The sequence below is a fragment of the Crocodylus siamensis genome, chromosome 1 (genome assembly GCF_052110815.1).
Source record: "Crocodylus siamensis isolate JL-2025a chromosome 1, ASM5211081v1, whole genome shotgun sequence".
Classification (NCBI taxonomy): Eukaryota; Metazoa; Chordata; order Crocodylia; family Crocodylidae; genus Crocodylus; species Crocodylus siamensis.
The window spans coordinates 142,231,797-142,337,083 of NC_143395.1; the positions used below are offsets into that span (position 1 = coordinate 142,231,797).

Genomic DNA, 105,287 nt, shown 5'->3' on the forward strand with positions numbered 1-105,287 from the left:
AGAAAAATGTGTGAAGCTGTGGCTTTTCCCTTCCAGGCTGGCAGAGCTTGACTCTGCGAGGGGCTGCTTGGGACTCTTCATGCCCCACAGGCTCCAGGACTGGGAGCAGCAGGTTGGGAGTGAGGAGGGGCACTGAGTCAGGACTGGCCATCAATGTTTACAAATGGGTCCCGGCACAAAAAAAGGTTGAGAACCACTGGCCTAGAGGACAACTTATGCCAATCCTGTTCTGGGGGTGGGGGACCAGCAAAACTGTTCTCTGACAATATAGTCTTTTAGACTGGGGCTAGTGTGACTTGGTATGGCAGAGAAGGACCTGGGGGTTACAGTGGGCAGTAAGCTGAGTATGATCGGGGGGGGGGTATAGTTCATGGTGGGTCTAGGCCTACATCCTCCAAATGCAACAGGCCTGTCAGGGGCCCAGCTGCGAAGTAACTTGCTGCCTCACCAAGGACTACAGTGATGTCGTGGCCCAGAAATGACACCAAGACAAGGATTTCGCGGGGCGGCCTCATATCGCACCCACCGGAGCGGGGATAAAGCGAAGCTCTGGCACGCCAGAGGCATTCTTCCTCACCCTTCACCTGAGGGTTTGTGATGTCTGACAAGGGTTAGCTCGTCTCCCTTTATTCCAGCCGGTCTAACAGAGACACTGCCCTGTGCCCTACGAAATCCTTGCGTCTGCAGGGACCACGGAGCACGCATCCCCCGCCCGCCCCCAGATCCTCCTCCTCCTCCGCTGACATCCCAAAGGGACCCGCAGCGCCGGGGTGCAGAAGAGCCGGCTGGGATAAGCCGCCCCCTTCCCGCGCAAGCGCTCTGTCCTGCTGCCCGGGGGGGGCGGAGCCGCTGGGGGAGGGTCCAGCCACCCCGCGCTGCCCCGCGCGCCGCCACTAGCTGCGGTCGCCAGCATGTCGCCGACCAGCCACGGGCTCAGGGACCAGCCGGGTAATGCTACGCGCTGCGACAGGCCGGGCCGGGCCGGGCCGGGCGAGCTCCGGGGCGGGGCGGGCTTGGCCAGCTGCGCCTTTCCCGCCAAATTTTGCCGCGGGGGGAGAGTGGCGCGGCGCCCACGTGCTCCGTCCCTGCCCCGCATCTCAGCCTACCCGGGCTGGGCGAGACACGGGCACCTGCGGGGCCGGCTTGGGCCCAGGGACAATGATGCAATCCGGGCTGCGGGTTAACTCACGGGCGCCGGCTTGGGGTCCATGCACGCGGCGTGTGTGTGTGTGTGTGTGTGTGTGTATGTATGCGTTGCTGCTGTGCGTGGGCGTTTGCGTGTGCAGGCTGCTAGTGCGTGCATGTATGTGCCTCGTGTGTGCATGCCTGCGTGTGTGTGTACAGGCTGCTAGTGTGTGTGCGCATGCCTGCATGTGTGTGTACAGGCTGCTAGTGCATGCCTGTGCATGTGGAGTCCTGTGTGTGCACACGGCTGCTGTGTGTGTGTGGATGCAGCTGCACATGCGTGTGTGTAGAGGCTGCTGGTGTGTGCATGTGTGTGGTGCTAGTGTGCGTACATGCTGCCACTGTGCATGTGTACACAAAACGCTAGTGTGCATTGTGTATTGCTGCTTGTGTTTTTTACATGTGTGTATGTGCTTTCTGTGTGTGTGTATGCTCTGCTAGTGTGTGCTTGTGTACATGCTACTTCCTTGCAGGTACACTTGTACACACTGTTTGCTTGCATGTGTGCCTACACGTGCCTAAACATACGCGTGTGTGTGTGTGTCAGAGAGATCTCTGTATTATGGTTATGCATGGGTTTCCTCTTGCACAACAAAAGTTTCTTCCTCTGTCTCATTTGCTGTTTTGCCCGCAGGTTTTGCTTTGTTTGTTTTAACAGATGGAGAAACATTTGTCATGTTGGTTCGCTAATCTGTTATAATACCTGTGTTGGAGCTTAAGCAGACTTGGAAACACACGTTTTAAAGGCTGATCTCATAGATTTCATAGATTTTCAAAGGCCAATTTCCACCTGAAAATCAAAAATAATTTCAGGGATGCTTCTTGAGACCATCTATCAGTTTTAATAGTTCGCAACTACCTTGCTAGATGTCTTACCTTGTCATAGTTACAAGAGGCACACACAACTGAGAAGGTGACTGAAGTGTTGCCAGAGAAAGTAAACAGGCAGGAAAATAGACCCCAAAACAGATTTGTGGTTTGACTGTGGTGTCATCATAGCTGTTCGAATTGGCCAGTCCCTCAGCTTCCCTCCTTGGTTGACTGGATGGTTTAGCCTTCCAGCCAAGCCGAAGGTTCTTCCTCTGGGGCAAACAATAATAGTCCAAAAGATGTTGGAGGTGGGGGCAGCAACGGTGACAGCAACTGAGTTAAAACTTCATCAGCAGAATCTAAGGGCATCTGTACATGTACTCTGTGGTAGGGGGCATTTTAATAGAAGCTGCTCTAATTGAAATGCACACAGCGTCTTGTGTATTCAGTATTCCACATTTCAAAATGGCAGTGAGGGTGCTTTAACTAAGGCTTGTTCGACAGCTTTAGTTAGTGTGCCCGCCAGCATTTTGAAACACAGGGCCACTGAATACACGAGACACTGCAGCACACCGGAGCATTCTGATTACGCTTCCAAACTCGATTAATCGAGTCTGCTCCGATGCATCAGAGCACACGGAAAGTGCCCATTATGAATACTTTTCCCCTTTATTGCAGGAATTCAGCCTGCTTCTTGTGGGGCTTCCATTGAGTTCCTTGCTCAGTTTCTTGGAAAAAATACTTAAACTGAAGGGTGTGCTTGGAGCCAGACTCCCACGTGTTCATGATAATGGCTCCTCAAGCTGGCCTGAGAGCATCCCTTTTGCAAACTCATGCTGGTGTTGGTGCTGTAGTTATTTGGGGATCCTTGGACTGGGATTATATGATCTGGATGCCTATGACAGAAAGAGAGTAGTTTCAGTGACCTGAAGAGGTCTCACACTAGCTTTAGTTTTTCCTAAATGACAGTAGTCTCAATCATCATCTTGAGGACAATTTGGGTGAAAAGTCAATGAATCCTACACTGGGTGTAGAGGTTTGTTAACAGAATTGTTTTTTCTCACTCCTGCTGCTGTCCCCCACTGCCTAAGGACAATTTGTGTTGGATTGATGGGACCAGGAAGCCAAAAACTTCTGTCCTTCAGTGACTTTTTCATTTAATGTGATCACTGGGGTTAATGAGCTAGGCTGTGGGAGTAGTAGTAGTGGTTTAGTAGTAGTAATGATTTAACTATATATCAGTTCACTGATCTGACCGTTAACAGGAGTGCACTTTATGATGAAATACAAACTAATGTTTGCTAATGCTATAATCCTAGCTGTGGTTCATTTTCTCTTCATTAATAAGAAATGCAAAACTAGTATGATTAACTTGCCAGTTGTGGGTGTATGGCAGTGGTCTCCAGCCTTTTTAAGTAGGAGATCACTTTTGGAATTTAAAAGTAACCCAAGATCCACTGCCACCTCCCCTTCCCCCCAGCCCAGCAAGTAAGTCTGTGGGGAGGGAAGGGGGGCAGATCGAGGGAGAGGGGAAAACGTTATTTGGGGGTGCGCCTCCCCAGCAGGTAAGTCTGTGGGGGAAGCAGAAGGGGCCATGGGGGGGGCATATTGAGGCCCCAGCCCTAGTCCTAGCCCTAGCCCTACTCCCTCCCTCACTGCTGGGGTCTCAATCTGCCCCCACCCCTTCAGTGGCTGTGAGGGAGGGAGTGGGGCTGGAGCAGGGGCAGGCCCTGTAGCTGGGATGGGTGGGATGGAGCTATGAACATCTCATCTGGGGTGTATGGAAAGGGGGAGGCACATACCCCAGGAGGGAATGGGAAGGTGCATGCCCCTGGATCTGCATGCAGGGCGGGGTGGGGCGGGGCAGGCTGCAGCTGCGGGCTGGGCTGTTTCCACGGGGTGGGATGCTGTGCTGGGCTGTTCCTGGTGGAGGCTGGGCAGTGGTGGCACTGGGAGCAGGGACTAGGGGGGACTACAGTGAATTTTTGGGTGGCCGTTCCCAGCAGCATAGGCCAGCCCCCTCTACTGGGAACACCCCAGCCCTAGGTGACAGCTGCAGCGTGCCTTGCCCTGCGTGCAGATCCAGGGGCACATGCCCCCTGTGCCTTCCTGGGGTGCATGCCTCCCCCTCCTTGTGGGCTGAGCTGCTCCCGGCTCTATCCCGCCCCATCCTGGCTGCAGGGCCTGCCCCTGCTCCAGCCCCAGTCCCTCCCTCATTGCTGCTGCAGCTGCCCTGCATTTGCCCTCCCCCCCAAGTCTATGTGGCAGAGGCAGCTGCTGTTTCAGGCTGGGCTTTGTGCCTGATCTGATTTAAGATTAAGATTATGTATAGTTGGGAGAGGAATGGGAGCCAGAGCTGAGGGCAGTAGCCACACTGAAACTAAAGCCATCTCACTGCTTACATAATAATTTTATTGACCATAACGTGAAATCCCTCCCGGTTATGCCACAGTTTTCTGTAGAGGAACAAAAAAGATGACAATAATCCTTTATCCATCTGTGGCTCCATATCCAGTGCTGCTTCCTCTCTGGGCTGTTCCTTGGACAGTTTCTCAGAATATGGACAGTCTCTCTCTGCTTGTAGCCTGTTCCAGCATTGTGATCTATTGAAGAGTTTGCTCCTGTAACTCCATCCCATCTGCTACGAGTTGGAAGACCCGGCCAGCCCCACATGAAAGCTTGTCTTGCAGGATTTCAGAGCTAGGAAGAAGATGCAGCAGACCCTGAGGAGTGCTGCCCAAGTGGCAGCATGCTGCCAAGTGGCTTGCATTTTGGGGGTGTTGGAAAGTGATTAGAAGAGCCAGGACATGTTGTGCCGATAAAGAGGGACAGAACTATTTTTTCTGTTATGCAAAAAAAATGTCAGAAGCTTTAGAGTGGTGCAGATATATCTTGTAATACAGGTTGGCTTTTGCTTATTAGTGAAAGTGCAAATGTGTGTAGTTTTTGATATGTGAATCAGTATAGAGTCTGAATGCAGGGAAGGTAGCTGTGGTTGGAGAAACCTTTGGTGTTTAGATATTGGTATTACTAATAACCTGTTTATATTCTCAAAGTAGGAAAAACTGAAATTCATTTTACTTTAATTTTGCATTTCTCTCAAGTGTAACTGTTAAAAGCTGGAGTGATTATTTTCACTTTATTTCTACTTGAGTTCACAGCATGTTTCTGTTTAATTTATGTGCTCTTAACTCCTATTCTCCCCTGTCCCAATCTTTTTATTTATTTTTAATAGAACCTACATTTGGGGTTGAAAACCTCTTATCCAGAGTCACTGAAGTAAATGTGGATCTTTCTACTATCCTGAGTAATGAGGTGTAGATCAGACCCTCAATTGCTTTTGTCATTCTTTAAGCATCGCTAATAGGTGTACTGCTCTAGCCTAACCTTGTATTTCAGTGATAGGTAATTTTTCTGTGTACAAGTTTCCCTCACTTTTATGCGGGTTCTGTATGTGTGAATTTGTTCTTATACGATGACCCTTTTTATACCAAAAATGTTGTTATATGCTAGGTAAATTCACTCTTATGCGAGCGATGTGAGGGAAGCCCACAGTCAGCTGCTTTGTGCAGTGCATTGTGGGAGTGACAAGCACCAAAATATAGTCTCCCGCGTGGAACTGTGTTCCTTGCTCATTGTCTGCGACACGTGTTTCTGTAGTTGCCATTCCCATTATGATGGTGCCTTGTGCTTGTGCATACTGTCTGCTGTTAGTGAGTACCAAAATTGTCTTGTAAAAGTGGTAGGAATCGGTCTGGGGCTCAGTATAGTTGAGGTCTTGGAACATATCCCTATTTGTTACATTGTAAAGTGGGTTCCCTTTATGCGAATTGGAGTTATGCGCCGTTTTCCAGGAACGCATGTACAGCATAGTGAGGGAAACCTGTATAAAGGAATGCTTTAGGTTGGAAGCTTTACAAAATAAAAGGCTAATATTGCCTTGAGAAGAAGCAGGGAGGCCTTTTCAATGCAGCAGGGTCACTGTTTGGCTAGATTACTGACAGCAGACGTAGTCATGAGATGCACGTGTTGACATCTGACTGCCAAAATCTGTATGGCGGTAGCTAATTCTGCAGCCCTGAAACTCCCACTTCAATGGATTCTTGGAGCAGTAAAAATCAAAGGAGTAGGCATTCTTGAGGGAATGTCTATAAGGGGATAAACAGCATGAATTATTTAACTGATTTGCTAGTTTATGGAAAAGGAAGCAGGGGCTGCTCTAGAGGCTCCTCAACCTTCCCTCTGCCCCTGTAGGTAACTCCTTTCTGGTTTACTGAGGCTTCTCCTGGGTGCAGTCTTCTGCTCATCTAAATGCAGCTGCAGGCACAGGCTGTTCTCACTCATGTTAAATTATTTCATATTTTAGGGACAGCACAATGGCTGATTCCTGTTAGTTTACAATAAAGTAACAAATCTTTTCCTGAGATTGTTGGGCTTCTTTAACTTCAGAGTAATTAGTTAAGAAAGCTATGCATATCAAAATGCCTTACAGTTTGTTTGGCTTTGTTTTCAAGTAGATACCACAAAAAACCTAAAAGATGAAATTGAGTCTGTTTTGCTGGAGCGGATTATGGTTTTGGATGGAGGAATGGGAACCATGATCCAGCAGCACGCGCTGTCAGAAGAGGACTTCCGAGGGCAAGAATTTCAAGACCATCCCAAACCTCTAAAAGGCAACAATGATCTTCTGAGTATAACTCAGCCTGACATCATCTATAAAATTCACAAGGTATTACATGATTTCTGAATCTCTTGATTTAAAGAGGGAGGAAAAAATAATCTATTTCTTGAATGTATTACTGTACTTTTGAAGGGTTTGACTAGTACTGATTGTCTCATTTAAATATGAAAATAATAATTCTAAGGATGTATCACTTATATATTGTGAACCAAAGAATTATCAGGTGACCTGACCTGTGGTAGGCCAGGAAAAAGCATGTTACTTATTCAAGACGCTCCTTTTGCTAGTGCTCTACAAATTGATGTATATATGGTCCACTGTGTGGTTACTGCCTGCTGTCTGGTTTCTTGGGTCCTCTTTTAGGTCCTGCCCTCTAGGACCTTCCTTGACATCTGTGAGTTGTCAAAGACAGTAACCAATAGTTGTTAAACCACTACGTTGTCCAAATTTTTCCAAATTATAGCAGAACTTAATTTTCCCTAGCTGCCATAGTGTAATAACTCCGATAGTGTAATAACTAATTGATATTTGCGTATGACCTCAAACCTGTTCACTGGGGTTTTTTATTTCAGATTTTCTGTCATCTTTTAACTATACCTTTTTTAAGTATTTTAGTATTATTTTAATGCTCAGTCTCTTAAGACTTGTTTGGTAACATAACACTTTTTTTAGAGAATCAGGAACTCTCTAGTGCTGTGGAGAAGGTTAAAGAAAAAGGCTATTTCAAGCTGTTCCTATGAAATGGTCAGAGCTCTATCAGGTGAGCTGACTTGACACCAAACTCCATGTTGGGCTTCAGATTTCTTAATCTTTTCCAACCCATCTAGGTTGGAAGCTGATGAAATTCACAGGCTTGGCCATGATCCATAAAGATGTTGAGCTTCACAAAATCCTTGGAGAATAACCTATTTATGGACAGTAACTTTAAAAATTCTCCTTTAGCTCGCTCTCTCTTTTTAAGACTTTGCTTAAAAAATGGAGGCCTTTAAATAGGCACTTCTTTTAAGTAGCTTTCACCTGTGCTTTGGTTGATACGTCAGATTTAAAAGGAAGATGCCGTTCTTCAAAGTCAAAGCTGATTTCCCAATTCGAGCAAATTATCATTTTAATACTGTTCTGGTATACAGTAATTTTAAGCACTTGAAAAAAATGATGAGCTTGAAATGCATAAATCTTTAAATATAAAATAGTATGCATGTATTTAAGAAATGCTCTTAAAGGAAGTTAAAGTGTACATTTTATTATACAATATGCGCCTTCTCTAATAAAGTATGTTTGTCATTAATGAGGACACTCAGAATAGAAAGGGAAAAAATACGCTTCTGTCTTAAACTATCCCCCCATCCATTATTGTTACAACTCATACTTGAAGTGATGATAAATGAGAGATTAGACAGATTAGGTTGTTAACATTGTAGTCAACTGTGGTAGCAAATGTCCCAATGAAGCCAATGAAATAATCTTCCCTGTTTGTCTGTTTAGTGCATCAATAGCTGGTGTGCGTTAGGTTAAAGGAGCAAAAGTGCTAAATGCAGCTGTTACCAGTCATATTTGTCAGCATAGTTTTGTATGCTTAAATCTCGGAGTGAATAATTGTTCCTTTATTTTAGTTGTCCCAAATGTGTAAGATGTATGTTCTAAAAGCATGATGGCATCATCTCTGCACCAGAGAGCTTTCTTGGTAAAGGTTGTTCTGACACAATAAGTGAGTGGAGAAATAAGAATTCAAGCAGCTAAAGAAAAGCCATAGGCCATGAAAGGCATTTGTCACCCTGCTTTCACTGATTTCAGGAGTTATGTGGCTAAATACCTTCATGGTTTTGGGCCATAATTGCTAGTTTAGACATAATCCTCAATAAAACATAAATCCTCCTGAAATTCTGTTCCACTGCATTCTACTATGTTTTCACTGTTTGCAGCTTTCCCTTCGCTACTGAACTTTTTAAACCTCTCTCACCACCTAAATGCTACTTTTTCTTGTTTCCTCTGGCAAGTCCTAGTAATATTCTTCTGTCTCTGGCAATTAGCCTTTTCCCACCATGTCATTGCTTGAAAATTCAGACTGAACTTCTAGCTCTGTTGTAACCTGTGGCAAAGTTCCCATTCACTTCAAGGAGACCAGAATTTTAGTTTAATCTGGTAAACACTGCTATGGTACATTTTGTACTAGTTTTATAACAGGCTAATAATGTCTATTAAAGCAATATATGATTCAGTAGATTGCTTATAACCATCCGTAATGGGTGCATAACATCAGTCCCTGGGTCACAGATGGACAGGGTCAGTACCTTGCTTTAATTTAATTCTTCTTTACACTACTTATGGCATTAAAAAGGTTTTTAAAACCAACATGGCATGTGCTGTATCCTCGCAGTGTCGCAGCTCCTTAGTCTGACCATGTAAATGCATGTGCTCTTCAGTTTCCTGCTTGCAAAGGGCTCAGGGCTTGCATCCAATCATAGTGAATGCCAAGAGCAGCCTTGCAGCCTTGCATTGGAAAGCATACCTTGCAAGTGGCTTTCAATTTGGTTTGAATTTTGCACCCATGTTTTATAACTTGTAAAACTAACAGTTCTTGATTCTTTTTTTTTTCCAGATACCTAAATGCATGTGTAACTTTAGGCACTTCAAGGAGACTGTTTGCATGCTTAAAGTTAGGCTTATAATTGTCTACATAGCTGGATCAGGGACTTAATTACATAACCTTAATATGAAGTATAATTCTGATATTAAAGCACTGCACGTATGTAGCAGTCCTCACTGTGCAACACATGCTCAAAACAGTAGGAGTATTGTTTGAGTTGGGACTGCAGGATTTGGCATGCCATGAATGGAAAGGGAATTTTACTTGGTAGCTTTCAACTAAATGAGACAAATGATAGAAAGAAATAGTGTTTGGGAATCCAGTCTCCTTATCCTTTTCTTGGGTCCTTAAGACACTATTGTTTATATTTATTTATTTGCTTGTTTGTTTGCAGGAGTATTTGCTATCGGGTGCTGATATCATTGAAACAAATACTTTCAGCAGTACCAGAGTTGCGCAGGCTGACTATGGACTGGAGGATTTGGTAAAAATGTTATACTACTTGTCTGTCAAGACATTAATCAAAATTTCTTTTTGTCCCAGCAGCTCAGGTTACCCTAGTCCCAAACTCCATCAGGTTCATGTTGACTGCTAAGTGCATGCTGTGTACAGATGTACAGAACCTGGGTGTACAGATAAGGTTCTTGGGGTCTTTGCTGCTCGGGAGAGAAATATCGCAAATTATCTGTAGCCTACTTCCATTGGTGCAAAGAAGGTTGTGTGACAGCTGCACTGTGACGGCTGTCTATAGAGGCACAGGCAGTAACCATTTGTCATAGAGTTTATTTGAATATATACAGAAGGGTCTTGTTCTGCAAACAGGAACATTCAGCTTCAGTGTTTCCAATTTCATTAGGTGCCACAGTGGAAATGTGTGGTGTCCCTGAATATTGCCTTTGTACGTTACAAGTAGGACAGAACATTATTACTGCAGTACATGGGATTCTTTTGAGCTCAGGTTTATCATGATTTTCCTTGAGGTTGCTTCATTTTTAAACTTATTTTAGCAGCTCAATAACACTTGGAAATATGTATTAAAATTAGTTGATTTCCCCCCCCCCCTTTTTTAAATAAGCTAACATTTATCCTCTTTGGCCCTCCCATCATTCCAGCTGATCTTCAGCTCTTTCCAGTCTTAGTGGGAGTGAAGAGTGTTTAGTAATTTACAGAAGGAGCCCTCAGTCACTTCCCCATAAACTAGTTTTAACAGAGATGCATGGTGGAGTGGGATTCATCTCATATCGCATCCCTGCAGTGCCCTTTAGAGCTTCATATAACAAAGCACTTTTCTGATGCTTAAGGTTTTCTGTAGCGCTTACATTTATTTGTCTTGCCTATAGTATGCTTAGAATGCACTACATGATTGTTTAGGGGAGGGATATTGTGGTAAGCTGCTTTGCTAGTTTTCTTTGAAGAAGAGCTATAATATATGGGATTGACCTTTTCTGTTAGCACAAAGTAACTGGCTGTCACTGTTTCAGGTTTATCGGTTAAACAGAATCTCAGCGCAGGTGGCCAGAAAAGCGGCTGATGATGTAACTGCTCTTACAGGTGAACAGCATTTGAATTAAGAAAAAAGCCCATGCTTACTTTCCATATGTTTGTCTCGTTACAAGCCCTGGGACACTTGTTACTGTGGGTAATGTGCTTGACTGCATCTGAGAGCAGTGATACTCCAGGTTGTTCTCTGAGAAGCCAAAAGCAGCAGTGATTCTTTTCTTTTTTTTTTTTTTTTCATTGCATGCTATCTGGATTTGTAAGATGCTACTCTAGTTCCTGTAGTAAAGGGCTGAATCAACAAGGTGCTAATTATCACCCTCTAACACCAAACCATCCCCTGCTTATTAGCCAGTCATTGGATTGTCTAGATAATTGTTTCCTAATTTAATCTATAATTTTTACAGTTTCTCTGTGTCTTGCAGACAGGTGTGAATAAAGTGTCACTTTGCTCTAGAATTTCTCTGTATTGGTCTGTGCTGTGCATGTAAAAGTAATTAACTGAGACTTAAAAGAAGACACTGATGTGGTGGCTCACTGTTGTGTGGTGTGTTAATATCTGAGTAGCAGCATAGGAATGCAGCCAGGCACCCAGAGCACAGGAGCAGCAGTTACTTGTGGTGCGGCCACGATTGCTATTGCAACTGCTATTGTGTGGCTGCAGGAGCAGCTGCTTTTTATGGCCCAACTACCCCAGGATGGCACAAAGGTACTGCTGGCACCCCACTTGCTGTGGTACTGTGTATGAATATGTAACACTGTCTCCTTACTTGGTAAAATCAAATCTACTTACCTGTGTGGTGCTAACTATCCTCTTTCCAGTGCTAAATAAGAACCACCTTTACCTCAAAAGCAGGGGACATATGCTTTTGGAATAGGAGGTGCTGAAGTCAATCCACTATTTTGCATTGATGTTTGTTACAGTGATATGATTATCTGACCAAAAATTAGTCTCATTTCTCTCTTTCTTCATTCTCCTCACACCTTCTCTTTTTAGGGTGTAAGAGATATGTGGCTGGAGCTATGGGTCCTACAAACAGGACACTGTCATTGTCCCCTTCAGTGGAGAGACCAGAGTATAGGAACATTAGTAAGTACTGTAACTTAGTTTTGTTGTAACTTCCATAATAGCCCCATACAGAAGGCTCCTCCAGCTAAAGCTACATCAAATAATGCTTATTTCATTTTACAGCTTTTGATGAGCTGGTTGAAGCTTACCAAGAACAAGCCAAAGGACTTTTGGATGGAGGAGTTGATATCTTGTTAGTGGAAACTATATTTGATACAGCCAATGCAAAGGTGAGATTTTGGGGAATACTTCTTGGGTAATTTCACAGTTTTGTGAAATGCATAGATAAAATTTAAGCAGAAGGAAGGACAGCAGTGGCCAGAAGTAGCTTAGCAGACGTTAGTTATTAAACACACACAAAAAAATCTTTACTCTTCTGTTTGTTTTATTGTCCTTTTAATATGTAATGACAGTTTGTAGATCATAACACATCATCTCAAAGAAGTTCTTCTCCATGTCTTTTATTTGCTAGTGTGGATTTTAAAATGACCAAAGCTTTCTAGATTGGGGCTGTCTATTCTTCTGGTTCTTAAGCTGGATTAGTGTCATGGAGCCAGTCCACAGGCCAATGCATGGAACTGTATCATCTGGCCTTCAGGGCTGTCTGTGGGGCCACACATTTGTTGACAGCAGTATTTGCCCCCTGGAACCATGGCAGCTGCCACTCCTCTTGTAGCACAAAATCTGGCTCTGCGGGCTGCCCTAGAGAACAAGTGATGCAATTCCATGCTCTGAATCTAGCCAATGGGGCCTGAAATTTGGCAGTGGGAGGACAGTATTAATAGCTGTGGCTTGATGAGCTGTAGCAATTACTGCTGCTATGGCTTGTTCCACAGCAGGGAGCTGGATCTGGTCTTCTGGTGTTCCTTTGGCACCTTGTGGAAAGCTTGTGGAAAAAGTGAAAGGGTGGTAAACTTCACTTTAAGACATTCCTCCTCCATTTTAATGTGAAATTTTGTTTAAATTTGAAAAATATAAAAGAAAAATGGATCGGCTTTCATTTGTACTAGACTGTGAGTGTAGATTCTCCGAGGTATAAATTCTATCCTTAGGTACCCATCTGGCAAAAAAAGAAAGAAAATAGTAGTGGTAAGTTTGGGTAGATGGTTGCTTCTGTACCTGAGGGCAGATTGTAGGATACGAGATTCCACTTGGAATCCTGGAGGCATCAGACTGGAATTTGGAGAGTACAAGCATTAGGATGAGAATAACTTCATAGCAGCAGCTCAGAGAATTTCCTAAAGAGCTAGGTGGTCTCATGAATGCCAGCCCTCTTCCTTATTCCAGCTGCTAAATTGCAGGGATCCAGGTTTTCTGTTCACTGTGGAAAAATGTAGATTTTCTCCTTTTAAAAGAGAAAAACGAGGGAAACAGTGGGTTTACTTTTGCAGGCTGGCAGAGTTCCAGCCTGCTTTGGGTTGGGGGACCAGGACTTAGGGGGTGTCATGTGTGCACACACATGCACATGGTCAGCAATATGGGGGCAGGGGAGCAGGGATGGTCAACAGCTGAACCTGTGGCATGGTGAGCAAAGGGGGCAGGGGGAGCTCTGATTTTCCATGATTTAAAAAACACCAAAATCAAATGCTAAAATATATATAGGTATTTAGAATTTATTTTCTTATTATGGTTGAGGCACTGATAGGCTTCCAAGTTGCTTTAAAATTGTAAATGTATCAATAAAACATTCAACTGATACCTATATATGTATATAGTATATAGTTGAGTTTCACTTCAGTTGCAGAATAACATAGATTTTGGGGGTTTTAATCAGAGAATTTGGTGTTTTTAAACAGAATACCAGGATCCCCGAAGAACACAGCTCCAGATACCTTAATTACTGCTTACGGTGGGCAAAATTCACCCCGTTCAGTTCTCATTTGCCCAAAACACTTGCATAGGAACAGGGCAGAGTTTCAACCCATTCACCTAGCATTTGTTTGGGCATCAGGCAGTCTTGCTGTTTCCTCACAAACATGTGATCAGCCAGCATGGAGGCATGGCAAGAACCACATCCTCTTCCTGTAGTCTGAAGGGAGTACCTGTTGCCTTTAGTCTTCCTCCCTTGAGCCATCAGTTTTCCTTAAGTTCCTTCGGGTGAGCCGCTGCCACCTCTCCTGCTCAAATACATTGTTTGCTATTAAAACTATCATGTTCTTAATAGTCACATGCCTTGAGAATCATACCTACCAATGCTAAACTCCCTGAGCCCACTCAGCCGGAGGTGTACTAGTACACGTAATACAACAGCGTTCAATGTTTGGCTACCCTATGTTCAGGATGTGAATAGTGAATAATACAGCACGCAGATCTTAGTAAGTATGTTGTGATTTTTGAATCTGAAACAGCGTTAGACCTCCTAGTTACTCTGACATATTTCCCCCATCTACCTGAGGTGCTGGCCTTCATGAAACAAATTCCAGAATAATGGAGTGCAGCTTTTTACAGTAGGTTGTAGAAAAGCTATTGAGGGAAAAGAAAAGCAAAAAAAGTTCTGTTAACTTTTTGTGATATTGTTATTTCACAGGCAGCTATCTTTGCTGTCCGGAAACTGTTTGAAGAAGAATATAAACCCAAGCCAATATTTGTAAGCACAAGACGTTTTACTTTAATTACTGAGGAGTCATAACTGGTATGGGATGGAATATAGTGTTGTTTTTATTTAATAGAAAAAAATATGCTGTATAACACATGCAGCAAAGGCAGCTTGTCTTTTTACAGCTGACTGTTTTAAGCTGCCAAACTTATCTTAATATCCTTAGGAAATGCAAAGCATTTGTCGTATAGACTGTGTTGATCCTTACCATGTGAAGCTTAATGGGCTCAATCTATTTGTTTCATTGAAGAGAAGCCTGGAATGTGACTGTCATTTGTGTGTAGGTGCTAGCGTGGAAAAGGGATCTGATGGCGCCGTGGTGATGTTCTTAGACTTATTACAAAGACAAACAAGCTGCAAGTTAGACATTCAGTTAGACATGTTCTACCTTCAGTCTGCCTGCATTGTACCTTCAATCTGCTATTTCGTGGAAGTTAGGTTAATTTAAACACAAGAATAGCATACCAATAACAATGATAAACTTGTTCTCATTTGGAGTCATTAAGATACAATTAGATATCTTTCTAAAAGACTGCCCTTTAATCCAGCATCTAAGAGAAATTCTGTGGCCTTTGTATACAAGAGCTCAGACTGGATAATCATAGGGCATTTTTACACATGCAAGTGCTGCAGCTTTGAAAAGTGCTAGGTGCTGCATTGCTTACAATTGTATAAGTGTCAACATGCATGTCAGCGCACAGAAAATGGTGGTGGTCTGCTTTTGAACTAAAACACATAGAAAGTGTGGTAGTTCAAAAGTGGACCACCGCCATTTTCTCCATGTTGATGCGCATTTTGCTGCTTATACAGGTGCAAGCAATGCAGAGCTATGCGCATCTGTTTATGTGCAGAACAGACTCGATTTAATTGAGTCTGCTCTAACTCAGGTGCATCTGGGCATGAAAATGTATGTGTATAAATGCCTTACTGCTCTGTTTTAGTGAGAGTGTACTTGAAATCTAAGTATTATTTTTCTTTACACAACTCTTTGTGAGTCTGTAGAGTCCACTGATGCCAGGTAGGGAGACAGCCAGATTCCAGAGCCAATGAGTATATAGTCCAAGCCCCCTTATTTTTTATGGCTTAAATGAAGTTCTGTTTGGTCCTAAGGATCTATTCATGCAAAGTGCTTTGCAAACCTGGGGCTTACAATAATACTTAAGGCAGAGGGTGTGGGAGACATATTGTTAGGATGCTTGGCTGATAACCACAGCCAAGTATTGTTGAGGTTGTTGAGCTGTTTGGTCATAGGTTTATCTCCATTAGAGGTTGCATAGGGGGAAGTGTTGGGAGGGAGAGAAGCTTGGCTTGCCTCTGGTTTTGAGTAGAGCGCTATTCAATTTTTTTTTGTTTGCTTTTTGAGTGCACCATTGTTTGACATGCTTTAATTTTTAATCCTGTTTCTTCCCCTCCCCCTTCCACTCCCTTTGGTATTTAGGTTTCTGGAACCATTATAGATAAGAGTGGACGCACACTCTCTGGCCAGACAGGAGAGGCATTTGTCATTAGCATATCCCACTGTGAGCCACTTTGGTAAGTCAATACTTTCTGGAATCCATAAGGTTATATAGAAATGGTATTTTTTTTTTAAGTCTATTTCTACAGTAGGTTGAGAACAGTGTTACCTGCAGCCATTGTTAATTCTGAACATTGTTAGCATGTTTTAGCTCGGTTTCCCTACCTAGTAGAGACAGGAATTACTTTCCTGTCTGTAGTAGTGAATTCTGTTACCATATATAGTTTCAGCTAACTTGATTTTCATCATGATTAATTTGATTGGTAGAGACAAGACCAGACTGTTTTTAAAACAACAAGCATGATTTCATGAAAGGATCTGAAACACAGACTTTCAGATTCATGGAGACTTAAGACGTGGAGTAAACAGGGACTAAATGGTTTTGGCTGGAAAAAAAAAAGTAAAATATTATTTGGAAAATGTCATAGGGTGATTGGTTTTGTGGACGGGGGAGAGCAGGGGACGTGAAATACCTTGACTTCAGTAAAGGCCTTCTATATGGTTTCCCACAATGTTCTCCTAGGTAAGCTAAGACAATCCAGTCTAGATCATGGCTGTCCAGCTGGTGGCTTGCGGGCTGCTTGCAGCCATCAAGCACTTAAGCTGCAGCCCATGGGCCCTGGTGGCTGCCTCACCTACTGCCACATGGTGTGGGAGGGCCCAGGGGGCCATGTACTGCTTGTGCAGCAGGAGGTGAGGGGCAGCCATATGTCACTGGCAGAACCTGCAATACACTCTGTGGGGAAGGTGCCATATACCGCTGATGCAGACTGCAGTTGTGGAGATCCTGGAGGGCAGTTGCATGTCCTCACCACACTGAAGTTGGACAGCTCTGGTTTAGATGCAAGTACTGTAAGGTGGGTGCATAGCTGGTTGGATTATCTTGCTTAGAGAGTATATGGTGTGATTTTTCTAAGTGAGGAGAGGGATTAAGTGGGGTTTGTGCAGGGTTCTGTTGTAGGTCTGGTACTCTTTAACACTGAAGAACCGGAATACTTCGGGGGTTTAGGGTTCCTTATTCCCCTGCAAAAATGAGAGGCTATGAAGTAATGGGGATACAGAGCCACAGCAAATGTGTCAAGGCTCCTAAGGTGCTCTAGGTGTTTGCTGTTGCTTTTATTTCAAAGGGAACCACTTCTCCAATCATCTGTGTGGGGCTGTTGATGAGCTCAGGCTGAATGGAAAAGCAGCACCCTTTGAAGTAAAAGCTGCAGAAAGCAGTGGAGTAGGTTCTCCTTAATTTGGCAACCTTTGCCTAGTAAGCAGGGTAAGCCAAGTAACCATCCAGATACAGTAGAACCACAAATATTTGTGTCTTTAATGACTTGGAAGATGGAATTGAGTACACATTTAGTACATTTGCAGATGATGCCATGCTGGGTGCAGTAGCAGATGCTTTGGAGAACAGAATTAGGATTCAAAACTACTTCATGTTGCTTCAAAATACTTGGAAAAATGGCCTGAATAAATTGTGTGAAATTCAGAAAAAGATGAGTTCAAAGCTCTGCGCTTAGGACAGCACAGTCATGTAATACATACTGGGGGACAACTGGCTAGGATATAGTACTAGAAGAAAAGGACCTGAGGCTTATGTTGGAGCTCAAGCTGAATGAGTGGTTGGTGTGTTTTATTGTTGAACCCCCGGCCACAAAAAAGCCAACGGTAGGTGTATGTTGACAGGAATATCATGTGCAAGTCACAGGACATGATTCTTTCATGCTATTCAGCACTGATGGCACTTCATCTGCCCAGTTTGGGTGACCACGTTTCAAGAAAGGTGTGGACAAAATGGAAGAAGTCTAGTAGGGTGGCAAAAAATTAATTAGAGGCATAGGAAACATGCTAAGGAAAAATTGAAAGAATTGGAATTATTTAATTTAGAGAAGACTGAAGGGGAGAGTTTGTTAACAGTCTTGAAACACTTGAAGCATTGTTGTAAAGAGGTTGATTTATGATCTGTCCCCTAGGTACACAGTATACGTAGAGAGATGGTGGAATCACCATGACTGGAAGTTTTCAAGAGCAGGTTAGATATACATTTATGTAGGATGGTTCAAACAGGGAAGTTCCTTCCTTGAACAGGCAGCTGGACTAGATGGCTTTTTGTTGTTGTTTAAGCCAGAGGCATAGCATGAAAAAATGCACCATGAGCAGTCTTCTCTCATCCTTCCCTGTCTCCTCTTGTACCTTCTGACTTGTAAGTGTAGGAACAGGAGCAGCAGCTGATGCAAGATGTTCAGGGACTTATTCTTTAAAAAGGCAGTGGAATTTGCTGCTACTGGCAGGAGGGGGAACTTTTATCTTACTTTTTTGATGCTGAAGCACGTGTCCAGAAAACAAAAAAATGCTAATTTTGCTGCCACAAAAAAAAAAAAAGAAAAAAAAGGGGGATCAGTTAATTTCCCAGTATTGGTGAAGTCCGCTGCCGTTCTGCAGAACTACCGTTCCCTGAATGTCCTGAACTCTGACACATTGCCTGTGCCAACTGCTTCTTGAAGCCCAAAAGTGCAAACAGAGCAAGGTAGACAGTAGCCCTAGGGTGAGGCATCTTTTCTTTGTCCTGGTTCCTGTCTCGTTAGGTTGTATCTAGGGCATGTGTCCGGCTGCCCACCCCATGTTACGTCATTTTGTTTTAGCCCTATTTTTTGTGATTTTGGTTTCAGTTCAAAGGGGTACTAAAAAGTGCTTTGAGAGGTGATCCTTACAGCTGATAATTGAATAGACACATATTCTTAACCTGTTGAGGTATAGATGTTGGAGGGGTTTTTTAATGAAAAATTATGTTGAAAACAAACATTGGTAAATTTGATGGCAGTATGATATATAAAACCCTGCATGAATCTTTCTTTCCCTTCTTTGTTTTTTTGTCTCCCCTTCCCCCCCTCTTTTTCCAGTATCTTTTTCCACTGATTTCTCTGCTGAGATTCTCATTATACAAAGATTTACACCAAAGGAAAACAGTTACTATTACCTGTCTGTTTTCCTACTGTTTTAAATATGTAGTTTGCTATTAGACACATACACAGCATATGTTATGGCAAGATAGCTTTGTTTTTCAGCAAAATCCCTTTTAAAACTGGCAAGTTACCCTTGCAGTGAGGCAGAAGCAGGAGATTTCACTTGCACAGGACTTGGCTTGTCTGACTGCCCTTGAGACTCTACTTTCCCAGGCCAGACTGTACTGCAGAAGTAACATACGGAGCCAATTGAAACAGTGTTAGTTGACTTGTGTACAAAGCATCCCAGCCTAGAGAGCCATACTTCTTATAGATTGTAGTCCTAGATTAGTCTGCACAGAATATTCATTTCTCTATAAAGAGGATAGAGGGGGCAGTGAAGCAGAAATTCAGAATGTATTGAACCGTATTCCATAAAAAACCTGTCGTATGCGCAGCTTTCTGTGTCTGATCTCATTGCCAAGGCTACTTCACTCTGGTGTCACAATTCTTGGTTTAATCTTTAAATAAGTCTGAGTTCGGCCCTTATCTAGGGATCTTACAAACCTTCCCACTGTGGACTGTCAGCTTGATTGCAGCTAGCTGAGGACCTTCTCACTAACGGTTCTTAGCTTTGAATTTCTAGGATGGGTGGTACTATGTACTCCTTGTGCATGAGATTAGTCTTCCCCCTGCATTTATTTGAGCCGTGCTGTTGTTGTCATCAGTATCTTCATGGGCCAACGTTTTTGGCAGGCATGTCACAAACTAGCCGTATACCCTCCTTGAGTGCCACTCTGATCCCCTTCACTTGCTGCTCTGCTTTCTGCCCCCTGCCCTTGCTCCCTGGCCAATCTGCTGCTCTGCTTTCTGCTCCATCCGTTACTGTGCTGCCTATCTCCCCCCTGGTCTGCTGTGTGCCACAAGTGGCATGGGCAGCTTCTGCATATGTGGCGCAAGTTGGCCATTCGACTTATTTTGTGATAGCACCTAGAACCTTTGCTGAGTTAAGGGACAGGGGCAGGAGGAAGGGGATTTAAGTTCTGTTATGCTTTCTGCTTTACATACTACTTTGTGCCAAAGAGCTCTTGTAGTCTTGGCATGTGATGGATGACAATTGCTACACCAAGTACTTTGGCTTAGCGAATTGAGGCACAAAGTTTAGGGTACGGTCGTGCTTATTACCCAACTAACGCAAGGCTGCTTGTTTTAAGAGTGCACAGTAAAAAGCTCATGTATTTCCTTAAATGTTAGTTTTTGTTGGCTGTGATGGTACTGAATTTATTTGAACGTGACATCGACCAGGAAACACAACATTCAGCTTTTGAATTGAGCTTCCAGTTTTTGATGAGCATATTTGCAAAACCTAAATTGTCCCAGCCTTGCAGGTCTGTTCATCATCTTGTCTTGTGACAGTATATCCCTCAAGTAATCTGAATAAATGGTTTTAGGTATCCAATATATGGCGAGTCCAGTGAGTGTTGAAACATTCTCATTCACTGATTATACCACTTGGATATAGCATATCTTGCTGCGGTGGGTCATAGATCAACAGATGAGTCTGTTGAGAGAGACAGAGACAAATGGAGCTGAGATGAGGCAGAGAGAAATACACCCATTTAAAGCAAAAAGGGAAAATTTAAAAAAAGGTATAAAATGGAAGTTTATAAATCAAACATGATATATGACATAGTATATGGCATTTATCTACATTTCATATAAATGGTCATATCATCTGTTTTTTGTTTTGTTGCAATAATCTTGAATGATGAGTTTACACTTATGAAAATAAATGTGAGATCTTCGTCTCTGTGCAGTACATACTTGAGATGAATGGTAAATGTGTAAGGTGTATTTGTAAATGTTTTATATAAGCATAGTCCATACATTTGTAAACATGAAATTGAGGGTAAAATGCGTGTTTTAAAAGTTCTATGTCAACTACTTTGGAAATGCTGTAAAGTTACAGGCTCTATTCTTAAGACCATCACCCTCAGGCTAGGTACAGATGTTTGGAGAGGTTAGATTGCATTAAAAAAGGCCACCCAATCTATCTTAGTTTATCCAGGTGCAGATCATACACTTGCATGAACCTAACTAGAGAGCTAAATGGAAACTCTGTGTAAGTTCAGGCAGTTTAGATGGGTCTCAAAATGGATACCCTGACCTCCAAGTCTGTCTAACTCAGAACGGGTCAGGTGAGATGGATCTAACAGAGCTTCTATATAGTTCCCAGCACAGCCCTGGGGGTGGAAAAGCCCAGTCACTGGACCCAGCCCTAGGGCTGCACTCCTCTTCTTTTCTCTTCTCTTCTTTTTTTTTTTTTTTACCCGCCCCATGGTGCTGGGCTACTTTTAGGCCCCTTGCCCCTCCCCTGGACAGACTCCCCTCCCCCCCCCCCAGTAGATGAGTCAGTCCCAGAGCCCACCCAAACCCCATCCTGCAGGCCACTCCCACTGCCAGTTTTACTAGTGTTTTTGCTAGCGCTGGGAGCAGATTTGAAGTAAATTGGGGTGGGAAGGGTAGGTTTGCAGGGGGAAGTGGGGGTGTTCATCTGGAGGTGGGCAGTGGCAGAGGGCTAAAAATAGCCCCTGGGCCACAGGAGCCCCATTCCTTCAAGCTGTCCTGCAGACCCCATAGCCTCCTGATCCTGCCAAACTTTCTTGGACCCTGGTAGCTCCTCCCCCGATCCTGCCAAACTTTCCTGATTCCCACCAACCTCCCTCCCTCATGGACCTTGCTTGCTGTCCACCCCAATCTTCCCAGCCTCCCCACTAGCCCCCCTATCTTGACTTAGATTGGGTGGCCATTTTTAACTTGATCTAACCTCGCAATGACCTCCCCAAATGTCTGTACATACACTTTGGATTTGTATTTTGATACAGTAGGGAGGTGCCCTCTGCTATGAGGACCACCAGCAGCTATTTGGAACCCAGGGTTTGTATACTGGGTTTGTAGTTAGGTGAATTCAAGTACAGGGATCTGCTGTTACTTGCACAGTCCCCAAACATGCGCCTATTGGAATATGATTGCATTGAGAAATCAGCATCCCCACCCCATTTCATTCAGGGCTAAACTGCTTATCTCTTGGAGCAATATGCACAATGCACTATGCCATTGCTCTTCCTGTCTCCCATCCTTCTGGTGTAGCTTGTACCCTTTGGCGGAGTAAATTAGATTGTGCTAGCTTAACATTGACACTAGATGTCTTAATTGATGCACTCAATTTCTTTGAAATTTCAGGGGTTTTTTGGCAAATATATTATATCTAACTTAGTGGCTTCAGGCAGTTCTTTGCTCTTGCAACCTTATAATTTCTTTTTGTAAGTGTTTTTGTTTGTTTGTTTGTTTTTTGTTTTTTTTTCCCACTATGTCCTATCCATTTGTTCTCTCACACCTATGGTGTGGAAAGCAGAAGTAAGTACAAATGTTCTCAAGGTAGACTGTCACTTTCCCACTCACCTTACATACCAAGTCTTGCTTTACCATTCCTTGTGCTTTTAGGAAAAAAGGAATTAAATAAAATAAAAAAAAAAGGAAGTATGCATATATGCAAGGATTTTGGGGTGATTTTTCTCTTTATTGGACCAGCTGTATAGTTGGAAGTGATGTTAGACAAGCTGACATTTCAGAACATCACCAAGCCTGGGAAAGTGAGCAGTACTTAACTGGAGCACAGTATTGGTGATATACTGAGAATTTGTATATGCAGGTTTGGCATGAATCTCCAGGCTCTGCTGTAGCCAAGAGGGTGGGGAAGGCAGCCTATTGTGACTTGTTTTTCTATATGTTGACCTGAATGGTGAGGGCCCTTGCAGCCCAGAGTGTGGATATTGGGTGGCAACTTCTTACGGATTTGATTACCTGCTAAAATAAATAGTTCCCAATCTTTTATTTGCTAAGAACTAAGATTTTGGAGTTTTTCTGGTTGATTACCTTGCATCAGAAGATCAGGAGGCAATCTCTCAAGATCCGTTTCCTATGCTAGAAATGTTCTTCCTTCTGCAGATAAAGCATTCTTCTCTTAACCCATACAGTTATGGTTTAATGGTCTTCCTGTGGGATGGGAAGAGACCTGCCAGATAATTGGGAAAGTACCAGTACTGCCGCTGTTTGCTTTTTATTTAGCTGTCTTTTCTTTAAACTGGGAATAAGTGTAAATATTTATTTTTCAGTATTGGATTAAACTGTGCTTTAGGAGCAATAGAAATGCGGCCCTTCATTGAAACAATTGGGAAATGCACGACGGCTTTCATCATCTGTTATCCCAATGCAGGTGTGTGTCATGTTGAGTATACAGCAGAAATTACTTCAGCTATTCTGTATTGCTACAATTTATATGCTAACTAGATAATTTACAGGCAAAGTATGTAAACAGATTGCAGTACCTCATCATTTTGAAAACTCCCTTTTTTTTTTTCTTTTCACTTAAAAGTTTGGGTCCCACAGTAATTTGACCTTGCCCAGCAAAAAGTGGACTTGGGTATTGATATTCAGTGTGCTGCCAGTTTGATTTATTTTCTGTCTTTTCTTTCCTGGGTTCAGCCTCCAAGTTGACTTCAGATAAAATAAATAAATAAATGTCTGTATTGAGCACCCTGAAAGACTTGAAATAATATTGACATTTCAAGAACTCTCAAGAAATCTTTCTCAGAAAGCATTTAATTGCGAAGTTTAAAATTCCTATAATGATGATGATTATGGCAAAATTATAAAAGATCAATCTAAAAAATAACATACAGCTTAGTAATTAAGCAGTTCACCAGCAAAGAGATTGGACTCTGGCAGTGTCCAGATATACTTTTAGTTGAAGGCTCTCATCTCAAAATAACACCCTTTGTTATACAGTTCTGTTCTCATTAACTATTTGCCTATTATGTTAAACTCGCTAATTTACATTGTTTTATGAAAAGCATAAGTATCTCTGCAAAACAGCCCAAATGATAAAATCTGGTTTAAATGATATTTGTAAAATGTCCTGAAGTTAAGGGCATTATTTTTTTTAGAGCTCCCCATATCATTACTCTTTTCCCAAATTCTTGGATCTTGGGATTTTTCCCACTCTTCCTTCTCCCTCCAGGCTTATTGTTGCTTAGCGTACCATTGCCACACTTTTACTTCTTTCCAAGACTTCATCAAAATTCATATCCACATTGGGCAGGAAATTGGCCATATTTGGAAGTTTCTGGTGCTGGGTAGATCCCTAAAACCTTTTACCTGTAAGCAGTTTGAGAGACACAGAGAGACTATTATAATCTACTCATGAGAATAAATGTATAAAGATGCAAGGTGAGGCTCTCACTGACCCAGTACCAGTACAAAGAAATGTTTTCTGGGAGGCAGAGAAGCAGGGAAGGATTTTTTACTAAACATAGTTTATATGTCTTTAATAACCTGGGTTTATTTCCCCCATAGAGACAGAAAGTAAAGATTGGAAAAGTATAATAAGGCTGAAAAGCAAATACTTTGGGGCTAGGTTAAACGACTAATTGGGGAAATCTAACACTAATGAGCTTTTTATTTATTAGCAATGTAGCAAATATTTGTTAGTTTATAGCCAGAAACACTGCACTATAGCTACAGTAGTTCAACTTTCAGCTTAAATGAAATAATTCTTTTAGTTTAAAAACAGAACCCAGAACTTGAATAAAGCTTTACTACATTTCCGTTTAAAACTCCTCAGGGAAAACAATCGTTGTTACTATGGATAAGAAACATTTAAATTCTGTTGAAGTTTTTGAAAAAAATTTTTTCTTCAGACGTATTTCGAATTCTTTCTGAAAAAAAAATCGTAATCCCTCAATGAATAGCGATTACAAGTGTGGTGAAGCATTTTAGTCCTTTTTACACGTGCAGCTGATTTTTTTTAAATGTTATTTCTTTGTGGGGTTTAAAGAAATTGTAATACACTACTGAAAATATTCCACCAGGTCTTCCCAACACCTTTGGAGGTTATGATGAAACACCTGAAGTGACTGCTGAGCACATTAAGGTATGGAATATTTCTCAAAACCAACCCTAGTAATAATTAATACATTTTTTTTTCCGGAATGTACTTGAGTCATGTTTTGTACGTTTACTACAGCATTGCTGTAGTTCAGGGGTGGGCAAAATGTCTCTCCGAGGGACTTTATCTAGCCTTCAACTGGTCTCTGTCCCACCCAGCCCAGGTTTGGGGGGCATCCCGGGCCATGGAGCCTACAGCTCAGTCCTGCTGCCCAGAGGCGTGCAGTGGGGCTGGGATAGTGTAGCAGCCGGACTCTGCTTCCCAGCAGCCCAGTGGTGCGGAGCACACACCCTTGACCCAGCTCAGCCCAGGTGTGTGTGGGCAGCCCCAGCACAGTGTGGCTCTGGATCTGTGTGGCCTGGTAGCATGGGGCAGCCCTAATGGATTGTGACCAGATTAGCCTGCCTTATGCTGATAGGCTGCGCCACTCCACAGCTGTACTGTGCTGGGGTGGGGGGCAGGTCACCAGGCATGCCCTCCACCACCTTTTTGCATCAAGCCAGTTGTGATCTGTCATGCAGGGAGAAGGTCCTGTCCCAGCCCTGTGCTTTCGCCACCCTGCGATCCCAATCCTAGCTCCAGCCACCCGTTCCACTCCCAGTTGCTACTCCCCGCCCCCCTGTCCTGCTCCTAGATGCTGCTGCCTGCATCCCTATCGTATCCACCCAGCCAAATGCACACTGCCTGCGTAGGTCGTGGACCGTTCTTAATGGAGACCCTACCTGTCCTTTTTGTCTGGCACTGCCCAGCCCAGTCTAGTAATCCAGTCACTTAGGGAGTCTTGGTCAGCTGTTGCAGACTGGGGATGGGGAAGGGAAAGCAGAGGCAAGTGCTGACTCAGTGTGGTTGGGGTGTGATGGTGGCCCAGCCTGCAACAGCTCCCCAAAACTCCCTACATGGCCCTCCATCCCAAATAATTGCCTACCCCACTATAGTTTGGTCTTGGATGACTGTCACCTTTCTGTCATGTCTGAAACAATTTTTTCTCCAGGGGTTTATAACACTTGGTGACAGGTAGTGCTTAAGGATTCGTTTCAAATGAAACTCTTACTTAATAATATTTGAAAAGCCAAGTGGTTTTTGGCCTTTTCTCCCGTGTAGGGTTGTAGAAAGGCTTGTTTAGCTTGTAGAGCTGTCTCTTGTATGCTGTAGGTCCTCATATGTTTGCATTTGTTGGGAATAATTAGCTTGCTCTTGTATGGTTAATTATGAACAGATATTTGATATTTTTTCTAAGTTCTCAAAAAGGAGATATAGACCAGACTAATCTAAGTCAGTGACTCTCAACGTTCCTCACAACATGGTAGAAGCAGCATGAAAATCAGAAACCAGTCATTGCATATATTTAATTTTATTTTTGTTTAGTAATATTTATTCTTTTTATCTTTTTCAGGGAGCCTTAACTTGTTTGATATTTGAAGCATGTACTTTTTTAATGTTGTCATCAACTTGAAACTAAATTGCCTTTTTCCTACTTACAGAGTTTTGCTTTGGATGGTTTGGTCAACATAGTTGGAGGCTGCTGTGGTACTACTCCAGCACATATCAGGTAACTTCATGGGCCATATTAGCTATGCAGATACTGAGGAAAGGAATGTATCCCTCATCCTGTCCTCAGTTTCAGAGTCCTGTGATCCAGATTAGGGTCTCTTCACAGAAATAATAGACAAAAACACTTGATTGTAACCTGCAACAACCCAGGAATAGTTTGGCTCTTTACTTTTGGCTTGTTGTAGGGATGAAAGTAATGTGGTACAAGCAAGACCTGGTCCTTTGTCTCTGAAGCAGCTGCTTTGGAATAAAGTGCCTTTTTCCTGTCTCCTGCTTGTCAGTTGTAGACAGCAGACTATTTCTTTTCATTTCTTCTACTCTGTCTTGTCTTCCATGCTGCTGCTTTTTGTAGCATTTTGTGTAGCAATACAGCAGAACTGGTTTGAAGGGAGGATAAAGAAAAATAAAAAGCCAAGGGGAGAATCTGAAAACTTTAGAAAGCCTGTTAGCCCAGACAGTCAGAACTGTTTCATGGTAGTCCCACTGAAACTGGTACATGGAAAACCACCATTATTTCTTCTGTGTTCACAGGAACCAGTCCCTGTGAATGCACAGGTAGGGACCCTTCTGGTCCATCATTACTCTGTTTTGCGTGGGGAATGAGTGAAAGTGCATGGGGGCATGGCATGTTTTCCTGAGCTGATTCTGAAGCCAGTAGAAGGGAGATGATTATGCTGTCATAATACAGAGGCAGATAGTTAGCATAAAGCATAGCTGATAAAGTGAGCTCATGATCATGAAAGCTTATGCATCTCTGATTCAGTTCATCTGTAAGGTGCATCTTTACCCTGCTTTCTGGCTATTGTAGTAGTCACACTCACCATGATCCACATGGCAGTTGTTAGGAGAAGCATTTCACCTGAAAGAATGGGTGAAATCTGTCCCTTGTCACTGCTCCACTGCAATACATAATCACAGCCAAAGTTGTGAATTCTTGACTGTGCAGGGTGCAGAATATCTTTGTGCTTGTTAGTAAATGGGTACACTACAGCAGTGTTTTCCATGTCTGTGTCTGTTGGAAATCCATGGCTACTTACACTCGCCACCAATAACGATTATAAAATCTTCTTGAAGAGTTTGATTTAGTTTTTTTTATTTTTTGCGTTTTTTTCTTTTTTGCCTTTGGCTGCACAATATGGAATGCATTAATTACCCTTGTCATGCAGGGCTGGATTAGGACTGCGGGTGTTTGTCTTGTACTTTCACTTTAGTTTTACCTAGGGGAATTTGGTTTCAATTAAAAACTTATGCTCTTAAAACACCAGGGCTTTTTCTCTCCTCTTGTAATTCAGGGAGATTGCTGAAGCTGTGAAAGCATGTAAACCTCGTGTCCCGCCATCCTCCTTTTCAGATGGCTACATGCTGCTATCAGGTATGATGGAGCAAAACAGGAACTTTACATTTCACTTGCTCTTCTTCCATGGCACTTTGAGGACCAGACTGGGGTGGGCAAGAACCAGAACTCCATCACCACATACACACCTCTGAAATATAACAGTTTGCATGAATCCCTAGTAACATTCAAAGGGCTATTGAAACTATTGGATGCCTAATCAGTGAGGCTTGAGAGACACTCCTATCCACACTGGCTTCACAGCTTGTTTAATAGCAAAGCTTGACTCTTGCAGTCTTTCAGTTGCTGTTTCTCAAAGTGCTTTACAAAGAAAGGTTGGTTTACTTATCCCCATATGGCAGGCAGGGTAAGTCTGGCACATGGGATAAGCTGGACTGCCCAAAGTCATGTGGAAGGTCAGTGGCAAAGCTGGAAGTTGAACCCAGTCATCCTGATCCTAGGCAAGTGCCCTGAAAACACAACATCCAGCCAAATGTTATGATTAGGAACCTACCCAAATCATGGTTGCTCAGTTTTTATGGAAATTAGGTAATCTCTCCAAAATCCATGGGAAGAGGGAATCTTACTAAAATGAAATGCTGGCTCTCTATTGGAAGCCAGCAGTCCTGGCTAGGCAGCCTACCTGGGGGAAGAGCGCAGGGAGGTTGATGGCATGAAGACAAGCATGCAAGATAGCTGCTACCTCCTCCCCCCACCCCATTTAGCCCCTCCCCTCAACCAGTCAGCCTTGGGGGGAGGGCTCATGATGGACAGCCTTCTCAGCCAATCAGCAGTGCAGGGCAGCAGCTGTACAACGGAGAGCTTTTTTCCATCAATTGTTGGCAGGGACACCAGGGCCCATAGGCCAGTCAGAGGTGTGAAGGGGCCCTACCCACAATAAAACCCTCAAATGGCAGCAGGCCCTGTAATCTGCCTGTGAAATTGCCTGGCCCCTAATTATGTTTGTCCGTGAGTCTCCTTAATAGTCAGTGTATCAGAACAATGGCGAGATTTCATTCCCTTATTCAGGATGGCTTTTTTTTGTTTCTCAAAATCAAAAATAGTCTGATGTAAATTCAACTAATTGTGTCTTGACCAATGGTAACTTATTTGTTCCCCATGTTTCAATTTTTATGCGAGCAGCTGGTTGACTTGAGCTTTAAATAAAAGATACCTACAGTCCCTGGTCTCATTCTGAGCTCAGCCTCAGGATGGGAATTGGGGGCATTTAAGTTCATCTCCCTGAAAAAACTGTCTTCACTCTGTGGCAGTTAGTTTAACTGGGATCCCAATGAAATATTTGGTGTTTATTTGGTGTGGCTCTTAAAAGCTTCTCTGAGGCCAACGTTACTATGTTTGGAGGTTCTGAATATGTTTTCAATGAACTGGGAAAATTCTGGTTGTTAAAAGAATTAGCTATTGCCCTTTGAGTGCCGGTAAGTAAATGGCTTATCCTTGCAGATATGTAGAAACGTGGAGTGTGGGTAGACCAAACAATTATACTGCTTTAAATAGGGGAGGGACTTACCTGTAGTTCAGCTGAATCTGTTGTAACTATTTCATCTCTCTTCTTCCTTATGTGTTGCATTCAGGGTAAATTATTGTTGTTTAGTTTCCCTTGCTGCAAGTTAGAAGTGGCTAACAGATTCAGCTGATATGTGTGTGTTAACAGCATGTCTTTCCCCTCCAAAGAAGTATTATTTTTAGTACTTCCGCAGCCTTTGTGGGGTATTTTTTCAAACTGGATAGCAGAAGAGACTGTCACAATTTCTAAGTAACATTAAGTGTGTTACATGGTTAGAAGTAAGTGCTGCCCTCTAGCATTGTTCAATAATCTTCACAAAGTATCACTATTTTATGCTGCTTCTCTTATGTCATTAATAACTTTAGGCTAACTTTCAGTTGTGGTTGCCTTAATGCATAGGGTGGCCTCATTTTTAATGCAGTACCTCATTAACTTCCATGCAACTTGCATTTGCTCACGCCTTGAGAGCAGGGAGGATTGAACGAATTACTCATCAACTTCAAACAACTGGGACTGAATTTTATTACATATGGTGAATAAAGAAACCGTTGTCTTTTGTGCCTGGTCTTGCAGCCATTCAACATACAAAATCCCATTGGTGTTGATGAAGGGTACTGTGAGCAAAACAGATCAGGATGATTAATACTTGTATATCGGTATGATGGTATACAGTTACTTTTCTCTAGAGAATGTCTCCCATCAGCATGCCTCTGCATTGCCCTATTTAGGTTGGTATAATGTGGCTAGTTCTGTCTTTTTCCTTCTCTCTTGCAAATGAGATACAGCTGCTAGACCTTGCAGTTAAGAATGTTGTCAGTGAGTGAGAGTTTGTACATGACTATAATAATTAACAGGAGAAAGTACACATTTTCAATTCCAGCCTGATGTGCTGAGGGAGCTGTATCCCGAGATTAATAGAGGCTTCATAGCTTGGATTGGGGGTAAACTTGTTTTTCTCATACAGTGTTTTCCATTCTTTTTCTGTATATTTACAGGGGGGAGGTTGTTTTTGTTTTTTGTTTTGTAAATACAATATCTTTTTTAGGTTTAGAGCCCTTCAGGATTGGACCATACACCAACTTTGTTAACATTGGTGAACGTTGCAATGTTGCAGGATCTAGGAAGTTTGCTAAGCTCATCATGAAAGGCAACTATGAGGTGAATTGCTAATACTAGTTTTTTTAGATGGTGTACAAATTAAACCGTATAGTTTTATAGCATTTCTTATGGTATTGCCTTGCTTTTCAGCCATCATGTCTGCACATCTTATTCAGTCCACTTGCATGAACTTGAATTCTGTTTCCTGGCTTTCTAAATGTTCTTTCTTTGTTCCCTGCTGTATTTAATAGCAGTTGATTAATACCAGGGAGGGTTTAACTGGGGCTTTATTAGCTGTATGACTAGTGTTACTGAAAAGTCTGTTCCTTGTTTGATTCTAGCTGCACAGCTGAGGATGCTGTCTTGATTTGTACTGTTTCTTCAGCAGTTTGGAGTCAAGGGTTGAACTGGGAAAGATAGGAAAAGTATCCCAGAAAACCTTTCCACTGCAGCTTGGAACAGTTCTGGATCAGTATGAAAAGACCTTGGGTAAGATCCTCAGCTGGCGTAAATTGTCACAACATTGTTCATTTCAGACATGACAGTTTACAGCAGCAGAGGATCTGTTATACTAGAGCCTGTAATGCTATATCACGCCATCTAAATTAAGCTGTGGACACGTGCAACAATTGAACTGTTCCAAGAATCTCACTGGGAGCCAGTTCACAAGTGTTGCGGTATTGAGGGGTCCACATATATACACTGCCAAGGGTTCTCAATAGAACAGTCACCTTTTATGCATTGCAGTGCTGTGACCCAGTATGCCTTGTAGCAGCAATCCTGGAGTATTCCCAGAATTACCCTAGAAGAAAGGGTAGGGGTGGGGTGGCCTAGGCCCCTGCTTCTGTTGATTTTGGAGGTTGGATATTCTAGAGGCTGATCAAGGTCTCTGCTTCATGTTTTAACTTTAAGATGACTTTCCCTAGAAAAAATTCACTTCCCTCCATATTCTACCCTGCACATACATCTCTATGCAGTTGCTGGCAACGCATAATACTTGACCTGCTTTCGTGTAATCCACCCTTCGCCATCCTCCAAATCACGCTGGGATTCCACAGACCAGGGTGGATTTTAGACAAATGGAAGTAATTGAGTGGCTTTGGAGGGAAAGTCCTTTTTAAAGACGCAGCTTGAAGAGGCAACGTTAGGCAGCCCCTTGGAGCACCCAGCTCCTTAGGAACCCAAAAGTGGAGGCATCTCAACTTTTTGGACTCAAGGCACCCCTTGGAAAATGTCAATTCTTAATTTTCACTCTCTAACCCTAAGGGCTCCTGTGATGGCTGCTGTGGACCATCCTTTCTATCTCTCTTGCCATGCCTTGATGTTCCTTTTCTGTTGATTGGGAGGCTGCCCCTGAGTTCTGGAGTGGGCTTCTTGGTGCCTAGTGGACTCATTTGATTTCTGAGTCCTCTGTCCACTACGAGGCCCTTGCTGGCTTCTCTGCAGGCAGCTCATGTACCCAGTCAAAATTACTTGTACCTTGGTGGCATACTGTACCTTGGCAGTCGCAACTCGTGACCCTACTGGCCCAAATGTAAGCCTTAAGGGCTTCAGTCATCGCCTCTGTCATCCCCTAACTTGAGCCCGCTTACTCTGACTCAGCTTCTTGGTCTTGGCTTGTTTCCTTTTCAAGAGTTAGGCTCTAGCCCCCTTGCCCCAGTCTCTCTCTGTCTCTGTCTGTCATGCCCTTCTTCTGGCAGGGCCAGACTTGGAGTGCCTCTCTGCCATCCCTGTGTGGCCTCCTAATGACCTGTACAGCCACAAACTGGTCCTCTGGATGTTACTATCTTGATTACAACAAAAATGCAGCCTTTCCGGGTATGCACAATACAAAGAATAACCTGAATTAAATCATCCCTATCCTGGCTGAACTGAGAACACAAAGAAGAGACTTCTTTGTCTTTGCATACCTGCAGCCCCCTTACCATAACTCTGGGCTCTGGCCTGCCTAGATCCTTATTTTTCCCCATCCAGGGCTAGAGTGACCCAAGGCCACCCTTGGAGTGGCCTCCAAGGGATTTTCCCAAGTGGCATTGTCTGCATTCTTACCACTTTGGAGCACAAAGACTTTACTCTTAAAAGGCCCTTGCAGGTTTTGCATCTCCCTTAGCCTCCCAGTAACAGGGTGGGGGTTCTCTGTTGCAGTCATTTTTTGACTACAGAAAATACTAGAGTAATCCTTGCGCTGCGGAAATCTCAAGGACCACCACAACAGGTCAGAATGTTTTTAACTTGGTGAATTCCTATTTGAAATCTGTGGATTTGTCTTATGAAATCATGTTTGCACACTTAATACTGCTAACATTTTGTGGCACCCTGCAGCAGCCTTGAAATGATCTCAAGGCACCCCAGACTGCTGCAGTACCCCTGTTGAGAATCATTGACTTGCAACAAGGAAGGAACTCTAATAGGAAAATGACATGGTTATGTGAATTAGTGAAAGGCTTTCATTTGTGGTGCTAATCCCTCTTTCTTTTTTTAAATTTCTCCTCTAGGAGGCTCTGAGTGTAGCCAAGGCACAAGTTGAGATGGGAGCCCAGATTTTGGATATCAACATGGATGATGGAATGCTGGATGGCCCAAATGCGATGGCCAGATTTTGCAAGTTCATTGCTTCCGAACCTGACATAGCCAAGGTTGTACCATGTTCAGCCTAGAACACAGATTTTGTTGTTGTTGTACTCTGAATCCTAATTTCAGGAAAATGTTGATACTCATTGTCTTGCATACTGGTGGAGCTTGTGTGTATTTAGTTGCCCTCTCCTAGTTTTGTGGTGGGAAAGCTACAAGTATTGGACTGTGGCTCTTCCCTTCCTTTCAGAGAGGAGTCATACATGTTAAATGGGGGATGGTATATAGCAGAAAAGGACTTCTGAGGAATCAAGATTTTATTATGCTCTTCCCTTTCCTTTTGCTTTTCTTTCATTTGGCTAAATAAAATGTGGTCTTCTCCTACCGATCAACAGTCTATAAATGGGAGGTACAAGGCTGTGTTTAGCAATCTTTACTCGTATAGATTTCCTTCTGAAATCTTTCCTCAAGCTTTTTGAAGTCCAGGGGTTCAAAACTAGCTGGGATGTAAGGTAGTTTTAATACCAAGAAATTAAACTGTCTAAAAATAAGTATTTGTATTATGAAGGAAGAGGTTATAGAAGTAAAAATATCTCTACATACACACAACATATAGGATAATTTGTCTGTGTGTGTTTATGGAGTTGCTGTTTGTGTGTGAGTAAAAATGCTTTTAGATTTGTACTTGAAGTATGGGTTCTGGATGCTATTCTGTTTGTGGATAACTTCTATTTCTTTTTCTTAAACTTGAAAAGCTGATACATTTGGAGGCTTGTTTTTTTTTTATAATCTTTCTGTTGAAGGTGGTGAATGGTGCTTGGAACATTTTCTCTTCATTTGCGTTTATGCTCTTTTTGTTTACCTTTCTGCTGGTTATAGGTGCCATTATGTATTGACTCTTCAAATTTCTCTGTGATTGAGGCTGGCTTGAAGTGCTGTCAAGGGAAATGCATTGTGAACAGCATCAGCCTGAAGGAAGGTGAAGAGGACTTTCTAGAGAAAGCAAGAAAAATTAAGTTATATGGAGGAGCTGTTGTTGTTATGGCTTTTGATGAAGTGGGTCAAGTGAGTGTTGCTTTTCCTATTGTACAGAGTTCATCACTGAAATTAAAGGCCCCTCACTCCCATGGGAGGCAAAGTGGCCTTGTATTCCTAGCCAAATATGATCAAAGAAGTCTGTGTGGTCTTAATTTTCTCTGCAGTTAGAGATGGCCTGATTATATCATGTTAATGTTTATACAGAGCTACTGTTTCCTTGAAGCCACTAGATGGAGATAATGAGGGCTTTTGTGTGAATAGGGGTGGTAGAAGAACAGCTTGAACCTTGCTCCATTGTAGAAAACCAAGGTCTGCTTATTGTAGAAGCCATGTTGGATTTGGTGGACCATAAGCCTACTCTCCTTCTCTAGATAACCAGCACAGCAGTTGGGTGGACAGGAATTTTACAGCAGGGACAGTTTTTTGTTTTTTTTTTTTCCCTTTTAAATTCTGTTGGACTTCTCAAGTTTCTGGTTCAGGATCTTATGGCATTTGGATCAGAAGGAAACCTGGGCTTGGGTCTGTGAATTCACTTAGTTGTTCCCAAAGTTGTGTATCCTATGTTTTGCTTGTATGTTGGAAATTGGGTCCATGCCAGAATCCCAGAGTGTCTCTCTGTCTCTAACTTTAATTGCTCAAATTGACTGAATCAAAGCCTTCAGATTTGATCTCTTCTCAGACTTTTCCTTTGAGTGCTTGTCCATATGCGCATTCTCCCCCTTTTTTTCCCCCTGCACTAGCAGCACTTGTACAGAGTGCATGTGCCCTGCTTGTCCTCATCATCTGCCCCCAGGACACAAAGGGTGATGATGTGTACTTTTGACCCCTCAGTTCCCTTGGTCTGCCTTGTCCCCAGACAGAACTTTTACCAGTCTGATCCAGACTGGTTCTTGCCCAGCAGCTGCTCTCAGAATCTGCTGATGCTTTACTTCTAGCCTATTCTCAGTTGTGGCAGATGACAGAACAAGGAGCAACTGCCTCAAGTTGCAGCAAGGGAAGTTTTAGGTTAGATATTAAGAAGAATTTTCTCACCAGGAGGGTAGTAAAACACTGGAATAGGTTACCCAGACAGGTGGCAGAAGCTCCATCCTTGGAGATTTTCAAAACCCAGCTAGATAAAGCTTGGGCTGGGAAGATCTAGTTGGGGATGGTCCTGCTTTGAGCAGGTGGTTGGACTGCATGACCTCCTGAGGTCCCTTCCAGCTTTCTGATTCCTCTTAATTTTTGGATTAACTTCAGTTAGTTACGTGATTTCTCTTTGTTTTTTCCCTTAGTTTGTGTCATCTTTTAGTAAGACATAAGGTTCCCATGGTCTACGTACCATATACCTTCTCTAGATAAGTCTATGTCCCCATCTTTCACTTTGACTAGGTTTCATTCTTCTTGTGGCCACTTGTGGGTTTTGATGAAGCTCACGAACATCCTGGTACCAAAGTCCTAGAACTGATGTCTGATTTTAGAGATTCCACTTTTGCTTCCCAGGTAGTGAGGAGGTACAAGAATAAGCACATGTGGCCTCTCCTTTGCGATTTTATTCATCATGGATTAGATGCTTCAGTACCTGCAGTAGCTACTTCACTCCCTCAGCAGCTATCAGCTTTCCCATGCCATCCAGCAGTGCTGATATCTCAAGAGGTGTTGCTTTGTTTCATTATATGGAATATTTTTTGACTGTCCAGCCAGACCTGGAGGCCTGGACCTGCTTTCTCTAGTCTTGCTGACACCAATATCAGATCTGTCAGCTCTGCAAGGGAGAACCAATCCCCTTTTCCAGGCTTGTTCAAGCCAACAATTGATGTGTTTTCATCAGACTCTTCCTGTGACACTCAGGATTCTAGCCATGCTTATCCTCTCACTTTCTTTCATAACAATGGCAACACATTTTTGGAGAGAAGCTGCTGTCTTATGTTTCCTGGTTTCCAGTTCATTGGTTTTGGAGGCTTTTCCCTAAATTTTGATATGACCATTTTGTCCATAGGTTATTGTTTATAGGGACATTCCAGAGATATGGTTCAGTAGCTGGAATAGCATTTCAATGCTGTAACATTATAGCTTCCCCAACCCTGGAATAATTATCTAGAAACAGTGTCCAGGATGGGAGGGGCTTTCAGTGTCTAACCTGCTACATTCTTGATCCCCTTAAAGAGACTGAAGGCCAAGAAAGGCCACAGCTGGAGACTGGCAGGGCTTGAGAACCTATGGATGTCAGCTAGCTAGGATAAGGGCCAAGGTCTAAGGAGAGGGACCAAAGACCAGGAGGGCTGTAGCTGGAGACTGATGGGGCCAGAATGCCCATAAAGAGGGGCTGGTGTAAGGACTAACAGAGCCAGGAGCCCATAGCCTGTAGGGGGAGTTATGATCTGATTTATCTGCGAGGCCTGGGTGTGGGTACTGAGGAGGACGGTGTCCACATAACTAGTCCTTAAGGTGATGAGCACAGACACCCGTACTTATGAGGAGATCTGACTCTGAAAGCTCTGGGGTAGCCTCCTTTTTCTGAAAGTATCATTTCATCAAGGCATGGCAAGCAAGGAGAAGGGGAGACTGCCCCAAAAGAGCTGAGTTAACGAGGGCTGAGGGGATGCCAGGGACATCACAACCACCCCTGGTGTTAGACCCTGTCACAACAACTTCTGCAATTGATGAGCCTCCAGCATTATTTAATGACAAATTGCCATCGGACTCTAGAGAAGCATTTTCTGCCTTGCATGCAAACAGACAGTGGCCCAGACCCTGCCTCGGGTTGTTTTGAATATAGCTGGTGAACACAGATGGCATCATGAAGCACTCATCTTGGTGTTAGGGCTATAGGCTTCCCATAAAACACTACCTTTGAAAAGGCAGAGCTGTTTAGTTCAGAGAGTTGAGCCTCTGCGCACTCTCAAGGGCTGGAAGGACACCCTTTTGCTTTTTCTATGGATTTATGCACTCATCTTGAGGAGGAAACATAACTATCAGTCATATCCTTGCCAGGGTAACAGCTCATGTGCTTGCAGGAGCAGTTGTGCCCATGGGAGATACCTCCTTGGTGTCATAGGTGATTGGTAGGGGATGCACAGGGGTGCACATGCCCCCATTGATGGCTGAGACTGATGCTGTCAGCAGGGCTGGTGCCTGCCTCCCCTGGCAGGGCTGCTGCCATCGAAGGCTTCTGTGGGTGACCCCCCCCAATTTCAGGAGGCACTAGTAGCTCATTATTCCCTTGCTGATCAGATCCTCCCTCCAAATGGCAGAGGGGCCTAAACAGCACCTGGAAGAGGGTCCTGTTTCCCACCTTCTGCTCATTAGCAACAACTGTAACATGCCTCCCAGCCAGGGTTGGGCGTGCACATGAATAACTTTCAAATACAAGGTCTCTGGTCTTCTAGGCTGCTTCTACATGTGGTGGGGGTTTAGTCCCCTAAATTTAAACTGTGGGGGTTTTAATTGTGATGATTTAAAAACCCATCATTTCAAATTAGGGGCTTCTGTCACCGTTATGGTGAAGGGCCTGATTCCTTCTCGCTCTGCCCCCCTCCCCCCCCCCCGGTGGAGCCTGCCTGCATCTCCCATGGCCAGGGGGACAAGCTGCTGGTAGACCAAGTGGCTCCAGAGCTTCAGGGGGACCCCAGTCTTTCCCTCCATGGTTGCAGGCCTTCCTTCCCTGGGGCTACCTAGGTGGGATGTTAGCAGGCAGGTGCTGCCTGGACGGTGCCACCTCCATAGAGGAAAAAGTACGGAGCCCACCGGCAGCTCGCCCCCAGCAGCCGCAGGAGAGGCAAGCAGGCCCTACGGGGAGAAAAAAAGGATCAGGCCCTTTGCTGCTCTTCCCCCCCCACCCCCAGTGGAGCCCGTTTGTGCAAGCTGCTGCCAGGCTGTGCAACCCCTGAGCTGCAGGGAGGGCCTGATGCTTCCCCTGGCCAGGCAGGGTGCTAGCTGCACAGGTGCTGCCTCAGTTTGCAGGCAGTACCCACCAGATCAAGCTCTTCCTTGAGCCTGTGCAGGGAGCAGTGCCCAGCTGGCTTCCAGCATGCAGGGTTGGGGAAGAGTTGGATGTGGCAGGTGCTGCCTGCGAGCTGGGGCAGCCCCTGCGCAGCTAACACCCCGCCTGGGCGGAGGGAAGGGGTGGGGGGAGGGGGGAATACTGGCAAAGGGTCTGATCTTCTTCTATGTCCCAAGGGGCCTACCTGTCTCTCCCATGGCAAGCTGCCAGTGGGCCCTGAGCTCCGGGGGTGGGGCTCAGACCTTCCCTCCATGGCAGCGGGGCCACTCGGCCAGGCAGGTGCTGGCCCAGCTTGTAGGCAGCACCCAGCCCAATCCAGGTGCTCCCTGACCTGAGCTGGGGCAGCACCCACCCTCTAGCAGCTTGCCCAGGGGGCCCTGCTGCCACAGAAGGAAGGACTTGGGCCCCCCATAGGTCAGGGACTGCTCAGCCCACCAGCAGCTTGAGCACACGGGAAACAAAGTCGGGGTCTATTGGGGGCAGGGAGGGAGAATTAGGCTCCTCACTGCTTCTGCCTTCAGCCTACCTCTCCCGTGGTGGGAGGGGCAAGCTTTCAAAGGCTGCAATGTTATAAATAGCTACATTGCAAACTAAACTATATGCAGATGTATTTTAGTTTGCAACATAGCAAACTCATTTAATTTGTAAAAAAAAACAAAAACAAACCAAACAAAACCCTGCACGTGTACAGTGTGATGCAGTTAGTGCAGAGGAGAGCCACGTGCATGATCAGAAGTCAGGAAAACAGGCCTGATGATGAGAAGCTGAGAGTTATGGGGCTCTTCAGCTTGGAAAAGCACAGGCTCAGGGGGGGACCTGGTGGCTGCCTATAAGTACATAAGGGGTGTACATCAGGATCTGGGGGAATGTCTGTTCATCAGAGCGCCCCATGGAATGACGAGGTCGAACGGTCACAAACTCCTGCAAGACCATTTCAGGCTGGACGTAAGGAAGAACTTTACTGTCCGAGCCCCCAAGGCCTGGAATAGACTGCCTCTAGAGGTGTTGCAAGCACCTGCTCTGGACTCCTTCAAGAGACATTTGGATGCTTATCTTACTGGGATCCTTTGACCCAGCTGACTTCCTGCCCCTGAGGCAGGGGGCTGGACTTGATGATCTTCCGAGGTCCCTTCCAGCCGTAGTGTCTATGAAACTATTAAATTGAATTGCAGAAATGGCCAATTTTCATCACTTGTACAAGCGTCCCTAGAAATTAAGTTTTCATGCTGTGTGGGTCACAGTGCAGATCACAGTCTGACAGGCATTTTGGCATCATGTTACAGGGCTTTATGTCCAGATGATGACACATGGTATTACCAAAGCACTCTGCTTCAACATGCAGGGGCATATTTCTGTCCTGTGCAGGGAGTCGGGCAGTCCCTAGAATTGGTGCATCTATTGCCAAATTCATCTGTTGGCGCAAAAGGTTCACTCCCTTCAGAATATCTTAGTGACCAGTCTCATCAGATTAATTTCTTTATAGTCACCATGGGCTCACACTGCATCTCAACCCAAGGTTGTTATGGTATTTCACTTGAGTCAACAGATTTTATCTACAAGTCCTCTTCCCAGAATCTTACTTCCCAAGAACTGATGTATCACTCTGAAACAGATGCATTCTGAAGGACAGTAGAGTCTTGTCCTTTTACCTGCACACAACTAAATCTTCCCAGAGGTCCTCACAACTACTTGTTGCTGTAGTTGAGAGGCACAGACTTCTGTCCAAAGACTGTCTAAATCAGAGATGGGCAAAGTGGTGGATCTGGCTGGCAGCCAGACTCCATTTTTTAGCAGCCCCTGCCTGTGTTATTGCGACCAGTTTCCATGGAGACCCAGTAGTGGCGGACCTGTGGCCATGCAGGGCCAGGGCTTTCATGGAGACTGGCCCCAGCAGCGCTGGCAGGGTGTTGGGCTGGGAAGGGAGCTGCTCTGCATCCGGGGCTGGGTTCTTGCAGCGGTGACAATGTGGTCCAGAGCTGGGGCAAAACTGCAGTCTGCTGCCTGCGCACCCCTGCTTATGCTTGCCAGGAGTTTGGTCTTACAGTCAGCACAAAGAAGACAAATGCTGTGGGTCAGAAAGTTCATAATAAGTGAAAACATATTGGTTGTTGCAAGTAAATTTATGTACCTTGGCTCTGTTGTTACCAACAACCTGTCACTTGAGGCTAAACTGAATACCCCTATTGGCAAAGCAGCAGGTATCCTGAGCATGTTGAGTAAACAAGTAAGGATCAACAACAAGCTGATTGACGGGGTCAAAGTATATACCATGCTTGCATCATCGACGGTCTTTTGTATGGTAGCGAATCCTGGACTACGAATTCTATCCAGAAAAGCACCTCAGAAGTTTCTACTTACGTTGCCTTTGCCACGTTCTAGGACTCTGCTGGCAGGACAAAGTTGCTGATGCTGAGGTCCTGGAATGTGCCAATGTTCTGAGGATGCCTTTTCTTCCCTGTCAGCATCAGCTTCAATGGCTTGGTCGTATGCAGAGAATGGATGGTGGCTTTATACCTTAGGATCTTTTGTATGGAGAACTTCTTATAGGAAGAAGACCATGCAGGTGCCCGTATCTCTGTTTCAAAGGTGTTTGCAAGAGAGAGAGAGATGAAGGCAACGAACATTGAGTCAGGCAACCAGGAGGAGATTGGTAAGGATCAAGGCACTTGTAAACAGTTTGTTAAGCATAGAATGAAGGCTTTTGCGGCAAGAGGGGCCTAACTTGCAGGGGAAAGAAGAAGCTTCAAGAAGAACCCCACACCAGGTCCAGGACTGTTAGATACAAACTTCACACGTGATAAGTGCAAAAGGAACTACCATTCAAGGATTGGACTCTACAGTCACACTCACAGATTCAATATGCTGAGACCATGGTGCATTTCTGTTATCTCATGAGACAGATGCCTATACCATTATGGAGTCTTCCAGAGCAGAAGTTGTTTGGTAAAGGAGTCCTGCAATAATTTTGTTTCAAACTCCAGACTTCAGGTGAATTCACCCATGACAGTGTGTATCTAGCACTAGATGGTGAAAGAAGTTACTAGCCAGTAACTGGAGTTCTTTGAGCTCTTGTCTGCACACGTTGCACATCTTGCTCTCCTGTTCCTCTTTCTCAGAGTCTCTGGATTTTGTGGTTGAGCGGAAATAAAGGGGTAGGAACCAGTCATTAATGCATGAGGTGATGTAGGGTGCATACATGATGGAGTATTGTTAGGAATGCTTGAGGTACACATGTCAGGTATCCAGGTTGTAGCTGTATTGTACACATGGGTAACACATCTCAAAACTGTTTACTTGTTTAATTTTCCTTTGAACTCAAAAATCTGCTTCCTGCTCGTACCCTCTCACAAATTCAGTCTTTGACCTGACCTGCAAGCTTGGCTCTCTAGGACTTTGTTTTCATCCCAGCTCTGGTGCTAATATAATTTTTTTTTTATTCTCTCTTTCCAGGCCACAGAAACGGAAACCAAAGTTGCGGTGTGCACCAGGGCTTACCACCTCCTTGTGGAAAAAGTGGGCTTCAATCCAAATGATATAATATTTGACCCAAATATTCTGACTGTAGGTACTGGAATGGAAGAACACAACCTGTATGCAGTTAACTTTATGAAGGCAACAAAAACCATAAAAGTGAGGTTTTTTGGTAACTTTCATTTTATTTATCAGAATTCCTTTAAAAATCCCCAGTGCTCCAAAAGAATTGATGGCCGAAATTAATTCACAAAGATAGCTATTTTTGTGAACTGTATAAGTTTCTCAACATTGCTGTGTTTCCAGTAGAACAAAATTATACAGTGCTCTAAGTATAGCCCAGTCCATTAACTGTACTGTAAATATACTTACGTTAATTAAATTGGGCAACAACCACATTCAGTGGTTGTGGCCAAAAGACCTCTCTCAAGACATGTGAATGCTGCCTCATTTAATTAATTTAAGTTCAATTATTGTGAATGGACTATATCCCTTCAAAGTCCGTTATAACTTATCTTTTTATTTAGTTAAAGTGCATTGGCTGGGAAGTACAGTAATGAAGGGCATTGCTTGGATACAGCCACGCTACCCATTCTGCCTTTTATATTTAAAGGGGTAACATGGTGGGTCCACTTATTGCCAGTCCAAACAACTTGAGGAAGCGGGTACACAGAAAGCTACCCAATCTCCACCATGTATCTGAAGGACCAGCAGATTTGGGGAATGTAGACTGGCTTAGTGCTTTGTGAGAAATCTCCAACCCTGTGCGTATAGACGCAGTGCAAACAAAACCAAGCTGCATATGGTAGTAGTGAGCATGGAAGAACTGTTCCAAGCCTTGTTATAGGGAAGTGGACTGGGACTGTTTCTTATCCTAGTGGGGGGTCTGTTACAGAGGAATGGACCAATAAGCTGCTCTCTGAAAGGGAGGCAAATCAAATGAAATTAGTGGTAGGACATCAGACCTGGGCAGCTGAGGTGCTGGAGAGGCAGTGCCTCGCATTGATTCCTGTAAGAGCAATAAAAGGATGTTAGAACATTTTGTAGTCTTGAAAGATTTGGTAGCTAATAGGAGTGTCTGACAGAAGAGAGATTTTTGTGGAATTGCCTCTTCCTTAATACCCAAACTGCAGTTTTTGTCCAGAAAAGCAGTTTGTCTGAACAACTCTATCCCAAGCAGTAATCCCACTGGCAAGCATCCGGTGCAAAGATTTGGAGTGCTGAGAACTGCATGGGAATAACTGAGGTGGAGTCGGAGAAAGATCTTCCATTGTGTTCGTTACAAGCAGTGAATGGGACTTTTTGCACCTCGCAGGGCGTGTGTACACAAGGCGCTACTGTGTAGTAGCTCACTGTTACTGTGCAATAGCATGGCCTGGCACTAACCATGTGGCAACAATACTGCATAGTAGTAAAAAGCTACTGTTCAGCAGCATTGGGGGGAAAAAAAGCATGCAGTAATGGTACTGCGCTGTAACTGGTGTACCTGGTACTGCACAGTCATTTAGCACTTGCTTATACATGTGCTAAATGACTATGCAGTAACAAATGTGCAGTCCACCGCTCATGTAGATGCAGCCACTGTGTTCAATCTACCAGTTGTGGCTCTGTCTTCCCCGGATACCCTTCATGACACTTCTCTCCCATAGGTGAAGGCAGCAGAATCCTCATACAGAGTTTGGTGCTTTTCTGCTTCCCATTATCAAGCCTTCAGCTTTTCAGATGCTTTTAGCCCAATAATAATCCCTTCCCTCCAGCTCACAAATAGGATTTAGTTAGTATGTCCATGACCATGATGATTTAAGAGTCTTTGTAGCAAAAAAAAAGGGCTGGGGGGCAAATGTTGAATTGGGACTTTGCCAAAACATAGGATTGGCAGGCACCTTCTGAGTCTGAGACTAGCTCCCTGCTGTTGCAGGCCACTGTCTCATCTGTGTGGTAAACAGCTCAAACTCCATCTTAAGGTGTTTGCATGTTGGATCCTTCTTTACTGCATTTTAGCCAATTTATTTTTTCTCTCTCTTTTTTTTTATAAAGGAGAAGCTGTTAAACTTTTTTCAGAGTGTGAGCCCCATCTCAAAAGGCCAGTCATCTAGTGCTGCAGCTATGTTCCCATTTGCTTTAAAGTCTCCTTTTTCCAGTCACTCATTCACCGTAGCACCTGTCTTTTCGGAGACTTCTTTGGAAGCTTTGCCTAGGCTGACTCTGAGGCCCCCTCTACTCATTGCATGTATTATGTATGCAGTTGCCTGGTTAATTACACAATTAATTTAGACTGGCTACATGTGCATATTAACTTTGGCATCTTAAAAAAGGCCAACCAGCTATAAAGTTATTGCTGGAAAATATGTAATAACTTTTATAGCTGGTTTCTATCCAGCTTTAAATTACGCATGTAACCTGGCTCCTGTCAGCTGATTGGAACTCCCAGGTGTGGGGGCCCATGTATACCCCCGAGCCTGGGAGCTCCCAGCTGAGGGGGTTCCCAGATGTGGGAACTTGCTTCTTGCTGGTGCAGGGTGAAGCCAGGATTGGGTTCCTCATGCACCAGCAATGAAGTGCAATGGGGTTTAATTCAGGATCCCACAATCACATCTGCCATGCACGTGTGGCATGGAAGGAGGTGCGATTGTGTAGATTGCTCAGCTATTACATCCTGTTGTGCCTTTACCTGCATGTGTAGAAGGAGCCTTAGTTTCTTAACTGTGTGGAGGAGTCTGGTTAACTGTGAAAGTGACTTGAACCAATGAGAGAAACTGAATTATTGTTGTCCCATGAATTTCTGGCACTCAGCAACCCAAGTGCACAGTGCTTGGTGTATAATTTGTGCCCTCTCTTTGAAAACTGTTTTAGTAAATTTTGAGCTTGCTGAAGTTTTCATTCTGTTGCTAGGAAACGTTGCCAGGAGCCAGAGTTAGTGGAGGCCTTTCCAATCTGTCTTTCTCCTTTCGGGGGATGGATGCCATTCGAGAAGCAATGCATGGAGTTTTCCTTTATCATGCAATTAAGGTATGTGCTTTCTGTTGGTGTTACTTGTGCTCTGCAGTCTTGTGATCTTTTATTTATAAAAATCTGGGGGTTTCTTTCAGTATGGCATGGACATGGGAATAGTGAATGCAGGGAATCTTCCAGTATATGATGATATCCCTAAGGATCTTCTAACTTTGTGTGAAAATCTTATCTGGAATAAAGACCCAGATGGCACAGAGAAGCTATTGCATTATGCCCAGGTAACTTTTAATTTTCTGTCTTTTTTTTTTTTTTTTGTATACCAGTGAGATTGTGTTTCAGTTTATCTGGTGGTCAGTGCTTAAATGTCACAAACTACATAAAGTTTTCAAGGGCAATGAGGAAAAAACACCACTGTTGCTGCAAGCAGCCCAGTTATCAAAGGAAACCAAAAAAAGCAAGCCAGGCACCCCAATGAATTGCATCCATATTACATCATATCCTGAAGGTCCACAAAACTGTCCTTCCAGCTGCTAAGGAGAGTTTGTTGCAAAAGCACCTTCTAAAGGAATCTTGCTGCAAAATTATACTGTAGTTTGGGGGAGGGAGGGGAGGATGCAGCATGCAGTTGAATGGGGCAGGGAGAGAGAAGCAACTGCAATCTCTTGTATGATTATCTGATAATGCGCTGTTATCAAACTATGAAATCTTGACCTCACTGAAAATCATCAGGAATTTTGCCATTTGTTTCTATGCCCACACAGTCCATCTTTTATTTAGGTTCCTTTACAATTGCCACCCATCATCAGAGCATCTCACAAATACTACCTGCTACATGAAGAGGGCAGGTTTGGTTGTGCCAACAGCAGAAAGTTTTTTTGCGGGGGGAAAGGTAACATCTTATATCTGCTGAAAGGAGCGCCTTTTGTTAAAGCACTAGAATTAAATTCAGTCCTGGTAAGGAGAGTTTGTTGCAAAAGCACCTTCTAAAGGAATCTTGCTGCAAAATTATACTGTAGTTTGGGGGTACTTTAATATTTGTGGGTGGACCTGCCCCCTCTCTTTTATAAGGATAAGGGAGGGGGCAGGTCCACCCACAATTTGGCTGTGGTATTGAAGTGCATGTGTTCTTTATAGCCTATAAGCCATGCTGTAGTCATGCCTGCGTAAGAACAAGGGTAAAAAATCTAAAGCTAATAACAGGCAAACCTTTTTATTTCCACATTATCCCTTGTCTTTGCTTTCTGTGAGACAGAAAGTAAACTTTAGTTACATTCGTTCTGTGAACTTATTCTTCTAATATGAGTTCATTTATAATTTCCCTTTGCTATATAAGATAATTCAAATATTTACAGCATCTAGAATTTCGGAACCTAAAAATAAAAGCAAACGTGGATGTGAGTAAAAAGAGAAATAGTTGAAATGACAGATTCACAAAAGTATTTAGGATCATAAGATCTTAGGGGTCAAAAGAAAGCAGGGCTGAAAGGGTCATCTTGTCCAGCTTTCTGTTCCAGGTGGGAGTATCCCTGACTAAACCATCCTAGCCCACTGTATCTAAGCCTCTCCTGAAAGTTTCCAGGGATGAAGATTTCCACACCTTTTTTTTAGGTAGCCTGCTCCAGTGTTTGGACACCCTCATAATCAGGAAGTTCTTCCTAATCTCCAAGATACGTTTTTTCTTTGCTGTACCTTGAGTCCATTGCTCCTAATTCTGTCCCATAATGCCACAGAAAAAAAGCCCATCACCATCCTCTAATTGCCCTTCAGGTATTTGAAGGTGGTTATCAAATCCGTTCCCTCCCCCAACCCTTCCATCTTCTCTTCTCCAGATGAAATAATCCTAGTTATTTTAGGCGTCCTCCTCAGTATTGCCTAGTAATCAATTTGGTTGCTCTGCACTGGAATCTTTCCAAAATGTCCATATCCATCTTGAAGTATGAGGCCCAAAACTGGGACAAAGCATTGCAGATGAGGCCTCACCAGTGCTGAACAGGGTGGAAGATTCACTACTCTTGATTTCTAAGTGATACTTCTGTTACTACAACCCAGTTTGCTTTTGCTTTTTTGCATTTTTTGGTTCGTATTCATCTTTAACCTCCAGGTCCTTCTTTGCAGTACTGCAGCCTTTCTCCATGAAATTATTCCATCCCAAATGCAGGACTTTGCATTTGACCTTGCTGAATTTTATCTGATTGACTGCAGATTGATTGATTCCATTTTTCCAGTCTAGGTTCCTAAAAAATACAAATAGCTGCCAGATAGGACTTTCAAAAACTTCTGGGTGAATTCAAATCCTAAATACACTTATAAATCAACCCTGAGTTTTCTGTATCAGGTAGGTTAAAAGTCACCTTGATTTAAGATCTTCCTTAATTTTTTTTAAAGGCAATTGATAGGCTGCTTAAATATATTTATACAACCCTGGAGATGGATTGCTTAGGCTGTTCTTGTGCAGGAAGATGATTTTGAATACCAACAGGGCATGAAAAGTAGAAACATGAATGGGTAAAACAAATATTTTCATTATTTCTTAAAATGTACAGGAAGTCATTGCTGTTACTTTATTGCCTACCTTCTTCTCCAGTTGGCTGCCTTACTGTAGTCCTATCCTAGTCTCTAAAAGAGAAAGCATCTACTTATCCCAAATCTCTTTAAAACCTGTACTAAAACTCAGCATAATATTTTAGCAAATTGTCTGTAGAAAATCCATGTGTCCTTCATTGGAGACAGGATTTGTGAGTTGGGTTTTCTGTATGGATGTCTTGCTAAAGCTTTGTATTATGCATGATTAAAAGTTAGACACATCCAGGCAAATTCTGGGAGATTTTGCTGAAGCCTTGTATTCATCTTTTGTAGTACATAAGGTTTTGTCCAGGACCTTTTCACTATGGCCAATTTTGCCTATCAAGTTGCTTATATAAATGTAGGTTTTTCTTTTTTCCACTGATTTGGTTCCGTGCATTAAATGTTTTGATTTCTGTTCTATTGGCTGTTTTTTATTTTTTGTAACTATGGGGTGCTGTATCCAGCAGTCCACATATTTTCTTAATTGTGGTGTAAGAATATATGCAGTTGTATCTAATAATCCGATTAGTAAAGAAACTGCCATACTGAATCTGATGGATAGTCCATCTGGTGCATCCTGCCTCCATTACTGCTCCAAAATGGGGCCCCTTACCCATTTCCCTGGATATCCCCGGGCAGCTGTAAAGTACCTTGCCAGTTGACAAATGCAGAGAAAAGAAGGCCCTCTTACTTGTTGCCTTAATGGGTGCTTGTGAGTAAAGTGATGGTCACATTGAAGTTGTTGGGAATTTTTGCCATTGACTTCGGTGGAGTCAGGGTTTTATTTTTGCTGTCTGGAATCATAGAATCATAAAAACGTAGGTCTGAAAGACACCTTCAGAAGTTATCTAGTCCACCTCCCTGCCCGAGGCAGGATTATCTCCATCCAAACTATCCTGTACAAATCTATGATCTAACCTACAGTCAACCTGAACACACCTCTAACTCGTAACAATCTAACCTGCCACAGGTAAAGCAGGGGGAACCACGATGAGGGCAACTTTTCTCTGTCAGATTACACCACAGAAACAGTCTGCCAAAACCAAACCAACAATGAGAGAGACTGAATCCTTAACTGTGCACCTGGATGGTAGAAGTTTGGGTGCTTTTGAATACTAACCCTGCTAGTAGAGTAAAGCCTGAAAATGCCTTTGAACAGGGCGAGTGAAACAGCCCATTGTGTACATGTGCTCTTCTGAGGACGTGAAACATCTCGGCTTGAAATAGTTCTGGAAGCCCTTGGCTTCAAAAGCCATCTGGAACGTGACATAACATAAACTGTAGCCCAGCAGGAACTGAACCAATGCCAAATTAATTAGTTAGGATTTTAAAATGTCATGGCACTCTGCTGGCCGAGAATTAATTTAAGTTACATTCCCAGAAGTAACTCCCGCACCAAAGATTAGTGCTTTCAGCATGTCTTGGTAAAGCAAGTGTTGTTAGAAGTCTTTCCTGTTTCCTTTGTCTACATTTTCATTATATCATTAACTCCTCAGGTCAGGGACCTATCGATTCTGCTGGTACGTACAATGTCATGCATGCTGCACTGGGTAAATAAGAAGTAAAGTTTTAAATTTTAATATCAATGGGCATGTCTACACATGCCTATTGATGTGAAGCGAGAAACCCCAGAGCTTATTGCCCTGGAGTTTATTGCTCTGGGCACGCCATTTAAATGTGCACTTAGGAGTGCACTGCACTGAGTTGCATCAGAGCACCCCCCAGCTGGTAGGGGACCCAGGGGGTCAGCCTGCCAGCTTGGGGGTGCTCTGACCTGATTTTAAGTGTGGGATGGAGGGGCTGGCTGGCGCATAAAGGCGTTTGTGTGGGGCTAGCTGGAAGGCAGCTCCGACACTGAAGCACCCTCATGACCCTGCCAGACAGGTCAGCATTTACACGTGTGCTGCTGCACATAAAAAAACTGCAGCAGGTATGATTCTGCTGCAGAGTTAATTCATTTCCTGTGCCTTAATAGGGCTGCATGTGTAGACACCAGGATGTTTACTGTGGAGCTAATTGGGCAGTTCCACAGTAAATGTCTCATGTAGATATACCCGATATAATGTAAAATTCATGTGTGATGCATGTACAAATGCAGTTCTTATTTTTATTCTTAAAGATATAAAACCCCAAATTCTGATATTGTTATTGGTCCTGCCAAACACCCAGGAATTTCAGTGCTCACTCACTTGCTTGCTTCCTCTTTCAGACTCACACCCAAGGAGGAAAGAAGGTGGTACAGACTGATGAATGGCGAAATAGCCTGGTGGAAGAAAGGCTAGAGTATGCACTTATCAAGGTAGCTTGCTATAATAAACTTCCTTGCCTAATCAAAGCATGCAGCATGAAGGGTTTGTTATTGTTACAAAGATTGCAATGCAGCCATTAAAAGCTTTTAATCAAAGAAGTCATAAACTGCTGTACCTGGTACTACTGGTAACACTTTTTTAAATCATTGAAACAAAGAGAAATGTGATAACAGTACTTCACCACTGACTTCTTTTGTATTGTACGTAGCCAGGGTCAGTAGAATTTTAGATTGGTCAGTCTCACATGGCTTGGGCTGCTTGCTGATCCATTTCACTTTCCATTAACAGGAGGATAAGATGGTTGAGTTACGAATATGAGGGGAAAAATTTCATTCAGACTTCCTCCATTCAAACTTTAGGAATATCTGCTGCTGGTGGAGACTTCTAGCAGGCCAGGTTTTATGCGAATTTACAATTGGTAAATGTGCAGCTATATAAACATTGCTCTAGACAACTGATCTATTTGTACTGTTGTTGTGCTTATTGTTAAGTAAAAGATTTTTGAGGTGTAGGGAAACAGATATATAATATAATAGAAAACATAAGGAAAAGTTGTGTGTGGGGATTTTTTTTTGTTTTTATTTTGTTTGGGTTTGTTTGGGGTTTTTTTAGGGCATTGAAAAATATGTTATTGAGGACGTAGAAGAGGCGAGGTTAAACCGTGAAAAATACCCCAGACCTCTGAATATAATTGAAGGACCTCTGATGAATGGCATGCAAGTTGTTGGTGATCTCTTTGGTGCTGGAAAGATGTTTCTGCCTCAGGTAAAAAGGGGAATAATTTCTTTGTGTCCCACTTCCTCACACCTAGCCCATCTATCTCTCTGGTTATGCCAAGGGCAGGCAAAATATGGCCTGCCAGGCAATTTTCATCCAGCCTAAAAGTGCCCACCAATTAATTGTACTCCGCCAAACCTGTGTGCTTCTCTCCCACCCTCCTGCACAGGATGACCCTGGCCAGCATGCACAAGTTCTGGGTGGAGCTGCTGCCCCCATGGCTGCAGCTGCCAGGGGAGCTGCACATGGTGGCAGGGAGCAGGGCCAAGCCACCAGCTCCATCACACAGGGCTTCCCCCCTTCGTGGTGTGCAAATAAAATGTATAAAATAAATGCAGAGTATAAAATTTTATTTTTAATGAATTTTTTATTGAAGTTTCTGATCTTAGAAAGTGCTTGCACTGCCCTCTTTTTCTTCTGTGGTCCTTAAACATACCTTTCATGGTCAGACCTGAAGATCCTGGTTCTGCAGTGAGATCTGTATGAACAGAACCCCATTGAACTTGATGGGTCTGGGAACTAACGCTACAGAGTTCGCTAACAGACTGGGATCTTTGGAAATACTTGGTTTGATTTGCTTGTTTTCTCTGACTGGGAATAAAATAATCAGTCATTGAAAGGCTGTTACTGTTTCTCTGTGTCTGACAATTTTTTTTTCCTTTTTGTCAATTCAGGTGATAAAATCTGCTCGAGTTATGAAGAAGGCAGTGGGCTACCTCATTCCTTACATGGAAAAGGAAAGAGAGGAAATGAGAGCTAAATCTGGCAATATAGAAGAAGAGGCAAGTTGTGCTTTTCCACCCTAAAACTCTATCTCTCTTTAAGCTAGCGTTCATTGAAACTAGCCTATAGAGTTGTTTCCAGACAATGTCCCTGAGGAGGAGCCTAAAATCTGGACCAGAGAAATCAAGGCTTATGATTGTCAGCATAATTGCAAGTGGATATAAGATGAACAATAACTTTTAGTGGAATCATCAGGCGGCTTCCTGATGGCAAGTACCAGCACTTTGGTTGGTCTGCAACTTTTGAAGTTTTTAATATGAACCTTATGATATGCAAACTTACGTTATAAGAAATCCTGTGGAGCTCTAGTTAGGCTTTGTGATGCACTGAACCTAAATTCTGTGCCAAAGTCTCCAGTTTCAGCAGTTTTCAGATGTTGTGGCAAATAGACCCAGCAATATAATATAGAAGCCTCCAGCCTTACTTCTCTAGGAAACCTCATTGGGTCATCTGCTCTATCCTTTGGCACTAAGGCAGAACAAAATAAACCTAGATCACCCCAAATGATGTTCAGCCTCTTCCTAATACGTAACCAATATGTAATTTAATCTCCCTTGCTACAAATAAAATTTGTTGCTTCTTATGCTTTCCCTTGGTGGAGATGGTGAAGATCTTGCCATTCTCCTTGATAACAACTTTTTCAATAATTTGAATATCAGTGTCCTGTCCCACCCTCCTTTTATTTTCTCTTTTTTTTCTAAATTTTAAATTACACCCCCAGTGCCTTCAGCCTTTCTTCATGGGTCAGATTTTCTAACCTTGCTGTTCTCCTCTGGATTTCTTCCCCCCACCCTGTCGCCATTTGTCTGCATCTTTCTGACCCAGCACCCAGTCAGGTAAAATGATTCATTTGTGTCTTCCTTCTCTTAATATTTCCTGCAAAGAAATGTTTCCCCTCAACCCAGCATCATTTGTTTAATCGCATTTGATTCCCCCCGCCCCCAGCCATTTCCTTAGCGTAGTACTTGGCAGTTGTCTTCATTTAATTTCATCTTACTGGGTTTTTTGGGGTTTTTTTCAGACCGCTGCTCCAATTTATCTAGTTCCTTTCAAATTCTAATTCTGTTCTCCAAAATTCTTGTAATGTCTTCCACCCTGGGGTTGTTTGCAGGTTTTAAAAGTGTACTCTCTCTTCCTTCTTCCAAACCCTTAATATTTTCTTTAAGTGACACTGTCCAAGAGATCCTTAGATCCCACTTAATGTCTTCCTAGACAGTTAACCATTGGTAATTATTATTTAACAGTACCCCCTACCCCCACACCAGTTGTTTCAATCCTGAAGTTATTAAATTTGGTCCTTCTTTCCCTAGTTTACTAATGGCACTGTGTTTAAAAGCCTTACTGAAGTCAAGATATACCACTGCTTCCCCTTTTCACTAGGCCAGTTTTCCAGTCAATTTGCTTTGACATGATCTGTTGTTGACGCATCCGTATTAGCTATTACCAGGTTATTATCCACTATACTTTTATAAATTGACAATTTAACTTATTTATTCCAGTATACTTCCAGGTACAGAAGTTTGGTTGCCTGCTCTATAATTCCCCAGATACTCCTCTTAGAGACAGGTACTATGTTTGCCCTTTTCTAGTGCTCTGAGACCTTCCATTATGCTCCATAACTTCTTAAAGGTAATTGCTAGGTGCTTCAGAAATTGTAACAATATTTAAAGATTAATTTTTAAATATGAGATGGAACCCTTTAGTAGTAAATCTAATTTTTAAAAAATTTTCTTGGGCGTTCCTTAGTTGAACACATTCAAATTAATTTCATATTTCTGTACTACAGCCATCAAGGTAAATTACTCCAGAACTTGCTTTCATTTTTTCTCCATCCTGTGGAAACTTTAACTTAATGAGAAAAGGAGCATGCCCTATACTCCCTATGGTATGGGGAAAAGCACCCCCTTAGCTGCCTCTTGTAAATGTGCGTCTCTTCTCCCAGGGAAGTGATTCTGCAGTCTCTTTCCCTCCCTCTCTTCCCCGATTCCAGTGGTAAGATACATTTTTTTTTCTTCTGCTGCCTCCTGTCCTGAACCAACATCTGTCTGTTTTAAACTAACTGCACAAATGACTGCCTATTTAAGCTTCTTGGGCCTCATCTTATGTCCACTGGAGACTGTTGAGAATCGTTTCTATGGATTGGATCCTGTTCTCAGCCTTTTAAGGCTTTGGTGACATAGCTGTTTCTCACTGAAGAGAATAAGATGCAAAATAAGCACAGGCTGTCTGCAGAGATGTCAACTTTTGCAAACGTCATCCTGCTTTGATAGAGGTGTTAGACAAAGAATCAACTAGACTCAATGCTACCTTCTGCAGACTATATGAGGGGCTTGGTAAATACTGCTCCTTCTTGGAGGAGGGAAGAGAGGCTAGTAGTGTCTGGCCCTTAGAATAGCTGCTGACCCTCTGAAAGCACACTTGCACACCAGCAAGCTTTTATCCTGGGGCAGTGTAACCTTCAATGCCATTTCAGTCACAGACCTGCAGGGAATGCAGTCTCTTCACTTACATCTGAGGATGAATGACTGGTTGCAGACCTGGAACAGAATAAGAAAAGAACCAGTTGGGCCTGTGCCCAGAATCAGTATGCCAGCTCATTTAAAACAGATGAAATCATTGTGTTCTAAAATAAAATACAGCTACACTGAAGTATGTACTCTGGCCCATATTGCTTGCCGTCTGGCATAGACTTTTTTTTCTGTGTTCCACGCAATCTGTTGTTTTTTTTCCCTAGGGCATCCATTACCAGTTGAGTCAACAGTAGTTAGTAGACAATAGAAATTTACATACCAGTGTTTTGTTCTGTTTGATTCAATGGCATTTTAATTCTCGTGATTCCCCACAACATACGCTTTTCTGGTTTTCCTTGCCATCCAAATAGCACTTCCCTCTAACATGGCACCTCATGAACAAGTGTTTTCCAGTGTTCACTATCTGAAAATGGAAGTACTGGAGAGCTACTAGAAGATCTAGTCATTTTAGTAAACAGGGTTATCTCTGGGGATCCCTTTTTTTTTTTTTTTTAATTTAGTCAGTGTCAGGTGCCAGTAAAAGACTTGCTGTGACTGAGAACAGTACTGGCTGCTGAATGTGAGGGAGATGCATGGTGGTCTAACAAGCCTAGAAAAGAGAACACACTGCACAAGGACGAAACACAGTTTCTCTCTTCCTAGATATATAAAAGAGATAAAATACTCAATCAGAAATGAACCTTTTGGATTTCAGTATACAGGTATACCCAGGTTTCTTCTTGACTTTGCAAGTCTGTTACAGCAACCTGATCTTACCCATGACATGAAAGCAACCTGTCAGATTTTTGTCCCACTGGAGTTGAAGAAGTTCCACTGTGTCCACTATTAACAGTGCTCTTTGACCGGGATTGGGCAGCCTGGCATGTAGAAGCTAAGTTGACCAGACTTATGAAGGCAGTGAGCTACCTCATTCCTTACAAGTGAAACTTGTTCTTCAGTTGGCTTACTAGCAGTAATGGCTTTACGAATTATATTAGTAACCTCACTTATCATGATCATTTGTATAAAAAAAATAATGTAGTAGCTTCTGTGAACCAGAGCCATGGATTAGGATTCCACTGTTAAGAGCTGTACAAATGAGGTGAACTTTCATCATAATTTTAAAGATTGAGGTATTTTGTTTTGTTTTTTTCTTTTGCAGGACCCTTATCATGGCACAATAGTGCTTGCTACTGTAAAAGGAGATGTGCATGATATTGGCAAGAACATTGTGGGAGTGGTCCTAGGTTGCAATAATTTCAGGTAATGGGGCTAGTCATCACTTCCTGGTCTTTATCACAATATAATGTTCTCATCTGAATTGTGGTTGGATATTCCATGTTCAACCTTAGTAACTAAAGTTAAAATAGAGCATAAGCAAAGGCAGGATTGCTAATCCCAAGAATTAAAAAAACAAGCAGGGCCTTGTTTTAAAATGATGATTTGTTTTAAATCTTGGGTTATTTTAATTTGTCTTCTCTTGTTTTCACCTACTTCTCTTTCCCCCTCTTCGCTGCCCTCTGCTCAGTAACAAAAAGGGTGTGACATTTAGAGGTATATTTGTGTTCTGTCTCATTAGGCTGAGAACCTCAACTTATCGCATGATTCTAAAATCTGGAGCTTTAAGAAAATGTTAAATCTTGCAAAGTCTGTACCGATGGAAACTGGCAATCATGAAGGAAGGCACAGTTTTATCGTCCTGTAAACCTGCTTGGTCAGGAGACCTTTGGGTAGTGCACACAGTCAAACCTGGTTCAAATTTATACCCTACTTGCTTACACCTCCAAAATTTAGGATAAATTTTATTGTTTTTTGGCCTCTCTTTGGACGAGACTACAACCAGAAAGGAAAATGTTTAACAGAATAGGTTTCATTTAAAAGAGGTTACATTTCTGAAGTTGGGTAAAGCTGTTTTAATGCATATAACAGCATTTTCAATTACCTTCTTTCATGAACTTTCATTGATTACTTTGGGCTTTCTCATGCTTTATTTAGGCTGAACTACTTAGTGAACTGAAGTCAGTGTATTCTGTCACAATGAGTGGGAGTGATGCTGAATGAAGCCAGCAGGCTGAGGCAGCTGGCTAAAAAATAAGTGCTTACTTGTACAAATGCTTTGGTAATGGTTAGTAATAATGGGAATAGGACATTAGAGTATGACACAATTTAATGTTAGCAATTTTCTTTTTAATTTTCCCAAATGTGGTTTTGGTTTTGAAGCATTTAATAATGCACAGAAAAACTAAATGTGGATGTAATTATAAGCCTTGTTTAAGATGCATTTTGTACTGAAACTTTTGGTATTTACTGACAGCTCTGAGCCACTTTTCATCAGTTTCATTGATCTGTTTGTGTATTTGTATGTAAGCAATCATTAAGCAAGGGACACTCTTATATCTTGTGTCTTGTATGTTACTTTGATAGTGGGACTAGTACTGCATATAGGTTTCAAAGAGTCTTTTATAGTATGTATGTGAGTGCTCCATTCTAACTGAGTTACTGCTGCAGAATGGTTATTTTTTTTCTCTTTCTAATAGTTTTCTCCTTTTTATATTTTGCCTGGTGTGTAATGCTGGATGGGACTAAACTTATTCTTTATGCTGGTTAGCTTGATGATTAAATGTTAGCTCAGGAGCAGTTGCAAAAGACTAAAGGGTTGGTTCCTCACGATACAGATCCAGGGGAAGTATGTTGATGAGAAATGCAGCTTCTCTGCCTCTAGCTGCTGGAAAACAGGAGAAGTATTGTATTGTCCCATCGCCCTACTTCGGATCCATCTTTCATCCCTTATCTTTCTAGGATCCTATGACCCCTACTGACTTACTGTCCCTGGGGCAGGGGGCTGGACTTGAAGATCTTCCGAGTTCCCTTCCAGCCCTAATGTCTATGAAATCCCAGTCTGGTTAATTAGCAGACTATATATCTGAAATTTCTCTAGTTGTGTGAAAGTAATTAAGCTTTGTCTCTTGTTCTTGATTCAGAGCTGCTGTAGAAGGTGTAGGGTGCAGAGTACCTGGATGCTTTCCACTTTTCTGAGCCTTTATTTGGCTCCTTTCCCCACCCCTCATAAATAAGTCTGCCCTCTACTGCTGCATAGCTTCGTAAGAAGCCAGTAGTAATAGGGAACTGACATCATTCTTGTCATATTCATCGCTGCCAAGATTTTGAATGGCAACTGTGGAACTGACTGGAGACTTGTCAGCTTCACTCCTCTACTTAGCAAAGTTATGAGCAGTAGCAGAGAAACACTTGAGCTACCTGCCTGCAGACTCAAAGAGCTGATGCTGTATTTATTTGGAAGGTCATTTGTGTAGCTGTAGGGGATTGAAAATTCCTTTTCTTAAAGGAAAGCATAGATGCTGCAGTTAATGGGATGGGTCACCTTGCTTCCCAGAGCACGTGGATTTTTCAAGCCCCAGTTGTTAGGGTTTTTTGTGTTTGTTTCCATTTGGCAATTTGTAGGCACAGTAAAAATTACCAGCATAGAATTGTCATTGGTACATAGTTAAAAATACATTTGTTAGCCACCAAACTTATTTTTATGGATCCAGTACTACATTCGTACTGAATTGGTTGCATTCACGTCTGCTGTTCCTTTATGCCTGCCTAATAGATAAATTCATGTTATGTTTGTTTATTTTTAAAGAATACCCATGGTAAAATTTTTAAGTTTTCTCTACTCATGGTACCGTATCATGAGAAGTTCCTTCAGGAGCTAAAAATTCTCCAAGGTTGCCAGTGTTTTTGCAAGATCAGTTATAACCAAAGGTATCCATTCATTTCCTTCAAAATTAGATTTTTGTGGTGTTTCTTTAAAATATAACACTTTGTGCTAGTGGTTTAAAATAAATGACTTGATCACTCCTTCAAAACATGTTTTGTTACCTTTTAAAAAGAATCGTGTACCATGTTATTTCTTTTCACAGGGTTATTGATTTAGGAGTCATGACTCCATGTGATAAGATATTGAGAGCTGCTATTGAAAACAAAGCAGGTATAGAAACACTTGATCTATAATCTTCATTTGTTTGAATTTAAACATGAACTTGAATTATCTTGCTAACGAATTCTGGAAGATTAAGAGGCTCATGGGCAGCTTTTTATTGACAGAGCTTACCTTTTTATTGTTGCTGCTAATGTTTGGTGCACACTATAAAAACATTTTCCTAAGGTCTGAAATATTTTAGAAAAGAATAGCTCTATGGAAAAGGTAAATCTTATTACATTTCACACAAGAATAAGCTGAGGCTTAGAAAGGTTAAATAATCAGTCAAAGGACATATCAATTAGTCCAACTTGGCTTTTAGTTCCATTCTGAATCTTGCCAAACCAGTGACAGTAAAAGCTGGAATTCATGGTTGTAGGGGAATAAGTTTTCTCTAAACCAAATGCCAGCTGCTTCCAAATTAAATGTTGTGGCTTAGAGCTGTGAAAATGCCAATATAGTAGTCAAGGATACCCAAGCATTATGCACATAGCGGTTCAACACATGTAAGTAAAGCCAATGGCATACTTAAACTCTGAAATTGAGCCTTTTGGCCAACATTTTCAGAAGTGGCTTCTGGTATCAGTGTCCTCTGCCTTTTGGATTCCTAACGTTTGAGATACTTTTAGGGCCAACTCATACGTATGGAGCACCTGCAACTTCAGGTGAAGTCCTTGGTAGCTGCAGATGCTCAGCACTAAGACAGGCTTGTGAAGTCAAGTACCCCAAATCATTTGCTGCTCTTAAAAACTTTGTCCCTTCCAACTCAGTCAAACCAAGCATCCAGTACTTCTGGGATGCCATTGCTTGCAAGCAGCTGATATGTTTTTACAGTATGGTTTCTCTTTGTTTGAGGCACAAAGCTGACTTGATTCAGTTATTTACAGTTTAAAAATACATTGTGTAGTAGTTCTACCCCTTCTAAAATCTCTCTCTTTTTTTTTTTTTACCCATTTGTTGGGCAATAGATATAATTGGTCTTTCTGGTCTTATTACACCTTCTTTGGATGAAATGATTTTTGTTGCCAAGGAAATGCAGAGATTAGAGATAAAGATTCCATTGCTGATTGGAGGAGCAACCACTTCTAAGTGAGTAAAATAATCTTGAGGGGACAAAAGCATACGCAAGGTCCTGCTAAACGCAAGCAACTAAATAAATAAGTAAAATCTGTGTATGTGAAGTATAACTTTCTCTTCCCCTGTTCCTCATGGTTGTTTTTTTTGTTGGTTTTTTTTGGGGGGGGGTTTTGTTTTTTTTTTGGTTTTTTTAGAAGATAAAGGCTTAACTTGCTACTGTCTCTACCTCAGTAGCTCTGGGTTTCTACTAATACTGGACATGCACGATACTTTAGTTATCTAAATGTCAAATGCTTTAAATGCTATGGGCTTGATCCTAAACACAGTTGCTACAAATGGAGCTGTGTCCCTGGGCAGGGGCTGAACAATACAGGCTCTGATTCAGCAGAGCTCTACTGAATCTACTCAACTTGCAGTGTAGGAGTGGGACTGTTCATGTGCTTAAAGATAAGCCTGTCACTGGCGGGTCCTGGCCACAGTGCTCTGCAAGATTTGAATTTCTAATCTGTTGAAACAGGACAGACCACATGTTTATAGGATGCTTAGTTTTGAATTGGAATTTCTCAGCTTGGGATCTCATTCTTGTAAATGTATTCAAATAAAGTCATGTCACTGTTCTGATTATTCTAGAGAATAATATTGACAGCGGGCTGACATCTGGTATTAACCTTCCTGCAAACCTGTTTTGGGTGGTGGCTTGAGTCACACTTTGCTAACTGATTTATGTCCAATATTTTGAGCAGGTGACAGCTCAGGAGACTGAAGAGGTCAGTTCTTGCATATATAAAGTTTGAGTATTGTTTCTTTTCTTCTCAGAAGCTTGTGCGTTTTTATGATCAGCATCCTACAGCTCCCTGCCTCTTGAATCCGCTGATGTTGGCAAAATGGTCAATAAGATAACAAGCACTGAGTTGATTAGGATAACTGCCATGTCTACTGGTCCAGCAATCTCCCCCACATTATGATGTGTCCTTACCTTTTTGATTTTCCTTCTGGTCTGGGTTCATCTTCTATGACACTGAAACAAACAAAAGCGATGGAATACAAATAATTTGTCTGCAAAACATATTTGTTCTAATTTAGTGGAGGGCTTAGAAGAGCTGATGATCTGCCATGATAGTCCTTTGTGGTCCTCAACGCATTGTCATTTTGAGACAACTTGCATAATTCACCATTATGGAGACAAATGCCTTTGGAAAGCATAAAGCCCATATGCTTTATCCCTGGCTTTTCAGACTGAATAATCAGCATACAATTTTGTTGTGAAAATAAACAAACAAATTTACCTCAGGTGTTTGTGAAACACGCAAACACATGTGAAAGATATTTACCTGAATATTAAAACCAGAGATTTAATGAAGACTGGTAATTTTCTTTTATATACATCTCAGGCTTTGGAGAGTTTTTAATAGTATATACATTTACTTTAAAATAGGAATGTCCAACTTGCCCCACTCCAGGCCAGATCTGGATGTGGTGTTGGGATGAGGAGCTGCAGCAGTTAATGCGGCCATCGCTTGTCCCCACAGCACTGACTTGGTGCCTTTCCCCTGTGGGATCTGTATAGACCTGATGACATCGTTCTGTGGGTCAGATCTGGCCTGAGGGCCATGTGTTTGATCATCCTGCTTTAACAGTTTAAATAAATACTTTTTAAAAGCTGTTTACAGAGTTCTTTGCACTTTGTCTCTGTAATAGCTTCTCATTGAGGGAAGGGGATGCGTGACTCTGCGCACACAATTTCTCTAGTAGGATATCTTTAGCTTAGTTATAATGCATATTTGTTTTACTAAAATGTTTTGGTAATGTTAGAACTAGGCAAGTAATAGTGGCACTGTATCACATGGTGTTTTTTATGAAAGATAATTAAAAATGTATGTAAAAATATGCAATCCCACTATATCGCTTATGTTGCCTATCTATCACTTTTCTCCCTTTTGCTTATAAAACGGTTAAGCCTTAAGCAAATATAATATCGTGCTTGAACAAATATATTATCTAAGATGAAGCCCAAGTACATCATCAAGGATGGAACAAATTTAAAAGTTCCCAGAAAGGTAACTTGCATAATTATTTTTCAGAGTTAGCTGTAACTTGTATATCCAAAACAGATGCACATACTTGCCAGAACCTAAAGAAAAAGGGACACCCATTTTATAAAACTAATGGCAAAAGAGGGAGTCTTAGAATGACTAATTGAGCCAAAAGCATGAAGATGAATATGAGAGCTTGATGTAACATGTTACCCTAACACCTCCCTTGTAGGCTTTATATTTTTTAAGTGTTGCTCTTAAATATGCAACTCACAGATGCACAAAAACTGCATGTGCAAAATTATTTGAATTATTTCAGTCTGCAATGTACACTACATTTGCAGTACAAAAAGTCTGTTTCTGGGATTTTTTTAAGTTTAACTTATTCAGTTCTTATTCAGTGTTAAAATAAGCGTATGACATGTCTGTGTCCAGGGAGCAGCATGTCTTAGCTCATCCATTCCTATGCATAAACACCCACTCGCATGCACATGTACAAATTCCAGAAATTATCTTGTGAGGTGGCTTGAAGCAGAGATGGGTGTTTCTCTGTGGCCACTCTTAACGTCAGTCTCCAGGATTTTTAAGAGGAGTGGCTGGGGGTGACCCCCAGAAGGGCTTCACAGGCTCTCTTCAGATTTGGCTAATTTGTGCTGGTGTGGGTGGGTGAAAGTGGCCTGCCTGAGACTGTAGCAGTGTAGACATGCCTAAACACATTCAGGTAGATGGTTATCACCTGTCTCTCTCATCTCTGCCTTCAGTGGCTGCCTTTACCATGATATCTGAGTGCCTAATAATTTTTAATGTTCTCAACATATGCCTGTGAGGCAAGAAAGTACTGAGGCACAGAAGGCGAGCATGCTGTCTATAGAGCAGGGACTCAAATCCAGGTCTCCAACATCCAAGATCAGTAGCCTGATGGGACACTTTTTTTTCCCCTCATCACACTGAATGTGTGATAGTTTTTGCACACTTAATTTTTACAGCTGTGTGTACAATTCTCTACTTAATTATTGCTTTGCTGCACCTGTCTTTCAAAGCAAAATATATATGTAAACATGGTGGTGCTGAAAGCAACAGGTTTAAGGTTGAAGCCCTGGAGCAGGTAAGTTTGTTATTGCAAAAGAAAGTACCCTTGAGATCTTGTCACATTAGTAAATATATATGGGGGGAATCAGATGCAATTACCTTGGAAGTTAACGCAACAAAAATCCTGTGATGGCTTAAATTATATGCAGTTACATGGTAGATATACATTCATTGTAAAAGCAATGAAGTTCCTTTATGCAAATCTTAAATAACTTTAAATTTAAGATGACACTCCTCCTCAGAAGATGAGGGGGAAGGCAGCTGAGTTAGAGTTGCAAGTGGTGGAGGGACAAGCTTCAGGTTCTCTCCCCTGTGCTTACCACTTAGCTGTGTGCCACTTCTCCCACCAAATAAGCTCTTTTGGCCCAGGGTAGGCAGTGGCTCAGCTCTGACTTTAGCCCTGAATTTTGGGCCAAAGCTGGAACTGCTCTGCTACCTGCCCAAGGCCATGACTCAAATCTAAGACCAGGCTTTTTTTTTCTCCACGTGCAGACTTTTTTTTTTTTTTTTGGGGGGGGGGGACTGGAGAGGATGGGAACCTTGTCTTGAATTAGTGTAAATATGTCAACACTAATTATTTGTCATTTTGTTGCTGCAACTGAATGTAACTTTTTATATTAAGAAAGTAGACTGGGATGAGGTAGTTGAACTAAGAATAAATGGACTTTTTCTTCCATTTTGCATCTCGCACTATTCTACTAGTTCTTTTTCAGGACCACAGAATGCCTGGTCAATTCATTATCTGTTGTTTTCCCCATGTATATCCATTTCCTGACCAACTTGTGTCAAGTCACAGCAGACATGCTGTCTTAAAGTAGCAAAATGAACAAGTGAGGTATTGCTTCCTGGCAAGCACGCTTACTTGCACATACTTTTATACCATTTGTCAGGACAAAGATCTGCTGAAATAGTCAGCTGCAGGTAATGCATTAGTTTAAGCCTTAATTTAGCACTCCAGTCTCTATTCAGCAAAGCACTTTAGCAAGTGCTAAACAATCAGCAGGCTCCAAACATGTTCTTTAAGTGCTTTATGGACACAAATGGACTTATGTGTTCTAAACACTTTGCTGAGCTGAAGTCTTAGTGTGTGGTGACTTCCTAGTGAGGGCAAGATCTTTCTACTTAATGACTGCAAAGAGTTCCTCTTTCATCTCAAGAGTGGAGGGGCTTATGCTTTAGGTTTTGAAGACCACGTTTTTGCATGCAACTACTGTAAAACATGTTATGAACAGTCAGTCATAGTTCATCATTTGGATGTGTTGGTGAAAGTCTGAAGGCCACAGGCATAATTAACCTGAGGCATTTGTAAGAAAGGACTATTTTTTTTTTTTCTAGAGGATTTAACCTTGAACACATCTCACTATGGTATCATAAGACTTGGTCAAGTAACAGGTTGAATTCTTTTTTCTCTTACAATGCTGAAAGACCGTATGATGGCACAGAGAAGTTGATACAGAGTGTGGTCCAAAAAATCATTTCAGTATCTTTTGGAAGGAAAATGCTGTATACATAAGTCTACTTGTGTGTAGTAATCCATTTATATAAAACATATGGCTTTTTTTTTTTTTCTCCTGAAAATTTTTTCCAACCGTGAATTTTGCATTTGTATACCTGCAGAATTTTTTTCCCTAAATATCTATTTTTATTTATAAAAATGTAACTTGATGTTTACTTGACTAGGTAATGTCTCCGAGTGCCTGGGTTTTGAAAAGTTTGTACCTTGTCTTGAAACATTTACTCTTGATCTGTTCCTATTTCAGAACACATACAGCTGTCAAAATTGCCCCGCGATACAGTGCACCAGTCATTCATGTCCTTGATGCATCCAAAAGTGTCATAGTTGTAAGTTCTGGATTGTGCAATTCCTGCCATCTCTCTCCCCTACCAGTACACACATCCTTTGTCCCTTCCCTTTAACAGTATATTTTTATTCAAAACAAATGTGCTCCTCCAGGGCTTGGTCCTGAAAGCTTGCTCTCGCGCTCTCTCTTAGTAAAATGCATTAACTTGCAGAAAGCTAGATCAAGACCTCTGTATCATTTAAAGTACTATATTGAAGGAGTAAGGTGGTGTGTAAGTTGTTGGGTCCTGCCCAAAGAGGTCCCCAGGAGGAGGGCAGCAGGGCTGGGCACCCTGAGTCCCACATCAGGCAGCTCACATCTTCCCCCACCCCCTTGTGGGCTCTGCTTAGTTCTGGTCTAGCCATGCTGTCCAGAACCAAGATATAGGCATGTGTCCCACTTTTGCATTTTGAAAACGTGGTTATGCTGTCCCTAAATGCTGCTACTTGGTTTCTTACTATGAGGAAAGATCTCTTCCCCCCCCCCCCACTTCCATCTTTCAAAGACAAGGTGCTTACTATATTCCAAGGCATTTTGTATGCAAGAACAGACAATATCTATGCAGAACTCCTATTCCAGTCCATTTGCCCTAACCTCTAAATTGAATGCTACCTATAAGCCTCTTTCAGGTTACTGAAAAAACAATTTCACCAGATAGCCCAGTCCTTATGAGTGAGATCAGGGCACTCTGTAACTACTCTGTGATGGTGTAAGCCTGTGACTTATTTTGTGTTCTTTAGTTCCTAAGATAGGTGAGTTGGTTGCTGAAGTTTGTTACCCTTGTAATCTGTCCTTCATTCGCTGGGCTGCATGGAGGATGGGGCAGCACAGTCTATCCAAACAATGAGATTGGCTTTGTGATGCACAGGCTAGTATGTGGGCAGACATCGTTGTGCTGAAACAGCACCTCAGACATGTCTCTCTGTCAGTCTTTTTATATGTGATGTTTCAGCTTCTTGAGGGTTCTAATATAGTTGTGTTTACTGTGGTTCCCTTAAGCAAGATGTCAGCAAGAACACCCTCCACATCCCTGGCTTGCTTAGGAGATAAAATTGGGGGGCATTACTATCTAACTGATGCTCTTAGACTAGGTGGCCCAGATATGAAATGAAAAGAAGGATGTTGAAAAGTAGCCCATAGGATTTTGTTAAATTTGACATAAAATCTGGCCATTTGGTGATGCCAAAGCAAGTTTTGTTCCCTAGATACAGCATTTTTGTGCATTTTGAAGTTGATTGTAATGTCTTTAAAAGAAACCATTTTAATTTTTTGTAAAATGCCTAATATTTATGACAGCCAGGAATAAATACAGTATATTAGAATGAATTCAATATGTGTGATTCCTGACTCTAAGGAAACACACATTGATGAAAGTGAATATCTGAGAATTTCCTGTTAGTATCTGAGTGGCTGTTAGGGTGCTTTAGAATACTTGAAGTCATAGACTTAAATCTTTGAAGAACAGGCTAATATGAATAATTGAGATCTAAAAAACTACACAGTGAATTTTGAATACTGGGGTTTGCTTATGTTAGATTTTTTAGAAACCCTTTCGTTCTCAAACTGTAGATCTTCAAACTAAGTCAGTAGTTACTCGGTACTTTCTGATAAGTCAGTACTTCTGAAGCTTTGAGGATTTAAACTTGAAAAAAATTGCTTTTAATATGGACTCAAGAAGACAAGATCACATGATAAAGATGAATTTTCCTAAGGATCTTGCGGGGCGGGGAGAGGTTAAGACCCCAAGTATGAAATTTCAAGGACAGTAGTGAAGTGTTGCTTTGAAAAATGTTGAGTGGTAAGAGAAAATGAGTATTTAAAGGAGCTGATTTTTCCATGTGTGGGTAAAGGAGATGAAAACCCCAAGGAAGGGGAAAAGAAGATGGCTGACTTGATGGTATCTTCATTTATTTTCCATATCCTCCCAACCCTATGCAGTTTCAGAATCTGCATTTGGCAAGTAGGTATTCCATGTGCTGGCAGATACAGGACAGCTGCTCTCTTTTGTGGTGGTCTGCTCCTACTCCCCAGTCTCACAGTGACACCCCATTAAAGTTAATGTTAATAAGGGTGTCCATTATCTTGGATAACATCTGACATTACCTGCATGGAGACATTTCTAGGGGAAGCAACTCCTGGTATGGAAGATGGACTGTGCAAAAACACAGAGCCTTTGTAGATTGCCTTAAACCAAAGCTTGTCTTTGTGGTGCAGAAAGATTTCAGTGTGAGAAGCGTAGGTTTTGTACACCAACCTCCTGCCAGTTCTGCTGGAGATAAGCATATTCTACAGGTAGCCCCCCAACATGGACCTAAAGAATGGTTTGAAGGAAATGTCAGCACCCCAAGCTCGTGATGTGAAATCCTGACCTCACTTAAGTCACTGAGACTTCTGCCACAGATTTAAGTGATTTTTACCTAGTGGAGTTTTTTGAAAGCTCCTGTGCAGAATTAACCTGCAGTTGATAAGATGTGGCGGTTTTTTTATGGGCCTGGTAGGGTGGAGGGGACAGAGGGAATGACTTCATAGTAGCAGTGAAATTACCCAAGTTTAAGATTAAATTGAAGAACTGAGTAAGATGCCACCAGAGACCCCAGCTTCCAAATTGTGATCCCTCATTGAGGGGTGTTGCTGCCATTTCCTAGTTGTCTCTTGTCTTGTTTTTAATTGCTCATTTTGGCTAACCCATTATTATCTTAAAAGCCTATTTCCAACGCTATAGTGACTTCATGAATCTTTTAACAAATGCTGATTGTAGCACCAGGCATTTACAGCTATGTAATTTTAGTAAAGTTAGTTACAGATTCATTGCCTTCTACCTTTTTAACTCTGTTAGAAATTAGTGACAGAGGGACAAATATTGGTACACTCAAAGTACCAACAGTACTGCTGTGAAGTACATGCGGGGCCTCAGAAGGGAGGTGTAATCCAAGTGGGAAAATGTTACTGTAAAAAGACTAGAGAATTGTCCATCCAAGTCTTGGTCTGGTTCATAGGCCTGTTTGAGCTTCCAGTTATAGTTTCCACCCCTTAGCTCTTCCTTGTGTCAGACTGAATCCTCATGGCATCATACAGGCACTGTTGATGCGTGCAGAAATTAACATTATTATAAAGCTTTGAAAGCTAGCCTACAAGTTAGTAATGGCGTTACATCTGTCATGCTTAGCAAGATAATGCCTGTGGAAACTAGAGTAGGAAAAGACCTAGTTTAAAGTTTTCCCTGGGCTGGCTCACCCATGTTGCAATCTTCCTATTGTGTAAATTCCCATTTTCCTCCCTCAGTGCTCTCAACTGTTAGATGAAAATCTAAAGGAGGATTTCTTTGAAGAAATATTGGAGGAATATGATGACATTAGGCAAGAGCACTATGAATCTCTTAAGGTAAATAAACCTGTCCATTGTATATGTATGTACTCACACCCACAACTGTTCCTTTCTAAACTAATCAATCCTTGTATCACTATTAATCCTTGGACAGATTCTTTACTGATGTTCAGTGTATTTACATTGAGAAATTAATTTACAAAAGTCAATGTGAATTGACCTCTAAAGCTAGGTACAGACATTCAAGAAGCCTGAGATGGAATCAAATTATGTGGTTTTCTGTAAGTGGTATAATTTAGTTTAGCAGTGAGCAGATGGGGGGGGGGGCGCTAATCTTAGATCAAGTTCTGCCATTTTTAAGCCAGTCTGTGTGCCCCATACTTCAGTTCTGTTACATGTGTAGATCAGCTTCTGATTACGTATATCAGTAAAAATGTAGTGTCTACCTGGCCTAAAACAAAATCCTGCCCTACTCTTACAGTCACTTTCTCAGGAAAGTCCTGGTTGTCATTGTTCAGTGCTTATACTGTAATATCCTCCTGTAGTATGGGGTCTATAGAATGGAGTATATACTGTAGTATGGGGTCTTGCAAAATAAAGGAGATGAGGAATGAAAGCCAGGCAAGGTATCTAAACAGAAATTTAAGGTTTAATTTTTGAAATGTTGGGAATGAAGGATGAAGAAATGTTTACATTGGAAGACAGAAGAAACAAATGGATAGGAAAAGAGTAAGAAATGCAGGTCTTCTGTTTAAATAGACATGGTAGGAAGTCCATTGAGAAACACATTGAAAGTCCTGTCAGGTAGTTCCAAAGATAAACTCTTCTTGCTAAGAACATCCTTGCTTTCAGACTTCTCTTTGGACTTCATACCTGAGACTTTTGAGAAGAAACATCCTAAAAATTCAGTGTGGGAACTTGTAGGAGAAAGGCCATGCCTATTGCTTTTTCTACTGCTTTTTTCCTTAAAGTTTCCTATGGTTGTATTCCCACTAGAGCAGCTCCTCCAACAAAAGGTAACTTTTGGGAATTGTAGGAGTGACTTCCTGGCTCCATTGATATCAATAGCAAATTTTCTATTTTAACTGGAGCAAGGAATTTGTCCCAGGTGTTGACAGTCACTCTTTATTTTATTATTGATTATCCTAAATTTACTAGCTAGGTACAGAAATTACACACAAACCAGTATAAGTGATCAGAAACTGGTTCAGATCGGTAAAACGAGAAGTTGAGTACACACAAATTGCTTTCAAAATGGCCAAAACTAGTTTAAGATGAACCTGGATGGATGTAGTATAGGTCTTAACTGATTTGGGTTAAATCAGTTTATTGAACTTCTCTTCCAGATCCCTTCCAGATTCAAATTAACTCTGTCCCCCAGCATCCCAGAATGCTTTGTACGTCTCCTGCAAACCCCCTCTGGCGGGGTGGGCAGGCTAGCCTTGGCCAAAGCTGTCTGCTCCAGTAGAGCAGGGAGACATTCTGTAGCACACCCTTCTCTCCCTACCCTTTCTAGCTTCAGGCCTGGGCCACTGCAAACATGTGACTGCATTTCTGGACTCAAACGTGAATGTCTGTTCACTTATTTATGGGTACAGTCTGCACAGCTTAGCGTGACCTGCAAAGATTGAATCAATTCAGCCTCAGGCTTTTTGACTGTCTGTATTGAGTCATTGTGAGCATTTGCATGTACAACACTGTGTTGTACATCTATATGCATTTTGTTGAACTAATAAGGCAGCCTAAAGTTCAGGTATGGACATTAATACCCAAAACCTTTACAGCCAGAGGAACCAGAACCATCTACCAGAAGATAATGTAGTAGTTTAGTGGTCTGGAATTCAAGCTCTCCTCAATAGCTTTATGTAAGGCCTAATAGGCTTATAGAATAAACATAAACTGTAGGAGAGTCATTAAAGGTTTAAAGCTGAGAGGTTCTATCTATATGTATCCTATATTTCTGTACAGGAAAGGAAATACTTGTCTTTGGAACAAGCCCGGAGAAAAGGTTTCCATAATGACTGGGTGTCAGATTGTAAACCAGGTCAGTGTGCAATTTTTTAATTGAATGCTAAGCTTCATAAACTCACAAGGCGGCAATGTCTTTTCTGTGAAACAGCTTGAAAATAAATTGGTTTCTTTTGAATTTGAAGGGTTTTCCTGTTGCACAAATGAAGTGTCCCCTTTTTCTCTCCTGCAACTGTGTAGTTGTCCCATTATATTTAATTTCTGAATTTTTTTTAGAAATTAATTTTTATTGCTATGGATTAGTGGGGAAAAAACATAAGTTCTTTACAAGTGTCCATTACAGTACCTCAAACAGTACCTACTTTTATAAGATAGAACAGACGAGCAGGAACTTGCTTGTACCATTGGAGCTTGAGATTGCAATCAACTATAATCCTTTTCATAAACTGATTGAGCTCCATTTTAACATGTAACATTTAAGTTGGTCTAATTAAAGATACAGATTTACCCAAAGAACCTTATCTGCCTATGTCCTTAAATCAACACAACTACAGCCTACACCCCCATTTTAACATATAGGCTTTTTGCCCCATGTATTTCTTTTCTAAGGTGGTTGAAAACCTCATGACTTTGATTATGTTCCTTCTAGTTTTCAGCCTAAATTTTATTCATCAACAGTTTATAACCGCTTGGTTATAGTACCAATGTTTATTCTTTAACCCAAATATGTATTTTTTCTCTCTGTGGTATATACCCCATAATATTTTCATAGAGAGCAGTCATAATGCCTGTAGGTCTTTGTTTTTTTTTTTACTTCAGACAGTAAGCTCATGTAGACTCCTTGTATGACTCTTCATTTTTTTCCTCCAAACATCCCAATAATTCATCTCTGTACCACCTGTTCTAGTTTCAAATGAATCTTTCTTGACCATGGATGACCAGTAATGAACATGGTATTCCTGATGAGGTCCCACCAGTGCCTCGTATCATGGCATTGTTTTTTTCTTTTTTCTCCCAGAAATACCTTGCCTCATAATACTTCCATAAGGAAATCACGCTGCCGAAATGCAATGCTTAATTTTCATTAACTAATCTCTATAAACGTCCCAGTAACAGTAGCAGGAGGGGTAAGAAAGAAGCAGCTGCAGAACCAATGGCTACACCATGGCAGTGCCCCTTTATGCTCTTGTGTATACCCAATCCAGTACAGGTGTGTGGAAATTCAAAAAGTTCTGTAACTTCCTGACCACTTTTATAATTGTTCTGAAACTTAGCAGCACTCAGTGCTAATGACTGTCAGGGCTCTGTATGAGTATAGGATTAGGCCCTATGACCAGGAATATAAAAAGCACTTGAAATGGATCAGAAGCAGCAGTAATTCATCTATTCCCTTCTACTAGTTCTTGCAGTCAACAAAATGACTTCAAGTCCAGCACAATTTAAGTGTGAATCAATACTGTTTGGGACAGACCAATACAGAAACCTGACTCATGAGTGGATTTTAATGCCTGATAACAAAGACATAACTAGAAGCTTTGTGCCTTGGGTGATGGCAGTAGCTGTGGCAGGTGCTGTTTTTTGCACCCCCTCAAAGATGGTGCCTTGCTTGCTTACCCTCACTTACACTACTGCCTCATGATCTTGTAAGCCATGGGTTGGCAACCATTTAGAGCAGCAGGCCACTGCTTGCAACCTAGCCATCACACCATAGGCTGCCACTCTTCCACCATTTCCTGCCCTTCCAATGCCCAGGCCTACCTGCTGCCACCTCCACTGTCTCTCACACTTTTCTGTCCCCAGTGGCAGTGGGGAGTGTCAAACTTGACAGCAACCATGAGCAGCACATGACATGGGGGGTGGGTCACTGTGGGTGTGGGGGGGAATTGGTGGCAACACATGGAGTGAGAGGAGTGGGTGATGCACTGGGCCAAGCTGCATACTACCCATCCCCCATGCTGCTGTGGGCCAAACTCAGCATATCACGTGTTGCATCCAGCTTATGGGCCGTAGACTGCCAGCCTCTGTTCTGTGCAGTGCTTAGACTGACTTCAGTTTATTGTGACAGTCTTACAAGGATGACACCTGTCATTATTTTATTGTAGCATTCCTGTGGTAGTAAGGGTTCAATGGTGCGGTTTTAGGAAAGAGAAAACTAGGTTATATAAAGCGGTAAATTGTGTTCACATGTTGTATTGGATAGGCAAAAGACACACAAAAAAGTATACCATTTTTTTTTAATGACAACTGGTATTTTCAATTCCTACAGTTAAACCTAGATTCATTGGCACTCAAGTATTTGAAGATTATGATCTGCATAAGCTGGTTGAATATATTGACTGGAAGCCTTTTTTTGATGTCTGGCAACTTCGGGGCAAATATCCTAATCGAGGATTTCCTAAAATCTTTAATGATAAAGTAGTAGGTAAGTATTGAAATGGTCACAAAGAAAAATGCAGACAGATATTAGATATTTTTCTAACTGTACAGAAATATACAAAGATAAAAAAAAAGCATGTGGACAACTTAAATTTGAGAAATGTTGTAACATATAGCAGCAGTATTTTGAATCTTAAAATGGTAGCCCAGGAAAGTCTATGAGAATTTTTTGACATCCATTTAAAGAGTCAGCCTGTATGTCAAATAAAGGAGACATTTTTGATGGTGGAAAAATATTAGAGGGCATAATATAGCTGTATTCATTGCTGGAGAGCACTGTTAGCCATGACTCCTAATAGGTATGATCTCCAAAGTACTTTGAAATAAGTCATAAAGCTTCAAGTGTATGTGGAACTTCTGAAACTTGGTGTTCTTTTTCTGCTACGCTGGTTATGCAAGTGCTGTCACTACAGCCTCTTGCTGTCATTCAGCTTTACCATTCTTGCCTGTACAAGTATTTTGGCAGCTGCATCTCTTGTACATAATATGCATGTCACAACCACGTAAATGCTAGAGATGTGCAAAACGGGTCGTGTTCAATTCGGATTCAGCCTGAATCAGGGACAGTGCTTCAGTTCGTTGATTCAGATCACTGTCCTGATTCGATTCGCCTGAATCCAAATCTGAAGATTTGATGCTGATTCAGAGAATTAGTGATTCAGCCATAGACGCAGCTTTAAATGTTTTTTTTCTATGTACTTCGGTACCAGGTGTGGCTCATGAATGTTGCAGTGCTGGGGCAGATGGAGCATCCCACAGGACCACGGGGGGCTCCCTGTGTGCTTGGCAGCAGATCCGGAAGTGGACCAGAAGTACTTCCAATCCATTTCCAGGTCTGCCACCGAGCACACTGGGAAGCCCTCCCTGCTTCGGTGATCAGCTGTGGAGGGATCCCAGGTGCGCCCCCAGACCCAGGAGGCACTAGTCACTGAGCTGGTGGGTGCCCCCCGGTGCGCTCCCCAGCAGACCCGGAAGCGGACCAGAAATACTTCTGGTCCGCTTCCGGATCTGCTGCCGAGTGCTCTGGGGACACCCCACCCGCACTCCTGTGGGATGCTCCGTCCACCCCAGCATCTTGGGATTCACGAGCCACCTGGTACCTTGAGGTATGTAGAAAAAACATATAAAGCTGTGTCTGTGTCTGTGTCTGAATTGCTCTGATTTGATTTGGAGAGATTAAAGGGTCTCCTGATTTGATTTGGATTCGGAGATTCAGCTACCAAACTGGGCCGAATCTCTGCTGAATCAAATTAGTGACCGAAGCTTCACACAGCCCTAATAAATGCATCACACCGGACACCTTTTGTTAGCAACATAGACGAATATAACAGGAGGAGGGTTCTGTCGATAATGTGTTCATCAACAGAAAAAGAGATTGGAAGCTGCATTAAGTTGTACTATAATTTAGTTATAGGAAGTATAGGAGGCTGTGGGACACGACTTATGAGGAAAGACTGAGGCACCTGGGCTTTATTTAGTCTAGGGAAGAGGAGACTGAGAGGGGACTTAATAGCAGCCTTCATCTATCTGAAAGAGCTTCGAAAGAGGATGGAGCTGGATTGTTCTCAGTGATGGCAGATGACAGAACAAGGAGCAGTGGTCTCAAGTTGCAGCAAGTGAGGTTTAGGTTGGTTATTAGGAAGAATTTTCTCACTTGGAGGGTAGGAAAATACTGGAACAGGTTACCCAGAGATGTGATGGAAGCTCCATCTTTGGGGGTTTTCAAAACATGGCTAGACTAAGCTCTGGCTAGGATGATCTGGTTGGGGCCAGTCCTGCTTTGAGCGGTGGGGTTGGACTAGATGCCTTCCTGTGGTCTGATTCTATATCACTCCTGAACTGTGTTGGATTTTTTGTTTTTGTTTTATTTTTCTGTAGGTGAAGAAGCCAAAAGAGTTTATAATGATGCTCAGAATCTGCTAAAAACTTTGATTAATCAAAAGAAATTACGAGCCAGGGGCCTGGTAGGGTTCTGGCCTGCTCAAAGTGTTCAAGATGATGTTTATTTATATGCATCAGAAGAGGCAGTGCAGTTTGCAGAACCAATAGCTAAATTTTACGGCTTAAGACAACAGGTAGGAAGATGAAGTATGTGCTGGCTAAATGTAAAGTTTGTTGCACTAATTTGTGTTGTAGATGGGACATGTTAAAAATGAAGTTCACTATTATTTGATGTGGTAATTACTACCTAATGCTTCTGTTTCCTTTATTTTTATTCTTTGCTTTAACAGGTAGATCTGTAAATGGTATAACAGTTATTTTGTTCCAGGACAATCTTTAGATTTGATCTTTTCTGATTTGAGGTGCTGTTTTCTGTTTGTGCTTGAATATGTAGCCTAAGGCATTCTGATGCTGTGCATCTTCAAAATATAATGTCTGTATTGGGGTCCCTGGATTCTGCATTGTACTAGAAATTTTGTCAGTTTAAATTAAAAACTAATATTTTCCATAACTTAAATATTTGGAATGAACACTGCTTCAGCTGAAGCCTCATTAGTGCAAAGCAGAACAGAATACTTGTTTCCCATGACTTCCATTCAACATTTCTTTTAATACACAGGGTTCTCTCTTGTATTGGAGCTTGATAGACACTTTCCACCTGAAAATCAAGCATGTATCTGATATTTTTGTTGGTTTTTTAGGGGGGGAAAAAAAAGGAAAAAACAAAATCCACTAGTGTTACAAATAAACTTTAGGGGCTAGAACTGAAGGAGATTACATGGACAGTGTGGAAGGGGAGAAATTATTTTTGTTTTTTTATTTTATCTTGTGCCTTGACAACGCTTCATTTTTAACCTGTTTTGTTCTTCCCTGTATGCTGTCATTGATTTTTACTCTAGTTTTAGGTTAGTAATAGACAAACGCGGTCTTAAAAATGTAAACATGTTGTTGTGAAATGACTACTGGAGGCAGAGATTATAAATTAGTATACATAAAATTACTCCTTCCCTTAACTGAGTAGATTTCCAGGATGCACATGTCTATTTACAAGCCAATTTCTTTGCTGTATGTGATACGCTAATTGTAGGCCTTGGTATGCAATTTGTGCCTCTTGTACCCCCTTGGGATGATTGTTATTCCTGTGTTCTGCCTCTTTCCCTGGTTTTTCTTTTGGCATTCTGGGAAAAGTACAATGCTGTTTCCTTTCCTCAAGAACACTTTTAAGCTACTGTAAGAAGTTTTATAATGGTATATTCATTTTGAGCATGGATATTTGAACATGCTTTGCAGTGACTAAGGCTTGAATGGTCTCAAAAGCATGGTCAGCACCCTTCTGGAAAGTAAGTGGGGGAGGGCAAGGAACTCCACAGCTGGTAGGAGCAGGTCCCATGTCAGCATCTCTCATACAGAACTTACATGTGAGATGGACTAGCTCTATCATCCGATCCCCCTTATCCCACAGGGGTTGTCGGATTGTTCTTGTTTTATAGCTTTTTATTCCCAATAGGAATTATTCATGATTGCTAGTTTCAAGCTGAGGTCAAAATTCTCCTGAGATCTGCCCAGCACGGCATCTCTCTTCTCTGCTTTATGTTCTTCCTCAATGAGCAGAACTCCTTTGTTGGAAGGAGAATACCAATATTTGATTTGGGATCCACAGCACAGATCTGAAAAAGAGAGGATTTGTTTGTTTTTAACCCTGATTCAAACAGCTGAAAGACATCAGGCATCTAGGACTGGAATATAATACTTCTCTTCTAAAGCTGACAGGATTATCTTGTATCTAGAAGTACTTGCAGTTTAAAACATTATCTCCCTTCTGTTTAAGGAAAGTAAAGTGACATATTTCTTGTGTTTGATGGAGAAATTGACTTAAAAAGAATTCCCTTTTCTTATTCAACATTTTTATTACTTTAGGCAGAAAAGGACTCTGCCTGCATGGATCCATATTACTGTCTCTCTGACTTCATCGCCCCCTTGGATTCTGGAGTTTGTGACTATTTAGGCCTGTTTGCTGTGGCCTGTTTTGGGGTAGATGAACTGTGCAAAGAGTTTGAGAAACAGTGTGATGACTATAACAGCATCATGGTGAAAGCCCTGGGAGACCGGTTAGCAGAGGTAACATTTTATTACAGATCACATGTGCACTTTGTATGAGGCTCATTTGACAAGTGAATGCTTCACCTTCTTCCATAAAGCCAAATGTCACAAGACCTACAGTTTATGCTGTGCATTAAATCTGAAAACATGAATGTCATGGGAAGAATCCACATAGACAGCAGTACTAGAGATACAGTACAGCTTTCTAGACCTTGTCATCACAAAGGCATCATCTTAGGTTCACATATCTCCAAAACTATTTTGGTTGGTTTGACAATTTTTAAACTCCTTGCCTTACCTCTTTAAAAGTATCTGTGCATCGGGAACTTTGAATTGGACTATCTTTTTTGAGCCCTCACAGGACTCAATAGTTCCACAGTTCAGCACACTTGCAGGGCTTTCATTTATATTAGTACTTGTACGAGCATACTGAGAATACCATTTGACCTACTGAATCTAAGGCCGCCTCTCCACTGGGAATTTGTCCTGAGTCCAGCCATGCATAATTGGCTGCTATAGGTTGTGCAAGAAAAGATGAGATTTGCATCAGTCCAATTTACAGCTTAGCTCTCTGCTTGATAGCATACCAACTTCCATTACAAGTTACAAAGCAGTAAAAACAGACGATGCTCTTGTTAGCCTGGAGCAAGTTGCTGTTAATAGCTTCTGCAAATTAAAAAGGTTGCCTTGTTTCCCAAGGCGTTTGCAGAGGAGCTCCATGAAAGGGTCCGAAAAGAATTATGGGCTTACTGCAACGATGAACAGCTGGATATTGCAGAACTGCGCAGGATCAGATATGAGGGAATCCGCCCAGCCCCTGGGTATCCCAGCCAGCCTGACCACACTGAAAAACTTACCATGTGGAAACTTGCAAGTATTAAAGAAGCAACAGGTACCACCACCATGTTTTTGTCATCTTTTTATATGTAAACGGAGAGTTAGAACAGTGACAGTATCCAGCGCAGATATTCATAAAACAAAAATCAAGATGTTAGTTGCCAGGATTACCGTCCCTTATTTTTCCTTTATAGGTTGTTTAATCACAGGCACAGAGGGTTTTTTGGGGTGGGGAGAAGGGGTTCCCCTGTAAGATTATCAGTGGAGTATTTATCCTGTAGTGTAGCAGCAGATTTGTCATCAGAATTCAGTTTGCATTTAAACATGTTTTTAATGTCTTTATGGTTGCAAGCAAACCTTCCAAATAAACTAATGCAAGTGACACACAGTCTGCACTACTAAATTCTGCCAACAGTGTTTTGAGTGCGCTCACACTAAAAGCCCCTCTGCAATGGAAGAACGCTTTACTCTGCAACAGCTGCTGCACCTCTGCTGAGTAGAGTAAGGCTTCTGTCATCAATCAGCATCAACACTCCTATACCTTGCACTGGCTGTCATAATTTAGTCGGCAGTGACCTCTTCTCAAAGTACATTTGGGCAGTGCAGGGCTGCAGCAGCTCTGTTTCTAGGATTGGGTGGTACAGGGCTGCTCCTGTTATGTCCCAGCATGCAGCTCTTATAGCTGGGAGGCATAGCTTCTCTGGGCTATTTTGACCAGAGTGGGCAGGTCTGATCCAGATGCAGCAGAGACTGTGGGGAGGATGACCTCATTCTGGCACCCTCTACATTGTCTTCTGGGGCTGGTGTATTTTGGCACCATAGTTGATCATGGTAGACCTGCCTGAAGTGTGTGTACCAGTGACCTGCTAGTGTTGGCTGCAGTCCAACTCGGTGTAGACGTAGCCCCAGTCTGCAAATAAGTCTTAGATTTCATGTTGATATTTTAGATGTTAGGGCAGGTTTGCTGCTAGACACAAAATCCCAAGCTACTCTCTCAGGTTCTCACAGCCCCAGCTGTTTCCTTCCTAATTGTCAAAATATGCAAGATCCCACCATCCCCTCCCCACTGGCCCCCCCCCCCCAAAAAAAAAGATGGAGGAAAAAGAACTAGCTTCTGTACTGCAAGTATGCATTATATTGCAAGTATGCAGCATATTGAAAAACAAACGTTTGGGAGTTGGGTAAAAAAAAACCCCACAAGGAATATGGAACCAACTGTGGTGCTCATCTCAGTTTAATTCTGTTAAAAACCCTGTTTTTTTAATTTGTCTAAAGCTGTTGTAGGATTTCCAATCTGCTGAAAGAGAAGACTGCAGAAGATAGGCCTGTCATTATTGGCGACTAAACAAAATGTTGTTCTCTCTCTCTCAGATATTGGGTTAACTGAATCGCTTGCAATGACACCTGCGTCTGCCATTTCTGGTCTCTACTTTGCTAACCCAAAATCCAAATACTTTGCTGTTGGGAAAATATGTAAAGATCAGGTAATTTGGATCCCACTGTATGGCTGAGTTACTAACTGTTTGATTTGAATGAAACATTTGGGGTGGGCTGTTTCTGGAATATTTTGAAAACACTGAAATCTGGAGACTTAACACCCAGTATGTTAAAATCTTCCTCCTGTTTTTCCTTTGTAGGTTGAAGATTATGCATTGAGGAAAAACTTGTCTGTGACTGAGGTTGAAAAATGGCTTGGACCCATTCTGGGATATGATTTAGGTTAGCAGTGTTTTGGAGCAAGCATCTGTCTCGTTCCAGCTGGCTTGTTTTCCAGAAAAGTGTTGAGCTGGGCTTACAGTCCTGCATCCATTTGGTGGATATTCCCAATGTTTTTTGAAATTGTTGTCTGTTATATTGGTGGTTTATCTATTATTTTGTTTATTTCTGATGAAGATGTTTAATATTTAAATATGCCCTCTGTTGATGGGCTGATACTGAAATACCCTATCAAAGGATGTAATATATATATTTTTTTTTTCTTTGCTGAGCACTGTAATTGGGCAAGGTGTAGCATGAGAGAGAGGGATACTAAGGTGAAGGTTTTAAAAACTGACTTGCAACTTAATAATCTCAGGAAAAGTATTTATGATCCTCTTACTGGCTATAAGTAGCACAGAATTTGGCTTTTGGCCTTTAAATGGGTTTAATTGAGTCAAAATACAAAAATGGGGTAAAGAGTATATAACAATTAACAGACAACTTGCATTCATGGGTAAGGAACAAATACTTGGAACGTATTTTGCTTCTGTTTAGACTTTATTTTTCTCCTGTATGCAGGAGTATACCTGATTCCTAAAACCAGTACTGAATAAGCTATTTTGATTGTGTTTGTTACTATAACTATTAAAGTAACATGATGTTCTGCAACAATCTCAAAGCCACTTCATAATCACGGAGAATTACATAATGTGACTGAGCACAAAACTGGTGGTCTGGGAATCTTCCTGGCTTCACATTCTAGCTCATTCCTGCTGTAACTCAGCAAACCCAAGTAATCTGTCTGCCTCCAGTTTTGTAAAATGGGGATAAAACTTTCTACCTTACATGATGTGAGGCTTGCATAGTGCTTATACAACCCTTTGGAGCTGAAGAACACAAAGTAAATATGAAGCATTGCCTGGGACACGCTCAAAATAAACTGTTGACTTCAATGTCCTACTAATGATTAAGTTGTTGGGGGTATGGATTTCAAAATAGTATTAGCCATACCATTCTGCACTGATAAAGAGCAAAAGGCCTTTTGAAAAGACTGCCATTTTTTTCCTCCGTTGCTGCTTTTGTAAACAAGTAGGCCGAAAAGTGTTACCTGGCAAGGTACTGGATCTAATTACTATGCTTATTTCTACCTTGGAAATGTAGACAATGGTTAAGGCTACAAACTTAGTCTCCAGATACGTTTTGAATAAGTTAACTGTTTATAAATTGTTTTTAATAATGTTCGGCATCGGCATTAGTCTAGCTTGGGGCTGTGTGTCTAATTGCTAACTTTAATGAAACATGGAAAATGGAGTTCTGCTTTTCTAGGTATTTTTTTTAACCGTCAAGAAACAGCCTGTATTGTAAAGGAAAATGCCTTTCTCTAAGTACATTGTTCATAACATGTTAGTATATTTGTCCTCATCTAATTTTAAAAAAAAACCCTGAAGAAATGATGTATATGTGAATTTTAGAAAATAAATACTAAGCTCACCCATTGCAATATCCTTGTCAAATCTCAAGCTTTTGTAAAATAAAACGTAAAGTGTGTAATATGTCATGCCCGTTACCTCATGAGATTTTGAATTGGTGTTTTCAAAAGCACATGAGAAAGTTTGCTCGGAACACGTGCTTATCCAGAGAAGCTCACAAGTTTTTGACGTCAGAGGACAGGCGAATCTCAGTAAGGGAGTGTGCTCTGTTTGGAAGAGTCGTTCCCTTCCTCCCCCCATTACCTTCAGTTTGGCCCCTTCAGCCCTGTCCCATTCTGTCTGGACTTGTCTTTTTCCTGTCCTGGCTCCTTGTTTCAATACCATTCTGCAGGCTTTTTATCCCACCTAATCCCAATTTTCCCTCCCTGGCTTGTCAGCTGGTCTCTAGTTGTCTACTTCCCCAGTTTTGCTTTTTCCCCATGCTTGTTGCCTATTTATTTCCCACAAAAGACCTCACCAAGTATCAAGCTTTCTCCCCTTTACCATGACTCCCAGTCTCCTGTAGAAATTGTCGAAATGATGACCTGAATGAAGTGCATTGTGTTAAGAGTGGGACAAAGGAGTGATGGGGGAGAGGTCTGACTTAGGCCAAATAGGTAGCTCTGGAGGAGCTCCAAGAAGCAGTAATTATGGGGTTCTAGTGCTAGGATGAAGAGGCAAAGCCTCCTGGAATTGAAGTGACCAATTGTCTTAAATTTCAGGGCTGTGTCCTCAAAATGTCCTCAAAAAACCCAAAACAAACAAACTCCTGCAATGGAATTTTATCTTGAACTTGGAAAATTTGGTTCTGAATCAAGGCATGCACGCTGCCTGGCCTGCCAACAGAATCGTTGCTCTGTGTTTCAGCACTTGGCCCCATCTTAGCCTGGAACAGTCCTGACAGGAAGAGTCTGACTGCTGCCGTTGCCTTGGGTTGCAGCATGCCTAGTGCTTGCTTGCACAGGTCAGGTCAGAGGTGCAACTATAAATTCAGGTACCCTGGGCAAAATGCTGGTAGGGAAAGTGAGCACCTCTGGACTGGCCCTCCTCCCCCAACTATAGGATTCCAGCTGGAGAAATCCCATACCGCCCAGCTGTAGGAGTTGGGTCCTACCACACAGCCAGTCTAACTCTGCACGGCCTGCCCCTAGACACTCAGCTGGAGCAACCCTGAACTGCCCAGCCACGGGAGAGTCTTACCTGCCCCAAGACCCCTGCTGCTCCTAATGAGACCCTGTACCCAGCTCCTATGACTGGGCAGTTCAGGGCTGCAGCAGCTCGATTTCTAGGACTGGGTGGTACAGGGCTGCTCCTGTTATGTCCCAGCATGCAGGTCTTATAGCTGGGAGGCATAGCTTCTCCAGCTGGGCTATTTTGACCAGAGTGGGCAGGTCTGATCCAGATGCAGCAGAGACTGTGGGGAGGATGACTTCATTCTGGCACCCTCTACATTGTCTTCTGGGGCTGGTGCTCTTCTCACTCCCTCCTCCCACGCTTCTGGGACTAGGTGGAATCGATTTCATATATTTCTTTTCCCCCCTCAAGACTTAAAACTTGGCCAAATTGTGGTAGATCTTGACAAGAACATCAGTGAACATTGTGGAAATAAAGGGTGACTATAGGTGTGCTCCAATGCATTTCAGTTGAACACAACTGGACAGGCTTATGAATTGGGCAGCACTCAACCTGATATCATTTAATACAGAGAAATGTAAAGTGCTCTGTCTGGGGAGAAATAATTCACAACACATTTAAAGGCCGAACAATGCTATGTCAGCCAGCACCACAACCAAGTGAGAGCTGGGTGTCATGATTGACAACTAAATGAACATGAACCACCAATGCAATCCTGTAACTGGCAGAGCTAACCAAACACTGGCATGCATCCATCGAGGCACCTTGAGCAAGGCTAAGGATGTCATCTTGTTCTATTTGGCCTTGTTGAGACTGCAGCTGGAGTACTGCATCCAGTTCTGGGTACTGCACTTCAGGAAGGATGTGGTTCTAGAAGCTCGAGAGTCCAGAGGAGAGTGCACATGCATGATTAAAGGCTTGGAGACCAAGACATATGAAGAGAGGCTGAGGGACTTGGGATTGTTCAGCCTGGAGAAGAGAAGACTTGAGAGGAACTTAGTTGCATCATATAAGTATATCAGGGGCATACATTAGGGCTTGATGAAGCCATCTGTTCACCAAGGCCTCCCGGGGAGAACAATAAATAACGGGCACAAGCGGATTGAGGATCGCTTCAGGCTAGACATAAGGAAAAGCTTTACAAGCTGAGTGCCGAGGGTTTGGAACAGGTTCCCCGACAGAGGTGGTACTGTACAGTCATCCACCCTGGCGATCTTCAAAAAACATCTCGATGCCCATCTTGCTGGGGTAATTTGATCCCAGTATTCTTTCCTGCCCATGTACAGGAAGACTGGACCCAATGAACTGTAAGGTCCCTTCTAGCCCCTAATAACTATGGAACTATGAAACATTGGATAAGACTTGATTAAATGAGTCTGCTCCTCTTTCTAATTGGAATGCTCCAGTATCACCTCACCGTAGAATATATATTAAGTCCCCCATGCATTTCAAAATAGTCACAGGGGTGCTTTATCTAAACCTCATCAAATGAGTTTTAAATAAAGTGTCCTTGTAGCCTTTTTGAAACGTGAGAAACTAATGTATGTGACAGTGAGCTGTTTTAATTAGAGTAGCTGTCTGGGAACTGCTTTAATTAACACCCTCCCCCCAGCCTTAAGCATGTATATAGGCAGCTAAATCCACCTTCTTTTTAGGCATGTTTTAAGACCATGCTCCAAACCATGGTGTTGCCCCACAGAGAAGATATCTAAAATGTTTTTAAGCAGTGGAAGACAACATATTGTTTGCATTATTGGCTGACATTTTTCTAAAAATACATGTAATCTGGCTTGGGAAACCATTAGCAAGCATTGTTCAAATTTAGCTAAGTTACAAGCAGCTGAAAATAAAGTCTTTTAATAGGAAGTGTTATGCAACCTGAAGAATAAGTGGTTCTGCCAGCCCTGATGATAACAAGTCTGCTTTTGGGAGTTTATCTTCCTGTTAGCACTTATTATATTTGGTTTGCTTAGCTGTCTTGTCTGGTTGGCTCAGTGAAGGTGTGTTATAAGTACACCTGCATTTAAATGGAACTAGAGTTTATTAAACAGTAATAAGACAGCCCACTCATCCTATAAGAAAGTAACTGGTGACTGTTCAGGTTAATAACATGCAGTAATGAGATTTAATTAAGCAATACATTTAAATTTTGTCACTTAAAGTAGTGACAAGTCTTAATGATGCTGAGTCTGAGTCACATCCACCATTAAATCTGGTGCTGCTTGTGCAAAGTAAGCAATGTTGCAAAATCACTCTCAGCTGTTTCCAGGGATGATTATTTCCACAGGTTTCAATTCATGGTAAAGTCCCATTGCCAGGGCTGAGGCATTTTGGCAACAGGCTTCCCCTCTTGTCATGCTGCCAGGTCAATTCATCATCTTGTCAGTATTTTTAAAATAAATATCTCTTGCCTATTCAGCAAAGCACTTAAGTGTGTGCTTAATTCCTGTTTAAACTGGTAGGACTGAAGCATGGGTGGAAGTGCCTTGTTGCCTTGAGGCTTCCGTCCTGCTGCTCCTTTTAACAAAATGAGGTTCCAGACCTGCACAGGTTATATTCTTGCTTGACTTCACACTCAGAGTAGTAGCCTGATTTGATTTGGATGGAATCAGTGCAGTTCCATATAAAGGATGGATTGTTTGGTCCACAGTCAGTCTTTCAAGGACATGCTGATCAGAGCTAAATAAAAGAAACCTACTAGTATCAACATGCCACTTGCCACAAGCTCATAGGAGTGAAATAGGGTGAGAAGAAGAACAGTTTCTTCAGCTTCTTGCTTGACTGGAAAGATTTTCCTAAATGGACAAATTCTTCTGTGAATTCCACATTGTAGCCAACATCACCTTGAACTGAACCTTTCTAACTTCTTGAGAGCCCAGCTATTGCAAACTGTCCTATTTAGCTGAAAGATTCCTTTATATGGATAGTTTACTAATTAATAAACATTCTAAAAACCTCTCTAGACAGGTGATAATTTAGTTATTCTGTGATGACATTGTCTCTTTAAGTGCAGTCTGAAGTTATAAAAAGGCCACCAGTGACTTAATTGTTATGTTTAGCTAACATGATTTATTCTTAGTGCATAGATATACAGTCAAAGATTTAGAACTGAGGCTAGAAATTTTTCATTGTTCAATACCGCATTGTTCCTCAAGGAAATTCTGCTTACATACAGCAAATGAAAGCAGGGATACCTTGATTTAAAAAAACATGATTTGTTATTTCACAAAAACTGACAGTCAGGGAGATAAAAGCTTAAACTTCAGACGTATAAAAAATGTGCCTTTTCAAGTATTTTTCATATTTAGCTCGTAGCAAGCTTAAAGTTACAAATCTTGCTTAAAGTAAGTTACAGATCTTGAAAGTTTGTCTGATTCTGTCCCATCTATGCAGTTGGTCCAATAAGAGATATCACCATAAGAAATCCTTGTCTCTTGCATAATTCCTGGGCCATCCTACCTACAACATCTCTTGAACATTATCAAATACATTTAAGTAGCTTTGAATCACTAAATGCATGGTTAAGATTAATAAGTGATGTTAGTTTATGTATGAATGAAACCAAGACCTGTAGCTAACTTAAAGTGCTGTAGGTGGTAGCAAGCTGTGCAAAGAAACAGTATCTGTCAAATGGATGGAACTACTGCTTTGAAGAAGGTCCTTGACAAAGTCCTCACTAAGCATGTCCCACACTAATTTGGAAGAAAAGAGTATGACATATATGATACCTCTTTTTGGCAAAATTTGTGATACATGTAGCTGTGCAAACATAACTTCACCTTTTAAATTTCCCAGAACTCCATGTGAATGCAAATTGTGTGCGCAAGTGAATGCAAGAAATCAGTGTGCAGTGTTCAGCAGGCATTGTATCTGAAACTGAGTATCCTGAACCAGATGCAAATGGGCTCTCTCATGGGTGTCACTATTTGTTTTTCGTATCCTAAAATAGGTCACTGTCAACTAAAAATATACTTTTCTCTTTCTGTATAGAAATACAACTTTTGCTGAAATCAAACTAGCTGAGTGCAGGCAAGATTGAGACAACAAATTTAGACCTAAAGACCAACTAAGGACTTCTGGCATAACGTTTCAATGGAGTGAAAGTATAATGTGTTTCTGTTATTTATTTTTTGCCCCACATGAACTTCTTCATTCTTTCACTTTTTTACTTGTGTATACATTGTATATGAGAGTCTGTATATTCCCCTCCTTCCCCCCACCCCTCCATAAAGCTATATTCAGGTGAGCAGATGTTATGCAAAGCTCTATAGCAGCCTTTGAGTGCCACCTGTTGTCAATATTTTTTTAGTTTTTACCCTGCAAACAATGAAATAAATGTAATTGTGCCCCAGCGAGGTGCTTAGCAAATGTCCAGATGCCTATAAAATGTGCTAGTGTTTTTCTTGTTAACTTGTGCATGTCTAATTGTAAATCTATGCTGAACTGCAGAGCCTGAGAAATATAAATACTGATTCTAAAGAGGTGAATTAAAGTTCATTGTGGCTGATGGATTCCTTCCACACTTCATATCTATTCTGACCTTGTGTGAGAACAAACATGTACATATCTTTCTGCAATTCATGGAAGTGGTGTTGCAGAAAGCAGATAGGAAAAAAAACTGCAGATGACAGGGAAAGAAAGAACTCATTTAACAAACTGCTCTTCACAGATACGCCGGTACAACATGTACTCTAGCTATTGTCATAAATCATGTTGGGTTTTAAACTGTTGCCTAAGTCTTGCCTGTGCCCAGCTGCTTTGATTTCAGGAAATAACTGTTCCTAAGATGCTTTGCTAAATACAGCACAAAAGCTGCTTCACCCAATAAGGGCTTTATAATTTATGGTTCTGCAGTAGCTATCAATTATATTTTGTCTTTCATAATCATTTATCTAACCAAAACACAGAGACAGCTCACTCAAAATAGCAGTAACTGGGGAATAGTCATATTCCAGACCCTTAATGACAGGAGGAATCAACCCAATAGTCAATAATCTTGTAACTCATGGAAGTGTTACCATGTCTACATATTAAGTATTCCAACAGGTAATCAGGCTTTCCTGAGTATTTGGGCTTCCCCACCCTCCTACTTTCTGCTGCCATTCCTGGGGGCAGGGTAAGGTGGCACTGCAAGGATGAGGCAAGCCAGGATGCCTAAGTTGTGTACACGGCAGAAGGGCAAGGGTGTCTGTGCTGTGCACATGACAGGCAGTAGCCGGGCTGCTCATAATGCAGGTGGGCAGCATGTGTGGTGGGGTGGGGTGGGGGTCAGGGGAGGGAGAGAGCAAAGCTTTCTGCATAGTTGGCAGGGAGCTGGGCTGCCTGCTTGGCACGTAGGGATAGTTGGAGGAGGGAATGCACAGTGCTGCCCATATGGCAGGGGAAAGCCAAGGGGTGGGGAGGGGGGCTGCTCATGCAGCAAACAGCCCCTGGGACTCCTGTTTGTGCTACATGTGGCCCCCAGCTGCCCAGAAATTGGACAGTCCTGTATAAAATAAATGCATGCAAAAAACAAGTGCATTGTACTTAATTTCTATAATATACTTACTTGCTTCAAGGACTTGTATCCCATTATTACAGGGCAGAGGAAGATGTACAACTTACATGTTCACTTCAGCAGTTGGTGTTGATGAGAAATGCTGGGTTTTACTAAATGCACAGCAAGAGAAGCAAACTTAATGTAATACAAAAAAATTCTACCGAGATGTCATTGCGTGCTGCCTCTTCTCATCAGATAAATATTAAGTGAAGATTTTGTATGCATGGTAGATTAGATCCATTCAAACACTGACTCGCTTCCCCCACCAACAAACTATCTTTCTTCCCAGATGGCCTTCTATTCTCCTCAAGTCCTATCTCCTTCCACAAAAAGAATATAGTTTACAATGAAGTTGGTTGAGGTTCCTTTATCTCTGGCTTTCTATATCCCTGCTGGCTCCACCCCATATGTTCTTTTTCTTCAAGACAGCTGTCACCTCTCACAAGGCTCCATCGATGCTGCTTTTTCATTTCTTTTATGGAGCACTATACAATTTACTTAGCTTTCATGGTGCTAAGAATTTTTGAGAAATGAGATATTTGAAATCTCATTTATTTATTTTTATCTTCTTTTGCAAGCTTTAGGAGGTAATACTAGGTTTTAATGATCCAGGTAAATCAGGTGGTGAGAGCAAATGAGGAAATACTGGGACAGTGGAGCACTGTTTAGGTTTTTACATTTATTAGGATAGTTGAACTGTAATACCAAGTAGAAGGACTAGAGATGTGTCTGAGGAGGCGCCCTTCAATTGCACAATGAAAAGATGACCCTGCTCCACAAAACTTTCAGCCAAACTTCATTTCCAGACTTTCTGACAGTTTTTTAAAATAAGTTTTAAAATGTGTGTGTTGCATGTTAGTACTAACTGGATTAAAACATATACTTTTAAAGTTTATTTTAAAGTTAATGAAAAAATTACCATTCATTTTAACAGCAGCTGGATCAAGCCTAATCCTAATATTTGGAACTGCATAGAAAGTCCAGCTATCAAAACATAAATGCAGCTAGTAAACTCACACACTGTGCCTTTAAGCCTCTCACAGCAGTTCTGCTTTATTCAAAATGGAAAGCTAGAGCTACAAAAGTAATTTTTCTTCTTATCCTGAAACTCTTATCTGGCAGAAAGTGGTGTCCTATCAAGCCTATAGCAGATGTGACTTTCCAACTGCAGGCCCAGTATGATCAATTCTAACCATCCATCTAATGAGAGATTGGGAGTGATTTCCTAATGCAAACCAGTAGCACAGCTATTGATTCTGTTTGTAGCCTGATTGATGAAGTGTAGAAGCCTCCTGATTCGACAGAAGGATTTACAGATGCAGAAAGTCAAGATCATATTGAAAACACTGCCATGAGTCAACCTCTCTGATCTAGTTTTAAATCACCACTTAGTTTAAATGAAAACCTTGCTCAGGATCAGCCATTACCTGGATTCTAAACTAGAGCAAAAACCTGATTCAAAGATCTGCAGTGTTTCCCAGATTCATTTCATGTCCACAACGTATAGTCTTCCAAAGATACATTATGCTCACCACTTACATGCTTCTGAAGTATTAGTTCTGCCTTTGCTCCACCCACACATCCTAATGTGCTCCACTTCGTTTTATCTAGCATCATCCTTTAAGTGTGAATGTCAGCAGAAGCACTGAGGTTTCATCCTTTAACTGTCTCCTCCAAGCTCAGATCTGTTATGATGTCCACAGTACTCCCAGCAGTGGCTGGACAGCCGGCGTGCTCCAACTGTGACTTATTGCAACTTTCTTCTTCTTTATCTCAGATTCCCCCACATCTCTGTTGTTTCTGCAGTTGCCTTTTGTTGTATCATCCACTCAAAGCATGCATCAGGTACCTTCTCTTCCTTTCCCTGTTCCAACCAAACCTGTAGTGCTGCTTTGAGTTCTCCCCAATATGTCTGTCACTTGCCTGTAGATAAGACTTGGTCACAGGTAGTTCTCCTGTCTTGAAAGAAGTTGTTTATTCCTCAAGAGCGGTAACGCACATTCATCCTTCTCTGTTGTTCCCTTCCGTCCCTGCTGCACCGCACCTTGACCAGACATTTGCACTCGCTGGGATTCCAGTTATCATTCATCCCCTCCATTTCAGGAGCGATTTGTGCTTGAACAATTTGCAAGTCAGATTACTGCTGTGATCTCTCTGCTGGGGAAAGAGAGTCCACACTTGGGGATTCCCAAACATCAGACTCTGAAATGGATCATTCCCAGAGGACCTTCTGGGGCCATTCATGCACTGCCTTTAGACTGCCATTTTTCTCTGTCAGCCTCCTCCATTTTTTGTTGCTGTGCCTCGCACGTTAGGATTGAAAGATGCTTTCTCACCTCTATTGTGAAGCTCTGCTTTCAGGATCCAAGGGAGAATCTACAAAAGCAAAGCTAGTTAAATTACAGTAGCTATAGTGCCTAGAATCCAGCCCCATAGTGCCTATGCTTGTCCCACATGTAGCAACGGCTCTCAAACTGCCTGGTCACACAAAACTGAGCTGCTCCCCGTACACTGTTGCATTCTTTCCTGCAGCAAAATGGTGGCCACAAAGTTGCAAAATTCTTCCCTGCTTGCGAATCTATCAAAGAAATGATTTCAAGTTCGATCTTCTCAATGGTCGTGCTCATTTTTGCAACGAAGGACAAAAGACAACTTTGAGGAAGCTTCCTTTGATTTACATGACTGAATGACTGCTCGAAGCAGGTGGCGACAAGTAGAACTAAATTCCACAGCAGCATCACCATGCTTTTTGAGGTTTCTCATAAATTGGGCACAGATCTCCTGAGCAAGTCCCTAGTTCTGTGAGACTATCCCCACAGATTCTGGTTTTGTGCACATGCACATACCTTTTAGCATCATAGCATCAGAAAAGCAAGGCTGGAAGGACCTCAGGAGGCCATCTAGCAGTGTCAGCCCTGACTAAACCTTTAAGAGTTTGTCTATCTTTCTCTTAAAAATTTACAATGATGTTAGGGTTGCCTAGCCTGCTGGGTTCTCCAGGTTTGGGGTTGTGTTCCTTGAGGAGCTCCTCCACCAGTACTCCCAAATACAGCATAGTATTTAAGCAGCCAACAACCAAATAAACTAAACAGCCTTTGTGCTTGGTCCTGGGCACTTGGGCTCTGGCCCCAGCACAGCAGCTTGGCCCCTTCTTGTAGCAAGCTGTTCTGCTTGCAGCTTGTTTCCTCCTCCCTTGCTTGCTCTTCTGGGAGCTTTAAGCTCCTAGCAGGATGCTCCCTGCCTAGTTAGTGCCCCACAGCTGGGCTTTCCCTGCAGGGCTGACTGTTCTCTCTTAAAGGGACAGACCACTCTGTTACAGATGTGGGCACTCCATTCCACAACCTCTGAGTAGCCTGTTCCAATGCTTAACCACCATCGCAGTGTGAAAGTTCTTCCTAAATTCCCACCTAAGTTTCCTCTGCTGCAATTTAAGCCCACTGAGATTCTAAAACTTCTCTGTGGCCACAACAGAGCATCTCCAGCCTCTTTATAACCACTTTTGAGGTGTTTGAAGGCTGTTATCAAATCCCCCATCCCCAGTTGCAGCAGCATAACGTGGCAGGGCACCTGGGGCAGCGGCAACTTTTGGTTGCCACTGTTGCCGTGATCATAACCACTTTTTTTGTGCCTGCCCCCCGCCCCTCCCCATGCCTGTCAGCACCCAGGGATGTTGCCCCTGTCATCTCACCCTAGTTACACCACTGCTCAGTTATCTTTTCTCCGGCTAAATAATCCTAGTTTTTTCAGCCTTGTAAAACATGTTTATACTCTCCACTGGGCTTTCTTCAAGTGTAGAGCCCAAAACTGGCTGCGGTACTCCAGGCCTCACCGGTGCTGCAAAGCGGGGGAAGGATAGATTCTCTTGATCAGTAAATGGTACTCCTGTTAATACAACTCAGTGCGCTGCTGGCTTTTTTTTTTTTGGCAACGAGAACACACTGTATAGTAACGTCTGTTTGTACCTGCAGCTACCATAAATGAGGGGGTTTGGGACAAGGTGGATGCAGCCAGCATTTAGAATATGTCTACACACCACAGAAGTGACTGCAGTGTAGTGCAAAGACACCAAGATAACTTTCAGTTAGCTATCTTGGGTGCTAGTAGTAATTTAGCTTCAGGAGCACAGAAGTCAATAGGTTTGCACACCTTGGCAAGAATAAAAAAAAAAATCTACTACCCTTTTCTCCAATGTAGAAAGGAATATATTTTATATCCAATCAAGATGAGGCCAGCGTTCCGCAGTCAGAGCAGCTTGCATGACTTAATCCAAACCCAAGGCCTTAGGATCATAGAAAACAAGGCTGGAAGGTACCTCGTCATAGAATCATAGAAGCAGGGTCAGAGGAGACTTGAGCAGATCATGTAGTCTGACCCCCTGCCCTGGGCAGGAATGAATACAGGGCTCTTATGACCCCTACTAAGTTTAAGCTCAAATGAACCCAGCTAGGTAGTTATCTAGCCTTATTTTAAAGACCCCTAAGGTAGGAGCCAGCACCACTTCCCTTGGAAGCTGGTTCCAGATCCTAGCAGCCCTGACCATGAAGTAGTGCCTCCTGATGTCTAGCCTGAACAAGAGATTGTCTAATCCAAATCCTTGCTGAAGGCAGGCCCATCCATATCTAAACCACCTCACTAAGTGTTTGCCTGACCTGCTTTTAAAAAACTTCCAGTGGTGAAGTTTCCACAGTTTTTCTGTGACTTATTATAGTGCTTAACCACATTCATAGTTACAGAATTCTTCATAAAGCTCCCTTATTGCCATTTACAACTGTTATTGCTTATTCTGTCCTCTGTGGACACAGAATAATTTATCACTGTTATTTTCAAAACTTCATTTTTGAAGATTTTTGTCAAATACCCCCTCAGTCTTCTGTTCCTTAAGCTAAATTATCTCTTTCTTTCTTTATATGTCACATGTTTATTAGATGTCTGTTTATTGTTGATGCTATCTACTGGGCTCCTAATTTGTTCATGTCTTTCCTGAAGTACAGTGCCCAAAACTTGCAGTAGTCCAGTGCTGAATAGAGTGGAAGAATCACTTCCAGTGGCTCACATACGATACTCCTGTTAACAGCATACTTCCAGTATGCTGTTAGGTTCCTGAGTTTGTAATCTAAACTTGGAACTCCATTTCCTGGGCCCACCTCCAAATGTCTGATCTTCTTCCTAATGCTGACATGAGATGAAAACCTAATAGTAAAATGAACTGAGAAACCCTTACAGATTTCTGAGAAGTCTGTTCCATTTCATATAAATTGGTCATCACTATTTAAAAAAAAAAGATCTCTTTCAGGAATTCAGTAGAAGGATGAAAAGCAGATTCATAGCTTGGAAGGGGCTGGAAGGGCCATCGCAGGATCATCAGTCCAGCCCCCTGCACCAGGCAGGAAAGACAACTAGGGCCAGGTGATCCCAGCTAGATGACCATGCAGTCTCCTCTTGAAGATTTCCAGGGTATGCGATTGCACCACATCTGGAGGGCGTTTATTCCAGTCTGGGCACTCAAACTGTGAAAAAGTTTTTTCTAATGTTAAGCCTGAAACGGTCTTCCAGGAGTTTGTGGCCTCGTTTTTCCCAAAGGTGCCCTGGTGAACAAATGTTTGCTGAGCCCTTGATGTATTCCCCTCATGTGGTGTTAAGCTGCTACCAAATCCCCTCTCAGCCTTCTCTTTTTTAGGCTGAAGAGACCCAAGGGTAGGGATTTACTAGACACAAAGCATAGCTGAGTATCTCTAGAAGATACTCTAGGTATCTGTAAGGTTGCTAAAAGGTAAGGTACTTCAAATAATAAAACCCAAAGAAAAAAAACATGCAAAAAAAGTATGTTGTGTGTATATGGCTAGATTCTATACATCTATGGTACGCAGGTTACTGGATAATATTTTTAAAAAAGTATTTTTAACATGCATTTCATTGTATAAGGTGTTCGCTTTGAATATAAAACCTAGAGCACCTAAAGGGAATTGGTCAACTTATCAAAAGGCAGTTCAAAAGGCATGCAAACTTATGGCTTCATAACCCCACATTTCCTTCATAAATATAATTAGCATCTGGGTAACGGATTTCTGCTTCCCTTGGAAAACGGTCTTGGAATTTATTTAATAAATAACTATTTTACAGGTGTGCCGTTTGATAGCCATATCCTCGTGCTTAGTAACAAATGGCTGGAAGAACACTGTATTATTAATTGCCCCAAGCAAATGCTTTCAGTGTGAATATTCTTTTAAATGTAGAGAAAATCAATTTTGAACTTTCAAGTTTGTAGCTTTTATGTGCTGTTCCATTCATGCATGCACAATTTATAAGTCTTTATATGCTTTGCTGGGATTTTGTATCTTTCCCAACTGCTCCAGTATTGCTTGTGAAACTGGAGCAAATACCAGCTTCTGTTATAACAGAAAAGCTAATTAGGGTGATTTATCTTCTGCTGAGGTGTGAACTAAATTCTACTGCTTCTGATTGTCTGAAGGATTCAAATGCTATATGAAAAGGGGTAATTAATGGGAGATATTTATCAGGACACTAACTCTGGTCCATATCTTAATCATTAAGGTACTAATCATATAATCAGGGGCATAACAGGGCAGCTTCATGCTCTGAGTGGTGACAGTTTATCCTCCATCAGTTTAAAATACTTTTTTAGTTGAGAACTACTCCTGTTTTTCTGTATCTTGTTTCATTATCCCTGTATTTCCTGGAGTTGCAGTGGATAATGCAAAGCCCATGTTTTATCTTAAAAAGTACCTGCCACCTAATGTGATGAGTTTAAATCAGGTAGAAATGTAAGCTAATACATGCAGTGGTACATGCATTAATGTATTTTCCATGTACAGACTGAACCTCTGTCTGCCTAGTCAGCAGAAAAGATCTTTGAGTGCGTGAAGGTGTTGCAGGAAAAGAATCAATATATAGCTTGCCAACTGCATAACCTATCTCCACGCACACATCTCATCTTCTTCACAGTTTCTCTTCCATGCTTATTCTCTGATGTGTATTTTGAATTCCATTTAATTTTAAATTGGTACTCACCTCCTCAAAATATAATTTGAGCACAATGCTGCACAACATTTTTTCTCTTTAATTTGTGAATTTGTTCTATATTAGAGGTTGTGTATGTTAATTTCTGTCTAAGTATGTTATAATAATAGGTTGTTAATTGGCTCTCTTCATACAGAATTTTAAACTATCTATGCTTTTTCAGTGCCTTAGTTGGCCAGATTAATCCCTGAAGTAATACCATTAATTCAAATGAAATTACCATAAAGATATATTTTGTTCTATAGTTTTATTATTTAACAGTGCATTAAAACAATAATGCACAGAGGAACCCCTTGAGTACCCAATAATGCACCCTTTGAATTTCAGACTGTAGGATTATTAAGAGCCATGGATCCAATCATGACCGTTCTGGTATTGTTTTCAGGTTAAATCCAAAACTATAAGGGATCCATTGTCCAAATCCATTCTAAATAGGGTTGATATTTATTCAGTGCAACCATTCTCATGTAATTTCAGCCCAAAATGATAGAAAACCCCTAAGTTGAGCTGATCATACTATTTCTTTTCCTTTTTTTCACTCTAGTAAAGGAAACTTGCAAAAACAGCCCCTGAAATCATGTTGATCTCATTGAATCCCAACCGCATCCTTGAACTGAGACCTTACCCTGACCTAACCCTGATGCAAACTGCCTCCTGGGTCTTTTTTTTCTATTTGGACTCAGCTGAATCTAGCAGAGAATTAAGAGTGATAAATTGGGAAGAGGGGAAGAGAGATGCTCTTATGACAAAATGTATTTATGCAGGTTATATTTTTACCAGCTTACTCTTTAGGAGTTACCAAACTATAGAGTAGCAGAATGGCAGCTCCAATACAGGTAGGGTTAAGAGTCACCTCCTGTCTAAAGGCTGACTTTTTTAAGTGTTAAAAAACCCATGAACTTATTGCGATTATATTAACACTTTATTTTCCTCATGGGAGTGTAGAATAGGGGTCTAGTTTCAAATTCCGGATTTTTGAACAGGGCTTACCTAAACACAGCTCCCTCTGCCCCCTCATCTCTCCTCATAAGGGAACTAAAACCAAACCCTATCATTTTTTATGGTTGATTAATTCTTACAGCAGGCTTGTCTTCATTCCCCTGCTTATATGGGAGTCTAATCACTATTCTGTTTGTACCTCAAGTTGTCTCATTCACTTTACCTTGATCTAGCCCATGGGACCTTCTGCCCCTGTGGAGGAGTAAAATTGAAAACAGTATTTGGGAAAGAGCTGAGCTTTCTGGATAGGCACGTGCCTACTGCTCTATCGATAACACTATATCTGAGTAAACCTGGGGCCAGATTCTCTTTTACCTATACGTGCCTTAAGTGGATTTAGGTACCTAAATGCAATCCTAGTCCAACCTGCTTGGTCCCTGAAAAACTTAATAAAAAAATTGGATGATTCAGTCTTTATAATTCAATCTTAAGGACCAGATGATGGTGTGTTATACAAGTACATAGTGTTTTTGTGAGCTGTTAGGTACCTGCCACAACAAACTAACAGGTTTTCAGAGGCTTGAACATGATAGAACAGAATTGGATTTAGTTGCCTAAATCCACTTAAGCACCCAATAAGCAAATAGGACCTGACTTCTGAAATATAAATGAGTACATTTTGTCATAATGCTTACCAGGTCCCACAAACTGCTGCTGGGAGAGGAAGATAGAGGGGTTTATATTGATAGTCATGTACTGTATTACAACCCTGCACTGCTGCACAAGATAGACTGAGGATGATGTAGTGTTGTGGATTCATCCAGTGGATTCTCACCAGTGAGGCCTATCTTAAAATCTTGTTTAGAACACATGTAGAATAAGTCCAGTTAACTTGCTCTTTTAGTGCATTTTGACTTGTTGGGGAAAAAAACCCACACTAAACGTGAGGTTTCAGGAGAGGCCCAACTTGCTTGGTTTAGTTGAGCAATGGAAGAATCATCTTCATGAGCACTGAAATTCACTGTCTTGTTTTTTGTAGAGACTTCAGGATGAATTGTTGCCAACAGGATGGGTAAACTGATCTTGAACTAAATAAATTGTCTACCAACTGCTGAAGTTCTTTAGAAATACTTGTTTGAAACCTGAGGGAATGAGACCATATCTCTTGGATCAAAAGTCAAGAGTTTAAAATTAGACTTCTGATTGAAAGATCAATTGATGTTCACCTATCCTTAGCCCATGAATTAAGTATTTATTCAGTATTATAACACTTAGGGAGCTAAAGAATGGATTTTACATTACAGTCTCCAGTGAATTAGAAGTGCAATGGAAATGCATGTGGGAAATTGTAAAATTAAAAGAAAAATACTTTATAAATTAGAATGTTGGGGCTGCTAAAACTTTTGCTTCTGTGCCACATTCAGTTTGTCTCAAGCAGTAAAAACGAGAGGCTTGAAAATTGCTAAACAATTTGCAGGGCAAACTATAGGGATGATAAAAATCAGTAGTTTGTAAAATTCTTCTCCTGCAGGGAAAGATGCTTTTTTGATGACATGAAAGCAAGCTCCTGACCAACTGTGGTCATTAAGAAGTCCACAATGCTTTCACAAGAACAGGAATGTTCACATCAGTTTCTTGGCCAAATTCTACCCAGAGTTAATTATATTATCCCTTCCCAAATTTTCCCCGCTACCCTCCTCAGTTTCAGTTTGATATGTTATTATTTAGTTCCTCTCCTAAATTGCTACTATGCAGTGATTTCCTGAACTGTTAAACCACTTGCCACCACATTCAGCCACAGAGAGGCTGTACTTCATTGTTGTTCTAAATTATTGCTATATTGTACCAATGGTTTTTAGCATTCTTTGAGGTAAGTCTGGACTGTATACACACATCAGGAAGAAGGAGGCCATGTCTACCAGGAGTGTTTTTCTGGCAACATGCATTGCCAGCAAAGCACTCCTAGCATAGTATAGTCATATCAACAAATTTGTGATTGGAACCGTTACAGGCAACCCCCGCTTAACACTGTTTCACTTAGCGCTATTTTGCTATAACACTCATTTTAAATGGATACCTGATTTCACTTAGCACTCTGTGAATTTCATTATAACGCTCACAGTCACCATCTTTGGTCATTAAAAACAATTACGGTCGCCATCTTGGGCCATCAAATACTTTCGGTTTTGCTTAACATTCATTTCGCTCAACGCTCAGTTTTTCAGGAACCAATTAAGAGCGCTAAGCGGGAGTTGCCTGTATAGTAAAACTGTGGGGAACAAACATGGTTTTGCTGTTACACCTACATCTATACAATGAGCGTCTGCCAGTGCCACTGTGTCTGTGAAGAATCATACCTCTTCACCATCCTGACATGCACAGAAGTACCAAAAGAATTATGTTGCAAGGATATAGCCAAAGTCAGTAGGATTCAAATTAGAAACAGGATGCAGATTTTGAGCAGCAAAATGAATTAACTACTTGAAGAGCTCACAGGTTCTCAGCTGATGTCTTTAAAGCAAGTATGAATATCTTGGTAGAAAATGCATTCTGTTTCAACCACCAGTTTTCAAGCAGGCATTTCACTGAAAAGTCCATGAATTTACAAGAACTGGCATACTGCTTTGCTCGGGCACCATCAACACTGTCTAATTTCAGACATGAAGCTGATGCTTATCTTCAAGGTTTCATAGTTTCATAGTTTCTAGGGTCGGAAGGGACCTGAGTAGATCATCTAGTCCGACCCCCTGCCATGGCAGGAAAGAGTATTGGGGTCAAACGACCCCAGCAAGGTGTACATCTAAAAGACCCCCAGGGTAGGAACCAGCACCACTTCTCTTGGAAGTTGGTTCCAGATCCTAGCCGCCCTGACCGTGGAGTAGTGCCTCCTGATATCTAGCCTAAATCTACCCTCTGCCAGCTTGTGACCGTTATTTCTAGTCACTCCTGGTAGTGCTCAGGGGAACAGGAACTTCCCCAATGCCTGCTGATCCCCCCTGACTAGTTTGTAACAGGCCACTAGATCCCCCCTCAGCCTTCTCTTCTGGAGGCTGAACAGGTTCTCAATAGCCTTTGACCTGATTAACTTAAAGTACTTCCCTCCCTATCTACCATCCAGAACACAGCAGTACTCACAGGAAAACACGTAGATTGAAAGTACTATCAACTTAGATCCAGGAGCTGGAGATGAAATGTTGTATCGGGTCTTAATCAGTGGACCAACTTGCTGAAGGAGATTGTGATGAGCTCTAGTCTGTGAACTTTCAGAACGCAGTCCTATTTTTGAGGACACCTGCCCACAATTAATAGGAATGGAAGGAAAGGAAGCATAAAGAAGAGCAGGGGAAATTCAGGTTTCAGTAGCTGAAATGTAGGTCAGCTAGAGCAGAGTTCAGTTCCATGACTGTTGAGCTTACCTTAAAGTTGCATTTGGTCCCTAGATAAATATTGTGATATCTAATGCCTGCTAAAGATGGAGTAGATATACATGCTTGGATTAAATGAATAAATGTTACATCTAGCACAGAAAAGAAGGGAAATCCTTAGTGAGGATACTACAACAAAAATTTCCCATGGCATTGCATATAACCAAATATATTTTCTGCTCTTCCTTTAAGTGTGTGATTGGAATTGGAATAAATAGATGCATTCAGGAATATTGATTTGTTACTATTTGAGCTGACTCCAGCATCTGTGCACTGCAATTCTCTCCCCCTCCCACGCTGCACTCCCACGCAGGTCATTTCAAATAGCTAAGTAGGGCCACAACAGTGAAAATGCTTTGTTTCAGACCCAAACATCCTGGCAGCTTACTGCAGAGCACTGCCACCACATCAAGCATCTGAATTCCACAGTTTGTGTCAAATGTCAGAAAAAAAAGTTTGCTTAGTTTTGTGTGCATGTGAAGTATAGCATATACAGAGAGTTTTATCAAAGATTTTTATCTTCATGAATTCACCTGAAGATGATAACAACTTTGCTATTTTGTATTCTTCACTTTCTAGAGCTACATTAAGGTCTAACTATGGTAAATGGACAGAAACCTGCCTACAAGTCAGTGCTCTTTTACCACTGAAATGAGGCTGGAATTATAAAGGTAAATTTTGGTAGCTGTGAGAATTCTTTCTTCAAAGTCTCTTCCATTCAGCCTAATAAAAAAGGACACACCAAAAGCTATAAAGGAATAATTGCTATAAGAGGTCTCACATACCTTGAAGAGGTCTAATTCATGGCAATTCTTGCTCAATTATACACAAAGGTGAAGGGCTATTACCCCTTTCCAGCTACTTTAATCTGTTTAATGTGATTTTGAATCTTTTAAAGGGGTCATGGTGGGAAGAATGTAACATTAAAACTTTTTATTAAAGTGTTATTTGCTTTTCTACTTTCAATCACAGCATGATACCAGAGAAAATGAGGTGATATCAAATTTTTAGTTTCACAAATAATTGAAATGATTGTATTTTGAGAATAAAGATAAAGAATAGGTTGCCATTCTAATGGTTCCTTTTTATGATCCAAGAGAAACTAAGTGTGATTATATAACAAATAGAGAGAGCTGCAAAGTCAAAGGGTAGTATTTCCTTCAAGATAAGTTTTATATAGCTCCTGCTATCCTGATCAATACCAAAGCAGCTGACAAAATAATCGGAAGGGGTAATACGAAAGGTAAACTGTGTCAGTGTGAAGAATACCGCTGTCCACAGTGCCTTTCTGCTATGCTAGGAAGTTCTTGCTGCTTTACCCAGACTATCTCCTGGGATGCTACCCTTCCTGGGCACTGTGTTGCCACAAGATCTTACTCTGTCACATTGTTGGCCACGACTCTGAAAAAATCTTTTCTACATTCTGCTTCCAAAAGCAAGGTAGTTTTTTATCTGGGGTGTGTTATGTGTGAGAAAATATGGTAAGTCTGGATACCTCACCCTGATGGATACCAAGTATCTTCTACTTTATTGGAAGTTGAGAGCTCAGCACATTCAAGACTGGGCTATAAACCTATCAGATACTGAAGGACCACATTTAAAATTGTTGACAATACCTTACACAATCTGGATCTCATTTTGCTCATATTGCTTAGGCCAGTATAAATTTAGAAAATGTTCACTAAATTGATAATGTTCATTTATACCAGTGTGAGAGAAGCATCAAGCCATCCAATTCCATCTGTTGGTCTACAAGTTGAAAAATATTGTTCATCGGGTTTTGCTTATTTGAATACAATGGCCTGTGCATTTTTTAAATTTGGATTTTATTCACTCCTCAAAAAAAAAAAGGAAGAACAGGATGATTCTGGATCAAAGTAGTGAGCTGCTGATGCCAGTGATTTGTCAGAGATGAGGCCAGAAGTGCTCATTTTTTTCCACTCTACTTCACTGGACTCCTTTGCTTTCTAATATCACTCATGAATAGGTCAAAGCCTATTAAAAAGATAGTAACTGAGCAAATTTCAATTTGTACATATTCAAGTAATTTAGAAAACTGATTTGAAAATTAACTTGGGGATGACTGTTTTTGCCTCGAAGAGGAATGTATAGAGTCCTCAGTTCTACAGCAATGATAGGTCTGAATTAAGTCTTGTTGTTCATTCAGTTTCTTGATCAATTATTGTCAAGTGTTTGACCACAGCTCTTTGGCTTGTATCTACAGCACCTTGGATTCCACAGTAATCTCCCATCCAAGCTCAGGACAGCTTAGTCCCTATGATCAATGTGTTCAGTTTACCATGGCCACCTGGAAGTAGGATACCTCCAAGTATCTTTTAAAATAATTTTGCCTGAGTATAACTCACAGAGAAGAATCTTTATATTACCCACAAAGTGTTTTTGTCCAGCTTTTTCACTCTATTCTCAGTACATCTCTTTCCTACTTACTACCACAGAGCTCACTGGTAGCTTTTTCCATTGGCATCACTGGGGACAGAATCAGACTCTTACCATTCAGCCCATAACTGAGCAGTGATTCCAGTGGGAAAAGCTGCTTAATAAAAAAAATCAATCTTGTGCAGGTAAGTTTTACTAGATGTCAGTCTAAATGTTTTGATTCTTGCATTTTCGATAAAGACCAGTCAGAAATTTAAAGGCATTGTTAGGCCTTTGATTTCTTTAAAATATGAGCCTCACAAATATTCCAAGCAGATATGGAATAAAACTTATTCACAGTATGACCCAAATTAATACTGATTTGGGGAATGGGGTACTCTAAAGTATGCAGTATATGAAAACATGCCATCTGAGAAGAAAACATAGAGGAAGGATACAGGTAGGTTTGTGCATGTATACACCCCTCCACCCCCTGTTCCCCCCACACATACCCATCTTCAGCTTGCTCATCTAGGTGGCCTTCTTTCCTCCAGCATCCTGAAGACCACAGTGTGTCTGGATTGCTTCCATTCTTTTGATGTGGCCTAGGCACTGTAGTCATTGTGCTCTGGTTTCCTGTGTCAGGGTTGGTTCACTGTACAATTTATAAAACTCTTTGGTTTTTATGCAGTATTCTCATGTTATGGGATCTATACTGTGCACCAAAGAGTTTCCATAAAATCTTCTTTTCAAAATGCTCTGGTAGTATCTTTTTGGCTTGAGAGAGAACCTAGGTTTAACTGCCATCAGTTATATATGGCCTGACAAACTTGAGGCTTAGTTTTCCTGTAGATGAACTTGGATGACAGGAGCTTGTGCAGTGCTAAGTAGGTTTTATTTCTTGCTCCCATTCTTCCTTTAATTTCTTCCTTTATATTGCCACCATGTGCTAACTTAGTGCCTAAATACTTTAAGTAAGTCTTTTGGCTTAAAATTTGTATTGTTTATTGTTACATTAAATCACTGATTTACTGTTGTCCTATTTACTAGCAGATATTATGTTTTATCCATGGTCACTTCTAGCCCAATTTTCTTTGCTTCATTTGTTGATTGGGAGTGCAAAGCTTCTAGATCCTTCATATTTTTACTTATGAGAATATGCTATATAGGTTTGTATAGTAATTGAAAAAAATGGATTTGGGGCTCCTTAAATTACTGTGTTTATGGAGGCTATTACTGCATCTTCCTAATACAGCTATAACCTGGACTATTGGCTGGTGATAACACTGTTTTAATCTGGTAACTGAATAAACTACCATTTGAAGGGTTCAGTTTGCAAACATAGGTATTGTGTAGAAGGTGAACAGCATCATCAACCATATTGTTTTGTGTAATAGGGTCAGGTTACACTTGACTGTATCATAGGATGGCCCTTAGGTGAACTCTGTTTCAGGATTAGGGTTGAAATGTATTGGCTAGAATGAACAGAGAACAAGACAGAATCAAAAACAAAAGGGTGAAAGACTAAACCAGGACTGTCCACCTCACAGCCTGGGGGCTGCAAGCTGCCTGCCAGGGATTAAGTTGTGGCCCCTAGGCTCTTACCTGGATGCTGTTCCCTATATCGCTCTGGTTGCAATAAGCAAGCCAGTCTTCATGCTCCTTTTACCTCTTCTGTTTTCTGCTGCCTGTGACTACTGCCAGTGGCAGGCACATGTCTGTGTTCATTTGTCCAGGGCCTGAGATGAAGGTCCATAAAAGACTCTCCTGTTAGGCAGAAAGAGAGTCTTTGAGAACATCATCGGTACAGCAGCGTAAAGAAATGGCTGCAATTTATTTTAATTGACATTTCTATTTGGACAATATGGGCCAGTTCAACGTAGAGGCAGGGATCTTAGGGGAAAGGACCCAGTCCTCTACTAATCGTTTATTACAGCTTGCATGTTTCCAGGCTAGGATCACTTCTTGCACCTTTGCCCGAGAGCCATGTCCAGTCTTTGCTGCTGCTTCCCTACAGGTTCTCTTCTGACCTAATCCTGCAGTCGCAGCCTGTCCCACACAAGGTTTTCCCCCAAGAGCAAGATGATTACATGAATCAGGACCTTTCAGGGCATTTCTACTCCCTCCACCTATTTGGGAAGGGATGTGTCTGCATGCCCACATGGAGAGTCGCAGGTCAGCGAGAAGAAGGGTAAATAGCAATGGCAAGTTTCTGCTTAGCTAATTCATTAGGTGTGGTTATACAAGCCTGCCAAGAGTAGCACATGGGTGTTGATATCTCCAACCTCATAAGCATACAGTTTTTTGTAGGGTGGAAGGGAAAGAGGGGACAAAGTTGTTATATGTTCCTTTCCCTGTTTATGTTCTTCCTTCAGCAAGGTGCTCAGCTACCACACTGAAGAACACACTATAAGAACCCAGCAAAAACAGAAAGCCTTATCCCCTTCTATGGCAGTTGGAGTTTTCTGAGAAAACAGATAGCTTAAGTATCCTTGAGCATCACCGGGCCTGAAGCACATCTGCTGAAATATTAGCTCTTTCACTATAAGGCTGAAGTGTGCTCTAAATTGAACTGGACCCAAGGAATATCCTAAAGAGCATTTCCCTTGCAAGATTAGAGAAGAAAAATTCAAATCTTGAGCCGAATGGTGATTGTCTATCTTGTGTCTCCTTCATCTAGTAAGGAATTTTTTTTTCACGTTGAAGAAATGAAAGCCAGAAAGACATTTTTAAGTGAGAAAACTTACAACAAATGACTGACATCCAGCTTTCTGCCAAGCTCCTATTACACAGATTGCTTCCAGACAGACTAGTTGATGGCTGCATGTAGCTGCTGCATTGTGTCTCTTTGTTATGCCTCATAGTTATTTTACAGCCCCTGAATCTGATTTCTCTTTTAAAAAAAACTCAAAAAAAAATCCATCAAGGGGTACTTATTTTGCTAATGTCATCTTGGGTTGGGAAATATTATTTAGAGAGAAAGCACTTTGGAAATATTACATTTGCAGCTAGAGTTTTATATTTTGGGAAATTACACACTTGGGAATATAACTTTTAGCATAGTGTATGCGATGTTTAACATTAATTTATCTTGTGGTACAGATGCATGCTCAGTGAAATGATCCATAGTCTGGCCTGTGTGTGCATGTAAAGTCATCCCTTTCTGTATCTTGATTTGCATATAAAATGTAGGCTTATTATCCATAAATAATTTGGACTTTCCATGTCCCTAAAGACCTTAGTTTTTCCAGCGTTTACTCATAGTAGTGTCACTGAAAGAAGTAAGAGACACAAGATGCAGCCCTTTGTAAAAAAAAATTATAATGCACATCCTGGAGAATCAGCCACACTATCTGAAGGGTGTAAGCTTCAAAACAAAAATAGATTATATTTAGCATACAGAAATGGAAATTAGTAGAGCATGGGCTAAATAACAGTTTAAAAGATGGTCCTATGGTGTAATTTGTTAGGCTGTAAAATAAATACCCAAAGGAAGGTGCTTGGCAAAACCTGAGTTGCGACAAAACACTAATATAAGTCCAGGAGGCTCTAATACTGCATTAGCAGAGAATGGACTAGGTCGCTTACTAGCTCTCGGCTCTCTAGCTTCTGTAGGCTGCAGCATAGACCCAGAACAACTCCAAAGAACTTTAAATAGCATCTCTTACGCAAGAAAGAAGCAAGTCTGACTGAAAGAGCCAAGGTAAATTGACTTTTCAAATTTTCTGAAAGATTCAGTTACTGAGGTTGTTATCTACTTAAAGGAAATGACCCATTTATCTCCATTTTAAGTGAAAATATTCTTCTAGTCTAACAGTAACTTATTCCATTAGTCCTTTCAAGTTCTTGTTGTCCTATCACATTAGCACTGTAATATGCTTTACTGCTAGAGTAATTAATAAACAGAAAATACTTTCTTGCATGAAAATAAAACTATGTAACAGGTTCTGTGCTCCTTTTTAAGTGAACCGATATATCAAGTAAATCAATAATTTGTTTTCCTTTCACTGACTTGTTGGGCTTCCAGAGGTAGGAATATTCTGTTATTTGTTCTGCTGGAGGCATCTTTTTCTGTGCCTCTACCTCAGATCTCAGACCTTTCTAACCTGGTTCCCCCGTGTGTATATAGAATGAATGTTTGCACTGTAACTCAGAAAGGACTAAAGTTGTTTCTCCCCCAGTATTTATTGCTAAAAAGAAGTAGTCATTCATTATTATTTGATTTAAGAAGCAGACCAGATTCTTATGGATCTCCCATAAGATTTAAAAATTCTGGAGTTGGGACTCAAAATATCACAACAAATAAAAAACATATCCATTCATATTTTATTTTTAAATAACATTTGAGTTTTTAAGCTTTCATTGCTTTCTTGTTACTGAGCTTTTAGGGTGAGCTTGGGTCATGTTTTGACTGGAACTCTCAGGATCAGAATTTTTTTTAAATGAGAGATGAAATTCTTGGATAATTACATGACTATAGAAGCTGGCCTTATAAGGAAAGGCCCAAATATTGAAAGATTTGTAATAGAATCAAATAAGTTGGCCACACTTGGGTTTTTTTCCTCCCTGCAAACCTGACAGAATTTTTTTTTCACATCTGCTACCACTGAGTCTCAATAGTATGCATTCATCTATGTTACCTGTGAAATCAATATTTGCTAACAAGTTCTATATACACATTTCTGAAGTCTGGAGAAGGAGCATTCTTAGTGCAAGATCCTTGACTCCGGACTACAGCTTGTGTGCAAATATATTCTCTAATAGTTGTTCAGCCTAACAAAAGGCCAACTCTGTTTATGTAAAATCGTTTATAAATATTGGTAAAAGACTGAATTCATCCAGACAAAAAGGCCCACTAGTACAACCCCAAGGACTGTGTTAAGAACAGGTCTACCTATCCCTTACATTTTTGCCTCCAATCAATGGATGAAAATGGGTTTGCTGGAATTGGGAATGAATTAGTGGCCAAAACGATGGAAAGATGAGCTATTCCACCCATCTTGTCTTTTTGGGGTCCTTAGTTTCACAAGCAAAAATTTGATACTGATGCTAAAATGATGCCTAGATTGATAGGCTGTCACTGCTACTGTTTCCTGGGCTCCTGATATCTATCATTACTCTGTTGGGTTTTCATCATCCTTATCCTGAGAGATGTCAGACCAGAAAGAGGAATCAGATGATGTGATCACCTCAACTGAAAATGGGTACAAATTGGCCAAATCTTGGAGTGACTAATAAGATTATGTGAATGCCTGATTGCCTTTCTTTTTCCAGCAGCAATAAGAGAAATGGGAGCTTCATTTTTAAAAAAATCTTTGCTGTTCTTTTATCTACCTTTTGTGTGTGCCTTGTCACACTTTCCATATAGGATGTGTCTTAGGTAGGCTGTAGTAAGCATTGCTACAAGTTAATTTTTCTCAGAGCAGTTGCACAGTAATGCTTACCACAATCTAAGTAAAATGCATCCCAAGCACCAGAGCCTTTGAAGTCTCCGGTGTGCTTGCACGGGCTGGGAATGATAACTGTCAGTTCCAGTTTTTCCCCCCACCCAGCCTTGCAAGACTCCAGTGGGCAGACACCCATACTAGAGTCATGAACTGGCTTTAGAGCATGACTGAGGCTAGGTCCAACAAACATCTCTTTGCCAGCCCCAGCTTTGGCACTGTGCTAGAGTCTCCCGATCTTATTTCCT

At 41.7% G+C, this 105,287-nt stretch overlaps 1 protein-coding gene across 3 annotated transcripts; it reads left to right on the plus strand.

Annotated features, from left to right (window-relative positions):
• The first annotated feature begins 827 nt into the window (after nt 1-827).
• Nucleotides 828-79,242, plus strand: MTR (5-methyltetrahydrofolate-homocysteine methyltransferase). 3 transcript variants are annotated; one of them, XM_090044745.1, is made up of 33 exons: nt 828-948; nt 6,510-6,724; nt 9,655-9,744; nt 10,742-10,811; nt 11,755-11,847; nt 11,950-12,056; nt 14,354-14,413; nt 15,861-15,955; nt 23,050-23,150; nt 24,805-24,866; nt 26,363-26,430; nt 27,725-27,804; nt 30,336-30,448; nt 32,884-33,024; nt 33,839-34,024; nt 41,430-41,609; nt 44,343-44,459; nt 44,540-44,680; nt 49,177-49,266; nt 49,889-50,041; nt 50,728-50,835; nt 54,509-54,609; nt 57,273-57,340; nt 58,300-58,420; nt 63,291-63,372; nt 66,654-66,752; nt 68,664-68,739; nt 70,930-71,085; nt 72,978-73,174; nt 74,958-75,158; nt 75,840-76,032; nt 77,349-77,461; nt 77,615-79,242. In XM_090044745.1, the coding sequence occupies exons 1-33, from the start codon at nt 912-914 to the stop codon at nt 77,699-77,701; spliced, it is 3,801 nt and encodes a 1,266-aa protein (XP_089900871.1). In that variant the 5' UTR covers nt 828-911; the 3' UTR covers nt 77,702-79,242. The 3 variants fall into 3 exon arrangements, with proteins under 3 accessions (XP_089900871.1, XP_089900878.1, XP_089900887.1); XM_090044752.1 differs by having other exon boundaries at nt 833-948; nt 6,513-6,724; XM_090044761.1 differs by lacking the exon at nt 828-948 and adding an exon at nt 7,349-7,436 and having other exon boundaries at nt 6,587-6,724.
• The last annotated feature ends 26,045 nt before the right edge of the window (nt 79,243-105,287 follow it).

Excerpts from the sequence above, each read along its gene's own strand:
- MTR (XM_090044745.1), top strand. The coding sequence starts at position 912 with ATGTCGCCGACCAGCCACGGGCTCAGGGACCAGCCGG. Across the intron at positions 15,956-23,049 it reads TCCCACTGTGAGCCACTTTG|TATTGGATTAAACTGTGCTT; the intron begins GTAAGTCAATAC and ends TTTATTTTTCAG. Across the intron at positions 57,341-58,299 it reads TGCTATTGAAAACAAAGCAG|ATATAATTGGTCTTTCTGGT; the intron begins GTATAGAAACAC and ends GTTGGGCAATAG.